The sequence below is a fragment of the Salmo salar genome, unplaced genomic scaffold (assembly GCF_905237065.1).
Source record: "Salmo salar unplaced genomic scaffold, Ssal_v3.1, whole genome shotgun sequence".
NCBI lineage: Eukaryota > Metazoa > Chordata > Actinopteri > Salmoniformes > Salmonidae > Salmo > Salmo salar.
In genome coordinates, this window is record NW_025548272.1 from 295,058 (window position 1) to 439,236 (window position 144,179).

At 47.4% G+C, this 144,179-nt stretch overlaps 4 protein-coding genes and 1 non-coding gene across 10 annotated transcripts in view; 3 read left to right on the forward strand and 2 right to left on the reverse strand.

The window, feature by feature from the left end:
- Window positions 1–3,336: 3,336 nt before the first annotated feature.
- On the forward strand, window positions 3,337–11,014 carry LOC106593394 (polyadenylate-binding protein 1A). Of its 2 annotated transcripts, none has more exons than XM_045712142.1 (11): window positions 3,337–4,218; window positions 4,624–4,817; window positions 5,024–5,139; window positions 5,587–5,726; window positions 5,975–6,075; window positions 6,211–6,444; window positions 6,860–7,223; window positions 7,353–7,466; window positions 8,030–8,254; window positions 10,263–10,487; window positions 10,610–11,014. In XM_045712142.1, the coding sequence occupies exons 1-10, from the start codon at window positions 4,026–4,028 to the stop codon at window positions 10,478–10,480; spliced, it is 1,899 nt and encodes a 632-aa protein (XP_045568098.1). In that variant the 5' UTR covers window positions 3,337–4,025; the 3' UTR covers window positions 10,481–10,487; window positions 10,610–11,014. The 2 variants fall into 2 exon arrangements, with proteins under 2 accessions (XP_045568098.1, XP_045568099.1); XM_045712143.1 differs by having other exon boundaries at window positions 5,981–6,075.
- On the forward strand, window positions 10,083–10,170 carry LOC123732827 (small nucleolar RNA SNORD72). The gene has a single exon (XR_006763428.1). It is a non-coding gene; the product is annotated as a small nucleolar RNA SNORD72 (small nucleolar RNA).
- A 15,446-nt stretch (window positions 11,015–26,460) lies between the features above and the next one.
- Window positions 26,461–92,973, forward strand: LOC106595325 (E3 ubiquitin-protein ligase RNF19A). Its single transcript, XM_045712133.1, has 10 exons — window positions 26,461–26,634; window positions 59,748–60,581; window positions 71,577–71,785; window positions 80,105–80,249; window positions 80,389–80,551; window positions 81,747–81,861; window positions 83,304–83,465; window positions 83,709–83,922; window positions 91,835–91,963; window positions 92,104–92,973. Exons 2-10 carry the CDS (start codon window positions 59,938–59,940, stop codon window positions 92,843–92,845), a joined length of 2,523 nt encoding a protein of 840 aa, XP_045568089.1. The 5' UTR covers window positions 26,461–26,634; window positions 59,748–59,937; the 3' UTR covers window positions 92,846–92,973.
- LOC123732825 (extensin-like) lies at window positions 58,861–59,939 on the reverse strand. The gene is made up of 2 exons (XM_045712127.1): window positions 59,886–59,939; window positions 58,861–59,631 (listed from the first exon to the last, which is right to left on the reverse strand). The coding sequence occupies exons 1-2, from the start codon at window positions 59,937–59,939 to the stop codon at window positions 58,861–58,863; spliced, it is 825 nt and encodes a 274-aa protein (XP_045568083.1).
- Window positions 92,974–112,098: 19,125 nt separating the features above from the next.
- LOC123723905 (sperm-associated antigen 1) overlaps window positions 112,099–144,179 on the reverse strand; it is a gene marked incomplete at its 5' end in the record, with an annotated part of 38,975 nt that continues 6,894 nt past the window's right edge. Inside the window, 8 exon segments of one of the 5 annotated variants that reach the window (XM_045712138.1) lie at window positions 112,099–112,502; window positions 115,564–115,971; window positions 122,159–122,206; window positions 122,255–122,365; window positions 122,709–122,835; window positions 129,274–129,415; window positions 131,350–131,507; window positions 135,274–135,426. In XM_045712138.1, the coding sequence (XP_045568094.1) occupies window positions 112,374–112,502; window positions 115,564–115,971; window positions 122,159–122,206; window positions 122,255–122,365; window positions 122,709–122,835; window positions 129,274–129,415; window positions 131,350–131,507; window positions 135,274–135,426 (1,276 nt within the window). 5 annotated transcript variants of the gene reach the window in all.

Sequence of the window (144,179 nt, forward strand, 5' to 3'; positions counted from 1 at the left end):
AGTATCTCATTAGAACCCTCCCATGGGCTCCTCAGTATCTCATTAGAACCCCCCCATGGGTTCCTCAGTATCTCATTAGAACCCTCCCATGGGTTCCTCAGTGTCTCATTAGAACCCTCCCATGGGCTCCTCAGTGTCTCATTAGAACCCTCCCATGGGCTCCTCAGTGTCTCATTAGAACCCTCCCATGGGCTCCTCAGTGTCTCATTAGAACCCCTCCCATGGGCTCCTCAGTGTCTCATTAGAACCCTCCCATGGGTTCCTCAGTGTCTCATTAGAACCCTCCCATGGGCTCCTCAGTGTCTCATTAGAAACCTCCCCATGGGCTCCTCAGTGTCTCATTAGAACCCTCCCATGGGCTCCTCAGTGTCTCATTAGAACCCTCCCATGGGCTCCTCAGTGTCTCATTAGAACCCTCCCATGGGTTCCTCAGTATCTCATTAGAACCCTCCCATGGGCTCCTCAGTGTCTCATTAGAACCCCTCCCATGGGCTCCTCAGTGTCTCGTTAGAACCCTCCCCATGGGTTCCTCAATGTCTCATTAGAACCCTCCCATGGGCTCCTCAGTGTCTCATTAGAACCCTCCCATGGGTTCCTCAGTGTCTCATTAGAACCCTCCCATGGGTTCCTCAGTATCTCATTAGAACCCTCCCGTGGGTTCCTCAGTGTCTCAATAGAACCCTCCCATGGGCTCCTCAGTGTCTCATTAGAACCCTCCCATGGGTTCCTCAGTGTCTCATTAGAACCCTCCCATGGGTTCCTCAGTGTCTCATTAGAACCCTCCCATGGGCTCCTCAGTGTCTCATTAGAACCCTCCCATGGGTTCCTCAGTATCTCATTAGAACCCTCCCATGGGCTCCTCAGTGTCTCATTAGAACCCTCCCATGGGTTCCTCAGTGTCTCATTAGAACCCCCTCCCATGGGCTCCTCAGTGTCTCATTAGAACCCCCTCCCATGGGTTCCTCAGTATCTCATTAGAACCCTCCCCATGGACTCCTCAGTGTCTCTGAGAGTGAAACAGACTATTGTTGCCATAACTACCCCTCATCAGTGAGACTGGATCACTGGGGAGACGTGTGAAAAACCCCTGGGGTTTTATTAACCTTATGTATAGATCCTAAACCCAAACACACCTCCCACTGGGGTAAAACAATAGTCATTTTCCACACCCGGGAACCAAAACTCGTCTGTCAGGAGAGACTGAAAACAATTGGGACCCCAATGGACCACAGCAGGAGTCGTACATGTGGTTAGCATACACACCTGGATTTGTGGTCTGGTATATTCAGAACGAGGATTTAGGGTGAAAAACAGGTATTCTTAGACAGAGTTTTGTCCCAAATACACCAGGCTACGGACTCATTTGAGGTCCAAATCACAGTTTTCAACCACCACAGAAATACACTGAAGCAGGTCCAGGTTTGGGCTCAGACAGCTATGGCTAGTAATTGATTCTATTATTTTCTCCTACTGACTGCTCCCCCTGGTGGTTGTGAGAGGAAGGAGCAGGCTGACGGTGTCCTTGAACAGATCCAACTCTACTGTGGGGAAGAAAAAACATTACAACATTAAAACAACATTAAAACAACATTACAACACTAAAACAACATTAAAACAACATTAAAACATTAAAACAACATTAAAACAACATTTAAAAAACATTACAACACTAAAACAACATTAAAACAACACTAAAACAACACTAAAACAACATTTAAAAAACACTAAAACAACATTACAACATTAAAACAACATTAAAACATTAAAACAACATTAAAACAACATTACAACATTTAAAAAACATTACAACACTAAAACAACACTAAAACAACATTACAACAACATTACAACAACATTAAAACAACATTACAACACTAAAACAACATTAAAACATTAAAAAAACATTACAACATTAAAACAACATTTAAAAAACATTACAACATTAAAACAACATTAAAACAACATTACAACAACATTACAACACTAAAACAACTAAAACCACGGAACAATGAGCCATATATTTTGCCGGAAGTATAAATGTGAAGCATCTGGTTGGCGTTTCCACTCACTACCAAATATGGTAATGAGAGGAAGTCCAGTGGCCGGCAGTGGGAGAACATGGAACGAAATGAATTTATGCCGACATTCTGCTCATTTTCTCATCTATGAAACATTTGAACTCCATATAGTTTTCTGTTTCCAAAACTAGAATCAATAACAAAGTGCACTGCGTTTTGTAGACTTTAACCTTTAGCCAAAGGTTGTTGTTGTTGTTGTTGTTGAATGGTGTTGTTTAGAAGCGCAAACGAGAAATTAGTTTTTTTCTTACACATGGGCACTTCACAGAGTAGGCGTTCCCTAACGGAAATATGCAAATAAATGCTTGAACGCACCAATAGAATCTCAATAGCTCTTGCTTGGCTCTGCCCACCTCCTCTCTGCCCACCTCCTCTCTGCCCACCTCCTCTCTGCCCACCTCCTCTCTGCCCTCCTCTCTGCCCACCTCCTCTCTGCCCACCTCCTCTCTGCCCCTCTATGATTAATTTGCTCCCATTTGGACAAGATTTGATCTGTCCTGGGTTAGTTATATAAAACATATGATCTAAAACAGCTACTGCATGCATACTGCAAATGTCTTTATGACTCAAACCTACAGCATCTGCACGTTTAACCAGACTGACGCCCTCATCAGCAGGGAGGGAAATTAACACCAGCCGAATGCTGGTAGAGTTTGGCTGATATAATGTCTGTTATTACCAGCCAAATTGGCGGGTTTGTCACTCAGTTCAATCCAAAGCCTACATGCAAAACAATGTATTTTGTGTGTTTTTACATTACATGTGTATGCGTTTTCTATGTATTATCTTCATTATTATCGGGAAGAAAATGTGGGTATTCACCCAGCCCAGCCACCTTGCTCATGAGTTACTACTATCTGTGATAACCACGTATCTATCTTGAACCTGAAGACAGGAACCTGTGAATGCTGCTTTTCCCCCTGTTATTTCCCCCTTTGTTATAGATATAAAAAACCGTAGGGTGAGCTTGTATAACCTCAAAAGACCCAATAGCTGTGTTGCATTTGCTGATAGCAGAAATTTGAGAGCAGCAATTAAGAGCAATAAAATCAAGGAATAGTATTTTGGTAGAATTGAATTAAAAAAATAATATTTAAATGTAAAAAAAAAAAAAAAACAGTGTATTGATCATAAGAGGTATTGATTTCACAAGATCTCGTGTTGATTGGATCAGATGACGCAACCAACGAGAGGACAGGCGAGATTTTGTGTTTTTAAGGGGGGTTTCCGCACCACATGACCACCTTTTCATTCCCTTCTGCGTAGCTACGCTAGAGTGTGTACCGGAGCTTGCCTCGGCACACATTTTATTATCAAAAAACCAAAAAAATATAAAAAAATTAAAAACCACACACAGGGAAGAATATTTTTGTAAGAAAATAAAAAAAATACATCTCGGTGAAGCAGGACTAACAAAGTAACCCGTCGAAAATTAGGACGAGATTTCGAAGAGAAGGCCTTTTTTTTGTTGCTCCCCTTTGATAACATTGTTGAAGGCGTGGGTGATTTCATACTGATTAGCTAGCTAGCTAACTTGAGAATTATTATTATTTGTATTTTTTTTTAAAGCAGGGTTCTTTTTTTCTGGGTCGATATCGCAATCTGTTGTTATTGTAACGTTAACTAGTCGGTCGTTTTAAGAATATTGTAGCTAATAGCAACTTTGTTCGAAAATAATTTCCTCAGAAGCTAACGTTAGCTTGCTAGTAACTAGGTAGCAGAATTAGCTAGCCGGCCCGCATTGCTTTTTTCGGGGCCTAAGTGCGAAGTAGTTAACGTCCCTCCAAAAAAACATTTATTTTTTTGTTGTTTAACAAATAACAAATCTTCGGTGTCATAAGACACCATATCGTAGACGTTAACCTGACAACGTAACGTATTTTAATTAACCCTCCCGTATTTTTTAAAAACATTTAAAAAAAACAACACGGTCCAAAAGTAGTAGATATGAATCCAAGCGCACCGAGTTACCCGATGGCTTCCCTGTACGTCGGCGACCTGCACCAGGACATCACCGAGGCCATGCTGTACGAGAAGTTCAGCCCCGCCGGGCCTATCCTCTCCATTCGGGTCTGCAGGGACATGATCACACGTCGATCTCTAGGATATGCCTACGTTAATTTCCAACAACCAGCCGATGGTAACTATTGATCGATTTATTTTGATATATAAGAAGTCGTTTTTAATCGTAATGATATGGATGCAATAGTAAAACATATATATATATATATATATATATATCGTGGCTCGCACGTTCACGTTGCACCAAAAAAATAATTAAAAATGTCAAGCCGGGGTGATGAATAACATCTAGTCTAGTACTTATTCATGCGTTTCCATTTCATAGACCTGGTTTCAGTTTAGCAAAGCTACGTAGGCCAACGAGTCTCTTTTCAGTGGCCTAATTTGCTGTAGTGTTGGGTTCAATAATTTAATTTGGGGAGTATCGGCCGCATCACCGCTAAAATATATCTTATTCTCTCCCACACCACACATACAATGTAGCAGTTTCCTAAAACAACATTTTAATCTGATATGTTTCTAGCTGAACGTGCCCTGGACACCATGAACTTCGACGTCATCAAAGGGAGACCTCTGCGTATCATGTGGTCTCAGCGTGACCCTTCGCTGAGGAAGAGCGGAGTGGGCAACATTTTCATCAAGAACTTGGACAAGTCTATTGACAACAAGGCCCTCTACGACACCTTCTCAGCTTTCGGAAACATCCTATCGTGCAAGGTAGCGCTGAGAGAGACGCTTCTGGCTGTGTGTTGCTGCCATATGCTCTGTTGTTCAGCATGTCCCCCCCCCTTCCAAAAAAATAAATGGCAGCAGTGTTGATTGAAATGTGTGTTGAATTTTGAGTTTGTTGTTTGGTATGCATGATGTTGGGTTTTTTATTTTAAAAACCCACTGCCTGTGCTCTCCAATGTCCTTTCTCCAAGGTGGTTTGTGATGAGAATGGCTCAAAGGGGTATGGCTTTGTGCACTTTGAGACCCAGGAAGCTGCTGAAAGAGCCATTGAGAAAATGAACGGCATGCTGCTCAATGACAGAAAAGTGTAAGTGTGATCGGTCCTAGTCAATAATAGATGAAGGGGGGAGAGATACCTAGTCAGCTGTCCATTAGCGTTAAAATTGCAACATTAACTCAACCGTACAGGAAATGTAACTTGAGTTGTAAATGTGAACACGTTTTTATTTTTTTAATTTCAACTGGTTTTAAGGTTAAATTTAAAAAGCAGGATTTGTTTACGTGTGAGTTCTAACTTTAATCTTACTAACTCCGTTTTTATTTTTCTTCAAGTGTGAACTAATATAGAGCTGTTGCTCTGTAGCCTTGTGCTTCTCTACTCACCGTTTTATCAAACTCTTCCCTGGGGTTTTAGTCAAAATGGTGGTAACAAACATTACCAAGCTCATGTTTCTGTCCCCCCTCCTTACAGAACTGGTATCCCTTTCAACACATTATTCAACTAACAATATTATTTTTATTAACATAAAAATAGGTTCGTCGGACGCTTCAAATCCCGCAAAGAACGTGAGGCTGAGCTTGGAGCCAGAGCCAGAGAGTTCACCAATGTGTACATCAAGAACTTTGGCGAGGATATGGATGATGAGAAGCTGAGGGAGCTGTTTGGGAAATATGGTAAGTGTCGACCACGTTTTGTTGTGTATTACATCCCCCCCCTCCAGGGATGTGTTCATTAGGAAGCAAACAGCACCAAGCAGGGAGGAACCTACCTGATTTTTTTTATGTCCTAATAACAAATGTTTTGTCACTGCACTATAATGAATCTAGCCCAGGATTGTCGATTTAGTTTCTCCTCTCGTAGTAAAACGTCGGTTTCCGTAGAATTAGAATTTGATGTCGTTTTTTTGTGTTGGACTCTATTGTTCCAGGACCGGCCCTGAGCATCAGGGTGATGACGGACGACGGCGGGAAGTCCAGAGGGTTCGGCTTCGTCAGCTTTGAGAGGCACGAGGATGCTCAGAGGGTGAGTTTGGGCCGTACATTTCCTTATTCTCACGATTTGGGTGTTAAATAAGAGCTAAGTGTCATGGAAGATAGCGATTTTTTTTTAAAAATTTATTTATTATGACCTCAACGGGACCACCTCTATCTTCACCAGGCTGTAGATGAGATGAACGGGAAGGATTTTAACGGCCGTCAGGTCTACGTTGGCCGCGCCCAGAAGAAAGGAGAGCGCCAGACGGAGTTAAAACGCAAATTCGAACAGATGAAACAGGATCGTATGACCCGGTACCAAGGGGTCAACCTGTACGTCAAGAATCTGGACGATGGCCTCGACGATGAGCGTCTGAGGAAGGAGTTCTCTCCCTTCGGTACCATCACCAGCGCCAAGGTAACCTTTCCGAAGTCGAAAATAAGGAAGGACCGCACACTATCTAGGAGCTCAGATGCCAAACAACAACAAAAAAAAAAAAATTGTAATATCCAATGTTTCGACAGGGTATCCTGATGAAGACAGTTTGGCTGTTGAAACGTTGGATATTTACATTTTTGCATCTGAGCTCCGAGATGGTTTGCGGTTCTTCCTTATTTTCACGTTTTCTACTCCGCTAGCCAGCACCTCGCCTTTTTTTTTATAGGTGTGAGTTTTTTTTTCTTCATTTTTCTTCTAGAACCTTCCTAAGTCGACATCCACCCTCTGATTGAAACCATTACAGTCGTGGTTGTGGTTCGCTTGTTGCCCCCGTCTCAGTGTGTCTACAGCCCCATGTAATTTTTTTTTGTGGTTCATAATCTTCTCTCTCTAGGTGATGATGGAGGGCGGTCGCAGCAAGGGGTTCGGCTTTGTGTGCTTCTCCTCGCCGGAGGAGGCCACCAAGGCCGTGACGGAGATGAACGGCCGTATCGTGGCCACCAAGCCGCTGTACGTGGCGCTGGCTCAGAGGAAAGAGGAGCGGCAGGCTCACCTCACCAACCAGTACATGCAGAGGATGGCCACCGTCCGGCCCGTACCCAACCCAGTCCTCAACCCTTACCAGCCTGCCCCTCCCTCTGGTTACTTCATGGCCGCCATCCCACAGACTCAGAACCGCGCTGCCTACTACTCCACCAATCAGCTGGCTCAGCTGAGACCAGGCCCACGCTGGGCCACCCAGGGTGTCCGACCACAACGTAAATAATAACATAAACTACCATTTTTTTTTTTTAAGTCAACAATTTTCATTCCGGATTAGAGAAGAACACTCGATTCTCCATCCAGGAAGTTGTTTGACGTTTTTAATCGTTCCCTTCTGTTTTCAGACTTCCAGAACATGCCCAATGCCATGCGTCCGTCCGCCCCCAGGCCGCAGACCTTTGGTGCCATGAGGCCCTCGTCCTCCCAGGTGCCCCGGATGATGGCCGGCCAGAGAATGGGTGAGTTTAACTGGTCACCCTGCCCTGCGTATACCTTTTTTTTTTTTTTTAAATTTAATTTAATTTTCACAACCACCTTTCATTTTGCTACCATTTAACCCGATTTTTATACTGTTCTGTTAAAAGGATTTAAGCCTTGAGACATGGATTGTGTTTGTCTGCCATTCAGAGGGTGAATGAGCAAGACTAAAGATTTAAGAGCCTTTAAACGGGGTTTGGTAGTAGGTGCCAGGCGGCACTGGTTTGTGTCAAGAACTGCAACGCTGCTGGGGTTTTTCCACGCTCAACCGTTTCCTGTGTGTATCAAGAATGTTCCACCACCCAAAGGACATCCAGCCAACTTGACACAACTGTGGGGAAGCATTGGAGTCCTGTGGAACGCTTTCTACACCTTATAAAGTCCACGTCCTGACGGATTAATGTTTTGTACGCTCACTATGTCTCGAAATAAATGAATCTGTCTCTTGGATGTTGACTGACTTCCTCCTCTCTTTCTCGCTCTCTTTCTCTCCTCTCTTCTTTCTCTTCTCTCTCTCTCTTCTCTCTCTTCTCTCTCTCTCCAGCCACCCAGGCCCTGGGCCAGCGTCCTACCGGAGCGGCGGCTGCTGCAGCCCCAGTGAGGATGCCCCAGTACAAGTACGCAGCGGGTGTGAGGAACCCCCAGCAGCACATGGCTAGCCAGCCCCAGGTGCCCATGCAGCAGCCTGCTGTCCATGTCCAGGGACAGGAGCCTCTGACGGCCTCCATGCTGGCAGCTGCTCCTCCTCAGGAACAGAAGCAAATGTTGGGTGAGTCTCCTGGTCGCTTCTCTCTCTCTTTACTGGCCTTCCGTTCTCCGTTCTCCTGGTCGCTTCTCTCTCTCTTTACTGGCCTTCCGTTCTCCTGGTCGCTTCTCTCTCTCTTTACTGGCCTTCCGTTCTCCTGGTCGTTTCTCTCTCTCTTTACTGGCCTTCCGTTCTCCTGGTCGCTTCTCTCTCTCTTTACTGGCCTTCCGTTCTCCTGGTCGTTTCTCTCTCTCTTTACTGGCCTTCCGTTCTCCTGGTCGTTTCTCTCTCTCTTTACTGGCCTTCCGTTCTCCGTTCTCCTGGTCGTTTCTCTCTCTCTTTACTGGCCTTCCGTTCTCCGTTCTCCTGGTCGTTTCTCTCTCTCTTTACTGGCCTTCCGTTCTCCGTCTCCTGGTCGCTTCTCTCTCTCTTTACTGGCCTTCCGTTCTCCTGGTCGTTTCTCTCTCTCTTTACTGGCCTTCCGTTCTCCTGGTCGCTTCTCTCTCTCTTTACTGGCCTTCCGTTCTCCGTCTCCTGGTCGCTTCTCTCTCTCTTTACTGGCCTTCCGTTCTCCGTTCTCCTGGTCGCTTCTCTCTCTCTTTACTGGCCTTCCGTTCTCCGTTCTCCTGGTCGTTTCTCTCTCTCTTTACTGGCCTTCCGTTCTCCTGGTCGCTCTCTCTCTCTCTTTACTGGCCTTCCGTTCTCCGTTCTCCTGGTCGCTTCTCTCTCTCTTTACTGGCCTTCCGTTCTCCTGGTCGCTTCTCTCTCTCTTTACTGGCCTTCCGTTCTCCGTTCTCCTGGTCGCTTCTCTCTCTCTTTACTGGCCTTCCGTTCTCCGTTCTCCTGGTCGCTTCTCTCTCTCTTTACTGGCCTTCCGTTCTCCGTCTCCTGGTCGTTTCTCTCTCTCTTTACTGGCCTTCCGTTCTCCGTCTCCTGGTCGCTTCTCTCTCTCTTTACTGGCCTTCCGTTCTCCGTCTCCTGGTCGCTTCTCTCTCTCTTTACTGGCCTTCCGTTCTCCTGGTCGTTTCTCTCTCTCTTTACTGGCCTTCCGTTCTCCGTTCTCCTGGTCGTTTCTCTCTCTCTTTACTGGCCTTCCGTTCTCCTGGTCGTTTCTCTCTCTCTTTACTGGCCTTCCGTTCTCCTGGTCGCTTCTCTCTCTCTTTACTGGCCTTCCGTTCTCCGTTCTCCTGGTCGTTTCTCTCTCTCTTTACTGGCCTTCCGTTCTCCGTTCTCCTGGTCGTTTCTCTCTCTCTTTACTGGCCTTCCGTTCTCCTGGTCGTTTCTCTCTCTCTTTACTGGCCTTCCGTTCTCCGTTCTCCTTCAGTTAAAGGTTGCTTTTTCTGTATTGTAATGTCAGGAAAATGTCCGTAATATATCTGTAGTAATAGTGGAATGATGGTGTTCTACAATGTTACTTATCCAGGCAGTGTTGTGGATTTGGCTGATATTCGTCTGTTGAGTTCTCCTGCCATTTCCTTGGTTGTTAAAATTCAAATAGTTTGACAAACTTCGATTTATGTGATTTTTAAATAAGCAGTCATCGTGTAGAGGATCATTGTATCGTTTAAACCGCTGTGAAATATCTTTTCAATAACCCAAAATATTGCGTTTTCAGTTATTTGAAGCTTGTGCACAAAACCGAAAGTAAAATAAGCAACAATAAAAAATACAAAAAAAACGTAAGAACAGGAAGTATAGAAATAACGACATAGAACATATCTACCTCTTAGACTGGCTTTCGATGAGAATGACAGATCTATAACACCCATTTCTATGTGAATTTGCTCTGGTCGCCCCCCCAAAAAAGTTACCGTTTGCAGCTTTTTAAAAGACGATCAAACGTTTTTATGTGCTCTTTGTCAATGATGTTTTAAGTCAAATGTCTGAACATATGAATTTCAGTGATTCTTATTTTTTTAATTTTTTTACTGAGACAAGAGCCCAACTTTTCCATCATGAACACTGAAGGAGCATTTATTGGCCAAACTGATGACCTTTCCCCTCCTCTCCTCTCCTCCTCCTCATTCTCCAGGTGAGCGTCTATTCCCCCTCATCCAGAACATGCACCCCAGCCTGGCTGGAAAGATCACTGGCATGCTGTTGGAGATAGATAACTCTGAGCTGCTCCACATGCTGGAGTCTCCCGAGTCTCTCCGCTCCAAGGTGGATGAAGCTGTTGCCGTGCTGCAGGCTCACCAGGCCAAGGAGTCCGCCCAGAAGCCCACCAACCCTGCTGGAGTCCCCAGCTAAAAACCCGGTAACAACTCCATTTTTTTTTTTTTAAGAATGTAAATGTTGTATTATTTAAGCTGTTTTTTTAAAGTGTTACATCAATGTTAAGTATGCTTACTAATGTTAACGTGTGTGTTTTTGTTTCAGAGACGGTCATCTTTAACTTGCTTCACCGAAGAAAATGTTGGAAAAAATGTAAACGTAAGGGGGGGGGAAAAACGGAAAACTCTGAAAACATCGCAAAATTAATAAAGTATTTCTTTACAAAAAATGAATACACAATCTGCCAGGTCTAGAGAAGATTAAGCTAGTCCTTGTTATTAAAAGTACAAAAGTGGACAAAAAAAAAACAGCAAAACTATCTAATTATTGAAAAAATGTTTGACAAATGTGACCATAAAAAAAAAAAAATTCAACATTCCATTGTTTTATTTCCTCTTCCAGTATCAGTACTCAGAATATCAACCCCTGTGTTCAGAGATGAGATAGCCGAGTACTTTGAAAAGTCATTTGGATCGAAAACTGCTTAATAAAGATATCAAACACTTAAAATGGCTGCCTTTTTTTCCTTGACCTGGTGCACGGAGGTTTATCTAACCTCTTTTGTAGATGTCATTCACATTATAGTCATTCTAAAAGGCAGAATTTTATTAAGGCTAATGAGCAATAGTTGTTTTTGTACTTTAGTGCACTGTAAGTCGCTAGTGGAAACACTGACCTGTACTTTTTGAGATGATAGGTATTGCAGAGCACTAGCATGGAGAGGCAGGAGCTGTGGTCTGCCACTAGGTGGCGCTGTAGTTTATAGAAATAATGGAAGTGGACTCGTGAATGTGTGATTTTACAGCTCCAGCTGATCACCAGTTGCCTTAAAACTTCCCAAATATGATCTCTCTTTGTAAACGAATTAGTTTTTTCTTCTGAGGTGACCAGCAATATTAAAGGGAGATGTGTGACTGGTCAGCCAGTGAGCTTACATCTGTCACCCTCCACTCCAGTCCTCTGAATGACTGGTCGACCTGTCACCCTCCAGTCCTCTGAATGACTGGTCGACCTGTCACCCTCCAGTCCTCTGAATGACTGGTCGACCTGTCACCCTCCAGTCCTCTGAATGACTGGTCGACCTGTCACCCTCCACTCCAGGGCTCTGAATGACTGGTCGACCTGTCACCCTCCGCTCCAGTCCTCTGAATGACTGGTCGACCTGTCACCCTCCGCTCCAGTCCTCTGAATGACTGGTCGACCTGTCACCCTCCGCTCCAGTCCTCTGAATGACTGGTCGACCTGTCACCCTCCGCTCCAGTCCTCTGAATGACTGGTCGACCTGTCACCCTCCGCTCCAGTCCTCTGAATGACTGGTCGACCTGTCACCCTCCGCTCCAGTCCTCTGAATGACTGGTCGACCTGTCACCCTCCGCTCCAGTCCTCTGAATGACTGGTCGACCTGTCACCCTCCACTCCAGTCCTCTGAATGACTGGTCGACCTGTCACCCTCCACTCCAGTCCTCTGAATGACTGGTCGACCTGTCACCCTCCGCTCCAGTCCTCTGAATGACTGGTCGACCTGTCACCCTCCGCTCCAGTCCTCTGAATGACTGGTCGACCTGTCACCCTCCGCTCCAGTCCTCTGAATGACTGGTCGACCTGTCACCCTCCGCTCCAGTCCTCTGAATGACTGGTCGACCTGTCACCCTCCACTCCAGTCCTCTGAATGACTGGTCGACCTGTCACCCTCCAGTCCTCTGAATGACTGGTCGACCTGTCACCCTCCGCTCCAGTCCTCTGAATGACTGGTCGACCTGTCACCCTCCGCTCCAGTCCTCTGAATGACTGGTCGACCTGTCACCCTCCACTCCAGTCCTCTGAATGACTGGTCGACCTGTCACCCTCCACTCCAGGGCTCTGAATGACTGGTCGACCTGTCACCCTCCGCTCCAGTCCTCTGAATGACTGGTCGACCTGTCACCCTCCACTCCAGTCCTCTGAATGACTGGTCGACCTGTCACCCTCCAGTCCTCTGAATGACTGGTCGACCTGTCACCCTCCGCTCCAGTCCTCTGAATGACTGGTCGACCTGTCACCCTCCGCTCCAGTCCTCTGAATGACTGGTCGACCTGTCACCCTCCGCTCCAGTCCTCTGAATGACTGGTCGACCTGTCACCCTCCACTCCAGGGCTCTGAATGACTGGTCGACCTGTCACCCTCCGCTCCAGTCCTCTGAATGACTGGTCGACCTGTCACCCTCCGCTCCAGTCCTCTGAATGACTGGTCGACCTGTCACCCTCCGCTCCAGTCCTCTGAATGACTGGTCGACCTGTCACCCTCCGCTCCAGTCCTCTGAATGACTGGTCGACCTGTCACCCTCCGCTCCAGTCCTCTGAATGACTGGTCGACCTGTCGCCCTCCGCTCCAGTCCTCTGAATGACAGTGGGCCGTATGCAATGACAGCGGGCCGTATGTAATGACAGCGGGCCGTATGTAATGACAGCGGGCCGTATGTAATGACAGCGGGCCGTATGTAATGACAGCGGGCCGTATGCAATGACAGCGGGCCGTATGCAATGACAGCGGGCCGTATGCAATGACAGCGGGCCGTATGCAATGACAGCGGGCCGTATGCAATGACAGCGGGCCGTATGCAATGACAGTGGGCCGTAAAAGTCGACTCTCTTGTTTAGCAGAATTAGATTTTGCGGTGACATTGGCCTACGTTATTGAGGGTTTGTGTGCCCATGAGAACTGTTTTCAATGGAGAAACATCATGACATGTTACGTAGCCATAGTAACACTGACAGGGCATTTCCTGACATCTCTGAGATCCAGGATTCATACAGGCTTTTTTTTTTTTTTTTTTAGTTCAACTGTTAAATGCTTAATAATGACAAAACACTGTTATATATATGTCGTTAATGTCAGCAAAGTTGTGTTTTTTTTTATGTTATGATCTGCGACGACTCCAAGCTGGTGAATTATGGATGGCTCATGAATGTTCATGTGTGTAGTACTGCCTCGGCTGTGCGAGGGTAGGCTACCTGTTCTACTGGTGTTCATGTGTGTAGTACTGCCTCGGCTGTGCGAGGGTAGGCTACCTGTTCTACTGGTGTTCATGTGTGTAGTACTGCCTCGGCTGTGCGAGGGTAGGCTACCTGTTCTACTGGTGTTCATGTGTGTAGTACTGCCTCGGCTGTGCGAGGGTAGGCTACCTGTTCTACTGGTGTTCATGTGTGTAGTACTGCCTCGGCTGTGCGAGGGTAGGCTACCTGTTCTACTGGTGTTCATGTGTGTAGTACTGCCTCGGCTGTGCGAGGGTAGGCTACCTGTTCTACTGGTGTTCATGTGTGTAGTACTGCCTCGGCTGTGCGAGGGTAGGCTACCTGTTCTACTGGTGTTCATGTGTGTAGTACTGCCTCGGCTGTGCGAGGGTAGGCTACCTGTTCTACTGGTGTTCATGTGTGTAGTACTGCCTCGGCTGTGCGAGGGTAGGCTACCTGTTCTACTGGTGTTCATGTGTGTAGTACTGCCTCGGCTGTGCGAGGGTAGGCTACCTGTTCTACTGGTGTTCATGTGTGTAGTACTGCCTCGGCTGTGCGAGGGTAGGCTACCTGTTCTACTGGTGTTCATGTGTGTAGTACTGCCTCGGCTGTGCGAGGGTAGGCTACCTGTTCTACTGGTGTTCATGTGTGTAGTACTGCCTCGGCTGTGCGAGGGTAGGCTACCTGTTCTACTGGTGTTCATGTGTGTAGTACTGCCTCGGCTGTGCGAGGGTAGGCTACCTGTTCTACTGGTGTTCATGTGTGTAGTACTGCCTCGGCTGTGCGAGGGTAGGCTACCTGTTCTACTGGTGTTCATGTGTGTAGTACTGCCTCGGCTGTGCGAGGGTAGGCTACCTGTTCTACTGGTGTTCATGTGTGTAGTACTGCCTCGGCTGTGCGAGGGTAGGCTACCTGTTCTACTGGTGTTCATGTGTGTAGTACTGCCTCGGCTGTGCGAGGGTAGGCTACCTGTTCTACTGGTGTTCATGTGTGTAGTACTGCCTCGCCTGTGCGAGGGTAGGCTACCTGTTCTACTGGTGTTCATGTGTGTAGTACTGCCTCGGCTGTGCGAGGGTAGGCTACCTGTTCTACTGGTGTTCATGTGTGTAGTACTGCCTCGCCTGTGCGAGGGTAGGCTACCTGTTCTACTGGTGTTCATGTGTGTAGTACTGCCTCGGCTGTGCGAGGGTAGGCTACCTGTTCTACTGGTGTTCATGTGTGTAGTACTGCCTCGCCTGTGCGAGGGTAGGCTACCTGTTCTACTGGTGTTCATGTGTGTAGTACTGCCTCGGCTGTGCGAGGGTAGGCTACCTGTTCTACTGGTGTTCATGTGTGTAGTACTGCCTCGGCTGTGCGAGGGTAGGCTACCTGTTCTACTGGTGTTCATGTGTGTAGTACTGCCTCGGCTGTGCGAGGGTAGGCTACCTGTTCTACTGGTGTTCATGTGTGTAGTACTGCCTCGGCTGTGCGAGGGTAGGCTACCTGTTCTACTGGTGTTCATGTGTGTAGTACTGCCTCGGCTGTGCGAGGGTAGGCTACCTGTTCTACTGGTGTTCATGTGTGTAGTACTGCCTCGGCTGTGCGAGGGTAGGCTACCTGTTCTACTGGTGTTCATGTGTGTAGTACTGCCTCGGCTGTGCGAGGGTAGGCTACCTGTTCTACTGGTGTTCATGTGTGTAGTACTGCCTCGCCTGTGCGAGGGTAGGCTACCTGTTCTACTGGTGTTCATGTGTGTAGTACTGCCTCGGCTGTGCGAGGGTAGGCTACCTGTTCTACTGGTGTTCATGTGTGTAGTACTGCCTCGGCTGTGCGAGGGTAGGCTACCTGTTCTACTGGTGTTCATGTGTGTAGTACTGCCTCGGCTGTGCGAGGGTAGGCTACCTGTTCTACTGGTGTTCATGTGTGTAGTACTGCCTCGGCTGTGCGAGGGTAGGCTACCTGTTCTACTGGTGTTCATGTGTGTAGTACTGCCTCGGCTGTGCGAGGGTAGGCTACCTGTTCTACTGGTGTTCATGTGTGTAGTACTGCCTCGGCTGTGCGAGGGTAGGCTACCTGTTCTACTGGTGTTCATGTGTGTAGTACTGCCTCGGCTGTGCGAGGGTAGGCTACCTGTTCTACTGGTGTTCATGTGTGTAGTACTGCCTCGGCTGTGCGAGGGTAGGCTACCTGTTCTACTGGTGTTCATGTGTGTAGTACTGCCTCGGCTGTGCGAGGGTAGGCTACCTGTTCTACTGGTGTTCATGTGTGTAGTACTGCCTCGGCTGTGCGAGGGTAGGCTACCTGTTCTACTGGTGTTCATGTGTGTAGTACTGCCTCGGCTGTGTGAGGGTAGGCTACCGGTAACCCTATTTGTTTTTACCACTCTACCACTGGCTACCGGTAACCCTATTTGTTTTTACCACTATACCACTGGCTACCGGTAACCCTATTTGTTTTCACCACTCTACCACTGGCTACCGGTAACCCTATTTGTTTTTACCACTCTACCACTGGCTACCGGTAACCCTATTTGAAGTTGATGCTAATACACATTGTATCCTAGTCTAGTAAGTTGAACCATGTGTGTTAAGGTGACCATCCTGTTTTGACCACAACCCAGGGGGGGCGGGGCACCAACCCAGACAGGAAGACCACGAACAGTGACTCAACCCACTCAAGTGACGCACCCCTCCTAGGGACGGCATGGAAGAGCACCAGTAAGCCAGTGACTCAGTAGTAGGTTTAGAGGCAGAGAATCCCAGTGGAGAGATGGGAACTGAGATTTCCTGCCTAAACCCAGTCCCTTTTCACTGGGATAAATAACTGCAAGAAACCTATAAATGTTTTATAAATTATTTATATCAACAGCATGATGTGAAACGGGACTTTATGAAATTATATGTGATGTCTGAATCTGGCTTCTCTATGGCCTCTGCTATCTTCACGATCAACCATCAATCCTCAGGTTGGGGACAGACAGCGCATCTCAGTAGGCCTATGCTACATCAATATGAGGACTGATCACATCTCAGTAGGCCTATGTTACATCAATATGAGGACTGATCACATCTCAGTAGGACTATGCTACATCAATATGAGGACTGATCACATCTCAGTAGGCCTATGTTACATCAATATGAGGACTGATCACATCTCAGTAGAACTATGTTACATCAATATGAGGACTGATCACATCTCAGTAGCCCTATGCTACATCAATATGAGGACTGATCACATCTCAGTAGGACCTATGTTACATCAATATGAGGACTGATCACATCTCAGTAGGCCTATGTTACATCAATATGAGGACTGATCACATCTCAGTAGACCTGTGAGTAGAACTATGTTACATCAATATGAGGACTGATCACATCTCAGTAGGACTATGCTACATCAATATGAGGACTGATCACATCTCAGTAGGCCTATGTTACATCAATATGAGGACTGATCACATCTCAGTAGGCCTATGTTACATCAATATGAGGACTGATCACATCTCAGTAGGCCTATGTTACATCAATATGAGGACTGATCACATCTCAGTAGGCCTATGTTACATCAATATGAGGACTGATCACATCTCAGTAGGCCTATGCTACATCAATATGAGGACTGATCACATCTCAGTAGACCTATGCTACATCAATATGTATATGTATGTATCGAACCCTGAATGTTAATTGGTTGACAGCAATGGTATATCAGACCGTATACCATGGGTATGACAAAACATTTATATTTACTGCTCTAATTACGTTTGGTAACCAGTTTATAATAGCAATACGGGAATAAGGGATACCTAGTCAATTGTACAACTGAATGCATTCAACTGAAATGTGTCTTCCACATTTAACCTAACACCTCTGAATCGGGGAGGTGCAGGGGGGGCTGCCTTAATCGACATCCACGTCATCGGCGCCCACCTCGGGGGGTTGTGATTTATGGCCAATATACCACGGCTGAAGGCCTGTATCCAGACACTCCGCGTTACCACACCTCCTTGGGCCTTATTGCTTAAATATATGGATCTGCTTGTGGAGTATTCAAGTTTTTATGGATAAAACGTGAGATTGATATTCTTTCTGTTTGTTTACAGAACAACTGGTACTGTTGAGTTCAGGATATCAGGATTCAAGGTTGCTGTGAGATTAGGATATCAGGAACTGTTTAGAAAAAAAGCAATTGTAACAGTAGAGCAAAGGATCGCAAATATATGGGACAGTGAATGGCTGCAGTGTTGCCGTTATAATGAGTACTTGATGCATGGAATGCTAAAGCATAAATATATAAAAGCGTGTATTGATATTTTAGCGAATAGGGATCTTAATAAAATACAGAACTTTTACTTTCAGCTATAAAAACTCATCAACAGTAAACTCTGTTTATTCCAGGTCAGTTATTATAAAGATATTGCTGACTCACAAGTTGACACCAGGGAATCCTCTCTCTCTCCTCTCCACTTTTAACTCCTGGATATTTTGGGCCCTCGACAGACAGGAGGCCTGTCAGATTTATGTCTGTAAAATGGGCAACCAAATACCTTGAAGCCTGAAAGTTTTCCTGAAAGCATCTTTTAACTCTGACAGTTATGAGAAGCATGTGAATTTTTTTCAACCATGGTAGGTTATAATCTCCACCCGGCACAGCCAGAAGAGGACTGGCCACCCCTCATAGCCTGGTTCCTCTCCACCCGGCACAGCCAGAAGAGGACTGGCCACCCCTCATAGCCTGGTTCCTCTCCACCCGGCACAGCCAGAAGAGGACTGGCCACCCTCATAGCCTGGTTCCTCTCCACCCGGCACTTTCTAGGGAGTTTTCCTAGCCACCGTGCTTCTACACCTGCATTGCTTGCTGTTTTGGGGGGGTTTTAGGCTGGGTTTCTGTACAGCACTTTGAGATATCAGCTGATGTAAGAAGGGCTATATAAATACATTTGATTTGATTTGTAACAGTAACATAGAAGAGTTCTTGATGACCGTTCTGTGTAAATTACAACTTTATCACTGTATGTATTTAAAAATAACCATGACTATTTCAAAGTTCGCTTCTATAGGACTTTGCATGATTGATGTAAGAGGTATTACTTTTTATTTTTCTTCATATGAAAATAAACATATTGTCATACCAAACTCCAAGACTTACTAAGATGACTTGGTCGAGATCTCGCGAGAAGATGTGAACTTTCTGTTTGGGAAGAGAACGAGAGCCGTTTTACATGTAGGTAGGCCTATGCTCCTACTGAGACTACTACCTAATGTACCATTGATACATGCTGTGATGCTGTGAGGCTGTGATGCTGTGACCCTGTGATGCTGTGAGGCTGTGATGCTGTGAGTCTGTGAGGCTGTGATGCTGTAATGCTGTGATGCTGTGACCCTGTGAGGCTGTGACGCTGTGAGGCTGTGATGCTGTGATGCTGTGAGGCTGTGATGCTGTGAGTCTGTGAGGCTGTGATGCTGTAATGCTGTGATGCTGTGATGCTGTGACCCTGTGATGCTGTGATGCTGTGATGCTGTAATGCTGTGAGGCTGTGACCCTGTGATGCTGTGATGCTGTAATGCTGTGAGGCTGTGATGCTGTAATGCTGTGAGGCTGTGATGCTGTGAGGCTGTGATGCTGTGAGGCTGTGAGGCTGTGATGCTGTAATGCTGTGATGCTGTGAGGCTGTGATGCTGTGAGGCTGTGATGCTGTGACCCTGTGAGGCTGTGATGCTGTGATGCTGTGATGCTGTGACGCTGTGAGGCTGTGATGCTGTGATGCTGTGAGGCTGTGATGCTGTGACCCTGTGACCCTGTGATGCTGTGATGCTGTGATGCTGTGACCCTGTGATGCTGTGAGGCTGTGAGGCTGTGATGCTGTGATGCTGTGATGCTGTGACCCTGTGATGCTGTGATGCTGTGACCCTGTGATGCTGTGAGGCTGTGATGCTGTGAGGCTGTGAGGCTGTGATGCTGTGACCCTGTGATGCTGTGACCCTGTGATGCTGTGATGCTGTGATGCTGTAATGCTGTGATGCTGTGATGCTGTGACGCTGTGACGCTGTGACCCTGTGATGCTGTGACCCTGTGATGCTGTGACGCTGTGATGCTGTGATGCTGTGAGGCTGTGATGCTGTGAGGCTGTGATGCTGTGATGCTGTGATGCTGTGATGCTGTGAGGCTGTGACCGTGAGCTGTGACCCTGTGATGCTGTGATGCTGTGATGCTGTAATGCTGTGAGGCTGTGAGGCTGTGACTGAGCGGCTGTGATGCTGTGAGGCTGTGACGCTGTGATGCTGTGATGCTGTGACGCTGTGACGCTGTGATGCTGTGATGCTGCGTAGTCACATTGTCAAACTGTAAGATAAGATGAAAATATCCTCTCGTCAAAAAATGAAGCCCACAACATCATCAGAAGCCGGTAAACACCTTCAGATGTATCCTGGACGAGAACAAGATCTCACGTAGGGATTAGGATTCTAACCAGGGACCTCTGAAAACACACTACCAACGTCAGAATAACACAGGACTCGCCGCGCCGTCTGCAGGTCGTCTCATTTCCCGGTCCCTGTCCGACAGCACGTCTGAATTACACAAATACAGTAGATAAACAATAAAGCACCCAAAGTCCGCCTCTATTTCCATCTCTTTGTCTCATATCTCCCTCTCTGTTTTCATCAGCTAGTTGCCATCTCTTTGTCTCATATCTCCCTCTCTGTTTTCATCAGCTAGTTGCTAAGGAACAGTTGAGTGACGGGCAGAACTGATAAAGGATTGTTGTTTAACTGTTGACAACACTATCCATAGTTGGATAATAGATTGTTTATGACTTTAGATACGGAAAACTAAGGCAATGTCCATGACAACTGTGTTGTAATTCTAGACATACTTGACAATAACAAGTGTGTTGTAATCCTAGACATACTTGACAATAACGAGTGTGTTGTAATCCTAGACATACTTGACAATAACAAGTGTATTGTAATCCTAGACATACTTGACAATAACAAGTGTGTTGTAATCCTAGACATACTTGACAATAACGAGTGTGTTGTAATCCTAGACATACTTGACAATAACGAGTGTGTTGTAATCCTAGACATACTTGACAATAACAAGTGTATTGTAATCCTAGACATACTTGACAATAACGAGTGTGTTGTAATCCTAGACATACTTGACAATAACAACTGTGTTGTAATCCTAGACATACTTGACAATAACAAGTGTGTTGTAATCCTAGACATACTTGACAATAACGAGTGTGTTGTAATCCTAGACATACTTGACAATAACAAGTGTGTTGTAATCCTAGACATACTTGACAATAACGAGTGTGTTGTAATCCTAAACATACTTGACAATAACAACTGTGTTGTAATCCTAGACATACTTGACAATAACGAGTGTGTTGTAATCCTAGACATACTTGACAATAAAACTTTTTTTTTAATCCCTTTTTCTCGCCAACGGGCTCGAGAGGCAAAGGTCGAGTCACCCGCTTCTTAACACCCGCCCACTTTAACCCGGAAGTTATGTGTCGGAGGAAACACCGAGGTCAAGCTCCAGGCCCCCGGCCTGCCACAAGGAGTCGCTAGAGAGCGATGAGCCAAGTAAAGCCTCCACTGGCCAAACCCTCCTCTTACCTGGACGACTCTGGGCCAATTACGCGCCGCCCTGTGGGACTCCCCATCACGGCCGGTCGTGATATCAAATCAAATCAAATGTATTTATATGGCCCTTCTTACATCAGCCGATGTCTCAAAGTGCTGTACAGAAACCCAGCCTAAAACCCCCCAAACAGCAAGTAATGCAGGTGTAGAAGCACGGTGGCTAGGAAAAACTCCCTAGAAAGGCCAGAACCTAGGAAGAAACCTAGAGAGGAACCAGGCTATGAGGGGTGGCTAGGAAAAACTCCCTAGAAAGGCCAGAACCTAGGAAGAAACCTAGAGAGGAACCAGGCTATGAGGGGTGGCTAGGAAAAACTCCCTAGAAAGGCCAGAACCTAGGAAGAAACCTAGAGAGGAACCAGGCTATGAGGGGTGGCTAGGAAAAACTCCCTAGAAAGGCCAGAACCTAGGAAGAAACCTAGAGAGGAACCAGGCTATGAGGGGTGGCTAGGAAAAACTCCCTAGAAAGGCCAGAACCTAGGAAGAAACCTAGAGAGGAACCAGGCTATGAGGGGTGGCTAGGAAAAACTCCCTAGAAAGGCCAAAACCCTAGGAAGAACCCTAGAGAGGAACCAGGCTATGAGGGGTGGCTAGGAAAAACTCCCTAGAAAGGCCAAAACCCTAGGAAGAAACCTAGAGAGGAACCAGGCTATGAGGGGTGGCCAGTCCTCTTCTGGCTGATACAGCTTGTGATCGAACTTGGGTCTGTAGTGACGCCTCTAGCACTGCGATACAGTGCCATAGACCCCCTGCACCACTCGGTTGGTCCTATTTTTCGCTTTTTAAACAACTAATTGACCGACATCTGTTCAATTATTTTGAATTCCATTTAGTTTTTTCTGTGAGCTCAATGTGCAATTGCACCGTTTCTCTAAAGATAAATCACTGTGATGTAGTAGGGAGTTGTAGTTTCTCTAGAGATAAATCAGATCCAGCCTGAACTGTGTGATGTAGTAGGGAGTTGTAGTTTCTCTAGAGATAAATCAGATCCAGCCTGAACTGTGTGATGTAGTAGGGAGTTGTAGTTTCTCTAGAGATAAATCAGATCAATAGCCTGAACTGTGTGATGTAGTAGGGAGTTGTAGTTTCCAACAGGCCAGTATTATACAGATTTTAAATCAAATCAAATTGTATTTGTCACATGCGCCGAATACAACAGGTGTAGACCTTACAGTAAAATGCTTACTTAGAAGCCTTTAACCAACACTACAGTTAAGAAAATAGTGAAGCAAATATTTACTAAATAAACTAAAGTTTAAAAAAGTAACACAATAATGAGGTAACAATACAGAGGGTACAGGTACCGAGTCAATGTCCACGATCAGGTACAGGCTAATGGAGGTAATTTGTACATGTAGGTAGGGCTAAAGTGACTATGCATAGATAATAAACCTGCGAGTGGCAGCAGTGTAAAAACAATTGTTAATTGTTCTGCAGTCTTATGGTAGTAGTAGAGAGAACAGTCTTTGACAATATTTTGGGCCTTCCTCTGACCCCCTGCCTGGTATAGAGGTCCTGGATTGCAGGAAGCTTGGCCCCAGTGATGTACTGGGGCCGTACGCACTACCCTCTGTAGCGCCTTACGGTCGGATACCGAGCAGTTGTCGTACCAGGCGGTGATGCAACCGGTCAGGATGCTCTCGATGGTGCAGCTGCACCATGCTCTCGATGGTGCAGCTGTAGAACTTTTTGAGGATCTGGGGACCCATGCCAAATCTTTTCAGTTTCCTGAGGGGGAAAAGGCGTGGTCGTGCCCTCTTCGCGACTGTCTTGGTGTGTTTGGACCATGATAGTTTGTTGGTGATGTGGACGCCAAGGAACTTGAAGCTCTCAACCCGCTCCACTACAGCCCCGTCTGTTAATTGGGGCCTGTTCGGCCCTCCTTTTCCTGTAGTCCACGATCAGCTCCTTTTGTCTTGCTCAAGGAACCCATTCGTCATTCTCACCGACCATCGGAACCTGGAGTACATACGGACAGCGAGGAGGCTGAATCTGCGCCATGCAAGGTGGGACCCTTTTCTACACAAGGTTTGACTTCACGCTGACCTATCGCCCAGGTTCTAAGAACACCAAGGCCGATGCCCTGTCACGTCTCTACGATTTGGGAGAGGGTCCAGAATGCACCTATAATCCCATCCTCTCGAGTCGTAGCTCCTGTGGTCTGGGACGTAGATGTGGACATCCGCCAGGTTCTGGAGAGGGAGCCCCGCACCCACTAACCGTCCTCCCGAGCGCATCTACGTTCCTACAGGGATTAGGGATCGGCTGCTTACATCCAGGTATTTCTCGCACTATCCAATCCATCTCTGAGAAATACTGGTGACCCACAGCACAGGATGTCACTCGCTACTTCAACTCCTGTTCCGTATGTGCCCAAACCAAATCCCCCCCGGAACGCTCCAGCAGGGAAACTCCTTCCCCTTCCTGTACCTCAGCGTCCCTGCTCTCATCTATCCATTGACTTTGTCACCGATCTCCCCTCCTCTGACGTTTTCACCGCCATTTTGGTGGTTGTGGATAGATTTTGTAAATCCTGTTGTTTAATCCCTCTTTCTGGTCTCCCTACTGCTCTCCAGGTCACTGAGGCATTCTTCCAGCAGGTCTTCCGGCATTATGGCCTTCCGGAGGACATCGTCTCTGACCATGGACCCCAATTCACATTACGGCCTTTATGGAGAAGCACGGGGTCACGGTCAGCCTCACTTCCAGGTATCGGCCTCAGTCCAACGGGCAGGTGGAGAGGATGAACCAGGAGCTGGGGAGGTTCCTGAGGAGTCACTGTCAGGACCGGCAGGGAGAGTGGGCTCGATTCAGCACTATCGGGCGCATGGACTCTACAAGGTGTCGAAAGCGTTCCACAGGGATGCTGGCCCATGTTAACTCCAATGCTTCCCCACAGTTGTGTCAAGTTGGCTGGATGTCCTTTGGGTGGTGGCCCATTCTTGATACACACAGGAAACTGTTGAGCGTGAAAAACCCAGCAGCGTTGCAGTTCTTGACACAAACCGGTGCGCCTGGCACCTACTACCATACCCCGTTCAAAGGCACTTAAATATTTTGTCTTGCCCATTCACCCTCTAAATGGCACACATACATAATCCATGTCACAATTGTCTCAAGGCTTAAAACATCCTTCTTTAACTTGTCTCCTCCCCTTCATCTACACTGATTGGAAGTGGATTTAACAAGTGACGTCAATAGAGGATCATAGCTTTCACCCGGATTCACCTGGTCAGTCTAATGTCATGGGAAGAGCGGGAAGTGCTCCTAATGTTTTGTCCACCCGTATATTTAAGCAGTGAGACCAATGGGATGTGGACGCCTGATGAAGACCTAAGGGTCTGAAACGTTGTTATAAATAAATATCACCTGGGAGCACGAGCAGCGGTGTGCAGTGTTTTCCTTTCTGGTTTCCATATTGACAATATACCATGGATGAGGGCTGTTCTTAGGCACGACGCAACGCTGAGTGTCTGGATACAGGTCTTAGCCGTGGTATATTGGTCATGTACCACAAACCCCCCTGAGGTGCCTTATTGTTGTTATAAACTGGTTACCAACATAAATTGAACAGTATACAAGTAGTTTTGAGGCATACCCGTGTTATATTGTCTGATATACCACGGCTTTCAGCCAATCAGCATCCAGGACCCAAACTAGACGGTTTATAATTAAGCAATAAGGCACGGGGGTGTGTGGTATATTGCCAATATACCACGGCTAAGGGCTGTTCTTAGGCACGACGCATCGCGGAGTGCCTGGACACAGCCCTTAATTATAAACTGGGTGGTTCGAACCCTGAATGTTAATTGGTTGACAGCAATGGTATATCAGACCGTATACCATGGGTATGACAAAACATTTATATTTACTGCTCTAATTACGTTGGTAACCAGTTTATAATAGCAATACGGGAATAAGGGATACCTAGTCAATTGTACAACTGAATGCATTCAACTGAAATGTGTCTTCCACATTTAACCTAACACCTCTGAATCGGGGAGGTGCAGGGGGGGCTGCCTTAATCGACATCCACGTCATCGGCGCCCACCTCGGGGGGGTTGTGATTTATGGCCAATATATCACGGCTGAAGGCCTGTATCCAGACACTCCGCGTTACCACACCTCCTTGGGCCTTATTGCTTAAATATATGGATCTGCTTGTGGAGTATTCATGTTTTTATGGATAAAACGTGAGATTGATATTCTTTCTGTTTGTTTACAGAACAACTGGTACTGTTGAGTTCAGGATATCAGGATTCAAGGTTGCTGTGAGATTAGGATATCAGGAACTGTTTAGAAAAAAAGCAATTGTAACAGTAGAGCAAAGGATCGCAAATATATGGGACAGTGAATGGCTGCAGTGTTGCCGTTATAATGAGTACTTGATGCATGGAATGCTAAAGCATAAATATATAAAAGCGTGTATTGATATTTTAGCGAATAGGGATCTTAATAAAATACAGAACTTTTACTTTCAGCTATAAAAACTAATCAACAGTAAACTCTGTTTATTCCAGGTCAGTTATTATAAAGATATTGCTGACTCACAAGTTGACACCAGGGAATCCTCTCTCTCTCCTCTCCACTTTTAACTCCTGGATATTTTGGGCCCTCGACAGACAGGAGGCCTGTCAGATTTATGTCTGTAAAATGGGCAACCAAATACCTTGAAGCCTGAAAGTTTTCCTGAAAGCATCTTTTAACTCTGACAGTTATGAGAAGCATGTGAATTTTTTTCAACCATGGTAGGTTATAATCTCCACCCGGCACAGCCAGAAGAGGACTGGCCACCCCTCATAGCCTGGTTCCTCTCCACCCGGCACAGCCAGAAGAGGACTGGCCACCCCTCATAGCCTGGTTCCTCTCCACCCAGCACAGCCAGAAGAGGACTGGCCACCCCTCATAGCCTGGTTCCTCTCCACCCGGCACTTTCTAGGGTTTTTCCTAGCCACCGTGCTTCTACACCTGCATTGCTTGCTGTTTTGGGGGGTTTTAGGCTGGGTTTCTGTACAGCACTTTGAGATATCAGCTGATGTAAGAAGGGCTATATAAATACATTTGATTTGATTTGTAACAGTAACATAGAAGAGTTCTTGATGACCGTTCTGTGTAAATTACAACTTTATCACTGTATGTATTTAAAAATAACCATGACTATTTCAAAGTTCGCTTCTATAGGACTTTGCATGATTGATGTAAGAGGTATTACTTTTTATTTTTTCTTCATATGAAAATAAACATATTGTCATACCAAACTCCAAGACTTACTAAGATGACTTGGTCGAGATCTCGCGAGAAGATGTGAACTTTCTGTTTGGGAAGAGAACGAGAGCCGTTTTTTATTTTTTTATTTTGGATCAGAACGGAAGAAGGTGGAACCGACGAACGAACTGGACGCCAGGAAAAACTATATCAACAAACATTTCTCACGGTGGTTTGTTCGAAGAGAAACAATGCTTTGTTAACATTTGACCAGGACAGACGGCATTACAGTTGTTAAACGGTACGTTAACAACACTTGAAGGCGTTTTTGTTGGTTTAGCTGTCTTTCTGAACATTCCTTACAGTTGTTAGCATCCTGCTGCTAACCTAACGTTAGCTAGCTAGCTAAACATCCATCTTGGCCGATTCACAGATATGTAACACAATCAATACCCTATTTGTATCTTAATTAGGGTTTAGTTATATAGATGTTTTAGTTTTAAATTGTTATCCAACAAGCTATTGACATGACTACTGTGCTACCATTTTGGAGGGGCATATGCTCCTAAATATTTTGCTGTGTTAACGGGAATTGTTTTATTTGGGAGAGAACCAGTGTCCAGCGCCCAGGTAATAACTGTTGTAATTGTAGCGACTCTAGTTTTTAAGTGCCGATATGTTTTTGTGGTACTGTTGATGATGCGCTGGTCTTCGGACCAGAAGGTTGAGGGTTCGAGCCTCACCAACCTGCCTGTTTCATTACATTGGTGTCGGACGTGAACGGACGTTGAATCCATTAACTTCCGTGTGTTTTTTTTGGGGGCCGGTGAGCGGGTCCCTGTAACAGTATGTTTTTAACTAGTACTTGTATTCCGCCATGCTAGGTTTCGCCGTCATGTGGGTGAGATTTAACCCATTCATAGAGGCTAACTACACTACATAGTCAAAAGTATGTTTCCACCTGCTCTTCGAACATCATATTCCAAAATCATGGGCGTTAATTTGGAGTTGCTCCCCCCTCCCTTTGCTGCTATAACAGCCTCCACTCTTCTGGGAAGGCTTTCCACTAGATGTTGGAACATTGCTGCTATAACAGCCTCCACTCTTCTGGGAAGGCTTTCCACTAGATGTTGGAACATTGCTGCTTCAACAGTCTCGACTCTTCTGGGAAGGCTTTCCACTAGATGTTGGAACATTGCTGCTATAACAGCCTCCACTCTTCTGGGAAGGCTTTCCACTAGATGTTGGAACATTGCTGCTATAACAGCCTCCACTCTTCTGGGAAGGCTTTCCACTAGATGTTGGAACATTGCTGCTATAACAGCCTCCACTCTTCTGGGAAGGCTTTCCACTAGATGTTGGAACATTGCTGCTATAACAGCCTCCACTCTTCTGGGAAGGCTTTCCACTAGATGTTGGAACATTGCTGCTATAACAGCCTCCACTCTTCTGGGAAGGCTTTCCACTAGATGTTGGAACATTGCTGCTATAACAGCCTCCTCTCTTCTGGGAAGACTTTCCACTAGATGTTGGAACATTGCTGCTATAACAGCCTCCACTCTTCTGGGAAGGCTTTCCACTAGATGTTGGAACATTGCTGCTATAACAGCCTCCACTCTTCTGGGAAGGCTTTCCACTAGATGTTGGAACATTGCTGCTATAACAGCCTCCTCTCTTCTGGGAAGGCTTTCCACTAGATGTTGGAACATTGCTGCTATAACAGCCTCCACTCTTCTGGGAAGGCTTTCCACTAGATGTTGGAACATTGCTGCTATAACAGCCTCCACTCTTCTGGGAAGGCTTTCCACTAGATGTTGGAACATTGCTGCTATAACAGCCTCCACTCTTCTGGGAAGGCTTTCCACTAGATGTAGGAACATTGCTGCTATAACAGCCTCCACTCTTCTGGGAAGGCTTTCCACTAGATGTTGGAACATTGCTGCTATAACAGCCTCCACTCTTCTGGGAAGGCTTTCCACTAGATGTTGGGAACATTGCTGCTATAACAGCCTCCACTCTTCTGGGAAGGCTTTCCACTAGATGTTGGAACATTGCTGTGTTCTGCAGGGACTTGTTTCCATTAAGCCACAAGAGCATTAGTGAGGTTGGGCACTGATGTTGGGCGATTAGGCCTGGCTCGCAGTCGGTGTTGGAATTCATCCCAAAGGTGTTGGATGGGGTTGAGGTAAGGGCTCTGTGAAGGCCAGTCAAGTTATTCCACACTTCTCAACAAACCATTTCTGTATGGACCTCGCTTTGTGCCCGGGGGCATTGTCATGCTGAAACAGGAAAGGGCCTTCCCCAAACTGTTGCCACAAAGTTGGAAGCACAGAATCATCTAGAATGTCATTGTGTGCTGTAGCGTTAAGATTTCCCTTCACTGGAACTAAGGGGCCCGAACCATGAAAAACAGCCCCAGACCATTATTCCTCCTCCACCAAACTTTACAGTTGGCACTATGCATTGGTGCAGGTAGCATTCTCCTGGCATCCACCAAACCCAGATTAGTCTGTTGGACTGCCAGATGGTGAAGCGTGATTCATCACTCCAGAGAACATGTTTCCACTGATCCAGAGTCCAATGGCGACGAGTTCTACACCACTCCAGCCGACGCTTGGCATTGCGCATGGTGATGTTAGGCTTGTGTGCGGCTGCTCGGCCGTGGAAACCCATGTGAGCCGAGTTGTCGTTGCTTCGTTTCTGGTAGGGAATGTTGCAACTGGGACAAAACACTTAAGTCGGCGGGTGTTGAGTCGTTGTTGCTCCTAGACTTTTTCCACTTCAGAATAACAGCACTTACAGTTGAACCGGGGGCAGAAATGTGACGAAATGTCTTGTTGGGAAAGGTGGCATCCTATGACGGTTCCACGTTGAAAGTCACTGAGTTCTTCAGTACGGCCAAATAGCTGAAGCTACTAATTTGAAGTGGTGTCCACATACTTTTGTCTATCTATCTATCTATCTATCTATCTATCTATCTATCTATCTATCTATCTATCTATCTATCTATCTATCTATCTATCTATCTATCTATCTATCTATCTATCTATCTATCTATCTATCTATCTATCTAATCCTTATTAAGAGGCACCGTAAAACTATCGTGTGAAAGTGCGGGAGTTGTGTAACAACCCAGGTTTATAAGTGTGGATATCCACTCTCTCTTATAAATGTTTTTGTGGCACAGTTGATGGCTCGCTGGGCTTGGGACCAGAAGGCTGAGGGTTCCGAGCCTGTTCCACTACTTAATGATTTCTTGGCTGTCCCACAGCCTCAGTAGTGTGCATGTGGTGACACAGAAAGAAAGGGAGAGGTTCCTCAGATGAGCTTCAAAAGTATCTAAACTCAGCAAAAAAAATAAAATAAAATAGGGCCCTTTTTCAGGACCTTGTCTTTCAAAGATAATTCGTAAAAAAAATCAAAATAACTTCACAGATCTTCATTGTAAAGGGTGTAAACACTGTTTCCGGTGCTTGTTCAATGAACCATCAACAATTAATGAACATGCACCTGTGGAACGGTCGTTAAGACACTAACAGCTTGCAGACGGTAGGCAATTAAGGCCACAGTTATGAAAACTTAGGACACTAAAGAGGCCTTTCTACTGACTCTGAAAAACATCAAAAGAAAGATGCCCAGGGTCCCTGCTCATCTGCGTGAACGTGCCTTAGGAATGCTGCAAGGAGGCATGAGGACTGCAGATGTGGCCAGGGCAATAAATTGCAATGTCCGTACTGTGAGACGCCTAAGACAGCGCTACAGAGAGACAGGACGGACAGCTGACCGTCCTCGCAGTGGCAGACCACGTGTAATAACACCTGCACAGGATCGGTACATCCGAACATCACACCTGGGGACAGGTACAGGATGGCAACAACAACTGTCCGAGTTAGACCAGGAACGCACAATCCCTCCATCAGTGCTCAGACTGTCCGCAATAGGCTGAGAGAGGCTGGACTGAGGGCTTGCAGGTCCTCACCAGTCATCACCGGCAACAACGTCGCCTATGGGCACAAACCCACCGTCGCTGGACCAGACAGGTCTGGCAAAAAGTGCTCTTCACTGACGAGTCGCGGTTTTGTCTCACCAGGGGTGATGGTTGGGTTCGCATTTATCGTCGAAGGAATGAGCGTTACTCCGAGGCCTGTACTCTGGAGCGGGATCGATTTGGAGGTGGAGGGTCTGTCATGTTCTGGGGCGGTGTGTCACAGCATCATCGGACTGAGCTTGTTGTCATTGCAGGCAATCTCAACGCTGTGCGTTACAGGGAAGACATCCTCGTGCCCTCTTTTCATGTTTATGAAGTGGTACCCTTCCTGCAGGCTCATCCTGACATGACCCTCCAGCATGACAATGCCACCAGCCATACTGCTCGTTCTGTGTGTGATTTCCTGCATGACAGGAATGTCAGTGTTCTGCCGTGGCCAGCGAAGAGCCCGGATCTCAATCCCATTGAGCACGTCTGGGACCTGTTGGATCGGAGGGTGAGGGCTAGGGCCATTCCCCCCCCAGAAATGTCCGGGAACTTGCAGGTGCCTTGGTGGAAGAGTAAGGTAACACGGCAAGAACTCGCAAATCTGGTGCAGTCCATGAGGAGGAGATGCACTGCAATCAATCAATCAATCAAATGTATTTATATGGCCCTTCTTACATCAGCCAATGTCACAAAGTGCTGTACAGAAACCCAGCCTAAAACCCCCAACAGCAAGTAATGCAGGTGTAGAAGCACGGTGGCTAGGAAAAACTCCTTAGAAAGGCAGGAACATAGGAAGAAACCTAGAGAGGAACCAGGCTATGAGGGGTGGCCAGGAAAAACTCCCTAGAAAGGCCAGAACCTAGGAAGAAACCTAGAGAGGAACCAGGCTATGAGGGGTGGCCAGTCCTCTTCTGGCTGTGCCGGGTGGAGATTATAACACAACATGGCCAAGATGTTCAAATGTTCATAAATGACCAGCAGGGTCAGATAATAATAATCACAGTAGTTGTAGAGGGTGCAACAGGTCAGCACCTCAGGAGTAAATGTCAGTTGGCTTTTCATAGCTGGCAGGATATAACCCCACCCACTTTGCCAAAGCACAGCCCCCACACCACTAGAGGGATATCTTCAACCACCAACTTACCATCCTGAGACAAGGCTGAGTATAGCCCACAAAGATCTCTGCCACGGCACAACCCAAGGGGGGGGAGCGCCAACCCAGACAGGAAGACCATGTCAGTGACTCAACCCACTCAAGTGACGCACCCCTCCTAGGGACGGCATGGAAGAGCACCAGTAAGCCAGTGACTCAGCCCCTGTAATAGGGTTAGAGGCAGAGAATCCCAGTGGAGAGAGGGGAACCAGCCAGGCAGAGACAGCAAGGGCGGTTCGTTGCTCCAGTGCCTTTCTGTTCACCTTCACACTCCTGGGCCAGACTACATTCAATCACAGGACCTACTGAAGAGATAAGTCTTCAGTAAAGACTTAAAAGGTTGAGACCGAGTCTGCGTCTCTCACATGAATAGGCAGACCATCCCATAAAAATTGAGCTCTATAGGAGAAAGCCCTGCCTCCAGCCGTTTGCTTAGAAATTCTAGGGACAGTAAGGAGGCCTGCGTCTTGTGACCGTAGCGTACGTGTAGGTATGTACGGCAGGACCAAATCGGAAAGATGGGTAGGAGCAAGCCCATATAATGCTTTGTAGGTTAGCAGTAAAACCTTGAAATCAGCCCTTGCCTTAACAGGAAGCCAGTGTAGAGAGGCTAACACTGGAGTAATATGATCAAATTTTTGGGGGTTCTAGTCAAGATTCAAGCAGCCGTATTTAGCACTAACTGGAGTTTATTTAGCGCTTTATCCGGGTAGCCGGAAAGTCGAGCATTGCAGTAGTCTAACCTAGAAGTAACAAAAGCATGGATACATTTTTCTGCATCATTTTTAGACAAAGTTTCAGATTTTTGCAGTGTTACGTAGATGGGGGGGGGGAATAAAAGCTGTCCTTGAAACAATCTTGATATGTTCTTCAAAAGAGAGATCAGGGTCGAGAGTAACACTGCAGTACTGAATTAATGCAGCTGGTGGCCACACCAGATACTGACTGTTACTTTTGATTTTGACCCCCCCCCCCTTTGTTCAGGGACACATTATTCAATTTCTGTTAGTCACATGTCTGTGGAACTTGTTCAGTTTATGTCTCAGTTGTTGAATCTTGTTCTGTTCATGCAAATATTTACACATGATAAGTTTGCTGAAAATAAACACAGTTGACAGTGAGAGGACGTTTCATTTTGTTGCTGAGTTTAGTATTGATGTTGGCCCCATGTTGGCTCTCAATCTTAAAAAAAATATCATTTTCTGGTGCTCCTAAACCAGGGCTCTACAGTGTGAACATTTTACAGGCGCGTATGTGCCTAAGTATTTTGCTGTGCGACCTGGATTTAAAAAAATTAAAATAAAAAAAATATATATATATATATTTAGGAGCACCAGCGCTCAATTAAAATATTTTTCTCCTCAATTTCTTTGTGTACACCTCCATTTTTCAACACGTGCTCCTTGTAAAGACGCAACAAAAATAAGTCAGTGTAGATCCCGTGTCCTGAACCCGGTATTTTGTAATTGCCGGCAATTCTTATCATTTAAAGGGGCGAACTGCAGTTACTACATACGTTTTTGGATGTATAAATTAATGCTATAAACCCATTGATTCTTAAAGGGTATAACGTAGAGTAGAAGTCGGAAGTTTACATCCACTCAGGTTGGAGTCATTAAAACTCGTTTTTCAACCTCTCCACAAATTTCTAATTAACAAACTATTGTTTTTGGCAAGTTTTTTTTTCCCAACAATTGTTTGCAGACAGATTATTTATCTTTTTATAATTCACTGTATCACAATTCCAGTGGTTGAGACACTAAGTTGACGGTGCTTTTTTTTTTAAACAGCTTAGAAAATTCCAGAAAATGATGTCATGGCTTTAGAAGCTTCTGATAGGCTAATTGGCATCACAGTTGGTTAGGAGCATATAAAATGGCAGACATCCCCTTCGGTGCCACTTCTCAAATTCCTTATAGTTGGTCCGTCTCCTTTTGTGGATTTTCCCCAGTGTTTTTTTTTTTTTTTTACCCAGAAGGCTTAGACTTTTCTGTTTACATTTTACGCCGGCTGGAACTCGTGTCTCATTTGGGCCGTGGCTCTGGCGGACCTGCTGCAACTTGGAGCCAAGGCAAGGCCCTGGGTAGTTTTTCAGCTGGCGTTTACATAGTAATGGCAACCTGAACTTCAACACCTTCTCACAGAGCGACAGTCTCTCGACGATGCCGAGGTTGTTGATTTGTGCTCGCTGTAAGTCTTTAGTGTCACACACCTCCATACACAATTACATTTTTAACTTAGATTGTTTTTGAGGGGGGGGAAAATTATACCTTTTGCCGCAATCTCAGTATGAAAAAGTGAAAATGTATGCCCTCAATACTGTAAGTTTCTCTTGGATAAGAGCGTCTGCTAAATGACTGAAATGTGATTTTAACAGTTTTGAACAGTCAGCAGCCTACAGTTGTTCTGCTCTATAAAAATCCCTTCCATCTTTTGCTATATTCCGCTTTCCATTTTTGTTTTGTTCCCAGTTTGGTGTATTTTTTTCAGGTTCTCTGTCTCTCTCTGTCTCTCTCTGTCTCTCTCTGTCTCTCTCTGTCTCTCTCTGTCTCTCTCTGTCTCTCTCTGTCTCTCTCTGTCTCTCTCTGTCTCTCTCTGTGTCTCTCTGTGTCTCTCTCTCTGTCTCTCTCTGTCTCCCTCTCTTTCTCTCTCTCTTTCTCTCTCTCTCGTTTTATAGAAGGAAATGATTTTAAGTCAGTAACGATGCATAAACCACATCAGGAGAGCTCTTTTCACGTCTGCCAACATTATTATTTTTTTTTTTTTAGGGTGTCGTTGCCCTTTAATGCAATTGCACACCCAGCACAGAGACCATTGTGTTTGGCTAGCTGTGTTTTTAGTACTGTACAGTGTAGGCTAGCTGTGTTTTTAGTACTGTACAGCGTAGGCTAGCTGTGTTTTTAGTACTGTACAGCGTAGGCTAGCTGTGTTTTTAGTACTGTACAGTGTAGGCTAGCTGTGTTTTTAGTACTGTACAGTGTAGGCTAGCTGTGTTTTTAGTACTGTACAGCGTAGGCTAGCTGTGTTTTTAGTACTGTACAGCGTAGGCTAGCTGTGTTTTTAGCACTGTACAGCGTAGGCTAGCTGTGTTTTTAGCACTGTACAGCGTAGGCTAGCTGTGTTTTTAGTACTGTACAGTGCAGGCTAGCCTCTTGAGGATACCCTAGGATCAGACGCTGAAGAGGCTAGCTTACATGTGACGGACACGTTTGCATAAACAAATGCCCCCCGTGCGATTTGATCGTCGCCGTGATATTCTACCAGGAAAACCTACTTTGCAGTCGACATTTTTAATTGACAAGGTGTTTGTGGAAATACGACCAACCGTAATGACAGAATCGCGCATCGCAAAGAATTCAACCTCAAGACTTGGGACAAAAACGTATTTTATTTTGAATACATGGTTTGCATCCCCATTTTTTTTTTGGCTTAGTGTTTACTGGTAGATCTCATAAGGTTTCCTACTTATCCTACCGCTGTCTGGCTTTGTTCTGTGAGCTGCTCCGTCCAGCAACCAGTTGAGAGCTGAACGTTCCTGCTGCCTAAATAATCTACATCGAATAATAACTGCAGGATATATTTTCCCATCAATTTAAATAGCCTATAATTCAAAAATGGCATTTAATACAATATTTTTTTTTCTAATTCCCACTGGCCCGTGCGGGCCACTGACGTGGATGATCGACTGGCCCGGAGGGTTTCCAGAACCTCCTGGTATGTGGGAGCCCTGTGGCGTGCTGCTCCGCAGCCTAATTGAAGATGCATCGGAAAACCACTGTGCTCAGTTTGGTGGATATAAACAGCATGATTGGATAGCATTTTTGGTTTTCAAACAGATTGTTCAATGATTTTTTTTCTTTGTTTTGTTGTTGCCTGATTGTAGTTTCAGAGGAACATGTGAATGTGTCTTTTAATTATTTATTAATTTTTTTAACAAAGCTGCTTTATTCCAGCCATCTCTACTGTCCCTTTTGGTTTACACAGGGGCGTCAGAGGGCCAGGGGCGTCAGAGGGCCAGGGGGGGGCGCCGGAGGGCCAGGGGCGCCGGAGGCAGGGGCGTCGGAGGGCCAGGGGCGCCGGAGGGCCAGGGGCGCCGGAGGGCCAGGGGGCGCCGGAGGGCCAGGGGGCGCCGGAGGGCCAGGGGCGTCAGAGGGCCAGGGGCGTCAGAGGGCCAGGGCAGGGCAGGACATCACATCAGAGGGCAGGCCAGGACATCGTGTGTGTTGAGATTAAACAGGTTCTTTATATAGGCCTGCTAGGGCCCAAGCAAGCTGGTTTATCTGTCTGTCATTAAACCGCTCTAAATGTGTCCAGGCACAGCACTGCCTGCCTGGTTACATGGCTGCTATTTCAAATCAACTCCCATTGTATTTTTCACCTGTAAACAACAGGTGTAAACAACAGGTGTAAACAACAGGTGTAAACAACAGGTGGAGACTAAGTGAAATGCTTACAGGTCCATTTCCAACAAGAGAAAATGGAAATAGTGACACAATGAATAACGAATAAAGAGTTAAAATAACATGGTTATATACAGGAAGTACCGGGTAATAACATGGTTATATACAGGAAGTACCGGGTAATAACATGGTTATATACAGGAAGTACCGGGTAATAACATGGTTATATACAGGAAGTACCGGGTAATAACATGGTTATGTACAGGAAGTACCGGGTAATAACATGGTTATGTACAGGAAGTACCGGGTAATAACATGGTTGTGTACAGGAAGTACCGGGTAATAACATGGTTGTGTACAGGAAGTACCGGGTAATAACATGGTTGTGTACAGGAAGTACCGGGTAATAACATGGTTGTGTACAGGAAGTACCGGGTAATAACATGGTTGTGTACAGGAAGTACCGGGTAATAACATGGTTGTGTACAGGAAGTACCGGGTCATAACATGGCTGTGTACCGGGTCATAACATGGCTGTGTACCGGAAGTCATGGTAGAGTGTTGGGGGTCCTGAGGTGAAGGGTCGTGGTAGAGGTCCTGAAGTGAAGGGTCATGGTAGTGTTGGGTAATTTGAGAATCAATGGATGATGTACCCAAATGTTAAGCAAGTGCCGTGCTATGAACGTTCAACTCTGTGGTAATGTTAACGTTACAGCCCTTTAGTGAAGCCTGTTTAACGTTACAGCCCTTTAGTGAAGCCTGTTTAACGTTACAGCCCTTTAGTGAAGCCTGTTTAACGTTACAGCCCTTTAGTGAAGCCTGTTTAAGCCGTTCTATTGGCCCTTTAGTGAAGGGTATTTCTCAAGCTCTGTCATTTAAATGTTTTCAGAGACACAAAAATAACTTTCCAAAGTAGTGCTTCACAGGTCCGTTTTGACGTCTGGGCTTAATGTCAGTAGTCGGGGACTGGTACCTGTTCACATCAGCCCCCCACCCCAGGTTTATTATCAGTAGTCAGGACTGACCTGTTCAACAGCCAGGGACTGGTACCTGTTCACATCAGCCCCCGGTTTATTATCAGTAGTCAGGGACTGGTACCTGTTACACAGCCCCCCGGGTTATTATCAGTAGTAAGGGACTGGTACCTGTTCACATCAGCCCCCACCCCGGTTTTTATCAGTAGACGTCACCCCGGGTTATTATCAGTAGTAGGGACTGGTACCTGTTCACATCAGTCCCTGACTTTACCCTTACCCAACCCAAACCTTAACCCTGACCGTAACCTTTACCCAACCTTAACCTCTCTAGGGTAGGTGGGACGAAATCATCCCGCACTATTCAACAGCCAGTGACGCATCAGAGCGACACATTTAAAACCACAAAATGTCATAATTCAAAGTTCTCAAACACAGGACTATTTTACACCATTTGAAAGATAACTCTCGTTAATCTAACCACATTGTCCGATTTCAAAAAGGCTTTACAGCGAAAGCAAAACATTAGATTATGTCAGGAGAGTACATAGCCAGAAATAACCATACAGCCATTTTCAAAGCAAGCATATATGTCACAAAAAACAAAAACACAGCTAAATGCAGCACTAACCTTTGATGATCTTCATCAGATGACTCTCCTAGGACATTATGTTATACAATTCATGCATGTTTTGTTCAATCAAGTTCATATTTATATCAAAAAACATATTTTTACCTTAGCATGTGATGTTCAGAACTAGCATACCCACCGCAAACTTACGGGGAATTTACTAACAATTTACTAAATTACTCACAATAAACGTTCACAAAAAACATAATTACTTTAAGAATTATAGATACAGAACTCCTTTATGCAATCGCTGTGTCCGATTTTAAAATAGCTTTTCGGCAAAAGCACATTTTACAATATTCTGAGTACATAGCTCGGCCATCACGGCTAGCTATTTTGACACCCACCAAGTTTGGGGCAACCTAAACTCAGAATTACTATTAGAAAAATGTTATTACCTTTGCTGTTCTTCGTCAGAATGCACTCCCAGAACTTCTACTTCAACAACAAATTTTGTTTTGGTTCCAAATAATCCATAGTTATATTCAAATAGCTCCGTTTTGTTCGTGCGTTCAGGTCACTATCCGAAGGGTGACGCGCGAGCGCATTTTGTGACAAGAAAATTCAGAATATTCCATTACTGTACTTAGAAGCATGTCAAACGCTGTTTAAAATCTATTTTTATGCGATTTTTCTCGTAAAATAGCGATAATATTCCGACCGGGAGACGTTGTTTTCGTTCAAAGACTGAAAGAAGAAAATGGTGTCTTCACGTGCACGCGCGCGCCCCGTGTCATTGTTCTCAGATCGACCACTTTCCAAATGCGCTACTGTTTTTCAGCCAGGGACTGCAGAGTCATCATTCCCCGTTCTGGCGCCTTCTGAGAGCCTATGGGAGCCTTAGAAAATGTCACGTTACAGCAGAGATCCTCTATTTTCCATAAAGAGGCTATAGAAGGCCAAGAAATGGTCAGAGAGGGCACTTCCTGTATGGAATCTTCTCAGGTTTTTGCCTGCCATATGAGTTCTGTTATACTCAGACACCATTCAGACAGTTTTAGAAACTTTAGGATGTTTTCTATCCAAATCAAACAATTATATGCATATTCTAGTTTCTGGGCAGGAGTAATAACCAGATTAAATCGGGTACGTTTTTTTTATCCAGCCGTGAAAATACTGCCCCCTATCCTAAACAGGTTTATGTAGACTGAGTGCAGCAGAGAGGAGGTAGTGTGTCACTACCCTGACCCTCGTCCCTGTCTCTTAGTGTTGTTCAGAGTCGTCCTGCCCTGACCCTCGTCCCTGTCTCTTAGTGTTGTTCAGAGTCGTCCTGCCCTGACCCTCGTCCCTGTCTCTTAGTGTTGTTCAGAGTCGTCCTGACCCTCGTCCCTGTCTCTTAGTGTTGTTCAGAGTCGTCCTGACCCTCGTCCCTGTCTCTTAGTGTTGTTCAGAGTCGTCCTGACCCTCGTCCCTGTCTCTTAGTGTTGTTCAGAGTCGTCCTGACCCTCGTCCCTGTCTCTTAGTGTTGTTCAGAGTCGTCCTGACCCTCGTCCCTGTCTCTTAGTGTTGTTCAGAGTCGTCCTGACCCTCGTCCCTGTCTCTTAGTGTTGTTCAGAGTCGTGCCCTGACCCTCGTCCCTGTCTCTTAGTGTTGTTCAGAGTCGTCCTGACCCTCGTCCCTGTCTCTTAGTGTTGTTCAGAGTCGTCCTGACCCTCGTCCCTGTCTCTTAGTGTTGTTCAGAGTCGTCCTGACCCTCGTCCCTGTCTCTTAGTGTTGTTCAGAGTCGTCCTGACCCTCGTCCCTGTCTCTTAGTGTTGTTCAGAGTCGTCCTGACCCTCGTCCCTGTCTCTTAGTGTTGTTCAGAGTCGTCCTGACCCTCGTCCCTGTCTCTTAGTGTTGTTCAGAGTCGTCCTGACCCTCGTCCCTGTCTCTTAGTGTTGTTCAGAGTCGTCCTGACCCTCGTCCCTGTCTCTTAGTGTTGTTCAGAGTCGTCCTGACCCTCGTCCCTGTCTCTTAGTGTTGTACAGAGTCGTCCTGACCCTCGTCCCTGTCTCTTAGTGTTGTTCAGAGTCGTCCTGACCCTCGTCCCTGTCTCTTAGTGTTGTTCAGAGTCGTCCTGACCCTCGTCCCTGTCTCTAGTGTTGTTCAGAGTCGTCCTGACCCTCGTCCCTGTCTCTTAGTGTTGTTCAGAGTCGTCCTGACCCTCGTCCCTGTCTCTTAGTGTTGTTCAGAGTCGTCCTGACCCTCGTCCCTGTCTCTTAGTGTTGTTCAGAGTCGTCCTGCCTGACCCTCGTCCCTGTCTCTTAGTGTTGTTCAGAGTCGTGCCCTAACCCTCGTCCCTGTCTCTTAGTGTTGTTCAGAGTCGTCCTGACCCTCGTCCCTGTCTCTTAGTGTTGTTCAGAGTCGTCCTGACCCTCGTCCCTGTCTCCTAGTGTTGTTCAGAGTCGTCCTGACCCTCGTCCCTGTCTCTTAGTGTTGTTCAGAGTCGTCCTGACCCTCGTCCCTGTCTCCTAGTGTTGTTCAGAGTCGTCCTGACCCTCGTCCCTGTCGCTTGGTGTTGTTCAGAGTCGTCCTGCCCTGACCCTTATCCCTTGGGCTGTGGATGAAAACATACACACCATGTGTTTGTTTGGCAGCTGAAAGGTTGTCCTGTGACTGTGACTGGCTGACTGACTAACTTAGGCTGTTGGCACTGGAGCTAAATTAGAATTAAACATTGTTTGTTGTTGTGACGGGCAAGCTGGTTGCCTAGCTTTTTAAAGGGGGGCAGAGATGGCATACTGTCAAAAGAACAAATGAAGGAAAGAGAATGAAATTATTTGAATTGAATTGAAGCCGCTACATTCACCCAAATATTACTACCCTTCTCATATCAGGAGCAAAGCCTAAGTCCACTCTCTCGGCACGTCCTGGTCTGTAGTAGAGCGTTCCCTCGCCCCGGCGCGGTGACGTGGCCTGTAATTGCGACTCCACTTTCTCTATACTGACGCTTTGCTTGTTCGATTGCCTTACGGAGGGAATAACTTCGCTGTTTGTTTTCGGCCATGTTTCCAGTCGCCTTGCCGTGATTAAATGCGGTGGTACGTGCTTTCAGAATTTGCGCGAATGCTGCCATCAATCCACGGTTTCTGGTTAGGGAAGGTTTTAATAGTCACAGCGGGTACAACATCTCCTATACACTTCCTTATAAACTCGCTCACCGAGTCAGCGTGTACGTCGATGTTATTGTCTGAGGCTACCCGGAACATATCCCAGTCCACGTGATCGAAGCAATCTTGACGCGTGGAATACGATTTGGTCAGACCTAAGCACGGGTTCTTCGTGTTTTAGTTTCTGCCTATAGGAGGAGAGCAACAAGATGGAGTCATGGTCAGATTTGCCAAAAGGATGGCGGGGGAGGGCGATGTATGCATCGCGGAAGTTAGAGTAGCAATGGTCGAGCGCGTTACTCGCTCATGTACTGCAATCGATATGCTGATAGAATTTAGGTAGCCTTGTTCTCAGATTAGCTTTGTTAAAATCCCCAGCTCCAATAAATACAGCCTCAGGATATATGGTTTCCAGTTTGCGTAGAGTTCAGTATATACACGGCTGTGACTATACCCGAGGAGAGTTCTCTTGGGAGGTAATACGGTCGGCATTTGATTGTGAGGAATTCTAGGTCAGGTGAACAAAAGGACTTAAGTTCTTGTATGTTGTTACAATTACACCATGAGTCGTTAATCATAAAACACACCCCCGTCCTTCTTCTTTCCGGAGAGATGTTTGTTCCTGTTGGCGCGATGCACTGAAAATCTCGTTGGCTGTACGGACTCTGACAGCATGTCCCCAGCTAGCCATGTCTCCGTGAAAGTGGAGTATGTTACAATCCCGGATATGTCTTTGGAAAGCAGCTCTTGTCCTGATTTCGTCGACTTTGTTAACTAGGGACTGGACGTTAGTGAGTAATATACTCAGAAGCGGTGGCTGGTCTGTGCGCCTCCGGTGTGCGCGCCTTCTGGGCTAACAACGTAAGAAATAATACACAAAAAAAACGAAATACTGCACAGTTTCCTAAGGACTAGAAGCGTAGCTGCCATCTCTATCTGCGCCATCTTGTTGTGATGATCCTTAGGCTTACCAGTGTAGAGCCCAGTGTTTCCATAGTGATGGTCCTTACCGGTGTAGAGCAGAGCCCAGCGTTTCCATAGTGATGGTCCTTACCGGTGTAGAGCAGAGTCCAGCGTTTCCATAGTGATGGTCCTTACCGGTGTAGAGCAGAGTCCAGCGTTTCCATAGTGATGGTCCTTACCGGTGTAGAGCAGAGCCCAGCGTTTCCATAGTGATGGTCCTTACCAGTGTAGAGCCCAGCGTTTCCATAGTGATGGTCCTTACCGGTGTAGAGCAGAGCCCAGCGTTTCCATAGTAATGGTCCTTACCGGTGTAGAGCAGAGCCCAGCGTTTCCATAGTGATGGTCCTTACCGGTGTAGAGCAGAGCCCAGCGTTTCCATAGTGATGGTCCTTACCGGTGTAGAGCAGAGCCCAGCGTTTCCATAGTGATGGTCCTTACCGGTGTAGAGCAGAGCCCAGCGTTTCCATAGTGATGGTCCTTACCGGTGTAGAGAGAGCCCAGCGTTTCCATAGTGATGGTCCTTACCGGTGTAGAGCAGAGCCCAGCGTTTCCATAGTGATGGTCCTTACCGGTGTAGAGCAGAGCCCAGCGTTTCCATAGTGATGGTCCTTACCGGTGTAGAGCAGAGCCCAGCGTTTCCATAGTGATGGTCCTTACCGGTGTAGAGCAGAGCCCAGCGTTTCCATAGTGATGGTCCTTACCGGTGTAGAGCAGAGCCCAGCGTTTCCATAGTGATGGTCCTTACCGGTGTAGAGCAGAGCCCAGCGTTTCCATAGTGATGGTCCTTACCGGTGTAGAGCAGAGCCCAGCGTTTCCATAGTGATGGTCCTTACCGGTGTAGAGCCCAGCGTTTCCATAGTGATGGTCCTTACCGGTGTAGAGCCCAGCGTTTCCATAGTGATGGTCCTTACCGGTGTTTTAGATGTTTCATCTTTTCTATATTGACCAGAAGATGGAACTTTGGTGGAGAGTTTGGAATCTGATTGATTGCTTCTGTGGACAGGTGTCTTTTTTACAGGTAACAAGCTGCGGTTAGGAGCATTCCCTTTAAGAGTGTGCTCCTAATCTCAGCTCGTTACCTGTATAAAAGACACCTGGGAGCCAGAAATCTTTCTGATTTGAGAGGGGTCAAATACTTATTTCCCTCATTTTATAACATTTCTGACATGCGTTTTTCTGGATTTTTTTGTTGTTATTCTGTCTCTCACTGTTCAAATAAACCTACCATTAAAATTATAGACTGATCATTTCTTTGTCAGTGGGCAAACGTACAAAATCAGCAGGGGATCAAATACTTATTTTCCCCCCACTGTAAACCATGGACCTCCATAGTACAGTGCTCTGTTTCCCAGGCTAATGTCTCGTTGTCTTGTCCTAACCTAAACCGTGGACCTCACAGTGCTCTGTTTCCCAGGCTAATGTCTCGTTGTCTTGTCCTAACCTAAACCGTGGACCTCACAGTGCTCTGTTTCCCACGCTAATGTCTCGTTGTCTTGTCCTAACCTAAACCGTGGACCTCACAGTGCTCTGTTTCCCAGGCTAATGTCTCGTTGTCTTGTCCTAACCTAAACCGTGGACCTCACAGTGCTCTGTTTCCCAGGCTAATGTCTCGTTGTCTTGTCCTAACCTAAACCGTGGACCTCACAGTGCTCTGTTTCCCAGGCTAATGTCTCGTTGTCTTGTCCTAACCTAAACCATGGACCTCCATAGTGCAGTGCTCTGTTTCCCAGGCTAATTTATCGTTGTTGACAGATTGTTTGTTCCTGGATTTCAAGGTGGGTGTTCCACTGAACCGTATGTGAGCCAACCAAGCAGCTATCTGGGTACAGCTGTGGGCCTGCTGAGAGCAGGATGAGAGTGGTGGTGTCTGGGAAATATAACCAAATGTTATTATAGAGTCCAAGCTGGCCTAGTAGTGCTCTCCTTTTAAAAAAAAAAAAAAAATCTGTAACATCCTTGAAAATGTTGTGACCCGTAAAGCAGGGTCATCTCTGAACAGGCGTGGTAATGATCGGGGATTCAGACTGCTGTTTGCAGAGGACCATATTACCTCCATATTGTGGTTCTCGCGCTACAGAAGCAACAACATTCAGCCTATTTTGAGCTATTTAACATCCTGGCAGAGAGATGAGGGTTGAAGATGGTTCTTCCAGGACTGGACTAAACAGGCGAACAGAACCTAATCTAATCTGGGTGATTATAGGCTGGGCCAGACAGGTGAACAGAACCTAATCTAATCTGGGTGATTATAGGCTGGGCCAGACAGGTGAACAGAACCTAATCTAATCTGGGTGATTATAGGCTGGGCCAGACAGGTGAACAGAACCTAATCTAATCTGGGTGATATAGGCTGGGCCAGACAGGCGAACAACCTAATCTGGGTGATTATAGGCTGGGCCAGACAGGTGAACAGAACCGAACAGAACCTAATCTAGGGCTGGGTGATTATAGGCTGGGCCAGACAGGTGAACAGAACTGAACAGAACCTAATCTAGGGCTGGGTGATATAGGCTGGGCCAGACAGGTGAACAGAACCGAACAGAACCTAATCTAGGTCTGGGTGATTATAGGCTGGGCCAGACAGGTGAACAGAACCTAATCTAGGGCTGGGTGATTATAGGCTGGGCCAGACAGGCGAACAGAACCTAATCTAATCTGGGTGATATAGGCTGGGCCAGACAGGTGAACAGAACCTAATCTAGGGCTGGGTGATTATAGGCTGGGCCAGACAGGTGAACAGAACCTAATCTAGGGCTGGGTGATTATAGGCTGGGCCAGACAGGCGAACAGAACCTAATCTAATCTGGGTGATATAGGCTGGGCCAGACAGGTGAACAGAACCTAATCTAGGGCTGGGTGATATAAACTGGGCCAGACAGGCGAACAGAACCTAATCTAGGGCTGGGTGATTATAGGCTGGGCCAGACAGGTGAACAGAACCTAATCTAGGGCTGGGTGATTATAGGCTGGGCCAGACAGGTGAACAGAACCTAATCTAATCTGGGTGATATAAACTGGGCCAGACAGGCGAACAGAACCTAATCTAGGGCTGGGTGATTATAGGCTGGGCCAGACAGGTGAACAGAACCTAATCTAGGGCTGGGTGATTATAGGCTGGGCCAGACAGGTGAACAGAACCTAATCTAATCTGGGTGATATAAACTGGGCCAGACAGGCGAACAGAACCTAATCTAGGGCTGGGTGATTATAGGCTGGGCCAGACAGGTGAACAGAACCTAATCTAATCTGGGTGATTATAGGCTGGGCCAGACAGGTGAACAGAACCTAATCTAATCTGGGTGATTATAGGCTGGGCCAGACAGGCGAACAGAACCTAATCTAATCTGGGTGATTATAGGCTGGGCCAGACAGGTGAACAGAACCTAATCTAATCTGGGTGATTATAGGCTGGGCCAGACAGGCGAACAGAACCTAATCTAGGGCTGGGTGATATAGACCAAATCAGATCTCTTTATTTATTATAGTTATAGCTACTCATTCCAGGGTTTTTATTTATTTTCTACATTGTGGAATAATATTAGTGAAGACATCAAAATTATGGAATCATGAAGTAACCAAAAAAGTGTTCAACAAATCAAAATATATTTGAGGTTCTTCAAAGTAGCCACCCTTTGCCTTGATGACAGCTTTGCACACTTTTGGCATTCTCTCAACCCTCTTCACCTGGAATGCTTTTCCAACAGTCTTGAAGAAGTTCCCACATATGCTGAGCACTTGTTGGCTGCTTTTCCTTCACTCTGCGGTCCAACTCATCCCAAACCATCTCAATTGGGTTGAGGTCGGGTGACTGTGGAGGCCAGGTCATCTGATGCAGCACTCCATCACTCTCCTTCTTGGTTAAATAGCCCTTAGACAGCCTGGAGGTGTGTTGGGTCATTGTCCTGTTGAAAAACAAATGATAGTCCCACTAAGCATAAACCAGATGGGATGGTGTATCGCTGCAGGGTGCTGTGGTAGCCATGCTGGCGGAGGGCGCGGCGCTGGCGGAGGGCGCCGCATGTTGTTGTTTAACAAATCTGGATGAAAATCTCCTCCAATTAAATCTGACAGTCTGCACTTTAACCTCCGTAGTCATTGTATCATTTCTAATTCAAAGTGCTGGAGCACAGAGCCAAAACGGCAATGTGTCACTGTCGCCAATACTTTTGGAGCTCCGTTGTAAATTTGAATGAATTCCATATATCGACCCCCGCCCTGCCGCGACCCCCGCCCTTCCGCGACCCGCCCTGCCGCGACCGCCCCCCCCCGCCGCGCCCTTCGGCGACCCGCCCTGCCGCGACCCCGGGTAATATAATGCCTATTAGTCTTTTATTTTATTTTTCAGATGCTCGTCGTTCTGTTCCTTTATGAACTCTGACCCTGCTGACTGGCTGTGTTGTTGTTGTTGTTGTCAGTGTCCTCCTGTTAGACAGAAACCTCCCGAGGCCTCTCATGTCGGGAGCTTTTCAGGGGCCCCTCGAGGTTCTGAAGCCTCTCTTCCTCTGGCCTCACAGATCCTCTGGCCTCACAGATCCTCTGGCCTCACAGATCCTCTGGCCTCACAGATCCTCTGGCCTCACAGATCCTCTGGCCTCACAGATCCTCTGGCCTCACAGATCCTCTGGAACAGCTCCAAGGGATGACCCAAAGGCCTCGTCACGGCAACTCACACACGTGCTCAAATGTGTGTCGTCAGTGTAAAGATGAGGCCTACTGTCTGTGATATGAGGTCTCAATTTAGGAGCATTTCAGCTGCTGGTCTGGGGTTTGGGGGGGGGCTTGCTTTTACTTACTTTTTATCTGTCTTTTACTGAGGGATATTTTTAACAGCTTGGGTGGGGTTGAGTGGGGAGGGGTGGGTTCCCCCCTGGCCTGATCTGCACGACACAATTTATAGGACCTGTTAGCTGTATGTTTATCCTGCTTCTCTGGCTGTCCCTGACTTTACGGAGGGAGTGTTTCTTCGGGGGACGGATCAGTCAAGTTTACCTCTCCCTCCCCTCTCCTCAGTCCTCTTTCTCCCTCCCTCCCCTCTCCTCAGTCCTCTTTCTCCCTCCCCTCCCTCTCCTCCCTCCCTCCCAGTCCTCTCTCTCCCTCCCTCCTCCCTCCCTCTTTCTCCCTCCCTCCCCCTCCACCCTCCCTCCTCCCCCCCTCCCTCTCCTCCCTCCCTCCTCCCCTCCCTCTCCCCTCACCTCTCTCCCTCCCTCCCTCTCCTCAGTCCTCTTTCTCCCTCCCTCCCTCTCCTCAGTCCTCTTTCTCCCTCCCTCCCTCTCCTCAGTCCTCTTTCTCCCTCCCTCCCTCTCCTCAGTCCTCTTTCTCCCTCCCTCCCTCTCCTCAGTCCTCTTTCTCCCTCCCTCCCTCTCCTCAGTCCTCTTTCTCCCTCCCTCCCTCTCCTCAGTCCTCTTTCTCCCTCCCTCCCTCCCCTCTCCTCAGTCCTCTGTTTCTCCCTCTCCTCCATGCTTCCCCAGCGGAGCAAGGCCAGGGATGCCTGGGTGCTTACCTCATTTCCTCTCCTTTACAGCCAGTGAGGAGAGGGAGGGAGGGAGGGAGGGAGGGGAGAGGGAGAGAGGGAGGAGAGAGGAGAGGAGAGAGAGGGAGAGAGGGAGAGAGGGAGAGGAGGGAGAGGAGGGAGAGAGAGAGAGAGGGAGAGAGGAGAGGAGGAAGGGGAGGGGAGGGAGAGGGAGAGGAGTGAGGAGAGGGGAGGGGAGGGAGAGAGGAGAGGAGGGAGACTGGTGTCTTTGTTGGGATTGGAAACATTCCGTTTCTCTTGTTTGTCGTAGTGGCTTTAACAACAGAACAATGGATGTTTTCATTTGTCTTTGCTGCACATATGTTTGTATCGTACATGTAGTGGGCAGTAATATTTGTGTGTGTGTATATACAGTATATTATATCTATATATACCTCACATGAGAGTCCAAATAAGACTATGCTATTAGCCCATTATACAGACGCTATAAGCCTTTACATGGCTGCCAGTCAGATGAGTTATACTGTACGTAACGAGCTATAGATTACTTGGCAGATTCCCCTGTCCACGTCCTTCAGTAATTCTGCTAATACAGAGCGTTCAGAAAGTATTCAGACCCCTTCCCCTTTTCACACATTTTGTTACGTTACAGCCTTATTCTAAAATTGATTAAATCATTTTTTTTTTTAAACTCATCAATTTACACACAATACTCCATAATGACAATGCAAAAACAGGTTTAGACATTTTTGCGAAGGTATTAATAATAAACAGAAATGCCTTATTTACATATGTATTCAGACCTTTTGCTATGAGACTTGAAATTGAGCTCAGGTGCATCCTGTTTCCATTGATCATCCTTGAGATGTTTCTACAACTTGATTGGAGTCCACCTGTGGTAAATTCAATTGATTGGACATGATTTGGAAAGGCAACACACCTGTCTATATAAGGTCCCACAGTTGACAGTGCATGTCAGAGTAAAAACCAAGCCATGAGGTCGAAGGAATTGTCTGTAGATCTCCAAGACAGGATTGTGTTGAAGCACAGATCTGGGGAAGGGCACCAAAACATTTCTGCAGCCTTGAAGTTCCCCAAGAACACAGTGGCCTCCATCGTTCTTAAATGGAAGAAGTTTGGAACCACCAAGACTCTTCCTAGAGCTGGCCGCCCGGACAAACTGAGCAATCAGGGGGAGAAGAGCTCCAGAGTTCCTCTGTGGAGATGGGAGAACCTTCCAGAAGGACAACCATCTCTGCAGCCCTCCACCAATCAGGTCTTTATGGTAGAGTGGCCAGACGGAAGCCACTCCTCAGTAAAAGGCACATGACAGCCCACTTGGAGTTTGCCAAAAGGCACCTAAAGGACTCTGAGACCATGAGAAACAATAGCGAGACTATATACAGGGGGTACCGGTACAGAGTCAATGTGGAGACTATATACAGGGTATTACGGTACAGAGTCAATGTGGAGGCTATATACAGGGTGTTACGGTACAGAGTCAATGTGGAGGCTATATACAGGGGGGGTACCGGTACAGAGTCAATGTGGAGGCTATATACAGGGGGTACCAGTACCGAGTCCATGTGGAGGCTATATACAGGGTATTACGGTACAGAGTCAATGTGGAGGCTATATACAGGGTGTTACGGTACAGAGTCAATGTGGAGGCTATATACAGGGGGGGTACCGGTACAGAGTCAATGTGGAGGCTATATACAGGGGGTACCGGTACAGAGTCAATGCGGAGGCTATATACAGGGTATTACGGTACAGAGTCAATGTGGAGGCTATATACAGGGGATACCGGTACAGAGTCAATGTGGAGGCTATATACAGGGGGTACCGGTACAGAGTCAATGTGGAGGCTATATACAGGGGGTACCGGTACAGAGTCAATGTGGAGGCTATATACAGGGTATTACGGTACAGAGTCAATGTGGAGGCTATATACAGGGGGGTACCGGTACAGAGTCAATGTGGAGGCTATATACAGGGGGTACCGGTACAGAGTCAATGTGGAGGCTATATACAGGGTATTACGGTACAGAGTCAATGTGGAGGCTATATACAGGGTGTTACGGTATAGAGTCAATGTGGAGGCTATATACAGGGGGTACCGGTACAGAGTCAATGTGGAGGCTATATACAGGGGGGTACCGGTACAGAGTCAATGTGGAGACTATATACAGGGTATTACGGTACAGAGTCAATGTGGAGGCTATATACAGGGGGGTACCGGTACAGAGTCAATGTGGAGGCTATATACAGGGGGTACCGGTACAGAGTCAATGTGGAGGCTATATACAGGGTATTACGGTACAGAGTCAATGTGGAGGCTATATACAGGGGGGTACCGGTACAGAGTCAATGTGGAGGCTATATACAGGGGGTACCGGTACAGAGTCAATGTGGAGGCTATATACAGGGGGGTACCGGTACAGAGTCAATGTGGAGGCTATATACAGGGGGGTACCGGTACAGAGTCAATGTGGAGGCTATATACAGGGGGGTACCGGTACAGAGTCAATGTGGAGGCTATATACAGGGGGGTACCGGTACAGAGTCAATGTGGAGGCTATATACAGGGTGTTACGGTACAGAGTCAATGTGGAGGCTATATACAGGGTATTACGGTACAGAGTCAGTGTGGAGGCTATATACAGGGGGTACCGGTACAGAGTCAATGTGGAGGCTATATACAGGGGGTACCGGTACAGAGTCAATGTGGAGGCTATATACAGGGTGTTACGGTACAGAGTCAATGTGGAGGCTATATACAGGGGGTACCGGTACAGAGTCAATGTGGAGGCTATATACAGGGGGTACCGGTACAGAGTCAATGTGGAGACTATATACAGGGGGTACCGGTACAGAGTCAATGTGGAGGCTATATACAGGGGGTACCGGTACAGAGTCAATGTGGAGGCTATATACAGGGGGTACCGGTACAGAGTCAATGTGGAGGCTATATACAGGGGGTATCGGTACAGAGTCAAGGTGGAGGCTATATACAGGGTGTTACGGTACAGAGTCAATGTGGAGGCTATATACAGGGGGTACCGGTACAGAGTCAATGTGGAGGCTATATACAGGGGGGTACCGGTACAGAGTCAATGTGGAGGCTATATACAGGGGGGTACCGGTACAGAGTCAATGTGGAGGCTATATACAGGGGGTACCGGTACAGAGTCAATGTGGAGGCTATATACAAGGGGTACCGGTACAGAGTCAATGTGGAGGCTATATACAGGGGGGTACCGGTACAGAGTCAATGTGGAGGCTATATACAGGGGGGTACCGGTACAGAGTCAATGTGGAGGCTATATACAGGGGGTACCGGTACAGAGTCAATGTGGAGGCTATATACAGGGGGTACCGGTACAGAGTCAATGTGGAGGCTATATACAGGGGGTACCGGTACAGAGTCAATGTGCGGGGCCACAGATTAGTTGAGGTAATATGTACATGTAGGTAGATGTGCCAGGTTAACCCGGAGCGCCTGTAGCTAGCCAGGTTAACCCCGGAGCGCCTGTAGCTAGCCAGGTTAACCCCGGAGCGCCTGTAGCTAGCCAGGTTATCCCCGGAGCGCCTGTAGCTAGCCAGGTTATCCCCGGAGCGCCTGTAGCTAGCCAGGTTAACCCCGGAGCGCCTGTAGCTAGCCAGGTTAACCCCGGAGCGCCTGTAGCTAGCCGCTCCACACTTGGTCAGTCAGTAGTGGAGCTGGGAGGGACTGATCAACTCCATCTCTAGACCACATCAGTCAGTCTACTGTTATCCTGCCTGTCCTGGCTGTCCCCACTAAAGCCCTAATGTCCTGTCCCCACTAAAGCCCTAAATCCCTGTCCTGTCTGTCCCCACTAAAGCCCTAATGTCCTGTCCCCACTAAAGCCCTGTCCTGTCCCCACTAAAGCCCTGTCCTGTCCCCACTAAAGCCCTGTCTGTCCCCACTAAAGCCCTAATGTCCTGTCCCCACTAAAGCCCTGATGCCCTGTCCTGGCTGTCCTGTCTGTCCCCACTAAAGCCCTAATGTCCTGTCCCCACGAAAGCCCTAATGTCCTGTCCTGGCTGTCCTGTCTGTCCCCACTAAAGCCCTAATGTCCTGTCCCCACTAAAGCCCTGTCCTGTCCCCACTAAAGCCCTGTCCTGTCCCCACTAAAGCCCTGTCCTGTCCCCACTAAAGCCCTGTCCTGTCCCCACTAAAGCCCTGTCCTGTCCCCACTAAAGCCCTGTCCTGTCCCCACTAAAGCCCTAATGTCCTGTCCCCACTAAAGCCCTAATGTCCTGTCCCCACTAAAGCCCTGTCCTGTCCCCACTAAAGCCCTGTCCTGTCCCCACTAAAGCCCTGTCCTGTCCCCACTAAAGCCCTAATGTCCTGTCCCCACTAAAGCCCTGTCCTGTCCCCACTAAAGCCCTAATGTCCTGTCCCCACTAAAGCCCTAATGTCCTGTCCCCACTAAAGCCCTGTCCTGTCCCCACTAAAGCCCTGTCCTGTCCCCACTAAAGCCCTGTCCTGTCCCCACTAAAGCCCTGTCCTGTCCCCACTAAAGCCCTGTCTGTCCCCACTAAAGCCCTAATGTCCTGTCCCCACTAAAGCCCTAAAGCCCTAATACCCTGTCTGTCCCCACTAAAGCCCTAATTCCCTGGCCATGTGTCACTCCATTCCCCCACAGCAGCACAGGAATGTGCAGAAGGTCTGAATAGACCAGAGCGGGATCAGAAGGTCTGAATAGACCAGAGCGGGATCAGAAGGTCTGAATAGACCAGAGCGGGATCAGAAGGTCTGAATAGACCAGAGCGGGATCAGAAGGTCTGAATAGACCAGAGCGGGATCAGAAGGTCTGAATAGACCAGAGCGGGATCAGAAGGTCTGAATAGACCAGAGCGGGATCAGAAGGTCTGAATAGACCAGAGCGGGATCAGAAGGTCTGAATAGACCAGAGCGGGATCAGAAGGTCTGAATAGACCAGAGCGGGATCAGAAGGTCTGAATAGACCAGAGCGGGATCAGAAGGTCTGAATAGACCAGAGCGGGATCAGAAGGTCTGAATAGACCAGAGCGGGATCAGAAGGTCTGAATAGACCAGAGCGGGATCAGAAGGTCTGAATAGACCAGAGCGGGATCAGAAGGTCTGAATAGACCAGAGCGGGATCAGAATGCGCAGAAGGTCTGAATAGACCAGAGCGGGATCAGAATGCGCAGAAGGTCTGAATAGACCAGAGCGGGATCAGAATGCGCAGAAGGTCTGAATAGACCAGAGCGGGATCAGAATGCGCAGAAGGTCTGAATAGACCAGAGCGGGATCAGAATGCGCAGAAGGTCTGAATAGACCAGAGCGGGATCAGAATGCGCAGAAGGTCTGAATAGACCAGAGCGGGATCAGAAGGTCTGAATAGACCAGAGCGGGATCAGAAGGTCTGAATAGACCAGAGCGGGATCAGAATGCGCAGAGGGTCTGAATAGACCAGAGCGGGATCAGAATGCGCAGAGGGTCTGAATAGACCAGAGCGGGATCAGAATGCGCAGAAGGTCTGAATAGACCAGAGCGGGATCAGAATGCGCAGAAGGTCTGAATAGACCAGAGCGGGATCAGAATGCGCAGAAGGTCTGAATAGACCAGAGCGGGATCAGAATGCGCAGAAGGTCTGAATAGACCAGAGCGGGATCAGAATGCGCAGAAGGTCTGAATAGACCAGAGCGGGATCAGAATGCGCAGAAGGTCTGAATAGACCAGAGCGGGATCAGAATGCGCAGAAGGTCTGAATAGACCAGAGCGGGATCAGAATGCGCAGAAGGTCTGAATAGACCAGAGCGGGATCAGAATGCGCAGAAGGTCTGAATAGACCAGAGCGGGATCAGAATGCGCAGAAGGTCTGAATAGACCAGAGCGGGATCAGAATGTGCAGACGGTCTGAATAGACCAGAGCGGGATCAGAATGTGCAGAAGGTCTGAATAGACCAGAGCGGGATCAGAATGTGTCCACTTTGCTCTCTCCAGAGAGGTTATGACTGTGGTCTGCTGTTTGTTTTAAGGGGTTTAGTGTTGTGAGCATCTGCTGGGGGCTGCTGGGAGCTGCTGGGGGCTGCTGGGGGCTGCTGGGACCTGCTGGGACCTGCTGGGGCCTGCTGGTCCATAACCCTGGACTGTTGTGACGGACACATCTATTTACACTGGAATCTCTCCTGTTTGATACGGATATGTCTGTACTTTCATTATGTCATGGGGCGTTGTGGTTCTGGACTGGGCCTGTCAGTCTGGTTTCATTATGTCACGGGGCGTTGTGGTTCTGGACCGGGCCTGTCAGTCTGGTTTCATTATGTCGTTGTGGTTCTGGACTGGGCCTGTCAGTCTGGTTTCATTATGACACCGACGGTGTGGTTCTGGACTGGGCCTGTCAGTCTGGTTTCATTATGTCACGGGCGGTATCGTTGTGGTTCTGGACTGGGCCTGTCAGTCTGGTTTCATTATGTCGTTGTGGTTCTGGACTGGGCCTGTCAGTCTGGTTTCATTATGTCACGGGCGGTGTGGTTCTGAACCGGGCCTGACAGTCTGGTTTCATTATGTCACGGGCGGTGTGGTTCTGGACTGGGCCTGTCAGTCTGGTTTCATTATGTCGTTGTGGTTCTGGACTGGGCCTGACAGTCTGGTTTCATTATGTCACGGGCGGTGTGGTTCTGGACTGGGCCTGTCAGTCTGGTTTCTGTATCTAAGCTCGGTGCCTCATTTGGAGCTCGTGGGCCCAACTATGTCGTCCATCGATGTATCTGGCTACTGGAGTGTCTCTGATCCTCATCTGGAAGGGATTTATCTGAAGGTGTAGGAGGTCTGTGTTCCTCTCGGCCTGGACCTCGTCTCACGCTGCCAGACACCATAGAAGAAGCCTGAGAGGTCATTGTTGGCGTGCCACTCTGGCTGTGGGTGGCGCGTTCTCTCACCACCCGACATATATGGGCCTGTCTGTGGGTCTAGTTGAAGCCCACTGGGGTGGCTGTAAAATGGAGACCCACAGAGTACCACTGGTAACTGAGCAAAGGTGCTGTCTTACATCCCCCAGTCAGGAGGAAACCCTCCCTGTTGTATCTGAGGGTCAGTCAGTCAGGAGGAAACCCTCCCTGTTGTATCTGAGGGCCAGTCAGTCAGGAGGAAACCCTCCCTGTTGTATCTGAGGGCCAGTCAGCCAGGAGGAAGCCCTCCCTGTTGTATCTGAGGGCCAGTCAGTCAGGAGGAAACCATTTTACATTTACATTTTAGTCATTTAGCAGACGCTCTTATCCAGAGCGACTTACAGTAGTACATTTCTTTTTTTTTTTTCGTACTGGCCCCGTGGGAATCGAACCCACGGGAATCGAACCCACGAAACCCTCCCTGTTGTATCTGAGGGCCAGTCAGTCAGTCAGGAGGAAACCCTCCCTGTTGTATCTGAGGGTCAGTCAGTCAGGAGGAAACCCTCCCTGTTGTATCTGAGGGCCAGTCAGTCAGGAGGAAACCCTCCCTGTTGTATCTGAGGGTCAGTCAGTCAGTCAGGAGGAAACCCTCCCTGTTGTATCTGAGGGCCAGTCAGCCAGGAGGAAACCCTCCCTGTTGTATCTGAGGGTCAGTCACTCAGGAGGAAACCCTCCCTGTTGTATCTGAGGGCCAGTCAGCCAGGAGGAAACCCTCCCTGTTGTATCTGAGGGCCAGTCAGTCAGGAGGAAACCCTCCCTGTTGTATCTGAGGGCCAGTCAGTCAGGAGGAAACCCTCCCTGTTGTATCTGAGGGAGGTCTGGGGGGGAGGTGGTGGACGGGAGGTCTGGGGGGGTAGAAGGGATGAGATCTCAGCTTGTTGAAGGGTGCTGATGCTAGATGGTATCTTCCTGCGGTTGTATGGTGAATGGTGCTAATGCTAGATGGTATCTTCCTGCGGTTGTATGGTGAATGGTGCTGATGCTAGATGGTATCTTCCTGCGGTTGTATGGTGAATGGTGCTGATGCTAGATGGTATCTTCCTGCGGTTGTATGGTGAATGGTGCTGATGCTAGATGGTATCTTCCTGCGGTTGTATGGTGAATGGTGCTGATGCTAGATGGTATCTTCCTGCGGTTGTATGGTGAATGGTGCTGATGCTAGATGGTATCTTCCTGCGGTTGTATGGTGAATGGTGCTGATGCTAGATGGTATCTTCCTGCGGTTGTATGGTGCTGATGCTAGATGGTATCTTCCTGCGGTTGTATGGTGAATGGTGCTGATGCTAGATGGTATCTTCCGAGGCACGCAGGGCTTCGTTAGTCGTTGCTGTTCCTGCGTCACGCGTCCATGTTTTGGGAAACATATTTTCCTGTGTTTATTTAAGCTGCAGATTAAGACTGGATTCCAGTAACATACAGGCAGCGGAGCGGTCTGGAGAGTAAAGGCAGGAAGAAGGAGTTTTTAGACTTATTAACCTAGACTTAGTTACCTAGAAGTACAAACATAGTTGTGTTTTTCGGGTTATTACATGAATTTATATCCGGAAGTTTTCTAAACTTACCCACAATGCACTTTTTTTTTCTCAACGTCATACAGAGTTCGTATGCTAGCTCGGTAGCTAGCTCACGCTGGCTAACTAATTACATTCCAGACCAAGTGTTGGCGGTGGTGAGCTACAGTCCTACCAATCACAGGAAGTGTGACGTAAACAAGGAACAGGTATGCAGCAGGCTCCTCACCTACCTTGTGGCTGTGTTATCTAGCGGGTACCCCTTTAATTAAAACAGCAGGCTCCTCACCTACCTTGTGGCTGTGTTATCTAGCGGGAACCCCTTTAATTAAAACAGCAGGCTCCTCACCTACCTTGTGGCTGTGTTATCTAGCGGGAACCCCTTTAATTAACACAGCATGCTCCTCACCTACCTTGTGGCTGTGTTATCTAGCGGGAACCCCTTTAATTAACACAGCAGGCTCCTCACCTACCTTGTGGCTGTGTTATCTAGCGGGAACCCCTTTAATTAAAACAGCAGGCTCTGGTTCCTCCTTGTGGCTGTGTTATCTAGCGGGAACCCCTTTAATTAACACAGCAGGCTCCTCACCTACCTTGTGGCTGTGTTATCTAGCGGGAACCCCTTTAATTAACACAGCAGGCTCCTCACCTACCTTGTGGCTGTGTTATCTAGCGGGAACCCCTTTAATTAACACAGCAGGCTCCTCACCTACCTTGTGGCTGTGTTATCTAGCGGGAACCCCTTTAATTAACACAGCAGGCTCCCCACCTACCTTGTGGCTGTGTTATCTAGCGGGAACCCCTTTAATTAACACAGCAGGCTCCTCACCTACCTTGTGGCTGTGTTATCTAGCGGGAACCCCTTTAATTAACACAGCATGCTCCTCACCTACCTTGTGGCTGTGTTATCTAGCGGGAACCCCTTTAATTAACACAGCATGCTCCTCACCTACCTTGTGGCTGTGTTATCTAGCGGGAACCCCTTTAATTAACACAGCATGCTCCCTCTCTCTCCCTCCCTCCCTCCCTCTCCCCTCCCTCTCCCCCTCCCTCTCCCCCTCCCTCTCTCCCCCTCCCTCTGTCCCCCTCCCTCTCTCTCTCTCTCTCTCTCTCTCTCTCTCCCCCTCTCTCTCTCTCCCCCTCTCTCTCTCTCCCCCTCTCTCCCTCTCTCTCTCCTCCCTCCCCCCCTCTCTCTCTCGCTCTCTCTCTCTCTCTCCCCTCTCTCTCGCTCCCTCTTCCCCTCCCTCTCCCCCTCCCTCTCTCCCCCTCCGTCTCTCTCTGTCTCTCTCCCCCTCTCTCTGTCTCTCTCCCCTGTCTCTCTCTCTCCCCTGTCTCTCTCTCTCCCCTGTCTCTCTCTCTCCCCTGTCTCTCTCTCTCCCCTGTCTCTCTCCCCCTGTCTCTCTCGCTCGCTCTCTCTCTCTCCCCCCTCTCTCTCTCTCTCTCAGGCCTGTGCTCAGCTGGTTCTAATCTATCGTCTTAATAAAGCTGTGTGAGGAGTTTGAATAAACTCCTCTCTGCTGATTTCAGTTCTTATCCAGATGGGCTGAGTGTTTCGTTCTGCGAGGATACTGAAACCCTGTCTCTGTCTGGAGACGGGCTAGCTAGTTGACCTGTTTCCCCCCCCCCCCCCTCATCAGAATAACACAGTACTACTTACTCTACATCTGCCCCTGGTGATGAACACATACCAACCAGTACAGCTGTCAGGACAATCTGACAATAATGCAATATCCTCTATTCTCTCTCCTTTTTGGAAAAGCACTGTCCTTCTCTCACTCGTCGTTTTTTTGGGGGGGAGAAACCTCTTGTGTTATTTCACCGTAGTCGTTAGGGTTCAGAGCCCTAAAGGAGGAACTGCACAATGGTTAGGAGGTAATATCCTGGAGGAAGATCTGAGGGCTCTTCTCCTCAGAAGGCTGTTCTGTAGAGGACTATAGGGTAATTCCACGGTAGAGGACTATAGGGTAATTCCACAGTAAAGGACTATAGAGTAATTCCACGGTAGAGGACTATAGGGTAATTCCACAGTAGAGGACTATAGGGTAATTCCACAGTGAAGGACTATAGGGTAATTCCACGGTAGAGGACTATATGGTAATTCCACGGTAGAGGACTATAGGGTAATTCCACAGTAGAGGACTATAGGGTAATCCCACAGTAAAGGAATTGCTCTGAGGATCAGATGTGTCACTTAAAGCTGCAATGTGTCACTTTTTTGGGCGACCTGACCAAATTCACATAGAAATGTGTGTTTATAGATCTGTCATTCTCATTGAAAGCAAGTCTCTAAGAAGCCGTAGATCTTTTCTATGTGCGCTATTTCTATACCTCCTGTTCTTAAGTTCATTTTTTGCCGTCTTTTACTTTCGGTTTTGTACACCAGCTGAGAATACTATGATACGGTTACGGAAAATATATTTCACAGCGGTTTTAGACGGCACAATGATTATCTATATTATGCATTGCTTGTTTTGTCACAAACTGAAAATTAGGTGAAATATTAGAAGTTTAGCAACCAGGAAATGGAGATATTTCTACATAGTGCACCTTTAAAAAAAAAATGTATAATAATAATGTCTGCCAAACAAAAAAACATTGATTTTTAAAGTTGAACAAAAATCATACAACTCTATGCACAATGATTACTTTTAACAATTCATATTGAACATTTTACAAAAACACATTTTAGTGGAAGACTTTGTTAAAAAAAAATAATAATAATAATAATAATAATTCTGTTATAATCTCCCTCCAGTTTGTGTTCACGTCTGCTCTGAAATGAAGATTCAACTCTCAGCAGAAAGAGTGGGGTGTCAGCTATGACATCACACATTCACTGTCAACTAATCTCTTGTTGTTATTGAAGTACGTTAAGTTAAGTGGATTTACACCCTGGAACTGAATGGCATCCTGGGTCCCTGATCTGTACTGCAGAGATATGCAACGTGATGGATAATGAATGGCATTTTCTTCATGGTGGGGAGGCAGGTAGCCTAGTGGTTAGAGTATTGGGCCAGTAACCGAAAGGTTGCTAGATCGAATCCCAAATAACCCCAAGCGTACTTCTAAAGTTGTTGCAAAATGGCTTAAGGACAACAAAGTCAAGGTATTGGAGTGGCCATCACAAAGCCCTGACCTCAATCCCATAGAAAATGTGTGGGCAGAACTGAAAAAGCGTGTGCGAGCAAGGAGGCCTACAAACCTGACTCAGTTACACCAGCTCTGTCAGGAGGAATGGGCCAAAATTCACCCAACTTATTGTGGGAAGCTTGTGGAAGGCTAACCGAAACGTTTGACCCAAGTTAAACAATTTAAAGGCAATGCTACCAAATACTAATTGAGTGTATGTAAACTTCTGACCCACTGGGAATGTGATGAAAGAAACAAACACTAGACGGTAGTGGGGGACAGTACACTAGACGGTAGGTAGTGGGGGACGGTACACTAGACGGTAGCGGGGACGGTAGCGGGGACGGTAGGTAGTGGGGGACAGTACACTAGACGGTAGCGGGGACAGTACACTAGACGGTAGCGGGGGACAGTACACTAGACGGTAGCGGGGACGGTACGCTGGACGGTAGCGGGGACAGTACACTAGACGGTAGCGGGGACGGTACACTAGACGGTAGGGTAGCGGGGGAGCGGGACGGTACGCTAGACGGTAGCGGGGGACGGTACGCTGGACAGTAGCGGAGGACAGTACACTAGAGCGGTAGTGGGAGACGGTACACTGGACGGTAGCGGGGGACGGTACGCTGGACGGTAGCGGGGACGGTAGCGGGGACAGTACGCTGGACGGTAGCGGGGGACGGTACGCTGGACGGTAGCGGGGGACGGTACGCTGGACGGTAGCGGGGGACGGTACGCTGGACGGTAGCGGGGGACGGTACGCTGGACGGTAGCGGGGGACGGTACGCTGGACGGTAGCGGGGGACAGTACACTGGACGGTAGCGGACGGTAGCGGGGACGGTAGCGGGGGACGGTAGCGGGGACGGTACGCTGGACGGCAGTAGCGGGGACGGACCGGACGGTAGCGGGGGACGGTAACGCTGGACGGTAGCGGGGACGGTACGCTGGACGGTAGCGGGGGACGGTGCGCTGGACGGTAGGTAGCGGGGGACGGTGCGCTGGACGGTAGGTAGCGGGGGACGGTGCGCTGGACGGTAGGTAGCGGGGGACGGTAACCTGGACGGTAGCGGGGGACGGTAGCGGGGGACGGTACGCTGGACGGTAGCGGGGGACGTAGATGCTTGGTGTTTTTAATATTTATTAACAGTTTGTTCCGTCTCGTTTCTCCTCAGACTGACAGAACAAGGAGCCCCTCTGAGCCCCGAAGACCCAGGAAAGGACTGACGACAACCACCATGGCTTAAACCCTGCGTGCCTCCCTAGACACCTGTCCCCCTTCCCCTCTCCCCTCTCCCCCCGGCCTCCCTAACCCTGTCCATGTGAGGGGTTGGGCAGCGCCCCCCCCAGAATCCCTCTGGAGACATGATGAACCTTCAGAAGCACCAAACCATGGACTCTGACCGGGACCTTCAGTCCTCCTCAGTCAGCCTGCCTTCCGTCAAGAAGGCCCCCAAGAAGAGACGCCTGTCCGTGGGGAACCTGTTCAGACGGCGCCGGGACCCCAAGAGGAAGTCCAAGGAGCTCCGAGGAGGAGGAGGAGGAGGAGGAGGAGAAGGAGGGGTGGATGGCATCGCCAGCACAGACGGCACCCACTCAGACCTCATGCTAAACGATAAGAACTCTGCCTTCTCAGTAGCAGGAGCTGCCTGCACCTCCTCCTCCCTCGGGGCGTCCTCTTCCTCCTCCTCCTCCTCCTCTTCCTCCCGGGGTCGAGAGCTGCTCGAGTGCCCTCTGTGCCTTCTACGTCACTCTCGGGACAGTTTCCCAGACATCATGACCTGCCACCACCGCTCCTGTGCTGATTGCCTGCGCCAATACTTACGGATAGAGATCAGTGAGTCGCGCGTCAACATCAGCTGTCCAGAGTGCTCTGAGAGGTTCAACCCCCACGACATCCGCATCATCCTGGGAGACCAGCCCCTCATGGAGAAGTACGAGGAGTTCATGTTGAGGCGATGGCTGGTGGCCGACCCAGACTGCCGCTGGTGCCCCGCCCCAGACTGCGGGTAAGAAGCTCAGCTCAGCTCAGACACACAGGGCAGACTGCTGGTAAGAAGCTCAGACACACACAGGGCAGACTGCTGGTAAGAACCTGAGCTCAGACAGACACACACAGGGCAGACTGCTGGTAAGAAGCTGAGCTCAGACAGACACACACAGGGGCAGACTGCTGGTAAGAACCTGAGCTCAGACAGACACACACAGGGCAGACTGCTGGTAAGAACCTCAGGCAATGTGCAGTGATAATGTATTGGGCCTACAGCCTACTGAGCATAGTCAATGTGCAGTGATAATGTATTGGGCATGTAGCCTACTGCACAAACCTCATTGCTGTTTTTAATTGGTTAATGTTGAGCGGTATATCTCGACCTGCATTTTTACTTAAAGTGATCTTGACTCAGAAAAGGTTGGTGACCACTGGTCTAAGAGAAGGCTTTGAACCAAATACAATGCTTTTGGTTTTTGATGTATTTTAACCCAATTTTATTGTTAACTACCCATTCTGACACTGTCTGTAACTCCTTGCTAAGAGTCTGTGAGCTAACTGGCTGTAGGTGCTGATGTGAAGAGTGTGCAATCATCAGCATACAAAGTCATTTTAGCTTCTTTTAAGACAAGGGGCAAATCATTTGTAAAAAAAGAGTAACAGCCCAAGGCAACTGCCCTGAGGGACACCGCACATACAGTGCCTTCGGAAAGTATTCAGACCCCTTGAAGTTTTTCAAAATTTGGTTACGGCCCTTTTCTAAAATGGATAAAATATTTTATTTTAAATCTTCAACAATCTACAAACAATCTACATCACAATACCCCATAATGACATCACAATACCCCATAATGACATCACAATACCCCATAATGACATCACAATACCCCATAATGACATCAGAATACCCCATAAGGAGAAAGCGAAAACAAGTATTCAGACCCTTTGCTATGAGACTGTAAATTGAGCTCAGGTGCATCCTGTTTCCATTAAACATCCTTGATGTTTCTACAACTTGATTGGAGTCCACCGGTGGTAAATTAAATTGATTGGACATGATTTCGAAAGGCAAAGCCTTGAGGTCGAAGGAATTGTCCGTAGAGCTCAGAGACAGGATTGTACCGAGGCACAGATTGGGGGAAGGGTGCCAAAACAATTCTGCAGCCTTGAAGGTCCCCAAGAACACAGTGGCCTCCATCGTTCTTAAATGGAAGAAGTTTGGGACCACCAAGACTCTTCCTAGAGCTGGCCGCCCGGCTAAACTGAGCAATCAGGGGAGAAGGACCTTGGTAAGGAGGTGACCAAGAAACCGATGGTCACTCTGACAGAGCTCCAGAGTTTCTCTGTGGAGATGGGAGAACCTTCCAGAAGGACAACCATCTCTGCAGCACTCCACCAATCAAGGCCTTTATGGTAGAGTGGCCAGATGGAAGCCACTCCTCAGTAAAAGGCACATGACAGCCCGCTTGGAGTTTGCCAAAAGGCACCTAAAGGACTCTGAGACCATGAGAAACGAGATTCTCTGGTCTGATGAAACCAAGATTGAAGTCTTTGGCCTGAAAGCCAAGCGTCACGTCTGGAAGAAACCAGGCACCAACCCTACGGTGAAGCATGGTGGTGGCAGCATCATGCTGTGGGGATGTTTTTCAGCGGCAGGGACTGGGAGACTAGTCAGGATCGAGGCAAAGATGAACGGAGTAAAGTACAGAGAGATCCTTGATGAAAACCTGCTCCAGAGCACTCAGGACCTCAGACATGGACGAAGGTTCACCTTCCAACAAGAAAACAATCCTGAGCAGAGTCAGTGCAGATACATTTTTTTTGGTAGCTGAAGGAATTATTGGATTTTCTTACCCAAATATGACAATTTGATCATTTCTAAGGTCATAAATCCCCGTATGAATATGGTTTAGTTTGTTTACCAAAGTAATTGATAACTTTCTGCAAGTTATTCACCTCTAAAACAATTAAGTTAGCCATATCCGCCAGCTAGCTCAAAAACTAGCTTGTCTAATGTTACATGGAAACTTCCAGAACAAAAAAGAAATGGAAAATCATCAGATTGACAATTAACAGCAAAAGATGGTGGTATGGTTTTGGGTACTGAATTCACTTCTAATTCATTAGATAACACTGTAGTCAAGGTATCTATTGAACCATCCAATTCTTACTGATCATAAAGTTATATTCTTATCTTTCAATATGAATGGATCTGAAGTTAATAAACTGAAGAGTTATTGGAAACTCAATAGTAGACTGTTGGAAGAGGATCATTTCAAGATGGATGCCAAAGATATTATACAAGAACATTGTAGGAAAGCCCAACTATTTATTTGCAGCTATTATTTAATTTTTTTGAGACTCTTCGATTTTTGGGGGGGTTTTGGTCCAATATAATTAAGACACTTTACAATAATAGTAACAGCTCTGTTAAATTATCCCATGAAACTTCAGAGATTCAACATTAGATGCGGAACTAAACAAGGATGTCCAATTTCTCCTTATTTTTTATTGGTCACACAAGTTATGGCACTTCATGTCAATAAGGATAGTTTTAGGGGTGTTATGGCACTTCATATCAATAAGGATAGTTTTAGGGGTGTTATGGCACTTCATATCAATAAGGATCGTTTTAGGGGTGTTATGGCACTTCATATCAATAAGGATAGTTTTAGGGGTGTTATGACACTTCATATCAATAAGGATAGTTTTAGGGGTGTTATGGCACTTCATATCAATAAGGATAGTTTTAGGGGTGTTATGGCACTTCATATCAATAAGGATAGTTTTAGGGGTGTTATGGCACTTCATATCAATAAGGATAGTTTTAGGGGTGTTATGACACTTCATACCAATAAGGATAGTTTTAGGGGTGTTATGGCACTTCATATCAATAAGGATAGTTTTAGGGGTGTTATGGCACTTCATATCAATAAGGATAGTTTTAGGGGTGTTATGGCACTTCATATCAATAAGGATAGTTTTAGGGGTGTTATGACACTTCATATCAATAAGGATAGTTTTAGGGGTGTTATGACACTTCATATCAATAAGGATAGTTTTAGGGGTGTTATGACACTTCATATCAATAAGGATAGTTTTAGGGGTGCTATGACACTTCATATCAATAAGGATAGTTTTAGGGGTGCTATGACACTTCATATCAATAAGGATAGTTTTAGGGGTGTTATGACACTTCATATCAATAAGGATAGTTTTAGGGGTGTTATGACACTTCATATCAATAAGGATAGTTTTAGGGGTGTTGTGACACTTCATATCAATAAGGATAGTTTTAGGGGTGTTGTGACACTTCATATCAATAAGGATAGTTTTAGGGGTGTTATGACACTTCATATCAATAAGGATAGTTTTAGGGGTGTTATGACACCTCATATCAATAAGGATCGTTTTAGGGGTGTTATGGCACTTCATATCAATAAGGATCGTTTTAGGGGTGTTATGACACTTCATATCAATAAGGATCGTTTTAGGGGTGTTATGACACTTCATATCAATAAGGATAGTTTTAGGGGTGTTATGACACTTCATATCAATAAGGATCGTTTTAGGGCTATTCCGGTACAAGATAAAGAGAGAACATGTTCACAATTGGCTGACGCCATTTTTTGTTGTTGTTGTTGTTGAAAGATCATAATGAAGCCAGGAAAGCTATTGAGTGTTTTAATGCCTTCTCACATGTGTCAGGTTTATCTCTGAACATCAGGAAATATGAATGATTTGTGTTGATGAGATGGCCGCCACACGACTCAGGTTGCTTGGTGTCTGGCACAACAACTTGCTGCCTCTGACTCGCTGAACAAGTATTGGACGACATTTCATGTAATGTTTACTACTAACGACAGCTCTGTAGTCAGAGTGTTTCTGTATTGCTGTCTGGTTTCACCGTGCAGTTGAAAGCGCTGCTGGTCAGAGGGGATTTGGGGAACTTGAGGTCAGTCCAGAATCCAGCCTGTAGAGAGGGACTGACTGAGAGGAGAGAACGCACATGTTGGAGCAGCCAGCTCTGGGAAGGAGGGGCCGATGGTTCCAGCTGAACTTTAGCCCTGCTGGGCTGGGTGGGGCTGTGTGTCAAGAGTACAGGGCTGGAGCAGGAGAGAGACTGGCTACACTATGGGCCCTAAACCCACACACTCAACCCTCCCTGTCTCACTATGGGCCAAACCAACCGTCCTCCCGGTCCTCTTCTCCCTGTCTCACTATGGGCCAAACCAACCGTCCTCCATGATGCTATTAACATGAGACAGCAACAACCAACCGTCCTCCTGCTGCTGTCTAACATGAGACAGCAACAACCAACCGTCCTCCACGGTCCTATTTCCCTGCTAACATGAGGCAGCAACAACCAACCGTCCTCCGTTATCCCTGTCTAACATGAGACGCAACAACCAACCGTCCTCCCGGTCCTCTTCCTGTAACATGAGACAGCAAAACCAACCGTCCTCCGTCGTGCTGTTAACATGGGACAAAAACCAACCGTCCTCCGTGATCCTATTTACATGTGTCACATGGCCACAACCAACCGTTCTCCCGGTCCTCTTCTCCCTGTCTCACTATGGGCCAAACCAACCGTCCTCCGTGATGCTGTCTAACATGAGCCAGAACCAACCGTCCTCCGTGATGCTGTCTAACATGAGGCAGCAACAACCAACCGTCCTCCCGGTCCTCTTCTCCCTGTCTCACTATGGGCCAAACCAACCGTCCTCCGTTCTGCTGTTAACATGAGGCAGCAAAACCAACCGTCCTCCGTGATGCTGTTCACATGAGACAGCAAAACCAACCGTCCTCCCGGTCTCATGCTGTTAACATGAGCCAGAACCAACCGTCCTCCGTGATGCTATTAACATGAGACAGCAACAACCAACCGTCCTCCGTGATGCTATTAACATGAGACAGCAACAACCAACCGTCCTCCGTGATGCTATTAACATGAGACAGCAACAACCAACCGTCCTCCGTGATGCTATTAACATGAGACAGCAACAACCAACCGTCCTCCGTGATGCTATTAACATGAGACAGCAACAACCAACCGTCCTCCGTGATGCTATTAACATGAGACAGCAACAACCAACCGTCCTCCGTGATGCTATTAACATGAGACAGCAACAACCAACCGTCCTCCGTGATGCTATTAACATGAGACAGCAACAACCAACCGTCCTCCGTGATGCTATTAACATGAGACAGCAACAACCAACCGTCCTCCGTGATGCTATTAACATGAGACAGCAACAACCAACCGTCCTCCGTGATGCTATTAACATGAGACAGCAACAACCAACCGTCCTCCGTGATGCTATTAACATGAGACAGCAACAACCAACCGTCCTCCGTGATGCTATTAACATGAGACAGCAACAACCAACCGTCCTCCGTGATGCTATTAACATGAGACAGCAACAACCAACCGTTCTCCGTGATGCTATTAACATGAGACAGCAACAACCAACCGTCCTCCGTGATGCTATTAACATGAGACAGCAACAACCAACCGTCCTCCGTGATGCTATTAACATGAGACAGCAACAACCAACCGTCCTCCGTGATGCTATTAACATGAGACAGCAACAACCAACCGTCCTCCGTGATGCTATTAACATGAGACAGCAACAACCAACCGTCCTCCGTGATGCTATTAACATGAGACAGCAACAACCAACCGTCCTCCGTGATGCTATTAACATGAGACAGCAACAACCAACCGTTCCCCGGTCTCTTCTCCCTGTCTCACTATGGGCCAAACCAACCGTCCTCCGTGATGCTATTAACATGAGACAGCAACAACCAACCGTCCTCCGTGATGCTATTAACATGAGACAGCAACAACCAACCGTTCTCCCGGTCCTCTTCTCCCTGTCTCACTATGGGCCAAACCAACCGTCCTCCGTGATGCTATTAACATGAGACAGCAACAACCAACCGTCCTCCGTGATGCTATTAACATGAGACAGCAACAACCAACCGTCCTCCGTGATGCTATTAACATGAGACAGCAACAACCAACCGTCCTCCGTGATGCTATTAACATGAGACAGCAACAACCAACCGTCCTCCGTGATGCTATTAACATGAGACAGCAACAACCAACCGTCCTCCGTGATGCTATTAACATGAGACAGCAACAACCAACCGTCCTCCGTGATGCTATTAACATGAGACAGCAACAACCAACCGTCCTCCGTGATGCTATTAACATGAGACGGCAACAACCAACCGTCCTCCGTGATGCTATTAACATGAGACGGCAACAACCAACCGTCCTCCGTGATGCTATTAACATGAGACGGCAACAACCAACCGTCCTCCGTGATGCTATTAACATGAGACGGCAACAACCAACCGTCCTCCGTGATGCTATTAACATGAGACGGCAACAACCAACCGTCCTCCGTGATGCTTTTAACATGAGACATTAACAACCAACCGTCCTCCGTGATGCTATTAACATGAGACAGCAACAACCAACCGTCCTCCGTGATGCTATTAACATGAGACAGCAACAACCAACCGTCCTCCGTGATGCTATTAACATGAGACAGCAACAACCAACCGTCCTCCGTGATGCTATTAACATGAGACAGCAACAACCAACCGTCCTCCGTGATGCTATTAACATGAGACAGCAACAACCAACCGTCCTCCGTGATGCTATTAACATGAGACAGCAACAACCAACCGTCCTCCGTGATGCTATTAACATGAGACAGCAACAACCAACCGTCCTCCGTGATGCTATTAACATGAGACAGCAACAACCAACCGTCCTCCGTGATGCTATTAACATGAGACAGCAACAACCAACCGTCCTCCGTGATGCTATTAACATGAGACAGCAACAACCAACCGTCCTCCGTGATGCTATTAACATGAGACAGCAACAACCAACCGTCCTCCGTGATGCTATTAACATGAGACAGCAACAACCAACCGTCCTCCGTGATGCTATTAACATGAGACAGCAACAACCAACCGTTCTCCGTGATGCTATTAACATGAGACAGCAACAACCAACCGTCCTCCGTGATGCTATTAACATGAGACAGCAACAACCAACCGTCCTCCGTGATGCTATTAACATGAGACAGCAACAACCAACCGTCCTCCGTGATGCTATTAACATGAGACAGCAACAACCAACCGTCCTCCGTGATGCTATTAACATGAGACAGCAACAACCAACCGTCCTCCGTGATGCTATTAACATGAGACAGCAACAACCAACCGTCCTCCGTGATGCTATTAACATGAGACAGCAACAACCAACCGTCCTCCGTGATGCTATTAACATGAGACAGCAACAACCAACCGTTCTCCGTGATGCTATTAACATGAGACAGCAACAACCAACCGTCCTCCGTGATGCTATTAACATGAGACAGCAACAACCAACCGTCCTCCGTGATGCTATTAACATGAGACAGCAACAACCAACCGTTCTGTTAGGCCTTTTTAAAACAGGCTTTTTCTTCCCCCCCTAAACCTGCTGACTGAGTAAGAATGGACTTTGGCTGGAGCTGCGGCTGCTGTCTGTTAGTCATTGACCTGCTGGAAAGGAGAGGAAGGAGCGAGGAAGGAGAGACGAGGCCTCCCTCAGTGGTGTGAGAGGGCCGATGGTCCATCCATTAGCCTACTGTCTAAATCATTTAGCAGATGCTCTTATCCAGAGCGATTTTACACAAGCAGTGCCTTGCTCAAGGACACATCAATATATTTTTTTATTCCACCTAGTCTGCTCGTGGATTCGAACCAGCAACCTTGGGCCTCCCCCCTCTCTCTTCTACCAGAGAGGAGCCCTGGGCCTCCCCTCTCTCTCCTACCAGAGAGGAGCTCTGGGCCTCCCCTCTCTCTCCTACCAGAGAGGAGCTCTAAGAGCCCTGGGCCTCCCCTCTCTCTCCTACCAGAGAGGAGCTCTAAGAGTCCTGGGCCTCCCCTCTCTCTCCTACCAGAGAGGAGCTCTAAGAGCCCTGGGCCTCCCCTCTCTCTCCTACCAGAGAGGAGCTCTAAGAGCCCTGGGCCTCCCCTCTCTCTCCTACCAGAGAGGAGCTCTAGGCCTCCCCTCTCTCTCCTACCAGAGAGGAGCTCTAAGAGCCCTGGGCCTCCCCTCTCTCTCCTACCAGAGAGGAGCTCTAAGAGTCCTGGGCCTCCCCTCTCTCTCCTACCAGAGAGGAGCTCTAAGAGTCCTGGGCCTCCCCTCTCTTACGCTGTCCCTCTCCTACCAGAGAGGAGCTCTAAGAGCCCTGGTCCTCCCCTCTCTCTCCTACCAGAGAGGAGCTCTAAGAGCCCTGGGCCTCCCCTCTCTCTCCTACCAGAGAGGAGCTCTAAGAGTCCTGTTCCTCACTGAGCCAGCCTCCATCACCACTGATCAGGGCTTAAAATAAACTTTTTGGTCTACCAGCCACTCAGATTAGTTTTTACCAGACAAAATATTTGTTTCGTCATAATTACATTAAAAAACCCAGAAATGTATTAGTATGAAGTAATGTGGTATATTACTGAACTTAATTACTTTTTTTTGTCTTTTAATAAAAATATCAGAGACAATGTTTAGCTGCCCTGAGCTAACGGGACCGCTCGAGGTCGAGGCCTGTCACGTGTGTGTGTGTGTGTGTGTGTGTGTGTGTGTGTGAGAGAGAGAGATTAGGGTACTGACTGAGGCGTTCGCGTTCACAATCAGTTGAAGCAGCAGACTCCCAAACTAACGTGGGGGGAAAAAAAACAACGGAGCTTGGTGAACAAAACAATGTAAATAGCCAAGAAACACAAGGACAAAGTGTCACTTTGTAAACTTTCCAGTAAATTAGACCGACTTTTAAGGCCTGTGCGTGCCTAGCGCCTCCAAAAACGAGTCTTATCATTGCACACATCTCCCCCTGTCAGGCAGTGTGAGGGTGGGGGGGGGATCTGGGATCTCTATTTCTATGTGCGATCAGCATCTAATGAAACAAAACGGCAGAAACACTTTGAAAACCCAAAAAACTGCAGCATTCTAACCCGACTCACACGTGTTCATTCATTACTTCGTTTTTTTTTTGGGGGGGGGACTGTTTTTATTCGTAGCGCCTTGCAGAATAACCACCCGCCCAACGTGGCTGGTGAAAGAGACATTCTTAACTACCAATATATTTATCATTTTATTTATTTATTTGTATTTATATTATATGTATTTGGCGGGTGTTAATGTCCACGCCCTGCCAATGATCCAGCCTGGAGCGCTTTCTGACAGGATGTTGTCGTCTGGCCAGGTGAGAACGACTGAAAACCCCCCCCTTTCTCATTAAAGCCACAAAGTTCAAGGCCGAACGTGAGACTGCAGGCATCGTTATAGCGAAGAAGAAATTGGTCGATCTTTGTGTGAATGAAAACACATTTCAAAGATAATCATGGTACCTAGTGGCAGCCTGCAGTACCCTGGTCGGCCTTTAACTAGAGTTAATCAGTGAGAGGGGGGCAGCACTGAGCCAGCCTGCAGTACCCTGGTCGGCCTTTAACTGGAGTTAATCAGTGAGAGGGGGGGCAGCACTGAGCCAGCCTGCAGTACCCTGGTCGGCCTTTAACTGGAGTTAATCAGTGAGAGGGGGGCAGCACTGAGCCAGCCTGCAGTACCCTGGTCGGCCTTTAACTGGAGTTAATCAGTGAGAGGGGGGCAGCACTGAGCCAGCCTGCAGTACCCTGGTCGGCCTTTATCTGGAGTTAATCAGTGAGAGGGGGCAGCACTGAGCTAGCCTGCAGTACCCTGGTCGGCCTTTAACTAGAGTTAATCAGTGAGAGGGGGGGCAGCACTGAGCCAGCCTGCAGTACCCTGGTCGGCCTTTAACTGGAGTTAATCAGTGAGGGGGGCAGCACTGAGCCAGCCTGCAGTACCCTGGTCGGCCTTTATCTGGAGTTAATCAGTGAGAGGGGGGGGCAGCACTGAGCCAGCCTGCAGTACCCTGGTCGGCCTTTAACTGGAGTTAATCAGTGAGGGGGGCAGCACTGAGCCAGCCTGCAGTACCCTGGTCGGCCTTTATCTGGAGTTAATCAGTGAGGGGGGCAGCACTGAGCCAGCCTGCAGTACCCGGGTCAGCCTTTAACTGGAGTTAATCAGTGAGGGGGGGGCAGCACTGAGCCAGCCTGCAGTACCCTGGTCGGCCTTTAACTGGAGTTAATCAGTGAGGAGGGGGCAGCACTGAGCCAGCCTGCAGTACCCTGGTCGGCCTTTAACTGGAGTTAATCAGTGAGAGGGGGGGCAGCACTGAGCCAGCCTGCAGTACCCTGGTCGGCCTTTAACTGGAGTTAATCAGTGAGAGGGGGGGGCAGCACTGAGCCAGCCTGCAGTACCCTGGTCGGCCTTTAACTGGAGTTAATCTGTGAGAGGGGGGCAGCACTGAGCCAGCCTGCAATATCACTTCCTTGACTTCAAACGCGTGCAATTTAATGCTAATGTAATTACACTGTCTCAGATTTTTCACTTTGAAATGTATACAAAACAATATCCATTGCTTGGCATACATTTTTTATTTTTTTATTATTATTATTTTGTGAAAAATCTTGAGTCTCAGCGTAAATCTCGTTACTGGTCTTCACATAGGAATGAATGATGTGACGTGATCGATGACTTTGACCATTTAGTATAGACATAGAGACATTGGTTCTGTCTGAGGAGAGGGAGGGAGGGAGGGAGGGAGAGGGGGAGAGGGAGGGAGAGGGAGGGAGAGAGAGGGGGAGAGGGAGGGAGAGAGGGAGAGGGAGGGGAGAGAGGGATGGAGAGATGGAGAGGAGGGAGAGGGAGGGAGAGAGGGGGAGGGAGGGAGAGAGAGAGAATGGGGAGGGAGAGAGAGAGGGAGAGAGATTTAATGCAGCTAGATTTGTTCAGGAAGCTGAATGAGCCAGGCTGGAAACAGGGGTTTGTTCAGAGGACTCAGGCAGACACCTGTACAGAGAGCATTGTATCCCTTTCTGTCCTGTAGTCAAGGTGGATCCCTGACCTGTTTCTCCCCCCCCACCCCTCTAGGTATGCAGTCATTGCCTTTGGCTGCGCCAGCTGTCCTAAGATCACGTGTGGGCGTGAGGGTTGTGACACGGACTTCTGCTACCACTGTAAGCAGCTGTGGCACCCCGACCAGACGTGTGATGCGGCGCGGCAGCAGAGAGCCCAGAGCCTGAGGCTGCTCACCTTCAGCTCCTCGTCTCTTAGCTACAGCCAGGAGAGTGGCGCTGCAGGTAACTCACGCATACAAGATGAACACACACACACACACACACACACACCACAGAGAGATGAACACACACACACACACACACACACACACACACCAGTTTCGGTCTAAGAGAGATGCTTTGAACCAAACACAAAACGTTCAAAACAAGTATGTAAACCCGTTGTTTTTAAACTTCCTAAAGTTACTTGAATGACTTTTTAAAACCAGTAGGTCATGTTAATAACCGACCGTGAGCAGTCTGCTGCTTAAAGAGTCTGACAGAAAATAACCCTGAAGGAAACTCGCTAAGGTCAAAACCAGGCCGCTGGTATAGTGAAAGATCTGAAGCTGTTCAATGGACACAATGCACATAAACAGGAAGGTGGACCGTCTCCGTGACAACCTGGAGAAGCTGCTCGTAGACCGTCTAAATCACATAAACAGGAAGGTGAACCGTCTCCGTGGCAACCCGGTGAACAGTCTCCATGACAACCTGGAGAAGCTGCTCAAGACCGTCTAAATCACATAAACAGGAAGGTGAACAGTCTCCGTGCAACCGGTGAACAGTCTCCATGACAACCTGGAGAAGCTGCTCGTAGACCGTCTAAATCACATAAACAGGAAGGTGGACAGTCTCCGTGACAACCCGGTGAACAGTCTCCATGACAACCTGGAGAAGCTGCTCATAGACCATCTAAATCACATAAACAGGAAGGTGAACCGTCTCCGTGACAACCCGGGTGAACAGTCTCCATGACAACCCGGTGAACAGTCTCCGTGACAACCCGGAGAAGCTGCTCACAGACCGTCTAACTGTCATGAAGAAAACCGATTTTGAAGCAGAAAACCCGAAGAAATCCGCGATGGTATTGACCTGGAAACAGCACTCCGGAGACCAAGACCGGATAGTATTGTGGAAAAAAATTTGAACGACCCAAAAATAGAACCCAACTTAAACAGGTTGTACCCAGACGTGTACAGTATCTACAATACCTATCTATATAACCTTATGGGGACAACGAAGATACAGCGGAAAAGGTGAAGGAGCTGCTCACCAAGGGTCTGTGCTGGGAGCAGGAGCTGCTCACCAAGGGTCTGTGCTGGGAGCAGGTGCTGCTCACCAAGGGTCTGTGCTGGGAGCAGGTGCTGCTCACCAAGGGTCTGTGCTGGGAGCAGGAGCTGCTCACCAAGGGTCTGTGCTGGGAGCAGGTGCTGCTCACCAAGGGTCTGTGCTGGGAGCAGGTGCTGCTCACCAAGGGTCTGTGCTGGGAGCAGGAGCTGCTCACCAAGGGTCTGTGCTGGGAGCAGGTGCTGCTCACCAAGGGTCTGTGCTGGGAGCAGGTGCTGCTCACCAAGGGTCTGTGCTGGGAGCAGGAGCTGCTCACCAAGGGTCTGTGCTGGGAGCAGTTGTAAGAGCTGCTGGCCACCGTTACATTTCTGAGGGGGGGGGTCGAAGATAAAGTGGATGTCCTCCCCCAGCTGAAGCAACATCTGCAAAACAGCCAAACATTTGAGAGATTGTTCATCAGATCGGCCAAGTCCCACACAGATGGAATCATCAAACTCCACTTCAGAACACTCCTACGAGAGATCCCGGCTGGGAGAGATTTCTACATTTCTCGGGAAATGGGAGGATGATTAAAACGGTTTCCGGATCCCAAGGGGAGAACACGGGAAACTGGACCTGCAGGCTGGGAACCATCTGCCCAGTCAGTCCATAAGTGCTGAACAATTTCCTGGATGACCACAAACTGTAGATGACATTACTACTACAGGCCTTAAACCCTGGCTGTAGACAACATTACTACTACAGGCCTTAAACCCTGGCTGTAGACAACATTACTACTACAGGCCTTAAACCCTGGCTGTAGACAACATTACTACTGCAGGCTTAAACCCTGGCTGTAGACAACATTACTACTGCAGGCCTTAAACCCTGGCTGTAGACAACATTACTACTACAGGCCTTAAACCCTGGCTGTAGACAACATTACTACTACAGGCCTTAAACCCTGGCTGTAGACAACATTACTACTGCAGGCCTTAAACCCTGGCTGTAGACAACATTACTACTGCAGGCCTTAAACCCTGGCTGTAGACAACATTACTACTACAGGCCTTAAACCCTGGCTGTAGACAACATTACTACTACAGGCCTTAAACCCTGGCTGTAGACAACATTACTACTACAGGCCTTAAACCCTGGCTGTAGACAACATTACCACTACAGGCCTTAAACCCTGGCTGTAGACGACATTACTACTACAGGCCTTAAACCCTGGCTGTAGACGACATTACTACTACAGGCCTTAAACCCTGGCTGTAGACGACATTACTACTACAGGCCTTAAACCCTGGCTAACATTACTACTACAGGCCTTAAACCCTGGCTGTAGATGACATTACTACTACAGGCCTTAAACCCTGGCTGTAGACGACATTACTACTACAGGCCTTAAACCCTGGCTGTAGACAACATTACTACTACAGGCCTTAAACCCTGGCTGTAGACAACATTACTACTGCAGGCTTAAACCCTGGCTGTAGACAACATTACTACTGCAGGCTTAAACCCTGGCTGTAGACAACATTACTACTGCAGGCCTTAAACCCTGGCTGTAGACAACATTACTACTACAGGCCTTAAACCCTGGCTGTAGACAACATTACTACTACAGGCCTTAAACCCTGGCTGTAGACAACATTACTACTGCAGGCCTTAAACCCTGGCTGTAGACAACATTACCACTACAGGCCTTAAACCCTGGCTGTAGACAACATTACTACTACAGGCCTTAAACCCTGGCTAACATTACTACTACAGGCCTTAAACCCTGGCTGTAGACAACATTACTACTACAGGCCTTAAACCCTGGCTGTAGACGACATTACTACTACAGGCCTTAAACCCTGGCTGTAGACAACATTACTACTACAGGCCTTAAACCCTGGCTGTAGACGACATTACTACTGTAGGCCTTAAACCCTGGCTGTAGACAACATTACTACTGCAGGCCTTAAACCCTGGCTGTAGACAACATTACTACTGCAGGCCTTAAACCCTGGCTGTAGACAACATTACTACTGCAGGCCTTCAACCCTGGCTGTAGACGACATTACTACTGCAGGCCTTAAACCCTGGCTGTAGACAACATTACTACTGCAGGCCTTAAACCCTGGCTGTAGACAACATTACTACTGCAGGCCTTAAACCCTGGCTGTAGACAACATTACTACTGCAGGCCTTAAACCCTGGCTGTAGACGACATTACTACTGCAGGCCTTAAACCCTGGCTGTAGACAACATTACTACTGCAGGCCTTAAACCCTGGCTGTAGACGACATTACTACTGCAGGCCTTCAACCCTGGCTGTAGACAACATTACTACTGCAGGCCTTAAACCCTGGCTGTAGACGACATTACTACTGCAGGCCTTAAACCCTGGCTGTAGACAACATTACTACTACAGGCCTTAAACCCTGGCTGTAGACAACATTACTACTACAGGCCTTAAACCCTGGCTGTAGACAACATTACTACTGCAGGCCTTAAACCCTGGCTGTAGACGACATTACTACTACAGGCCTTAAACCCTGGCTGTAGACAACATTACTACTACAGGCCTTAAACCCTGGCTGTAGACAACATTACTACTGCAGGCCTTAAACCCTGACTGTGGACGACATTACCACTACACATCATCAGACTGAGCTTGTTGTCATTGCAGGCAATCTCAACGCTGTGCGTTACAGGGAAGACTTTCTCCTCCCTCATGTGGTACCCTTCCTGCAGGCTCATCCTGACATGACCCTCCAGCATGACAATGCCACCAGCCATACTGCTCGTTCTATGCGCGATTTCCTGCAAGACAGGAATGTCAGTGTTCTGCCATGGCCAGCGAAGAGCCCGGATCTCAATCCCAACATGTCTGGGACCTGTTGGATCGGAGGGTGAGGGCTAGGGCCATTCCCCCCAGAAATGTCCGGGAACTTGCAGGTGCCTTGGTGGAAGAGTGGGGTAACATCTCACAGCAAGAACTGGCAAATCTGGTGCAGTCCATGAGGAGGAGATGCACTGCAGTACTTAATGCAGCTGGTGGCCACACCAGATACTGACTGTTACTATTGATGTTGACCCCTCCTTTGTTCAGGGACACATTATTCAATTTCTGTTAGTCACATGTCTGGAACTTGTTAAGTTGTTGAATCTTGTTATGTTCATACAAATATTTTACACATGTTCAGTTTGCTGAAAATAAACGCAGTTGACAGTGAGAGGACATTTTGTTTTTTGCTGTTGCTGAGTTTAGCTCTCCTGTGGAAGGGAACATGGAGCCCTGTGAAATAAGACAGTGGTGAAATGATTAGGTTATGGAACCGTCTTATCGATATGGCAGAGGACAGAATAACAAACAAGGTTTTCATCTGGGATACTGCGCATTCAGGAAAGTATTCAGACCCCTTGACTTTTTTTCACATTTTGTTACGTTACAGCCTTATTCTAAAATGGATTACATTTGGGGTTTTTTTCCCTCTCATCAATCTACACACAATACTTCATGACAAAGCAAAAAAAAAACAGGTTTTTAGAAATGTTAGCAAATGTATTAAAAATAAAAAACAGATACCTTATTTACATAAGTATTCAGACCTTTTTGCTATGAGACTAAATTGAGCTCAGGTGCATCCTGTTTCCATTGATCATCCTTGAGATGTTCCTACAACTTGATTAAAGTCCACCTGTGGTAAATTCAATTGATTGGACATGATTTGGAAAGGCAACACACCTGTCTATATGAGGTCCCACAGTTGACAGTGCATGTCAGAGGAGAAACCAAGCCATGAGGTCGAAGGAATTGTCTGTAGATCTCCAAGACAGGATTGTGTCGAGGCACAGATCTGGAGAAGGTCCCCAAGAACACAGTGGCCTCCATCGTTCTTAAATGGAAGAAGTTTGGAACCACCAAGACTCTTCCTAGAGCTGGCCGCCCGGCCAAACTGAGCAATCAGGGGGAGAAGGGCCTTGGTCAGGGAGGTGACCAAGAACCTGATGGTCACTCTGGCAGAGCTTCAGAGTTCCTCTGTGGAGATGGGAGAACCTTCCAGAAGGACAACCATCTCTGCAGCCCTCCACCAATCAGGCCTTTATGGTAGAGTGGCCAGACGGAAGCCACTCTTCAGTAAAAGGCACATGACAGCCCACTTGGAGTTTGCCAAAAGGCACCTGAAGGACTCTGACCATGAGAAACAAGATTCTCCGGTCTGATTAAACTAAAATGTAAGTCTTTGGCCTGAATGCCAAGCATCACATCTGGAGGAAACCTGGCACCATCCCTACGGTGAAGCGTGGTGGTAGCATCATGCTGTGGGGATGTTTTTCAGCTGCAGGGACTGGGAGACTAGTCAGGATCGAGAGAAAGATGACCGGAGTAAAGTACAGAGAGATCCTTGATGAAAACCTGCTCCAGAGAACTCAGGACCTCAGACTGGGGTGAAGGTTCACCTTCCAACAGGACAACGACCCTAAGCACACAGCCAAGACAATGCAGGAGTGGCTTCGGGACAAGTCTCTGAGTGTCCTTGAATGGCCCTGCCAGAGCCCGGACTTGAACCTGATCAAACATCTCTGGAGAGACCTGAAAATAGCTGTGCAGCGACGCTCCCCATCCAACCTGACAGAGCTTGAGAGGATCTGCAGAGAAAAATGTGTGCCAAGCTTGTAGCGTCATACCCAAGAAGACTCGAGTCTGTAATCGCTGCCAAAGGTGCTTCAACAAAGTACTGAGTAAACGGTCTGAATACTTCAGTTATTTTTTTTTATATATTTGCAAAACATTTTTTAACCTGTTTCTGCTTTGTCATTATGGGGTATTGTGTGTAGATTGTTTTTCCCCTCATCAATGTAATCCATTTTAGGATAAGGCTGTAACGTAACATAATGTGGAAAATGTCAAGGAATACTTTCCGAGTGCACTGTAAAACACACAACTACCCATGGACAAAGGAACTCAATGCCATATTTAATAAGGAAGCTGATATACAACAAGTTAGGATGCAATGTCAACATGATCAAACACAAGTTAACCCTTAAACTACCAAGAAACATGGTCAACTGGCATATACAGCTAAAACCAAGAACTCACAACTTCAAACCAGATCAAATCCCCTCTACGATCCAGCACCTTATATTACCTCTCACCTAACCAGAACTCACAACTTCAAACCAGATCAAATCCCCTCTACGATCCAGAACCTTATATTACCTCTCACCTAACCAGAACTCACAACTTCAAACCAGATCAAATCCCCTCTACGATCCAGCACCTTATATTACCTCTCACCTAACCAGAACTCACAACTTCAACCCAGATCAAATCCCCTCTACGATCCAGCACCTTATATTACCTCTCACCTAACCAGAACTCACAACTTCAAACCAGATCAAATCCCTCTACCAGAACCGTATATTACCTCTCACCTAACCAGAACTCACAACTTCAAACCAGATCAAATCCCTCTACGATCCAGCACCTTATATTACCTCTCACCTAACCAGAACTCACAACTTCAAACCAGATCAAATCCCTCTACGATCCAGAACCTTATATTACCTCTCACCTAACCAGAACTCACAACTTCAAACCAGATCAAATCCCCTCTACGATCCAGCACCTTATATTACCTCTCACCTAACCAGAACTCACAACTTCAAACCAGATCAAATCCCTCTACGATCCAGCACCTTATATTACCTCTCACCTAACCAGAACTCACAACTTCAAACCAGATCAAATCCCCTCTACGATCCAGCACCTTATATTACCTCTCACCTAACCAGAACTCACAACTTCAAACCAGATCAAATCCCTCTACCAGAACCTTATATTACCTCTCACCTAACCAGAACTCACAACTTCAAACCAGATCAAATCCCCTCTACGATCCAGCACCTTATATTACCTCTCACCTAACCAGAACTCACAACTTCAAACCAGATCAAATCCCCTCTACGATCCAGCACCTTATATTACCTCTCACCTAACCAGAACTCACAACTTCAAACCAGATCAAATCCCTCTACGATCCAGCACCTTATATTACCTCTCACCTAACCAGAACTCACAACTTCAAACCAGATCAAATCCCCTCTACGATCCAGCACCTTATATTACCTCTCACCTAACCAGAACTCACAACTTCAAACCAGATCAAATCCCCTCTACGATCCAGCACCTTATATTACCTCTCACCTAACCAGAACTCACAACTTCAAACCAGATCAAATCCCCTCTACGATCCAGCACCTTATATTACCTCTCACCTAACCAGAACTCACAACTTCAAACCAGATCAAATCCCTCTACGATCCAGAACCTTATATTACCTCTCACCTAACCAGAACTCACAACTTCAAACCAGATCAAATCCCCTCTACGATCCAGCACCTTATATTACCTCTCACCTAACCAGAACTCACAACTTCAAACCAGATCAAATCCCTCTACGATCCAGCACCTTATATTACCTCTCACCTAACCAGAACTCACAACTTCAAACCAGATCAAATCCCCTCTACGATCCAGCACCTTATATTACCTCTCACCTAACCAGAACTCACAAAGGTCCACGTGTGGCCAGGTGAGAACCGGGATGCTGCCTCAGGCAATTAGAAGGTAGGTTGGAATGTTCTAGATGAAGTAGAGGGTGTGTGTCTGGGCTTTAGGAGAGGTGGGGCTTTAGGAGAGGTGGGGCTTTAGGAGAGGTGGGGCTTTAGGAGAGGTGGGGCTTTAGGAGAGGTGGGGCTTTAGGAGAGGTGGGGCTTTAGGAGAGGTGGGGCTTTAGGAGAGGTGGGGCTTTTGGAGAGGTGGGGCTTTAGGAGAGGTGGGGCTTTAGGAGAGGTGGGGCTTTAGGAGAGGTGGGGCTTTAGGAGAGGTGGGGCTGGCTTTAGGAGAGGTGGGGCTGGCTTTAGGAGAGGTGGGGCTGGCTTTAGGAGAGGTGGGGCTGGCTTTAGGAGAGGTGGGCCTGGCTTTAGGAGAGGTGGGCCTGGCTTTAGGAGAGGTGGGCCTGGCTTTAGGAGAGGTGGGCCTGGCTTTAGGAGAGGTGGGCCTGGCTTTAGGAGAGGTGGGCCTGGCTTTAGGAGAGGTGGGCCTGGCTTTAGGAGAGGTGGGGCTTTAGGAGAGGTGGGGCTGGCTTTAGGAGAGGTGGGGCTTTAGGAGAGGTGGGCCTGGCTTTAGGAGAGGTGGGCCTGGCTTTAGGAGAGGTGGGCCTGGCTTTAGGAGAGGTGGTCCCATTTGTATCTGTTAAAAAACCAAAACACTATGTTTCTATTCCTTCATCCCAGCCGATGACATCAAGCCGTGTCCTCGCTGCGCTGCTTACATCATCAAGATGAACGACGGCAGCTGTAACCACATGACCTGCGCCGTGTGCGGCTGTGAGTTCTGCTGGCTCTGCATGAAGGAGATCTCTGACCTGCACTACCTGAGGTGAGGAGTAGTACATCTCTGTCCCCTGGTCAGCCTGTCAGGATTGGGTTGTTATCATCTCTGTCCCCTGGTCAGCCTGGGTTGTAATCATCGTGTGTGTGTGTGTGTGTGTGTGTGTGTGTGTGTGTGTGTCTCCCAGCCCGTCAGGATGTACCTTCTGGGGCAGGAAACCGTGGAGCAGGAAGAAGAAGATCCTGTGGCAGCTTGGCACGCTGGTGGGCGCTCCAGTGGGCATCGCTCTGATCGCTGGCATCGCCGTCCCGGTCATGATCATAGGCATCCCTGTGTATGTGGGGAGAAAGGTGAGTTGACCACAACACACGGCGGGCTGAGGGTCGGGGCTGAGGGGTCCGGGGCTGAGGGGTCCGGGGCTGAGGGGTCCGGGGCTGAGGGGTCCGGGGCTGAGGGGTCCGGGGCTGAGGGGTCCGGGGCTGAGGGTCGGGGCTGAGGGGTCCGGGGCTGAGGGACCAGAGATGGGACCAGTAGATGGGACCAGTAGATGGGACCAGTAGATGGAACCAGTAGATGGAACCAGTAGATGGAACCAGAGCTGGATGGAACAGTAGATGGGCCAGTAGATGGAACCAGTAGATGGGACCAGTAGATGGAACCAGTAGATGGGACCAGTAGATGGAACCAGTAGATGGAACCAGTAGATGGGACCAGTAGATGGGACCAGTAGATGGAACCAGTAGATGGGACCAGTAGATGGGACCAGTAGATGGAACCAGTAGATGGGACCAGAGCTGGATGGAACAGTAGATGGGCCAGTAGATGGAACCAGTAGATGGGACCAGTAGATGGAACCAGTAGATGGGACCAGTAGATGGGACCAGTAGATGGAACCAGTAGATGGGACCAGTAGATGGGACCAGTAGATGGAACCAGTAGATGGGACCAGTAGATGGGACCAGTAGATGGAACCAGTAGATGGGACCAGTAGATGGAACCAGTAGATGGGACCAGTAGATGGGACCAGTAGATGGGACCAGTAGATGGGACCAGTAGATGGGACCAGTAGATGGGACCAGTAGATGGGACCAGTAGATGGGACCAGTAGATGGGACCAGTAGATGGGACCAGAGCTAGATGGAACCAGTAGATGGGCCAGAGCTGGATGGAACCAGTAGATGGAGCCAGTAGATGGAACCAGTAGATGGGACCAGTAGATGGGACCAGTAGATGGAACCAGTAGATGGGACCAGTAGATGGGACCAGTAGATGGAACCAGTAGATGGGACCAGTAGATGGGACCAGTAGATGGGACCAGTAGATGGAACCAGTAGATGGAACCAGTAGATGGAACCAGTAGATGGGACCAGTAGATGGGACCAGTAGATGGGACCAGTAGATGGAACCAGTAGATGGGACCAGTAGATGGGACCAGTAGATGGGACCAGTAGATGGGACCAGTAGATGGGACCAGTAGATGGGACCAGTAGATGTAATGTGTTTTCATTATAACCTCTGACCTTTAACCTCCTGTCTGTCTGTCAGATCTATAACCGCTATGAGGGGAAGGACATCTCTCCTCACAGGAGGAACCTGGTGATCGCAGGAGGAGTCACTCTGTCTGTCATCATGTCCCCTGTGGTGGCAGCCCTCTCTGTGGGTCAGTATACTCTGTCTGTCATCATGTCCCCTGTGGGGTCAGTATACTCTGTCTGTCATCCTGTCCCCTGTGGGTCAGTATACTCTGTCTGTCATCATGTCCCCTGTGGGGTCAGTATACTCTGTCTGTCATCATCTCCCCTGTGGGTCAGTATACTCTGTCTGTCATCATGTCCTCTGTGGGGTCAGTATACTCTGTCTGTCATCATCTCCCCTGTGGGTCAGTATACTCTGTCTGTCATCATGTCCCCTGTGGTGGCAGCCCTCTCTGTGGGTCAGTATACTCTGTCTGTCATCATGTCCCCTGTGGGTCAGTATACTCTGTCTGTCATCATGTCCCCTGTGGGTCAGTATACTCTGTCTGTCATCATGTCCTCTGTGGGGTCAGTATACTCTGTCTGTCATCATGTCCCCTGTGGGGTCAGTATACTCTGTCTGTCATCATGTCCTCTGTGGGTCAGTATACTCTGTCTGTCATCATGTCCCCTGTGGGTCAGTATACTCTGTCTGTCATCATGTCCCCTGTGGGGTCAGTATACTCTGTCTGTCATCATGTCCTCTGTGGGTCAGTATACTCTGTCTGTCATCATGTCCCCTGTGGGTCAGTATACTCTGTCTGTCATCATGTCCCCTGTGGGTCAGTATACTCTGTCTGTCATCATGTCCCCTGTGGGTCAGTATACTCTGTCTGTCATCATGTCCCCTGTGGGTCAGTATACTCTGTCTGCAGGGGAGGAAATTAACTTTAATTTAGTATAAAAATAATGAAGATGAATGTAATGTTTAAACAACACACCAACATGGTTGTTATGATGAGCTGGTAGACTGACTGCTCTTAGGAGACACAGTGGTCTGGTTGTTATGATGAGCTGGTAGACTGACTGACTGCTCTTAGGAGACACAGTGGTCTGGTTGTTATGATGAGCTGGTAGACTGACTGCTCTTAGGAGACACAGTGGTCTGGTTGTTATGATGAGCTGGTAGACTGACTGCTCTTAGGAGACACAGTGGTCTGGTTGTTATGATGAGCTGGTAGACTGACTGCTCTTAGGAGACACAGTGGTCTGGTTGTTATGATGAGCTGGTAGACTGACTGCTCTTAGGAGACACAGTGGTCTGGTTGTTATGATGAGCTGGTAGACTGACTGCTCTTAGGAGACACAGTGGTCTGGTTGTTATGATGAGCTGGTAGACTGACTGCTCTTAGGAGACACAGTGGTCTGGTTGTTATGATGAGCTGGTAGACTGACTGCTCTTAGGAGACACAGTGGTCTGGTTGTTATGATGAGCTGGTAGACTGACTGCTCTTAGGAGACACAGTGGTCTGGTTGTTGTCTAGTGTCCCTCCCCAAGGGTTTGAGGTGGTTAACTGTGTGTGTGTGTGTGTGTGTGTGTGTGTGTGTGTGTGTGTGTGTGTGTGTGTGTGTGTGTGTGTGTGTCCAGGCATCGGCGTGCCCATCATGCTGGCGTACGTGTACGGCGTGGTGCCCATCTCTCTGTGTCGCAGCGGAGGCTGTGGCGTCTCCACCGGTAACGGGAAAGGAGTCCGCATCGAGTTCGACGACGAGAACCAGATGACAGTAGGGAACGGGGCGCAAACTACTGGTACGTCTCACACACACACACACACACACACACTGTGAGTAACCTGGTGTTTAGTCTGAGTTGTGTTTGCTGACTCATTGTGAGTGGCCTCTGATGACCTCTGACCCTCTGAAGGAGGAGAACGTTCTAAAGGTGAGGTTTGACTACAGACCTTCTAGAAAAGACAAGGTCATAGAAGGCAGAGAACCAACATTCTTATAGAGCGGCTCTGATGAAGTCCTCCTCTCTCCCCCGTCTCCTCAGACACGACCTCTGTGGCGGACACGAGGAACAACCCCAGCATCGGAGGGGGCAGCGTCGGGGGCATGACGGGCAGTCTGAGTGCCAGCGGGAGCCACGTGGACCAGATGGGCACCGTGAGGGACAACCTGAGTGAGAACGCCTCCACCACGGCCCTGGCTGGGGCCAGCATCACCGGATCTCTCTCTGGCAGCACCATGGGAAACTTCCTCAACAGGTCAGTGCTGTGATTGGTCCAGTCTAATAGTACAGGGTCAGTGCTGTGATTGGTCCAGTGTAATAGTACAGGGTCAGTAGTGTGATTGGTCCAGTGTAATAGTACAGGGTCAGTAGTGTGATTGGTCCAGTGTAATAGTACAGGGTCAGTAGTGTGATTGGTCCAGTGTAATAGTACAGGGTCAGTGGTGTGATTGGTCCAGTGTAATAGTACAGGGTCAGTAGTGTGATTGGTCCGGTGTAATAGTACAGGGTCAGTAGTGTGATTGGTCCAGTGTAATAGTACAGGGTCAGTAGTGTGATTGGTCCAGTGTAATAGTTCAGGGTCAGTAGTGTGATTGGTCCAGTGTAATAGTACAGGGTCAGTAGTGTGATTGGTCCGGTGTAATAGTACAGGGTCAGTAGTGTGATTGGTCCAGTGTAATAGTACAGGGTCAGTAGTGTGATTGGTCCAGTGTAATAGTACAGGGTCAGTAGTGTGATTGGTCCAGTGTAATAGTACAGGGTCAGTAGTGTGATTGGTCCAGTGTAATAGTACAGGGTCAGTAGTGTGATTGGTCCAGTCTAATAGTACAGGGTCAGTGCTGTGATTGGTCCAGTGTAATAGTACAGGGTCAGTAGTGTGATTGGTCCAGTGTAATAGTACAGGGTCAGTAGTGTGATTGGTCCGGTGTAATAGTACAGGGTCAGTAGTGTGATTGGTCCAGTCTAATAGTACAGGGTCAGTAGTGTGATTGGTCCAGTGTAATAGTACAGGGTCAGTAGTGTGATTGGTCCAGTGTAATAGTACAGGGTCAGTAGTGTGATTGGTCCGGTGTAATAGTACAGGGTCAGTAGTGTGATTGGTCCAGTCTAATAGTACAGGGTCAGTGCTGTGATTGGTCCAGTCTAATAGTACAGGGTCAGTAGTGTGATTGGTCCAGTGTAATAGTACAGGGTCAGTAGTGTGATTGGTCCGGTGTAATAGTACAGGGTCAGTGCTGTGATTGGTCCAGTGTAATAGTACAGGGTCAGTAGTGTGATTGGTCCAGTGTAATAGTACAGGGTCAGTAGTGTGATTGGTCCGGTGTAATAGTACAGGGTCAGTGCTGTGATTGGTCCAGTCTAATAGTACAGGGTCAGTAGTGTGATTGGTCCGGTGTAATAGTACAGGGTCAGTAGTGTGATTGGTCCGGTGTAATAGTACAGGGTCAGTAGTGTGATTGGTCCAGTGTAATAGTACAGGGTCAGTAGTGTGATTGGTCCAGTGTAATAGTACAGGGTCAGTAGTGTGATTGGTCCAGTGTAATAGTACAGGGTCAGTAGTGTGATTGGTCCAGTGTAATAGTACAGGGTCAGTAGTGTGATTGGTCCAGTGTAATAGTACAGGGTCAGTAGTGTGATTGGTCCAGTGTAATAGTACAGGGTCAGTAGTGTGATTGGTCCAGTGTAATAGTACAGGGTCAGTAGTGTGATTGGTCCGGTGTAATAGTACAGGGTCAGTAGTGTGATTGGTCCAGTCTAATAGTACAGGGTCAGTAGTGTGATTGGTCCAGTCTAATAGTACAGGGTCAGTAGTGTGATTGGTCCAGTGTAATAGTACAGGGTCAGTAGTGTGATTGGTCCAGTGTAATAGTACAGGGTCAGTAGTGTGATTGGTCCAGTGTAATAGTACAGGGTCAGTAGTGTGATTGGTCCAGTGTAATAGTACAGGGTCAGTAGTGTGATTGGTCCAGTGTAATAGTACAGGGTCAGTAGTGTGATTGGTCCGGTGTAATAGTACAGGGTCAGTAGTGTGATTGGTCCGGTGTAATAGTACAGGGTCAGTAGTGTGATTGGTCCGGTGTAATAGTACAGGGTCAGTAGTGTGATTGGTCCAGTGTAATAGTACAGGGTCAGTAGTGTGATTGGTCCAGTGTAATAGTACAGGGTCAGTAGTGTGATTGGTCCAGTGTAATAGTACAGGGTCAGTAGTGTGATTGGTCCAGTGTAATAGTACAGGGTCAGTAGTGTGATTGGTCCAGTGTAATAGTACAGGGTCAGTAGTGTGATTGGTCCAGTGTAATAGTACAGGGTCAGTAGTGTGATTGGTCCAGTGTAATAGTACAGGGTCAGTAGTGTGATTGGTCCAGTGTAATAGTACAGGGTCAGTAGTGTGATTGGTCCGGTGTAATAGTACAGGGTCAGTAGTGTGATTGGTCCAGTGTAATAGTACAGGGTCAGTAGTGTGATTGGTCCGGTGTAATAGTACAGGGTCAGTAGTGTGATTGGTCCGGTGTAATAGTACAGGGTCAGTAGTGTGATTGGTCCAGTGTAATAGTACAGGGTCAGTAGTGTGATTGGTCCAGTGTAATAGTACAGGGTCAGTAGTGTGATTGGTCCAGTGTAATAGTACAGGGTCAGTAGTGTGATTGGTCCGGTGTAATAGTACAGGGTCAGTAGTGTGATTGGTCCAGTGTAATAGTACAGGGTCAGTAGTGTGATTGGTCCAGTGTAATAGTACAGGGTCAGTAGTGTGATTGGTCCAGTGTAATAGTACAGGGTCAGTAGTGTGATTGGTCCAGTGTAATAGTACAGGGTCAGTAGTGTGATTGGTCCAGTGTAATAGTACAGGGTCAGTAGTGTGATTGGTCCAGTGTAATAGTACAGGGTCAGTAGTGTGATTGGTCCAGTGTAATAGTACAGGGTCAGTAGTGTGATTGGTCCAGTGTAATAGTACAGGGTCAGTAGTGTGATTGGTCCAGTGTAATAGTACAGGGTCAGTAGTGTGATTGGTCCAGTGTAATAGTACAGGGTCAGTAGTGTGATTGGTCCAGTGTAATAGTACAGGGTCAGTAGTGTGATTGGTCCAGTGTAATAGTACAGGGTCAGTAGTGTGATTGGTCCAGTGTAATAGTACAGGGTCAGTAGTGTGATTGGTCCAGTGTAATAGTACAGGGTCAGTAGTGTGATTGGTCCGGTGTAATAGTACAGGGTCAGTAGTGTGATTGGTCCAGTGTAATAGTACAGGGTCAGTAGTGTGATTGGTCCAGTGTAATAGTACAGGGTCAGTAGTGTGATTGGTCCGGTGTAATAGTACAGGGTCAGTAGTGTGATTGGTCCGGTGTAATAGTACAGGGTCAGTAGTGTGATTGGTCCGGTGTAATAGTACAGGGTCAGTAGTGTGATTGGTCCGGTGTAATAGTACAGGGTCAGTAGTGTGATTGGTCCGGTGTAATAGTACAGGGTCAGTAGTGTGATTGGTCCGGTGTAATAGTACAGGGTCAGTAGTGTGATTGGTCCGGTGTAATAGTACAGGGTCAGTAGTGTGATTGGTCCGGTGTAATAGTACAGGGTCAGTAGTGTGATTGGTCCGGTGTAATAGTACAGGGTCAGTAGTGTGATTGGTCCGGTGTAATAGTACAGGGTCAGTAGTGTGATTGGTCCGGTGTAATAGTACAGGGTCAGTAGTGTGATTGGTCCGGTGTAATAGTACAGGGTCAGTAGTGTGATTGGTCCGGTGTAATAGTACAGGGTCAGTAGTGTGATTGGTCCGGTGTAATAGTACAGGGTCAGTAGTGTGATTGGTCCGGTGTAATAGTACAGGGTCAGTAGTGTGATTGGTCCGGTGTAATAGTACAGGGTCAGTAGTGTGATTGGTCCAGTGTAATAGTACAGGGTCAGTAGTGTGATTGGTCCAGTGTAATAGTACAGGGTCAGTAGTGTGATTGGTCCAGTGTAATAGTACAGGGTCAGTAGTGTGATTGGTCCAGTGTAATAGTACAGGGTCAGTAGTGTGATTGGTCCAGTGTAATAGTACAGGGTCAGTAGTGTGATTGGTCCAGTGTAATAGTACAGGGTCAGTAGTGTGATTGGTCCAGTGTAATAGTACAGGGTCAGTAGTGTGATTGGTCCAGTGTAATAGTACAGGGTCAGTAGTGTGATTGGTCCAGTGTAATAGTACAGGGTCAGTAGTGTGATTGGTCCAGTGTAATAGTACAGGGTCAGTAGTGTGATTGGTCCAGTGTAATAGTACAGGGTCAGTAGTGTGATTGGTCCAGTGTAATAGTACAGGGTCAGTAGTGTGATTGGTCCAGTGTAATAGTACAGGGTCAGTAGTGTGATTGGTCCAGTGTAATAGTACAGGGTCAGTAGTGTGATTGGTCCAGTGTAATAGTACAGGGTCAGTAGTGTGATTGGTCCAGTGTAATAGTACAGGGTCAGTAGTGTGATTGGTCCAGTGTAATAGTACAGGGTCAGTAGTGTGATTGGTCCAGTGTAATAGTACAGGGTCAGTAGTGTGATTGGTCCAGTGTAATAGTACAGGGTCAGTAGTGTGATTGGTCCAGTGTAATAGTACAGGGTCAGTAGTGTGATTGGTCCAGTGTAATAGTACAGGGTCAGTAGTGTGATTGGTCCAGTGTAATAGTACAGGGTCAGTAGTGTGATTGGTCCAGTGTAATAGTACAGGGTCAGTAGTGTGATTGGTCCAGTGTAATAGTACAGGGTCAGTAGTGTGATTGGTCCAGTGTAATAGTACAGGGTCAGTAGTGTGATTGGTCCAGTGTAATAGTACAGGGTCAGTAGTGTGATTGGTCCGGTGTAATAGTACAGGGTCAGTAGTGTGATTGGTCCAGTGTAATAGTACAGGGTCAGTAGTGTGATTGGTCCAGTGTAATAGTACAGGGTCAGTAGTGTGATTGGTCCGGTGTAATAGTACAGGGTCAGTAGTGTGATTGGTCCGGTGTAATAGTACAGGGTCAGTAGTGTGATTGGTCCAGTGTAATAGTACAGGGTCAGTAGTGTGATTGGTCCAGTGTAATAGTACAGGGTCAGTAGTGTGATTGGTCCAGTGTAATAGTACAGGGTCAGTAGTGTGATTGGTCCAGTGTAATAGTACAGGGTCAGTAGTGTGATTGGTCCAGTGTAATAGTACAGGGTCAGTAGTGTGATTGGTCCAGTGTAATAGTACAGGGTCAGTAGTGTGATTGGTCCAGTGTAATAGTACAGGGTCAGTAGTGTGATTGGTCCAGTGTAATAGTACAGGGTCAGTAGTGTGATTGGTCCAGTGTAATAGTACAGGGTCAGTAGTGTGATTGGTCCAGTGTAATAGTACAGGGTCAGTAGTGTGATTGGTCCAGTGTAATAGTACAGGGTCAGTAGTGTGATTGGTCCAGTGTAATAGTACAGGGTCAGTAGTGTGATTGGTCCAGTGTAATAGTACAGGGTCAGTAGTGTGATTGGTCCAGTGTAATAGTACAGGGTCAGTAGTGTGATTGGTCCAGTGTAATAGTACAGGGTCAGTAGTGTGATTGGTCCAGTGTAATAGTACAGGGTCAGTAGTGTGATTGGTCCAGTGTAATAGTACAGGGTCAGTAGTGTGATTGGTCCAGTGTAATAGTACAGGGTCAGTAGTGTGATTGGTCCAGTGTAATAGTACAGGGTCAGTAGTGTGATTGGTCCAGTGTAATAGTACAGGGTCAGTAGTGTGATTGGTCCAGTGTAATAGTACAGGGTCAGTAGTGTGATTGGTCCAGTGTAATAGTACAGGGTCAGTAGTGTGATTGGTCCAGTGTAATAGTACAGGGTCAGTAGTGTGATTGGTCCAGTGTAATAGTACAGGGTCAGTAGTGTGATTGGTCCAGTGTAATAGTACAGGGTCAGTAGTGTGATTGGTCCAGTGTAATAGTACAGGGTCAGTAGTGTGATTGGTCCAGTGTAATAGTACAGGGTCAGTAGTGTGATTGGTCCAGTGTAATAGTACAGGGTCAGTAGTGTGATTGGTCCAGTGTAATAGTACAGGGTCAGTAGTGTGATTGGTCCAGTGAGAGACTGGGCAGCAGGACTGGACAGGATGCCAACCTTACTGTCAGGTGGTTGTAGGTCCATGTGGCTGTAGGCACCTTGTATTGTGTGTATCGTGACGGGCAAAATACACAAGGTCTGATCCCGTCCTCTCCTCTCCCCTCTCCTCTCCCCACTGTCCTCTTCCCTCCCCACTGTCCTCTTCCCTCCCCACTGTCCTCTCCCCTCTCCTCTCCCCACTGTCCTCTTCCCTCCCCACTGTCCTCTTCCCTCCCCACTGTCCTCTCCCCTCTCCCCACTGTCCTCTCCCCTCTCCCCTCCCCACTGTCCTCTCCCCTCCCCACTGTCCTCTCCCCTCTCCCCTCCCCACTGTCCTCTCCCCTCCCCACTGTCCTCTCCCCTCCCCACTGTCCTCTCCCCTCTCCCTCTCCCCACTGTCCTCTCCCCTCCCCTCTCCCCTCCTCTCCCCTCCCCCTGTCCTCTCCCCTCCCCACTGTCCTCTCCCCTCCCCACTGTCCTCTCCCCCTCTCCTCTCTCCCACTGTCCTCTCCCCTCTCCTCTCCCCACTGTCCTCTCTCCCTCCCCACTGTCCTCTCCCCTCTCCCCACTGTCCTCTCCCCTCTCCCCTCCCCACTGTCCTCTCCCCCTCCCCACTGTCCTCTCCCTCCCCACTGTCCTCTCCCCTCCCCACTGTCCTCTCCCCTCCCCACTGTCCTCTCCCCTCCCCACTGTCCTCTCCCTCCCCACTGTCCTCTCCCCTCTCCCCTCCCCACTGTCCTCTCCCCTCCCCTCTCCCCTCCCCTCTCCCCTCCCCCTGTCCTCTCCCCTCCCCACTGTCCTCTCCCCTCCCCACTGTCCTCTCCCCTCCCCACTGTCCTCTCCCCTCCCCACTGTCCTCTCCCCCTCTCCTCTCCCCTCCCCACTGTCCTCTCCCCTCCCCACTGTCCTCTCCCCTCCCCTCTCCCCTCCCCACTGTCCTCTCCCCTCCCCACTGTCCTCCTCCCCTCTCTCCCCTCCCCACTGTCCTCTCCCCTCCCCTCTCCCCTCCCCCTGTCCTCTCCCCTCCCCACTGTCCTCTCCCCTCCCCACTGTCCTCTCCCCTCCCCACTGTCCTCTCCCCTCTCCCCTCCCCACTGTCCTCTCCCCTCCCCTCTCCCCTCCCCTCTCCCCTCCCCCTGTCCTCTCCCCTCCCCACTGTCCTCTCCCCTCCCCACTGTCCTCTCCCCTCCCCACTGTCCTCTCCCCTCTCCTCTCTCCCCTCCCCACTGTCCTCTCCCCTCCCCTCCCCACTGTCCTCTCCCCTCCCCTCTCCCCTCCCCCTGTCCTCTCCCCTCCCCACTGTCCTCTCCCCTCTCCCTCCCCACTGTCCTCTCCCCTCCCCTCTCCCCTCCCCACTGTCCTCTCCCCTCCCCACTGTCCTCTCCCCTCCCCACTGTCCTCTCCCCTCCTCCTCTCCCCTCCCCACTGTCCTCTCCCCTCTCCCTCTCCCCACTGTCCTCTCCCCTCCCCACTGTCCTCTCCCCTCTCCCCTCCCCACTGTCCTCTCCCCTCTCCCCTCCCCACTGTCCTCTCCCCTCTCCCCTCCCCACTGTCCTCTCCCCTCTCCCTCCCCACTGTCCTCTCCCCTCTCCCCTCCCCACTGTCCTCTCCCCTCCCCACTGTCCTCTCCCCTCCCCCCTGTCCTCTCCCCTCCCCACTGTCCTCTCCCCTCTCCTCTCCCCTCCCCACTGTCCTCTCCCCTCTCCTCTCCCCTCCCCACTGTCCTCTCCCCTCTCCCCTCCCCACTGTCCTCTCCCCTCCCCACTGTCCTCTCCCCTCCCCACTGTCCTCTCCCTCTCCCCTCCCCACTGTCCTCTCTCCCTCCCCACTGTCCTCTTCCCCTCCCCACTGTCCTCTCCCCTCCCCACTGTCCTCTTCCCTCCCCACTGTCCTCTCCCCTCCCCACTGTCCTCTCCCCTCCCCACTGTCCTCTCCCCTCTCCTCTCCCCTCCCCACTGTCCTCTCCCCTCTCCCCTCCCCACTGTCCTCTTCCCTCCCCACTGTCCTCTCTCCCTCCCCACTGTCCTCTCCCCTCTCCTCTCCCCTCCCCCTGTCCTCTCCCCTCTCCCCCACTGTCCTCTCCCCTCTCCTCTCCTCCCCCCCCGCTCCAGGTTGGAGGTCCAGGCTGATGTTCAGAAGGAGAGGTGTAGCCTGAGTGGAGAGTCGGCCACCTTCAGCTTGGGGACAGTCAGTGACAACGCCAGCACCAAAGCGATGGCAGGATCCATTCTCAACTACAGGTCAGGGCAGAGTCTTTTACAGATGTGAACATTTCTGTTAAATGAGATCTCCACGGAGGACTTGTTGCGTCTCACCCTGTTAAAGGTGTGTTCCACTTGACTCTTCCTTTCTGTCTCGTGGTGTTTTGTCTCCCGTGTAGAGACGGGACCAGTACGGAGGTCCAGGTGGACATAGAGCCTTGCAAGTCTGGTGGTCAACTACACTACCACTCTGGTATCAGCAGTACGGATGATGGGAGAGACGCTGGGCGCTGTAGCTGGTCCTGCCCTTCTGGATGCCCCTCAGAGGGCCAGGATGGCACCGCCTCCTCCTCCTCCTCCTCCTCTTCCTCGGGGAAGAGGAGTAAAAGCAAGCTGAAGAAGGGAGGAGGCTCTAAAACCCAGGAGACGAGGGAGGAGATGGACGCTGGTCTCCTGGAGCAGCAGAGCGCCAACTCCTCAGAGTTTGACTCTCCCTCCCTCAGCGGATCTCTACCCTCCGTGGCCGACTCTCACTCGTCCCGCTTGTCCGGGTCCAGCGGCGGCTCTGACCCGGACGTGATGAAGGCGTCCTGTAGCTGCAGCCATGGATCCTCCTCTGACTACCACACCCGCTTCGCCACAGTCAGCCCTCTTCCTGAAGTAGAGGGAGACCGGCTGGAGACGTTACCCTCCCATCCTCACTCCCCCGGCGGTCCCTCACCCTGTCCGGAGGTGTCCGTCTCCCCTCTGGGTCTGATAGCTGAGGAAAACATCAACCAGGTGTGTCCTGCGAAGGCCCAATGTGACTGTACTACTGGAAGGGCCATTCCCATTGGACAGTTGCTGAAGGAGACCAATAGGAACCGGCAGGCCTGTCCCTCCAGCCTGCTCCACAACTCCTGTATTCAGACTGACATCTGAGACCTAAAAACAGCCCTTTTTGGTTTCACAGAATACTATTTGTTTTTCTTTCTTCCAGAAGACAAAAGCTTTGAATGGACGTTTCTGTGGTCAGAAGTGTAGAAATGAAATGAAGCGTTTAAACCTCAGCTCAGTCAGTCGACTTGTTTTCTATAACAGCAAGGTGAAGGCTGTTGTTTCCTGTCATGTGATCCCCCTCTGGCCTCTCTGGCCTCTGACCTCTCTGGCCTCTGACCTCTCTGGCCTCCGGGCCCCTGACCTCCGGGCCCCTGGCCTCCGGGCCCCTGGCCTCCGGGCCCCTGGCCTCCGGGCCCCTGGCCTCCGGGCCCCTGACCTCCGGGCCCCTGGCCTCCGGGCCTCCGGGCCCCTGACCTCTCGGGCCTCTGACCTCCGGGCCCCTGACCTCCGGGCCGGCCTGGCCTCCGGGCCCCTGGCCTCCGGGCCCCTGACCTCCGGGCCCCTGACCTCTCTGGCCTCTGGCCTCCCTGACCTCCGGGCCCCTGACCTCTCTGGCCTCTGGGCCTTTGGCCTCTGGGCCTTTGGCCTCCAGGCCCCTGACCTCCGGGCCCCTGACCTCCAGGCCCCTGGCCTCCGGGCAGACTGTCAGTCAAGCTGGGGATCAAGACGTATCGTTCAGGAACCTTCAAGCTCTCAAAACGCAAAGTTTAACTTTAATATCAACCAGGCAATACTATCCTTACTGTTCTTTTTAGTATTAAAATGAGTTTATAATTAGGCCACTTCTGTTAAGTGATGATTTGTACTTTATTATAATTCGATACTAGCCCGCTGGAAGGAATTTAAAAGCCTGGTAGTAGTCTATCTACGGCTAGCTGAGAGGGACAAAGTACTGGAGCAGAGTACTGTTGCTAGGTAGAAGTAGAGCTGGGTCTCTGGAAGATGGATGAATCACGCTGAGGGTTAATTATAATAGCCACAACCCACCAATGAGAGAGTCACTTCCTTGAAATGGTTTAACAAATATTTTTCAACCGGCAATAAAATAAAATAGTTTTTTTTCTTTGTTATTTTTTCATGCTGAAGCAGCTTTCACCTCACATAATAAGATAACTTTCATATCTGTTATAACCAGTGGTTTATATAAACACTAGATGACTGACAGGGGGCGCTGTGTTGAAGCCACCGGGCCTCCATCTTGGCTCTCCCCTCTCCGTTGTAAATAATGTTTTGGAAGCTAAAGAAATGCATTTATTAATTGGTTTTAACAATATGTATTCCATTACAGACACCTTAATGCGAACTTTTACATTATATTATGTGAGCTAAACATACAAAAAAATTATTTTTTCAAAATAACATTTTCCCTTTTTAGAGTAATGTAACTGTCCCCACTACAACAAAAAATACTTAAATACATGTAATGTTGTTCTTGAAACGTTTGATTGAAATACTGTAGAATTCCATTCATTCCTCTGGAGGCCTGTTCCTAATGGGGAGAAACAAAATGGCCGACCGGTTGCTTCACAACGTCTCAATGGCCAATACATAACATCAGCAATCCAGGGTTTATATACATTGGTTATTACTCCATTGTGCCTTTTTGAAAAGACAATTGTCTGCATCTCTCCCCATGTCTTCTAGACTTTAAAAACCTCCTAAAACAACAGATTTCAGATGGTCTCTCTCTCTGACCATGTCAGGAGAGATACCGGACGAGTAGGGCTTCATAATACTGTGGTAGACTTACACGCCTTCGTTCAATTGCCTACCAAAGACAGCACTCAGGCTCTCGAGAACTCTTGTTCCTGGTAACCCTTGACGACGTCTGTTTGCCATCCCCCAGACTGCACCTGGCTGCAGCATTTCTACACCATGTGGTAAAATGTCAAAGACAGGAATATATATATATATATATACACAGACTGCTTTTGTTTGTTTGTTGTTGTCCAATACACTTTACAAATGCTACGCCAATAACGGGAGGCCAGAGTCTGCCTCCGCACCTGTTGTTAACCAGACTTGTTACGTAAATGTACTGCAATGCTCAGAGTGTATGAATGGGGATATCATCAGCTTAGGTTCCCCTCCCCTCCTCTATTCCTGTCTTGTGTCCCTAATGGCAGCCTATTCCCCGACACAGTGCACAGGTAGTGTACTATATAGAGAATAGTGTGCCGTCAGGGCCGCATGGCATCTGTTCCGTGTCTCCCGCCGGTCTATGAAGACGTGTCGCTCTAATGATGACGTCTCTGGACTGATTTTAAATGCTGCTGCCTCTCCTCCCCTCACACACACACACGCTGTTTTGGGTTTATTTACTGTTGTTTAAGTCCATTTCCTGTTTAATGCTCTGCCCTGTCCATTTCCTGTTGTTTTCATTCTCTGCCCTGTCCATTTCCTGTTTAATTCTCTGCCCTGTCCATTTCCTGTTTAATGCTCTGCCCTGTCCATTTCCTGTTTAATGCTCTGCCCTGTCCATTTCCTATTGTTTTAATTCTCTGCCCTGTCCATTTCCTGTTTTAATTCTCTGCCCTGTCCATTTCCTGTCCTATACTTTAAACACTAGTGCCAGGTAGATTTTCTAATTTGTGCAGAATGACATTATCCTTGTCCCCAGATCTGTTTTGATGTGGTAATGACCAAAGGAGTTGGAAAGACGACACAAAACAGATCTGGGGACCAGGCTAGAATGACATTTAAAGGTATCTGTATATTAGTTTGCTAATTTCCCTTTTACAATGTGTGTAAAATGCATATCTAAAAAAATAAATACATCTTACCTTTTCCTAGTCGTTCTCCTCCCTAAAGGTTGTTGTTAATGGTGGAGACAGAATGAAACACTGTGTTTTAGAGGCTTGGAGAAGGAAAGTAAATGACAGTACAGTGAGATGGAAATGCTGATCCAGTTTTTAATGAATCACAGACCAGCGTGTGAGTCTTGACGAGATTCTACTAAGATAATAACGTGGAATTGTTTTAAGAGGGTCATACCAGGGATCATTTAGAATTATATTACCCCTGTAGGTATCAAAAACAAATAGAACGAAATGATTTGATAAAAATACTGCATTTGGGCCTTTACTGCTACAGCCCATACATTTTTGGGACTGTTTTTGCATTTCTATCTTAAGGAATAAGGTTTTGAGGTGTCCTCTATGAGATATAAGAAATCTCAGGAATTATATATATTTTTCTTCTACATTTTAACCCCTTTTGGGGTGTATAAAACTACTTTAGATGATTTTAAAACTGGTACCAGGTTACCTTCAGATGAGAGCACCATCGTGTCCGTGAGACTCTCCCCGTTCTATAGGAGGGTCACATTAGTTTGCAAACCTTTTCAGACGTTACAAGACGTTTTCATGATGTCTCCTGGTCCGACGAACAGCCGCCTGCTGCTGTTCACCGCAGGTACGGAAGGAAGGCTGACTAAAGAGGATGCGGAGGATTGAAGCCACAGCCCGTCCAAAACATAAATTACATGACCAAAAAGTATTTAACATTTCATTACAAAATCACTGGCATTAATATGGAGTTGGTTTCCCCCCCCCCCTTTTTGCTGCTATAACAGCCTCCAGTCTTCTGGGAAGGCTTTCCACTAGATGTTGGAACATTGCTGCTATAACAGCCTCCACTCTTCTGGGAAGGCTTTCCACTAGATGTTGGAACATTGCTGCTGTAACAGCCTCCACTCTTCTGGGAAGGCTTTCCACTAGATGTTGGAACATTGCTGCTATAACAGCCTCCACTCTTCTGGGAAGGCTTTCCACTAGATGTTGGAACATTGCTGCTGTAACAGCCTCCACTCTTCTGGGAAGGCTTTCCACTAGATGTTGGAACATTGCTGCTGTAACAGCCTCCACTCTTCTGGGAAGGCTTTCCACTAGATGTTGGAACATTGCTGCTGTAACAGCCTCCACTCTTCTGGGAAGGCTTTCCACTAGATGTTGGAACATTGCTGCTATAACAGCCTCCACTCTTCTGGGAAGGCTTTCCACTAGATGTTGGAACATTGCTGCTATAACAGCCTCCACACTTCTGGGAAGGCTTTCCACTAGATGTTGGAACATTGCTGCTATAACAGCCTCCACTCTTCTGGGAAGGCTTTCCACTAGATGTTGGAACATTGCTGCTGTAACAGCCTCCAGTCTTCTGGGAAGGCTTTCCACTAGATGTTGGAACATTGCTGCTGTAACAGCCTCCAGTCTTCTGGGAAGGCTTTCCACTAGATGTTGGAACATTGCTGCTATAACAGCCTCCACTCTTCTGGGAAGGCTTTCCACTAGATGTTGGTACATTGCTGCTATAACAGCCTCCACTCTTCTGGGATGGCTTTCCACTAGATGTTGGAACATTGCTGCGGGGACTTGCTTCCATTCAGCCACGAGAACATTAGTGAGGTCGGGCACTGATGTTGGGCGATTTGGCCTGGCTTGTAGTCATCGTTCCAATTCATCCCAAAGGTGTTAGATGGAGTTGAAGTCAGGGCTCTGTGCCGGCCAGTCAAGTTCTTCCACACCAATCTCGATAAACCATTTCTGTATGGACCTCGTTTTGTGCACGGGGACATTGTCATGCGGGAACAGGAAAGGGTCTTCCCCAAAATGATGCCACAAAGTTGGAAGCACAGAATCATCTAGAATGTCATTGGTTGCTGTAGCGTTAAGATTTCCCTTCACTGGATCTAAGGGGCCCGAACCATGAAAAACAGCCCCAGACCATTATTCCTCCTCCACCAAACTTTACAGTTGGCACTATGCATTGGGGCAGGTAGCGTTCACCTGGCATCGGCCAAACCTAAATTCTTCCGTCGGACTGCCAGATGGTGAAGCGTGATTCATCACTCCAGAGAACATGTTTCCACTGATCCAGAGTCCAATGGCGACGAGTTCTACACCCCTCCAGCCGACGCTTGGCATTGTGCATGGTGATGTTAGGCTTGTGTGCGGCTGCTCGGCCACGGAAACCCATTTCATGAAGCTCCAGACGAACAGTTGTTGTGCTGCCGTTTCTTCCAGAGGCAGTTTAGAACTCGGTAGTGGAGTGTTGCAACCGAGGACAGATGATTCAGCGCTCAGCGGTCCCGTTCTGTGAGCTTGTGTGGCCTACGTTGTTGCTTCTAGATGTTTCCACTTCACAATAACAGCACTTACAGTTGACCGGTGCAGCTCTAACAGGATAGAAATTTGACAAACCGTCTTGTTGGGAAAGTGGCATCCTGTGACGGTGCCACGTTGAAAGTCCATTCTACTGCCAATGTTTGTCTATGGAGATTGCATGGTTGTGCTCGATTTTTTTTTCTTCATACACCTGAAATAGCCAAATCCACTCATTTGAAGGAGTGTCCACATACTTTTGTGTATATAGTGTATCTAGATTAAACAGATTGATTGTGATGGGGATTTTTATGTTAGATTGACACGGGTGAATCAATCGACTCTGTAGAGGAAACCACAGCATCACGAGACCCATTAAAACACAGCATCACGAGACCCATTAAAACACTGTAGAGGAAACCACAGCATCACGAGACCCATTAAAACACTGTAGAGGAAACCACAGCATCACGAGACCCATTAAAACACTGTAGAGGAAACCACAGCATCACGAGACCCATTAAAACACTGTAGAGGAAACCACAGCATCACGAGACCCATTAAAACACTGTAGAGGAAACCACAGCATCACGAGGCCCATTAAAACACTGTAGAGGAAACCACAGCATCACGAGACCCATTAAAACACCGTAGAGGAAACCACAGCATCACGAGACCCATTAAAACACCGTAGAGGAAACCACAGCATCACGAGACCCATTAAAACGCTGTAGAGGAAACCACAGCATCACGAGACCCATTAAAACACTGTAGAGGAAACCACAGCATCACGAGACCCATTAAAACACCGTAGAGGAAACCACAGCATCACGAGACCCATTAAAACACCGTAGAGGAAACCACAGCATCACGAGACCCATTAAAACACCGTAGAGGAAACCACAGCATCACGAGACCCATTAAAACACCGTAGAGGAAACCACAGCATCACGAGACCCATTAAAACACTGTAGAGGAAACCACAGCATCACGAGACCCATTAAAACACTGTAGAGGAAACCACAGCATCACGAGACCCATTAAAACGCTGTAGAGGAAACCACAGCATCACGAGACCCATTAAAACACCGTAGAGGAAACCACAGCATCACGAGACCCATTAAAACACCGTAGAGGAAACCACAGCATCACGAGACCCATTAAAACACCGTAGAGGAAACCACAGCATCACGAGACCCATTAAAACACCGTAGAGGAAACCACAGCATCACGAGGCCCATTAAAACACCGTAGAGGAAACCACAGCATCACGAGACCCATTAAAACACCGTAGAGGAAACCACAGCATCACGAGACCCATTAAAACACCGTAGAGGAAACCACAGCATCACGAGACCCATTAAAACACCGTAGAGGAAACCACAGCATCACGAGACCCATTAAAACACCGTAGAGGAAACCACAGCATCACGAGACCCATTAAAACACCGTAGAGGAAACCACAGCATCACGAGACCCATTAAAACACCGTAGAGGAAACCACAGCATCACGAGACCCATTAAAACACCGTAGAGGAAACCACAGCATCACGAGACCCATTAAAACACCGTAGAGGAAACCACAGCATCACGAGACCCATTAAAACACCGTAGAGGAAACCACAGCATCACGAGACCCATTAAAACACCGTAGAGGAAACCACAGCATCACGAGACCCATTAAAACACCGTAGAGGAAACCACAGCATCACGAGACCCATTAAAACACCGTAGAGGAAACCACAGCATCACGAGACCCATTAAAACACCGTAGAGGAAACCACAGCATCACGAGACCCATTAAAACACCGTAGAGGAAACCACAGCATCACGAGACCCATTAAAACACTGTAGAGGAAACCACAGCATCACGAGACCCATTAAAACACCGTAGAGGAAACCACAGCATCACGAGACCCATTAAAACACCGTAGAGGAAACCACAGCATCACGAGACCCATTAAAACACCGTAGAGGAAACCACAGCATCACGAGACCCATTAAAACACCGTAGAGGAAACCACAGCATCACGAGACCCATTAAAACACCGTAGAGGAAACCACAGCATCACGAGACCCATTAAAACACCGTAGAGGAAACCACAGCATCACGAGACCCATTAAAACACCGTAGAGGAAACCACAGCATCACGAGACCCATTAAAACACAGCATCACGAGACCCATTAAAACACCGTAGAGGAAACCACAGCATCACGAGACCCATTAAAACACCGTAGAGGAAACCACAGCATCACGAGACCCATTAAAACACCGTAGAGGAAACCACAGCATCACGAGACCCATTAAAACACCGTAGAGGAAACCACAGCATCACGAGACCCATTAAAACACCGTAGAGGAAACCACAGCATCACGAGACCCATTAAAACACCGTAGAGGAAACCACAGCATCACGAGACCCATTAAAACACCGTAGAGGAAACCACAGCATCACGAGACCCATTAAAACACCGTAGAGGAAACCACAGCATCACGAGACCCATTAAAACACCGTAGAGGAAACCACAGCATCACGAGACCCATTAAAACACCGTAGAGGAAACCACAGCATCACGAGACCCATTAAAACACCGTAGAGGAAACCACAGCATCACGAGACCCATTAAAACACCGTAGAGGAAACCACAGCATCACGAGACCCATTAAAACGCCGTAGAGGAAACCACAGCATCACGAGACCCATTAAAACACCGTAGAGGAAACCACAGCATCACGAGACCCATTAAAACACCGTAGAGGAAACCACAGCATCACGAGACCCATTAAAACACCGTAGAGGAAACCACAGCATCACGAGACCCATTAAAACACCGTAGAGGAAACCACAGCATCACGAGACCCATTAAAACACCGTAGAGGAAACCACAGCATCACGAGACCCATTAAAACACCGTAGAGGAAACCACAGCATCACGAGACCCATTAAAACACCGTAGAGGAAACCACAGCATCACGAGACCCATTAAAACACCGTAGAGGAAACCACAGCATCACGAGACCCATTAAAACGCCGTAGAGGAAACCACAGCATCACGAGACCCATTAAAACACCGTAGAGGAAACCACAGCATCACGAGACCCATTAAAACACCGTAGAGGAAACCACAGCATCACGAGACCCATTAAAACACCGTAGAGGAAACCACAGCATCACGAGACCCATTAAAACACCGTAGAGGAAACCACAGCATCACGAGACCCATTAAAACACCGTAGAGGAAACCACAGCATCACGAGACCCATTAAAACACCGTAGAGGAAACCACAGCATCACGAGACCCATTAAAACACCGTAGAGGAAACCACAGCATCACGAGACCCATTAAAACACCGTAGAGGAAACCACAGCATCACGAGACCCATTAAAACACCGTAGAGGAAACCACAGCATCACGAGACCCATTAAAACACCGTAGAGGAAACCACAGCATCACGAGACCCATTAAAACACCGTAGAGGAAACCACAGCATCACGAGACCCATTAAAACACCGTAGAGGAAACCACAGCATCACGAGACCCATTAAAACACCGTAGAGGAAACCACAGCATCACGAGACCCATTAAAACGCCGTAGAGGAAACCACAGCATCACGAGACCCATTAAAACGCCGTAGAGGAAACCACAGCATCACGAGACCCATTAAAACACCGTAGAGGAAACCACAGCATCACGAGACCCATTAAAACACCGTAGAGGAAACCACAGCATCACGAGACCCATTAAAACACCGTAGAGGAAACCACAGCATCACGAGACCCATTAAAACACCGTAGAGGAAACCACAGCATCACGAGACCCATTAAAACACCGTAGAGGAAACCACAGCATCACGAGACCCATTAAAACACCGTAGAGGAAACCACAGCATCACGAGACCCATTAAAACACCGTAGAGGAAACCACAGCATCACGAGACCCATTAAAACGCCGTAGAGGAAACCACAGCATCACGAGACCCATTAAAACACCGTAGAGGAAACCACAGCATCACGAGACCCATTAAAACACCGTAGAGGAAACCACAGCATCACGAGACCCATTAAAACACCGTAGAGGAAACCACAGCATCACGAGACCCATTAAAACACCGTAGAGGAAACCACAGCATCACGAGACCCATTAAAACACCGTAGAGGAAACCACAGCATCACGAGACCCATTAAAACACCGTAGAGGAAACCACAGCATCACGAGACCCATTAAAACACCGTAGAGGAAACCACAGCATCACGAGACCCATTAAAACACCGTAGAGGAAACCACAGCATCACGAGACCCATTAAAACGCCGTAGAGGAAACCACAGCATCACGAGACCCATTAAAACACCGTAGAGGAAACCACAGCATCACGAGACCCATTAAAACGCCGTAGAGGAAACCACAGCATCACGAGACCCATTAAAACACCGTAGAGGAAACCACAGCATCACGAGACCCATTAAAACACCGTAGAGGAAACCACAGCATCACGAGACCCATTAAAACACCGTAGAGGAAACCACAGCATCACGAGACCCATTAAAACGCCGTAGAGGAAACCACAGCATCACGAGACCCATTAAAACACCGTAGAGGAAACCACAGCATCACGAGACCCATTAAAACGCCGTAGAGGAAACCACAGCATCACGAGACCCATTAAAACACCGTAGAGGAAACCACAGCATCACGAGACCCATTAAAACACCGTAGAGGAAACCACAGCATCACGAGACCCATTAAAACACCGTAGAGGAAACCACAGCATCACGAGACCCATTAAAACACCGTAGAGGAAACCACAGCATCACGAGACCCATTAAAACACCGTAGAGGAAACCACAGCATCACGAGACCCATTAAAACACCGTAGAGGAAACCACAGCATCACGAGACCCATTAAAACACCGTAGAGGAAACCACAGCATCACGAGACCCATTAAAACACCGTAGAGGAAACCACAGCATCACGAGACCCATTAAAACACCGTAGAGGAAACCACAGCATCACGAGACCCATTAAAACACCGTAGAGGAAACCACAGCATCACGAGACCCATTAAAACACCGTAGAGGAAACCACAGCATCACGAGACCCATTAAAACACCGTAGAGGAAACCACAGCATCACGAGACCCATTAAAACACCGTAGAGGAAACCACAGCATCACGAGACCCATTAAAACACCGTAGAGGAAACCACAGCATCACGAGACCCATTAAAACACCGTAGAGGAAACCACAGCATCACGAGACCCATTAAAACACCGTAGAGGAAACCACAGCATCACGAGACCCATTAAAACACCGTAGAGGAAACCACAGCATCACGAGACCCATTAAAACACCGTAGAGGAAACCACAGCATCACGAGACCCATTAAAACACCGTAGAGGAAACCACAGCATCACGAGACCCATTAAAACACCGTAGAGGAAACCACAGCATCACGAGACCCATTAAAACACCGTAGAGGAAACCACAGCATCACGAGACCCATTAAAACACCGTAGAGGAAACCACAGCATCACGAGACCCATTAAAACACCGTAGAGGAAACCACAGCATCACGAGACCCATTAAAACACCGTAGAGGAAACCACAGCATCACGAGACCCATTAAAACACCGTAGAGGAAACCACAGCATCACGAGACCCATTAAAACACCGTAGAGGAAACCACAGCATCACGAGACCCATTAAAACACCGTAGAGGAAACCACAGCATCACGAGACCCATTAAAACACCGTAGAGGAAACCACAGCATCACGAGACCCATTAAAACACCGTAGAGGAAACCACAGCATCACGAGACCCATTAAAACACTGTAGAGGAAACCACAGCATCACGAGACCCATTAAAACACCGTAGAGGAAACCACAGCATCACGAGACCCATTAAAACACCGTAGAGGAAACCACAGCATCACGAGACCCATTAAAACACCGTAGAGGAAACCACAGCATCACGAGACCCATTAAAACACCGTAGAGGAAACCACAGCATCACGAGACCCATTAAAACACCGTAGAGGAAACCACAGCATCACGAGACCCATTAAAACACCGTAGAGGAAACCACAGCATCACGAGACCCATTAAAACACCGTAGAGGAAACCACAGCATCACGAGACCCATTAAAACGCTGTAGAGGAAACCACAGCATCACGAGACCCATTAAAACGCCGTAGAGGAAACCACAGCATCACGAGACCCATTAAAACACCGTAGAGGAAACCACAGCATCACGAGACCCATTAAAACACCGTAGAGGAAACCACAGCATCACGAGACCCATTAAAACACCGTAGAGGAAACCACAGCATCACGAGACCCATTAAAACACCGTAGAGGAAACCACAGCATCACGAGACCCATTAAAACACCGTAGAGGAAACCACAGCATCACGAGACCCATTAAAACACCGTAGAGGAAACCACAGCATCACGAGACCCATTAAAACACCGTAGAGGAAACCACAGCATCACGAGACCCATTAAAACACCGTAGAGGAAACCACAGCATCACGAGACCCATTAAAACACCGTAGAGGAAACCACAGCATCACGAGACCCATTAAAACGCCGTAGAGGAAACCACAGCATCACGAGACCCATTAAAACACCGTAGAGGAAACCACAGCATCACGAGACCCATTAAAACGCCGTAGAGGAAACCACAGCATCACGAGACCCATTAAAACACCGTAGAGGAAACCACAGCATCACGAGACCCATTAAAACACCGTAGAGGAAACCACAGCATCACGAGACCCATTAAAACACCGTAGAGGAAACCACAGCATCACGAGACCCATTAAAACACCGTAGAGGAAACCACAGCATCACGAGACCCATTAAAACGCCGTAGAGGAAACCACAGCATCACGAGACCCATTAAAACACCGTAGAGGAAACCACAGCATCACGAGACCCATTAAAACGCCGTAGAGGAAACCACAGCATCACGAGACCCATTAAAACACCGTAGAGGAAACCACAGCATCACGAGACCCATTAAAACACCGTAGAGGAAACCACAGCATCACGAGACCCATTAAAACGCCGTAGAGGAAACCACAGCATCACGAGACCCATTAAAACACCGTAGAGGAAACCACAGCATCACGAGACCCATTAAAACACCGTAGAGGAAACCACAGCATCACGAGACCCATTAAAACACCGTAGAGGAAACCACAGCATCACGAGACCCATTAAAACACCGTAGAGGAAACCACAGCATCACGAGACCCATTAAAACACCGTAGAGGAAACCACAGCATCACGAGACCCATTAAAACACCGTAGAGGAAACCACAGCATCACGAGACCCATTAAAACACCGTAGAGGAAACCACAGCATCACGAGACCCATTAAAACACCGTAGAGGAAACCACAGCATCACGAGACCCATTAAAACACCGTAGAGGAAACCACAGCATCACGAGACCCATTAAAACACCGTAGAGGAAACCACAGCATCACGAGACCCATTAAAACACCGTAGAGGAAACCACAGCATCACGAGACCCATTAAAACACCGTAGAGGAAACCACAGCATCACGAGACCCATTAAAACACCGTAGAGGAAACCACAGCATCACGAGACCCATTAAAACACCGTAGAGGAAACCACAGCATCACGAGACCCATTAAAACACTACGGGACGGTAGTCTTCATTCTAATATCTCTGTCAGATATTATTTGACATCAAATCAAAATCAATTCATACTTTTATTTGTCACAAGCGCCGAATACAACAAGTGTAGACCTTACCGTGAAATGCTGACTGACAAGCCCTTAACCAACAGTGCAGTTCAAGAAGAGTTAAGAAAATATTTACCAAATAAACTAATGTAAAAAATAATTTAAAAAATAATAATAATGAGGCGATATACAGGGGGTAACGGTTATATACAGGGGGTACCGGTACCGAGTCAGTGTGCAGGGGTACAGGTTATATACAGGGGGTACCGGTACCGAGTCAGTGTGCAGGGGTACCGGTTATATACAGGGGGTACCGGTACCGAGTCAGTGTGCAGGGGTACCGGTTATATACAGGGGGTACCGGTACCGAGTCAGTGTGCAGGGGGTACCGGTTATATACAGGGGGTACCGGTACCGAGTCAGTGTGCAGGGGTACCGGTTATATACAGGGGGTACCGGTACCGAGTCAGTGTGCAGGGGTACCGGTTATATACAGGGGGTACCGGTACCGAGTCAGTGTGCAGGGGTACCGGTTATATACAGGGGGTACCGGTACCGAGTCAGTGTGCAGGGGTACCGGTTATATACAGGGGGTACCGGTACCGAGTCAGTGTGCAGGGGTACCGGTTATATACAGGGGGTACCGGTACCGAGTCAGTGTGCAGGGGTACCGGTTATATACAGGGGGTACCGGTACCGAGTCAGTGTGCAGGGGTACCGGTTATATACAGGGGGTACCGGTACCGAGTCAGTGTGCAGGGGTACCGGTTATATACAGGGGGTACCGGTACCGAGTCAGTGTGCAGGGGTACCGGTTATATACAGGGGGTACCGGTACCGAGTCAGTGTGCAGGGGTACCGGTTATATATAGGGGGTACCGGTACCGAGTCGGTGTGCAGGGGTACAGGTTATATACAGGGGGTACCGGTACCAAGTCAGTGTGCAGGGGTACCGGTTATATACAGGGGGTACCGGTACCGAGTCAGTGTGCAGGGGTACCGGTTATATATAGGGGGTACCGGTACCGAGTCAGTGTGCAGGGGTACAGGTTATATACAGGGGGTACCGGTACCGAGTCAGTGTGCAGGGGTACCGGTACCGAGTCAGTGTGCAGGGGTACAGGTTATATACAAGGGGGTACCGGTTATATACAGGGGGTACCGGTACCGAGTCAGTGTGCAGGGGTACAGGTTATATACAGGGGGTACCGGTTATATACAGGGGGTACCGGTACCGAGTCAGTGTGCAGGGGTACCGGTTATATATAGGGGGTACCGGTACCGAGTCAGTGTGCAGGGGTACAGGTTATATACAGGGGGTACCGGTAACGAGTCAGTGTGCAGGGGTACCGGTTATATACAGGGGGTACCGGTACCGAGTCAGTGTGCAGGGGTACCGGTTATATACAGGGGGTACCGGTACCGAGTCAGTGTGCAGGGGTACAGGTTATATACAGGGGGTACCGGTTATATACAGGGGGTACCGGTACCGAGTCAGTGTGCAGGGGTACCGGTTATATATAGGGGGTACCGGTACCGAGTCAGTGTGCAGGGGTACAGGTTATATACAGGGGGTACCGGTACCGAGTCAGTGTGCAGGGGTACCGGTTATATACAGGGGGTACCGGTACCGAGTCAGTGTGCAGGGGTACAGGTTATATATAGGGGTACCGGTACCGAGTCAGTGTGCAGGGGTACCGGTTATATACAGGGGGTACCGGTACCGAGTCAGTGTGCAGGGGTACAGGTTATATACAGGGGGGTACCGGTTATATACAGGGGGTACCGGTACCGAGTCAGTGTGCAGGGGGTACCGGTTATATACAGGGGGTACAGGTTAGAGGTAATTTGTACATGTAGGTAGGGGTGAAGTAACTATGCATAGATAATAAACAGCGAGTAGCAGCAGTGAACAAAACAAATGGAGGGGGGGGTCAATGTAAATAGTTAACTGTTCAGCAGTCTTCTGGCTTGGTGGGTAGAAGCTGTTAAGGAGCCTGAAGGGTCCAGACTTGGCGCTCCGGTACCGCTTTCCGTGCGGTAGCAGAGAGAACAGTCTATGACTTGGGTGGCTGGAGTCTTTGACAATTTGTAAGGCCTTCCTCTGACACCGCCTGGTATAGAGGTCCTGGATGGCAGGAAGCTTGGCCCCAGTGATGTACTGGGGCCGTACGCACTACCCTCTGTAGCGCCTTACGGTCGGAGGCCGAGCAGTTGCCATACCAAGCGGTGATGCAACCGGTCAGGATGCTCTCGATGGTGCAGCTGTAGAACCTTTTGAGGATCTGAGGACCCATGCCAAATCTTTTCAGTCTCCTGAGCGGGGAATAGGTTTTGTCGTGCCCTCTTCGCGACTGTCTTGGTGTGTTTGGACCATGATAGTTTGTTCGTTGGTGATGTGGACACCAAGGAACTTGAAACTCTCGACCCGCTCCACTACAACCCCGTCGATGTGAATGGGGGCCTGTTCGGCCCGCCTTTTCCTGTCGTCCACGATCAGCCCCGTTGTCTTGCTCACATTGAGGGAGAGGTTGTTGTCCTGGCACCACACCGCCAGGTATCTGACCTCCTCCCTATAGGCCGTCTCATCGTTGTCGGTGATCAGGCCTACCACTGTTGTGTCGTCAGCAAACTTAATGATGGTGTTGGAGTCGTGCTTGGCCGTGCAGTCGTGGGTGAACAGGGAGTACAGGAGGGTACTGAGCACGCACCCCTGAGGGGCCCCAGTGTTGAGGATCAGCGTGGCAGACGTGTTGTTACCTACCCTCACCACCTGGGGGGCGGCCCGTCAGGAAGTCCAGGATCCAGTTGCAGAGGGAGGTGTTTAGTCCCAGGGGTCCTTAGCTTAGTGATGAGCTTTGAGGGCACTACGGTGTTGAACGCTGAGCTGTAGTCAATGAACAGCGTTCAGAGGCAGATATCAGTTTTAGTAACAATAAGAATCAAGAGGACAATTGGTGTTCAGTTTTCTTCCGTTGTTCATAACATTAATACATTCACAACCATTGTGATTGGTATAGTATCAGAGACATACATCTGTATAAAGTATTTATTTATCCCAGTTTTATTGTTAAAGAACCATTTACATTTTTGACTTCTTAAAACACGTTTTTACATATTTATTTTGTTGTTGCAAAGCTACTATAATAGAATAGAATGGTTAAACCAGGCGGCCCCCTCCCTGAGCCACTAGCCCGCTGACCCCCTCCCTGAGCCACTAGCCTGCTGACCCCCTCCCTGAGCCGCTGACCCCTCCCCTGAGCCGCTAGCCCGCTGACCCCCTCCCTGAGCCGCTAGCCCGCTGACCCCCCTCCCTGAGCCACTAGCCCGCTGACCCCCTCCCTGAGCCACTAGCCTGCTGACCCCCTCCCTGAGCCACTAGCCTGCTGACCCCCTCCCTGAGCCACTAGCCTGCTGACCCCCTCCCTGAGCCACTAGCCTGCTGACCCCCTCCCTGAGCCACTAGCCCGCTGACCGCCTCCCTGAGCCACTAGCCCGCTGACCCCCTCCCTGAGCCGCTGACCCCCTCCCTGAGCCACTAGCCTGCTGACAACCTCCCTGAGCCACTAGCCCGCTGACCGCCTCCCTGAGCCACTAGCCCGCTGACCCCCTCCCTGAGCCGCTGACCCCCTCCCTGAGCCACTAGCCCGCTGACCCCCTCCCTGAGCTGCTGACCCCCTCCCTGAGCCACTAGCCTGCTGACCCCCTCCCTGAGCTGCTGACCCCCTCCCTGAGCCACTAGCCCGCTGACCCCCTCCCTGAGCTGCTGACCCCTCCCTGAGCCGCTAGCCCGCTGACCCCCTCCCTGAGCCACTAGCCCGCTGACCCCCTCCCTGAGCTGCTGACCCCTTCCCTGAGCCACTAGCCAGCTGACCCCCTCCCTGAGCCGCTGACCCCCTCCCTGAGCCGCTAGCCCGCTGACCCCCTCCCTGAGCCGCTGACCCCCTCCCTGAGCCGCTAGCCTGCTGACCCCCTCCCTGAGCCGCTAGCCCGCTGACCATGCAGCTATTGCTCCAGGCTACAAACAGCTGCCGCTCCGCTCGTCTCCCTGAATTCAACACGGTACATTCATTCATTTTAGATTACTTTGAGGTTGACAAAGAAAGAACACACTAACATTTTGACAAGTCATTTTAAATGTTTTTAAATCTGCAACAACAGAACATCTGAAATGGGCATCTGAAATGGGTACACAACAGAACATCTGAAATGGGTACCCAACAGAACATCTGAAATGGGCATCTGAAATGGGTACACAACAGAACATCTGAAATGGGTACACAACAGAACAACAGAACATCTGAAATGGGTACACGACAGAACATCTGAAATGGGTACCCAACAGAACAACAGAACATCTGAAATGGGTACCCAACAGAACAACAGAACATCTGAAATGGGTACACGACAGAACATCTGAAATGGGTACCCAACAGAACAACAGAACATCTGAAATGGGTACCCAACAGAACATCTGAAATGGGTACACAACAGAACATCTGAAATGGGTACACGACAGAACATCTGAAATGGGTACCCAACAGAACAACAGAACATCTGAAATGGGTACCCAACAGAACATCTGAAATGGGTACACAACAGAACATCTGAAATGGGTACCCAACAGAACATCTGAAATGGGTACACAACAGAACATCTGAAATGGGTACCCAACAGAACATCTGAAATGGGTACCCAACAGAACATCTGAAATGGGTACCCGACAGAACATCTGAAATGGGTACCCAACAGAACATCTGAAATGGGTACCCAACAGAACAGAACATCTGAAATGGGTACCCAACAGAACAGAACATCTGAAATGGGTACCCAACAGAACAGAACATCTGAAATGGGTACCCAACAGAACAGAACATCTGAAATGGGTACACAACAGAACATCTGAAATGGGTACCCAACAGAACATCTGAAATGGGTACACAACAGAACAGTGTAGATCCAAAAGCTGAACTCCAAAGGCACATCTGACAAAGATGCTGCTTGTCTTCTCTCCACTGTGAGCAGATGGAAGGGTGCTCTGCTGACTGGCTGGCTGGCTGGCTGGCTGCATGTTACAGAGCATTAGACTGCTGATTACTGCAGATGGAAGGGTGCTCCACTGGCTGGCTGGCTGGCTGACTGGCTGGCTGGCTGCATGTTACAGAGCATTATACTTCTGATTACTGCAGATGGAAGGGTGCTCTGCTGGCTGGCTGGCTGACTGGCTGGGGCATTTTCATAACTTCTGGTCATTTCTTCAAAAGACAAATGTTTTTACACAATTACTTTGCATTTACCTTGAATTGCAGTACTGTATAATACCCATTTAGTATTGTGCACATTGTAAGTTGCTTCATTCATCATTGTTTTCATACACAGAACTGAGGCAACTTCCAAAACTAGCATTGTATTTCTAGACAGAGAATGGATGGTAAAGACTCCTTGAACGCCCAGAGGAAATAGTTTTTTTTTTGGATTGTTATACACTTGGTTAATATTCTGATATGCAGCATGCGTTAATCTACTTTAATATCAGGATGGTAAAAGCTGTAATACAAAGTGTTGTTTTTCTGAATAGCATCTGGGGCTAACGCTAGCCCAGTCAATTCAAGTCGTTATGTCTCCTAGCTTGGAATTCATTGTCCCCCTTCCCCATTTTTTTTTAAAATTTCTAACCCGGGTACAAATCAACCTCTATTGGCCAGTCAAACCGCCTGGAAAAGTAGTCATACATTGTTATGGGTGTTATCTGTCTTTTTTTTTATTTTAATGGTTCTGCCAGCCTGGAGAATGGACCTGGACGCAGCACACGGACCCAGAAGGGGAATGCTTGAAAGATATCTTGTACATTGGACCTATGAATCAATGTTTTAAAAGCTAAATAGTTCACAGCATTTACTTGCCAGTCAACTAAAGCTAAAACACTTCCAGGTTAGAGAGAGAGAGAGAGAGAGAGAGAGAGAGAGAGAGAGAGAGAGAGAGAGAGAGAGAGAGAGAGAGAGAGAGAGAGAGAGAGAGAGAGAGAGAGAGAGAGAGAGAGAGAGAGAGAGAGAGAGAGAGAGAGAGAGAGAGAGAGAGAGAGAGAGAGAGAGAGAGAGAGAGAGAGAGAGAGAGAGAGAGAGAGAGAGAGAGAGAGAGAGAGAGAGAGAGAGAGAGAGAGAGAGAGAGAGAGAGAGAGAGAGAGAGAGAGAGAGAGAGAGAGAGAGAGAGAGAGAGAGAGAGAGAGAGAGAGAGAGAGAGAGAGAGAGAGAGAGAGAGAGAGAGAGAGAGAGAGAGAGAGAGAGAGAGAGAGACCTAGACCTAGACCTAGTAACAGTAGGTAGAGATGTGATATTATACCGAGAGAACTTGAGAGAAAGAAAGAGGTGGGTTTTGGGTCCATAACGCTCCCCAGTACGTTCAGCAGCTTCTGAGTCGTGTTGTCCAACGTTGCATAGATCCTGTCTGTTACGTCGGGACGCTCGCGCATCGACAGGAAGGTGCACGCCAGAACGAAGGGGTCGAGTTCGAGAACATCATCAAAACAACGCGATGTAATCATGGGTAAATTAAGACTTGACCTACCAAAATAATATTTAGTCTTTATTTATGACGGAAAGGTGATTTTTCCAGTCTGGATTCGTTTTTAAAGTCGGCTTGCGATGTTGATAGGCGTCTTACGACCGTCCCATTACGGCGCCTTATTCCCTCCATAGTGCACTAGGTAAATAGGGGCCTATTTGGGACGTGCTCCAGCAGGGCCAGACGAGGTCAGATGTACTTGTTGGCCAGGTTCTGCACGTCGTTCTTACTGAAGGCATCACTGTCCACGGCGGACAGACGGTCAAACAGTCGAGTCATCTGATCACGTTCACTCTTCTCCAGGAGCATCACGACGACCTGTTAATACACAGAGACAGAGGTTAACACGGCGTCATGACGACCTGTTAATACACAGAGACAGAGGTTAACACGACGACCTGTTAATACACAGAGACAGAGGTTAACACGACGACCTGTTAATACACAGAGACAGAGGTTAACACGACGACCTGTTAATACACAGAGACAGAGGTTAACACGGCGTCATGACGACCTGTTAATACACAGAGACAGAGGTTAACACGGTGTCATGACGACCTGTCAATACACAGAGACAGAAGTTAACACGACAACCTGTTAATACACAGAGACAGAGGTTAACACGACGACCTGTTAATACACAGAGGTTAACACGACGACCTGTTAATACACAGAGACAGAGGTTAACACGGCGTCATGACGACCTGTTAATACACAGAGACAGAGGTTAACACGGCGTCATGACGACCTGTTAATACACAGAGACAGAGGTTAACACGACGACCTGTTAATACACAGAGACAGAGGTTAACACGGCGTCATGACGACCTGTTAATACACAGAGACAGAGGTTAACACGGCGACCTGTTAATACACAGAGACAGAGGTTAACACGGCGTCATGACGACCTGTTAATACACAGAGACAGAAGTTAACACGACGACCTGTTAATACACAGAGACAGAGGTTAACACGACGACCTGTTAATACACAGAGGTTAACACGACGACCTGTTAATACACAGAGACAGAGGTTAACACGGCGTCATGACGACCTGTTAATACACAGAGACAGAGGTTAACACGGCGTCATGACGACCTGTTAATACACAGAGACAGAGGTTAACACGGCGTCACGACGACCTGTTAATACACAGAGACAGAGGTTAACACGGCGTCACAACGACCTGTTAATACACAGAGACAGAGGTTAACACAACGACCTGTTAATACACAGAGACAGAGGTTAACACGGCGTCATGACGACCTGTTAATACACAGAGACAGAGGTTAACACGGCGTCATGACGACCTGTTAATACACAGAGACAGAGGTTAACACGACGACCTGTTAATACACAGAGACAGAGGTTAAACAATACAACAGGAGAGAGACACACAGTGGTCAAAACAGCAGCCTCAGTACTACAACCTTGCAACAGGAGAGAGACACACAGTGGTCAAAACAGCAGCCTCAGTACTACAACCTTGCAACAGGAGAGAGACACACAGTGGTCAAAACAGCAGCCTCAGTACTACAACCTTGCAACAGGAGAGAGACACACAGTGGTCAAAACAGCAGCCTCAGTACTACAACCTTGCAACAGGAGAGAGACACACAGTGGTCAAAACAGCAGCCTCAGTACTACAACCTTGCAACAGGAGAGAGAAACACAGTGGTCAAAACAGCAGCCTCAGTACTACAACCTTGCAACAGAAGAGAGAAACACAGTGGTCAAAACAGCAGCCTCAGTACTACAACCTTGCAACAGGAGAGAGACACACAGTGGTCAAAACAGCAGCCTCAGTACTACAACCTTGCAACAGGAGAGAGACACACAGTGGTCAAAACAGCAGCCTCAGTACTACAACCTTGCAACAGGAGAGAGACACACAGTGGTCAAAACAGCAGCCTCAGTACTACAACCTTGCAACAGGAGAGAGACACACAGTGGTCAAAACAGCAGCCTCAGTACTACAACCTTGCAACAGGAGAGAGACACACAGTGGTCAAAACAGCAGCCTCAGTACTACAACCTTGCAACAGGAGAGAGACACACAGTGGTCAAAACAGCAGCCTCAGTACTACAACCTTGCAACAGGAGAGAGACACACAGTGGTCAAAACAGCAGCCTCAGTACTACAACCTTGCAACAGGAGAGAGACACACAGTGGTCAAAACAGCAGCCTCAGTACTACAACCTTGCAACAGGAGAGAGACACACAGTGGTCAAAACAGCAGCCTCAGTACTACAACCTTGCAACAGGAGAGAGACACACAGTGGTCAAAACAGCAGCCTCAGTACTACAACCTTGCAACAGGAGAGAGACACACAGTGGTCAAAACAGCAGCCTCAGTACTACAACCTTGCAACAGGAGAGAGACACACAGTGGTCAAAACAGCAGCCTCAGTACTACAACCTTGCAACAGGAGAGAGACACACAGTGGTCAAAACAGCAGCCTCAGTACTACAACCTTGCAACAGGAGAGAGACACACAGTGGTCAAAACAGCAGCCTCAGTACTACAACCTTGCAACAGGAGAGAGACACACAGTGGTCAAAACAGCAGCCTCAGTACTACAACCTTGCAACAGGAGAGAGACACACAGTGGTCAAAACAGCAGCCTCAGTACTACAACCTTGCAACAGGAGAGAGACACACGGTGGTCAAAACAGCAGCCTCAGTACTACAACCTTGCAACAGGAGAGAGACACACGGTGGTCAAAACAGCAGCCTCAGTACTACAACCTTGCAACAGGAGAGAGACACACAGTGGTCAAAACAGCAGCCTCAGTACTACAACCTTGCAACAGAAGAGAGACACACAGTGGTCAAAACAGCAGCCTCAGTACTACAACCTTGCAACAGAAGAGAGAAACACAGTGGTCAAAACAGCAGCCTCAGTACTACAACCTTGCAACAGGAGAGAGACACACAGTGGTCAAAACAGCAGCCTCAGTACTACAACCTTGCAACAGAAGAGAGACACACAGTGGTCAAAACAGCAGCCTCAGTACTACAACCTTGCAACAGGAGAGAGACACACAGTGGTCAAAACAGCAGCCTCAGTACTACAACCTTGCAACAGAAGAGAGAAACACAGTGGTCAAAACAGCAGCCTCAGTACTACAACCTTGCAACAGGAGAGAGACACACAGTGGTCAAAACAGAACAATAATGGAAAATACATTGAAACAAACCACAATGCACCAGCGTCTCACTGCACTTGACTTATAAAGGACATTTTCCAGACGTTCACCAAGATCACATTCGCATAGAATACTTTTTTTAAAAAAAATTTAAAAAGGCAAGTGCAAAGCGCGACGTTTGTGCGCTGTGGTTTTGTTTGAATCGGTCGTGAAGCTTCCACATCATACCGAGAACCTGTCAGCAGTATGTAGGTGGTTGAGGTGCTGGTAGACTAAGTTAGGCTCCTTCCGTAAGAGCTGTGTTTCCAGGGCCTGCATAACAAAGCTGACCGTGTGTCCATCCAGCTGATTACTGAGGTAGACGGGCAGAGTCTCAGGGGGAACACAGCTCAGCAGCTCAGCGCAGGCTGGGAGGTCGGACTGGGTCCGCGCTGCGTTCAGGGACTGGTTGAACTCGTAGGCGTTCGAGGGCTGGAGGTTGATGGTTACTGCCTCCTCTCCTCTTCCTCCTCCTCCTCTTCCTCCACAGTGGGTATCTGGTGGGGCTGGGGTTGATGTTTCTCCTGTCTCGGATTCTGCTGCTTTGGTCCTGTCTGGCGCTGCGGCCTGCCGGGCTTCGTCCTCAGTCCCCTCAACCTGACGGAGGACAAGTCGAGAGCTTGTAAACATCTAGACACCGCTTTATGGCCCCTAATTACATTACCCGTGTCCTTCCCCATTATTACATTACCCGTGTCCTTCCCCATTATTACATTACCCGTGTCCTTCCCCATTATTACATTATCCGTGTCCTTCCCCATTATTACATTACCCATGTCCTTCCCCATTATTACATTACCCGTGTCCTTCCCCATTATTACATTAGCTGTGTCCTTCCCCATTATTACATTAGCTGTGTCCTTCCCCATTATTACATTAGCTGTGTCCTTCCCATTATTACATTAGCTGTGTCCTTCCCCATTATTACATTAGCTGTGTCCTTCCCCATTATTACATTAGCTGTGTCCTTCCCCATTATTACATTAGCTGTGTCCTTCTCCATTATTACATTAGCTGTGTCTTTCCCCATTATTACATTAGCTGTGTCCTTCCCCATTATTACATTAGCTGTGTCCTTCCCCATTATTACATTAGCTGTGTCCTTCCCCATTATTACATTAGCTGTGTCCTTCTCCATTACTACATTACCTGTGTCCTTCCCCATTATTACATTAGCTGTGTCTTTCCCCATTATTACATTAGCTGTGTCCTTCCCCATTATTACATTAGCTGTGTCTTTCCCCATTATTACATTAGCTGTGTCCTTCCCCATTATTACATTAGCTGTGTCCTTCCCCATTATTACATTAGCTGTGTCCTTCCCATTATTACATTAGCTGTGTCCTTCCCCATTATTACATTAGCTGTGTCCTTCCCCATTATTACATTAGCTGTGTCCTTCCCCATTATTACATTAGCTGTGTCCTTCTCCATTATTACATTACCCGTGTCCTTCCCATTATTACATTAGCTGTGTCCTTCCCCATTATTACATTAGCTGTGTCCTTCTCCATTATTACATTACCCGTGTCCTTCCCATTATTACATTAGCTGTGTCCTTCCCCATTATTACATTAGCTGTGTCCTTCCCCATTATTACATTAGCTGTGTCCTTCCCCATTATTACATTAGCTGTGTCCTTCCCATTATTACATTAGCTGTGTCCTTCCCCATTATTACATTAGCTGTGTCCTTCCCCATTATTACATTAGCTGTGTCCTTCTCCATTATTACATTAGCTGTGTCCTTCCCCATTATTACATTAGCTGTGTACTTCTCCATTATTACATTAGCTGTGTCCTTCCCCATTATTACATTAGCTGTGTCCTTCCCCATTATTACATTAGCTGTGTCCTTCCCCATTATTACATTAGCTGTGTCCTTCCCATTATTACATTAGCTGTGTCCTTCCCAATATTACATTAGCTGTGTCCTTCCCCATTATTACATTAGCTGTGTCCTTCCCAATATTACATTAGCTGTGTCCTTCCCCATTATTACATTAGCTGTGTCCTTCCCCATTATTACATTAGCTGTGTCCTTCCCCATTATTACATTAGCTGTGTCCTTCCCCAATATTACATTAGCTGTGTCCTTCTCCATTATTACATTAGCTGTGTCCTTCCCCATTATTACATTAGCTGTGTCCTTCCCCATTATTACATTAGCTGTGTCCTTCCCAATATTACATTAGCTGTGTCCTTCCCAATATTACATTAGCTGTGTCCTTCCCCATTATTACATTAGCTGTGTCCTTCCCCATTATTACATTAGCTGTGTCCTTCCCCATTATTACATTAGCTGTGTCCTTCCCATTATTACATTAGCTGTGTCCTTCCCCATTATTACATTAGCTGTGTCCTTCCCCATTATTACATTAGCTGTGCCCTTCCCCATTATTACATTAGCTGTGTCCTTCCCCATTATTACATTAGCTGTGTCCTTCCCCATTATTACATTAGCTGTGTCCTTCCCCATTATTACATTAGCTGTGTCCTTCTCCATTATTACATTAGCTGTGTCCTTCCCCATTATTACATTAGCTGTGTCCTTCCCCATTATTACATTAGCTGTGTCCTTCCCCATTATTACATTAGCTGTGTCCTTCCCCATTATTACATTAGCTGTGTCCTTCTCCATTATTACATTAGCTGTGTCCTTCCCATTATTACATTAGCTGTGTCCTTCCCCATTATTACATTAGCTGTGTCCTTCCCAATATTACATTAGCTGTGTCCTTCTCCATTATTACATTAGCTGTGTCCTTCCCATTATTACATTAGCTGTGTCCTTCCCCATTATTACATTAGCTGTGTCCTTCCCCATTATTACATTAGCTGTGTCCTTCCCATTATTACATTAGCTGTGTCCTTCCCCATTATTACATTAGCTGTGTTCTTCCCATTATTACATTAGCTGTGTCCTTCCCATTATTACATTAGCTGTGTCCTTCCCCATTATTACATTAGCTGTGTCCTTCCCCATTATTACATTAGCTGTGTCCTTCCCCATTATTACATTAGCTGTGTCCTTCTCCATTATTACATTAGCCGTGTCCTTCCCCATTATTACATTAGCTGTGTCCTTCCCCATTATTACATTAGCTGTGTCCTTCTCCATTATTACATTAGCTGTGTCCTTCCCATTATTACATTAGCTGTGCTTCCCCATTATTACATTAGCTGTGTCCTTCCCCATTATTACATTAGCTGTGTCCTTCCCCATTATTACATTAGCTGTGTCCTTCCCATTATTACATTACCCGTGTCCTTCCCCATTATTACATTAGCTGTGTCCTTCTCCATTATTACATTACCCGTGTCCTTCCCCATTATTACATTAGCTGTGTCTTTCCCCATTATTACATTAGCTGTGTCCTTCTCCATTATTACATTAGCTGTGTCCTTCCCATTATTACATTAGCTGTGTCCTTCCCCATTATTACATTAGCTGTGTCCTTCCCATTATTACATTAGCTGTGTCCTTCCCCATTATTACATTAGCTGTGTCCTTCTCCATTATTACATTAGCTGTGTCCTTCCCCATTATTACATTAGCTGTGTCCTTCCCCATTATTACATTAGCTGTGTCCTTCCCCATTATTACATTAGCTGTGTCCTTCCCCATTATTACATTAGCTGTGTCCTTCCCCATTATTACATTAGCTGTGTCCTTCCCCATTATTACATTAGCTGTGTCCTTCCCCATTATTACATTAGCTGTGTCCTTCCCCATTATTACATTAGCTGTGTCCTTCCCCATTATTACATTAGCTGTGTCCTTCCCCATTATTACATTAGCTGTGTCCTTCCCCATTATTACATTAGCTGTGTCCTTCTCCATTATTACATTAGCTGTGTCCTTCTCCATTATTACATTAGCTGTGTCCTTCTCCATTATTACATTAGCTGTGTCCTTCCCCATTATTACATTAGCTGTGTCCTTCCCCATTATTACATTTCTTTCTCACATAATTAAATTTTTTCCTGACTCAGCTTTCATTGTGTTTTTTTACTTGGCCGTTGTTGAATGTCATTTCTGTATAGCACTTTGCACTGTAACTATGTCTGGGTCGAGAGAACTGGTCCAGTCCTCCTCCTGTGATGGTATGGTAGCATAGTGTATATATTAATGTGTAGTATAGTGTATATATTAATGTGTAGTATAGTGTATATATTAATGTGTAGTATAGTATATATATTAATGTGTAGTATAGTATATATATTAATGTGTAGTATAGTGTATATATTAATGTGTAGTATAGTGTATATATTAATGTGTAGTATAGTGTATATATTAATGTGTAGTATAGTATATATATTAATGTGTAGTATAGTATATATATTAATGTGTAGTATAGTATATATATTAATGTGTAGTATAGTGTATATATTAATGTGTAGTATAGTATATATATTAATGTGTAGTATAGTATATATATTAATGTGTAGTATAGTGTATATATTAATGTGTAGTATAGTGTATATATTAATGTGTAGTATAGTGTATATATTAATGTGTAGTATAGTGTATATATTAATGTGTAGTATAGTGTATATATATTAATGTGTAGTATATATTATACCTCAGTGATGGGTATGGTCAGGGGCGGAAATCCCGGGGGGGACACGACCCCCCCATCCTGGGAAAAATATGATTTGTCCCCCCCAATATATCACTGAAACATAACTATGTAATTTAAATAATATTAATAATACGCAATGAAAGCAATTGTGCTGATTATAGACACTTAATAGCTCGTTTTTAAGTTTCAAAAGATTGCAACACCCCCCACCCTTTGCCTCACAATGGTTTGATCCACTGCCAGTTCCTTAGTTGGCAAGGTAACAGAGGGGTCGTGTCTACTGTCTGAAAGGCACTCAATGCACGTAACTGACGTGAGGTTAATCCAGTCAATCGCGCACACACACTAGCTGAATATGCAGAGCTAGCGCGCAAATATTAACTATTAAGCTAGCTAGTCCCTATTCCATTTATGTGGCCTCGTCAAAGATGGAATCTTTGCTATCGTCAATTTATTCCAAGATCAGCATGCAGATGATGTAAGTTAGTGCTTCAAAGTCCCTGTGATAAGGTTAGCGATAAACTGGAGTCCAAACTGAACAGAACTACTCTCTTCTACCATTGTCTTAAATATATTTAATGGTCTCGTTGCAAAAGCTAAATTGTCGCAAGGGAACTTTTATTTATTTATTTATTTTATTTCACCTTTATTTAACCCGGGTAGCAAAGATTATAGCAAACACCACTGAAACGGAATTGGTGCTCGCTAGCTTTGCAAATTCAGCTATTGTTGGAAGCCAGCCAATATGAAACAAACTATTAAAATGACAAAAGGTTGCAGCATATGTTGTGTAAATGGTGAACTCATACAGCTGTCAACTCTTGTCATTTTAATCCATTTCACATTTGCTAGCTACCTTTTAGATCGAAGCCCAAATAGAATGATAGAAGATAAGATGATAGAAGCCCATCTCCTACTGTAAATAACCTACACACTGTGTGTGTGTGTAGCCAGCCAGCCAGGTAGAAAAATGGCAGAAAAATAAAAGACGGACATCAGAGTATTTTTCAATACACCAAAACGCATAGTAAGAACCCTAGTAGCCTAATATCTCAAAGACTAGTTGATAAAATGTTCATAAGAAAGAAATGAAATTCTAATGGAAATGTTTCACAATGATGTCATTAGGCAGAGCAGGCGACAGATGGCACACAGACAGCAGAGTTGGGGACAGATATGCAGGGACAGACTGGCAGAGACAGGGAGTCTCAGGTAAGTTTGTTGAGTCTTTGTTTGGCAACATTATGAAAGGTTCTCAATTTTTTTTACTTGTAAAATAGGAACATAATTGGAAAATGCCATGGATACACCCACTCTCAACTTAAACTGGTGACTGAACTAAGATTTGTTAAAGGCAATGGTATTGCTGTTGTGATTAGTTGTGTAGTTTTGGGTACCGGTAGTTAGGAGTACGGGCAAACACCTTATTTCTTTGGTTCCTCAATATACATTTACCATATTACAATGTAGGCTATGTGTTACAGCACTACTGTTGATGTCCCCCTCAGGAATTGCTCTTGAGGAAATGTCATGTAATTGTCCCCCCCAAAGTTGATATCAGATTTTCGCCCCTGGGTATGGTAGTATAGTGTATATATTAATGTGTAGTATAGTGTATATATTAATGTGTAGTATAGTGTATATATTAATGTGTAGTATAGTGTATATATTAGTGTGTGGTATAGTGTATATATTAATGTGTAGTATATTATACCTCAGTGATGGTATGGTAGTATAGTGTATATATTAGTGTGTAGTATAGTGTATATATTAATGTGTAGTATAGTGTATATATTAATGTGCAGTATAGTGTATATATTAGTGTGTAGTATAGTGTATATATTAGTGTGTAGTATAGTGTATATATTAATGTGTAGTATAGTGTATATATTAATGTGTAGTATAGTGTATATATTAGTGTGTAGTATAGTGTATATATTAATGTGTAGTATAGTGTATATATTAATGTGTAGTATAGTGTATATATTAATGTGTAGTATAGTGTATATATTAATGTGTAGTATAGTGTATATATTAATATGTAGCATAGTGTATATATTAATGTGTAGTATAGTGTATATATTAGTGTGTAGTATAGTGTATATATTAGTGTGTAGTATAGTGTATATATTAGTGTGTAGTATATCATACCTCAGTGATGGGGACAGGCCTCCTGGGGTTGCTAGGTGATCCCCGAGCCTCAGTGATGGGGACAGGCCTCCTGGGGTTGCTAGGTGATCCCCGAGCCTCAGTGATGGGGACAGGCCTCCTGGGGTTGCTAGGTGATCCCCGAGCCAGACTCTGTCTGAGCAGCAGAGTGACCTCCTCCAGCTCCTTCTCAGCTTCCGTTACGTTGGGATCCTGGTGTAACACCTCCTGCAGGTCAGAGCTGGAGGACAGGTAGTCCTGGAGATGGACACACACACACACACACACACACACGGACACACACACACGGACACACACACACACACACGGACACACACACACACACACACGGACACACACGGACACACACACACGGACACACACACACACACGGACACACACACGGACACACACACACACACACGGACACACACACACACACACGGACACACACACACGGACACACACACACACGGACACACACGCGACCAGAGGAAGAGACCAGGTAGTCGTTTCATTCCCCGTCTCCAACAGTAGTCAACCCAGGTTAGCGGCCAAACCCACCAACTGGTCCTGTGAATCTCTGAAACCGGTCCCTTACCTTCAGGCCTTTATTGGCCACGGCCCGTCTGTAGAAGGCCTTCTTATTGGCTGGCTCCAGCCTCAGGGCTGAGTCACAGTCCTGCTTGGCTTCAGCAAACATATCTAGCTTCAGGAAGCACAGCGCTCTAAGGACAGAATGTAATACAACAGTATTATAGTGTATCTCTATGGAGGCAGAATGTAACAACAGTATTATAGTGTATCTCTATGGAGGCAGAATGTAACAGTATTATAGTGTATCTCTATGGAGGCAGAATGTAACAGTATTATAGTGTATCTCTATGGAGGCAGAATGTAACAGTATTATAGTGTATCTCTATGGAGGCAGAATGTAACAGTATTATAGTGTATCTCTATGGAGGCAGAATGTAATACAACAGTATTATAGTGTATCTCTATGGAGGCAGAATGTAATACAACAGTATTATAGTGTATCTCTATGGAGGCAGTATGTAACAGTATTATAGTGTATCTCTATGGAGGCAGTATGTAACAGTATTATAGTGTATCTCTATGGAGGCAGAATGTAATACAACAGTATTATAGTGTATCTCTATGGAGGCAGAATGTAACAGTATTATAGTGTATCTCTATGGAGGCAGAATGTAACACCAGTATTATAGTGTATCTCTATGGAGGCAGTATGTAACAGTATTATAGTGTATCTCTATGGAGGCAGAATGTAATACAACAGTATTATAGTGTATCTCTATGGAGGCAGTATGTAACAGTATTATAGTGTATCTCTATGGAGGCAGAATGTAATACAACAGTATTATAGTGTATCTCTATGGAGGCAGAATGTAATACAACAGTATTATAGTGTATCTCTATGGAGGCAGTATGTAATACAACAGTATTATAGTGTATCTCTATGGAGGCAGAATGTAATACAACAGTATTATAGTGTATCTCTATGGAGGCAGAATGTAATACAACAGTATTATAGTGTATCTCTATGGAGGCAGTATGTAATACAACAGTATTATAGTGTATCTCTATGGAGGCAGAATGTAATACAACAGTATTATAGTGTATCTCTATGGAGGCAGTATGTAATACAACAGTATTATAGTGTATCTCTATGGAGGCAGAATGTAATACAACAGTATTATAGTGTATCTCTATGGAGGCAGAATGTAACAACAGTATTATAGTGTATCTCTATGGAGGCAGAATGTAACAACAGTATTATAGTGTATCTCTATGGAGGCAGAATGTAACAACAGTATTATAGTGTATCTCTATGGAGGCAGAATGTAACAACAGTATTATAGTGTATCTCTATGGAGGCAGAATGTAATACAACAGTATTATAGTGTATCTCTATGGAGGCAGAATGTAATACAACAGTATTATAGTGTATCTCTATGGAGGCAGAATGTAACAACAGTATTATAGTGTATCTCTATGGAGGCAGAATGTAATACAACAGTATTATAGTGTATCTCTATGGAGGCAGAATGTAATACAACAGTATTATAGTGTATCTCTATGGAGGCAGTATGAAATACAACAGTATTATAGTGTATCTCTATGGAGGCAGAATGTAATACAACAGTATTATAGTGTATCTCTATGGAGGCAGTATGTAACAACAGTATTATAGTGTATCTCTATGGAGGCAGAATGTAACAGTATTATAGTGTATCTCTATGGAGGCAGAATGTAATACAACAGTATTATAGTGTATCTCTATGGAGGCAGAATGTAACAACAGTATTATAGTGTATCTCTATCGAGGCAGAATGTAATACAACAGTATTATAGTGTATCTCTATGGAGGCAGAATGTAATACAACAGTATTATAGTGTATCTCTATGGAGGCAGAATGTAATACAACAGTATTATAGTGTATCTCTATGGAGGCAGTATGAAATACAACAGTATTATAGTGTATCTCTATGGAGGCAGAATGTAATACAACAGTATTATAGTGTATCTCTATGGAGGCAGAATGTAATACAACAGTATTATAGTGTATCTCTATGGAGGCAGAATGTAACAACAGTATTATAGTGTATCTCTATGGAGGCAGAATGTAACAGTATTATAGTGTATCTCTATGGAGGCAGAATGTAACAACAGTATTATAGTGTATCTCTATGGAGGCAGAATGTAACAGTATTATAGTGTATCTCTATGGAGGCAGAATGTAACAACAGTATTATAGTGTATCTCTATGGAGGCAGAATGTAACAGTATTATAGTGTTTCTCTATGGAGGCAGAATGTAATACAACAGTATTATAGTGTATCTCTATGGAGGCAGAATGCAACACAACAGTATTATAGTGTATCTCTATGGAGGCAGAATGTAATACAACAGTATTATAGTGTATCTCTATGGAGGCAGTATGTAATACAACAGTATTATAGTGTATCTCTATGGAGGCAGAATGTAACACCAGTATTATAGTGTATCTCTATGGAGGCAGAATGTAATACAACAGTATTATAGTGTATCTCTATGGAGGCAGAATGTAATACAACAGTATTATAGTGTATCTCTATGGAGGCAGTATGTAAACAACAGTATTATAGTGTATCTCTATGGAGGCAGAATGTAACAACAGTATTATAGTGTATCTCTATGGAGGCAGAATGTAATACAACAGTATTATAGTGTATCTCTATGGAGGCAGAATGTAACAGCTCATACAATCAGCCTCTCTTGTATTTTCTTGCACCAAGACAAACTGCAGTGTTTTAACATTGATAACCCTGTCATTTCTCTGTCGTTCTCAACACTTCCCTAAGGTCGTGTGTGTGTGTTGTAAAGCTGGCCTTTTGTTGTTCACACTATGTGGCTGTGGAGTGTGTACTGTGACTGGCTGTACACACAGGGCTTTATGCAGAACAGGACATGAACACAAAGGTAGGGTGCAGTGAGTCATGTCAGCGAGGCCAGCCCTTTCCTCTCTACGGTACAGTACACTCTGTCAACACTGACAACACTACTCTACCTGCTATTGAGGAGGAGAGGAGGGGGAGAGGAGAGGGAGGGGGAGAGGAGGAGGAGAGGAGAGGGAGAGGATGAGGAGAGGAGGGGAGGTGGAGAGGAGGAGGAGAGGAGAGGCGGGATGGGAGAGGATGAGGGAGAGGAGGGGGAGAGAGGAGGATAGGAGAGGCGGGATGGGAGAGGATGAGGGAGAGGAGGGGGAGAGGAGAGGCGATGTGGGAGAGGATGAGGGAGAGGAGAGGCAGGTTGGGAGAGGAGAGGCGGGATGGGAGAGGAGGGGGAGAGGAGAGGGAGAGGAGGAGGAGAGGATGAGGGAGAGGAGGGGGAGAGGAGGGGGAGAGGATGAGGGAGAGGAGAGGGAGAGATGAGGGAGAGGAGGGAGAGGATGAGGGAGAGGAGGGGGAGAGGATGAGGGAGAGGATGAGGGAGAGGAGAGGATGAGGGAGAGGATGAGGGAGAGGATGAGGGAGAGGATGAGGGAGAGGAGAGGATGAGGGAGAGGAGGAGGAGAGGAGGAGGGAGAGGAGAGGAGGGGGAGAGGAGAGGATGAGGGAGAGGATGAGGGAGAGGAGAGGATGAGGGAGAGGAGGAGGAGAGGAGGAGGGAGAGGAGAGGAGGGGGAGAGGAGGGGAGAGGAGAGGATGAGGGAGAGGATGAGGGAGAGGAGAGGCAAAATGTTTCGCAACAGAAAGTGACAATAAGCGTTTCTTATTGGCCAAGTTCAGGTAGTCCGTCCCTGTTTCAGTCCGTTTGTTCCGTTTTGGTGCCTAATGAATAGGACCCAGGTTTCCCATCCCAGGAGAGACCGTGATGCATGTCTTTCTAGGACAACTTACGCTCCGCTACCCTGTTCTGTGTTACACACTGAGTGAGTGAGTGAGTGAGTGAGTGAGTGAGTGAGTGAGTGAGTGAGTGAGTGAGTGAGAAGAGAGAAAGCACAGAGAGAGAGAGAGAGAGCACAGAGAGAGCAAGCACAGAGAGAGAGAGAGAGCAAGCACAGAGAGAGAGAGAGCAAGCACAGAGAGAGAGGGAGAGCACAGAGAGAGAGCACAGAGAGCACAGATAGCACAGAGAGAGCACAGAGAGCACAGAGAGCACAGAGAGAGAGCACAGAGAGCACAGAGAGAGAGCACAGAGAGAGAGAGAGAGAGAAAGCACAGAGAGAGAGAGAGCACAGAGAGGGAGAGGGAGAGAGAGAGAGAGAGAGAGAGAGAGAGAGAGAGACAGAGAGAGAGAGAGAGAGAGAGAGAGAGAGACAGAGAGAGAGAGACAGAGAGAGAGAGAGAGAGACAGAGAGAGAGAGAGAGAGAGACAGAGAGAGAGAGAGAGAGAGAAAGAGAGAAAGAGAGAGACAGAGAGAGACAGAGAGAAAGAGAGAGACAGAGAGAGACAGAGAGAAAGAGAGAGAGAGAGAGACAGAGAGAGAGAGAGAGAGAGAGAGAGAGACAGAGAGAGAGAGAGAGAGAGAGAGAGACAGAGAGAGAGAGAGAGAGAGAGAGAGAGAGAGAGAGAGAGAGAGAGACAGAGAGAGAGAGAGAGACAGAGAGAGAGAGCACCCTGCTGTTCCTGTTTCTATTTCTACACTACAGCAACACATCTGATTAGTCTGACTGGATTTACTGACCTCATGGCAGACGGGTTAGAGCAGACTGGCTGGGGTTAGAGCGGACTGGCTGGGGTTAGAGCGGACTGGCTGGGGTTAGAGCGGACTGGCTGGGGTTAGAGCGGACTGGCTGGGGTTAGAGCGGACTGGCTGGGGTTAGAGCGGACTGGCTGGGGTTAGAGCGGACTGGCTGGGGTTAGAGCGGACTGGCTGGGGTTAGAGCGGACTGGCTGGGGTTAGAGCGGACTGGCTGGGGTTAGAGCGGACTGGCTGGGGTTAGAGCGGACTGGCTGGGGTTAGAGCGGACTGGCCGGGGTTAGAGCGGACTGGCTGGGGTTAGAGCGGACTGGCCGGGGTTAGAGCGGACTGGCCGGGGTTAGAGCAGACTGGCTGGGGTTAGAGCTGACTGACCGGGGTTCTGTTCCCACCGGTTACACAGACGGACCGGGGTTCTGTTCCCACCGGTTACACAGACCGGGGTTCTGTTCCCACCGGTTACACAGACCGGGGTTCTGTTCCCACCGGTTACACAGACCGGGGTTCTGTTCCCACCGGTTACACAGACGGACCGGGGTTCTGTTACCACCGGTTACACAGATCAGGGTTCTGTTACCACCGGTTACACAGATCAGGGTTCTGTTACCACCGGTTACACAGATCAGGGTTCTGTTACCACCGGTTACACAGATCAGGGTTCTTGTTGCAAATGTATAAAACATAATAAACAGATATCTTATTTACATCAGTTTTCAGACCTTTTGCTTTGAGACTCTAAATTGAGCTCAGGTGCTTCCTGTTTCCATTGATCCTCTTTGAGATGTTTCTACAACTTGATTGGAGTCCATCTGTGGTAAATTCAATTGATTGGACATGATTTAGAAAGGCAACACACCTGTCTATATAAGGTCCCACAGTTGACAGTGCATGTCAGAGTAAAAACCAAGCCATGAGGTCGAAGGAATTGTCTGTAGATCTCCAAGACAGGATTGTGTCGAGGCACAGATCTGGAGAAGGTCCCCAAGAACACAGTGGCCTCCATCATTCTTAAATGGAAGAAGTTTGGAGCCACGAAGACCCTTCCTAGAGCTGGCCGCCCGGCCAAACTGAGCAATCGGGGGAGAAGGGCCTTGGTCTGGGAGGTGACCAAGAACCCGATGATCACTCTGACAGAGCTCCAGAGTTCCTCTGTGGAGATGGGAGAACCTTCCAGAAGGACAACCATCTCTGCAGCACTCCACCAATCAGGCCTTTATGGTAGAGTGGCCAGATGGAAGCCACTCCTCAGTAAAAGGCACATGACAGCCCACTTGGAGTTTGCCAAAAGGCACCTAAAGGAATCTCAGACCATGAGAAACAAGATTCTCTGGTCTGATGAAACCAAGATTGAACTCTTTGGCCTGAATGCCAAGCGTCACGTCTGGAGGAAACCTGGCACCATCCCTACGGTGAAGCATGGTGGTGGAAGCATCAGAGCCCGGACTTGAACCCGATCGAACATCTCTGGAGAGACCTGAAAATAGCTGTGCAGCGATGCTCCCATCCAACCTGACAGAGCTTGAGAGGATCTGCAGAGAAGAATGTGTGCCAAGCTTGTAGCGTCATACCCAAGAAGACTCGAGGCTGTAATCGCTGCCAAAGGTGCTTCAACAAAGTACTGAGTAAAGGGTCTGAATACTTATGTAAATGTGATATTTCATTTTGTCTTATTATTTGTAAAAAAAAGAAAAATTAAAAACTGTTTTTGCTTTGTCATTATGGGGTATTGTGATGTCATTATGGGGTATTGTGATGTCATTATGGGGTATTGTGATGTCATTATGGGGTATTGTGATGTCATTATGGGGTATTGTGTGCAGATTGAAGAGGGGGGGGAAACAAGTTAATCAATTTTAGAATAAGGCTGTAACTTAACAAAATGTGGAATAAGTCAAGGTGTTTGAATACTTTCAGAACGCCCCTGTACATGTTAGGATGAAGTAGACACTGACAGGTCCTTACCTGTTGGTGTAGATGGGACATTCCTCTGGTTTCAGCTTAAGGCATTCACTGTACGTCCTCACAGCCTCCTGGAACTGGCCTTTCTTCACAAACTCATTCCCTTCTTGTTTCAGTGAATTGAAACAGACTTCTGCTTTTTGAGCTGCAAGGCAAAGCAAGAAACGGTGTTGGTTGAGTAAATGTGTGACATCATACTGAGTAATTTGACCAAAATGTTTTTATTATTTTGTAAGAATCGTATTTCACTAAAATAAGTGAGTGGTAATTTTGTCCTTAAAATCCAGGGTAAAAATAGGTCAAATCAGCAGTCATTCATGTGATAACGGACAGCTAATCAATTAGACCACTGGGGTGTTCTGGGAAAAAGCTGCCAGCTCCGTTCTTCCATTAATCACAGTTAAAACATAAATTATGGTTGGCTGCAGCACGGCCCTGAGGCTGGGACTGGGGCTGAGGCTGGGGCTGGGGCTGGGACTGGGGCTGGGACTGGGGCTGGGACTGGGGCTGGGGCTGGGACTGGGACTGGGACTGGGGCTGGGACTGGGGCTGGGACTGGGGATGGGGCTGAGGCTGGGGCTGGGACTGGGACTGGGGCTGAGGCTGGGGATGGGGATGGGACTGGGGCTGGGACTGGGACTGGGGCTGGGACTGGGACTGAGGCTGGGACTGAGGCCGGGACTGGGACTGAGGCTGGGACTCTAATCATTGTCCTGTTATAAAGACTCCAGCAGCAGACAGTCTGTCTCCTCTCTCTGTCCCCCTCCAGTCCTCCAGCAGACAGTCTGTCTCCTCTCTCTGTCCCCCTCCAGTCCTCCAACAGACAGTCTGTCTCCTCTCTCTGTCCCCCTCCAGTCCTCCAGCAGACAGTCTGTCTCCTCTCTCTGTCCCCCCCCAGTCTGTCTCCTCTCTCTGTCCCCCCCAGTCTGTCTCCTCTCTCTGTCCCCCCCAGTCTGTCTCCTCTCTCTGTCCCCCTCCAGTCTGTCTCCTCTCTCTGTCCCCCCCAGTCTGTCTCCTCTCTCTGTCCCCCCCAGTCTGTCTCCTCTCTCTGTCCCCCTCCAGTCTGTCTCCTCTCTCTGTCCCCCTCCAGTCTGTCTCCTCTCTCTGTCCCCCTCCAGTCTGTCTCCTCTCTCTGTCCCCCTCCAGTCTGTCTCCTCTCTCTGTCCCCCTCCAGTCTGTCTCCTCTCTCTGTCCCCCCCAGTCTGTCTCCTCTCTCTGTCCCCCCCAGTCTGTCTCCTCTCTCTGTCCCCCTCCAGTCTGTCTCCTCTCTCTGTCCCCCTCCAGTCTGTCTCCTCTCTCTGTCCCCCTCCAGTCTGTCTCCTCTCTCTGTCCCCCTCCAGTCTGTCTCTTCTCTCTGTCCCCCCCAGTCTGTCTCCTCTCTCTGTCCCCCCCAGTCTGTCTCTTCTCTCTGTCCCCCTCCCTTCCTCCAGTCCTCCAGACTATAAGACCATTGAAGGTTCCAGCTCACAGCAGAAAGAGGATGAAGAATGATGACGATGATGATGCTGATGATGCTTGCTGCACAGAAAATGTCACCCTATTCCCTATTGCACTGCGTTTAACCCTGGGCTCTGGCCAAAGGTAGTGCACTATATAGGGAATAGGGTGCTATGGGCTCTGGTCAGAATTAGTGAACAACATAGGGAGTAGGGGGTCATTGTGGACTCATGCTGTGAGTCAGGCTGAATGTAGTCTCTCGTGACAGAGGAAACGGCTGGTCAGCGGAACGCAGGTTAGCTTCTGGGTGACGACACTCTTAGAAAAATAGGTGCTATCTGGAACCTAAAAGAGTTATTCAGCGGTCCCCGTAGGAGAAACCTTTGAAGAACCCTTTTTGGTTCCAGGTAGAACCCTTTTTGGTTCCAGGTAGAACCCTTTTTGGTTCCAGGTAGAACCCTTTTTGGTTCCAGGTAGAACCCTATTGGGTTCCATGTAGAACCCTTTTCCCCAGAGAGTTCTACGTGGAACCCAACAGAGTTCTTTCCTGGAACCAAAAAAAGGGTTCTCCAACGGGGGACAGCCGAAGAACCCCCGTTGGAACTCTTTTCTTCTAAGAGTGTGGACCCCCCCCCCCACTACCTGCGTGGTGCTTGGCCTTCTCTGCTCTGGCCTGTAGGACCTCAGCGCTGGGCGGTTCCTCCCTGCGGTGCTGCTGAGCTGACAGCGGGACCAGAGGGATCTCAGGGAGTTTCTCTCTCCACTGCTCTCCATCCTGCTCTATCAGTAACCTCGTGATCCTGGAGGAACCAGACGTACAGGAGAGAGACACACACACACACACACACACACACACACACACACACACACACACACACACACACACACACACACACACACACACACACAGATCGTGTTATCCTCCCAGCTGTCCCTGCTGTTATGCAAGCAGCAGGACAGTGTATAAATAGCATGGAGCTGCAGTAGCTAGAGGACTGGAGGACTGCAGGTAATTCACACTACAACCGTTGTGCGTGAAGAAGATGGACGTCTGAGCTGGAGTCTTTAGTTTGAGGGGAATCTGACCTTTCAAACAAATCTCAATCACTTCGTATAGTTGTTACTGCAGGGTGGATCAATTCTGTTAACTTTCCAAAAATGTCCAGGTTTACCTGTTAACACAGTCTAATGAGGGTGGGGTAGTTTACCTGTTAACACTGTCTAATGAGGGTGGAGTAGTTTACCTGTTAACACTGTCTAATGAGGGTGGGGTAGTTTACCTGTTAACACTGTCTAATGAGGGTGGAGTAGTTTACCTGTTAACACTGTCTAATGAGGGTGGAGTAGTTTACCTGTTAACACTGTCTAATGAGGGTGGAGTAGTTTACCTGTTAACACTGTCTAATGAGGGTGGAGTAGTTTACCTGTTAACACTGTCTAATGAGGGTGGAGTAGTTTACCTGTTAACACTGTCTAATGAGGGTGGAGTAGTTTACCTGTTAACACTGTCTAATGGGGGTGGAGTAGTTTACCTGTTAACACTGTCTAATGAGGGTAAAGGTGAGGGTGGAGTAGTTTACCTGTTAACACTGTCTAATGAGGGTGGAGTAGTTTCCCTTTTAACACTGTCTAATGGGGGTGGAGTAGTTTACCTGTTAACACTGTCTAATGAGGGTGGAGTAGTTTACCTGTTAACACTGTCTAATGAGGGTAAAGGTGAGGGTGGAGTAGTTTACCTGTTAACACTGTCTAATGAGGGTAAAGGTGAGGGTGGAGTAGTTTACCTGTTAACACTGTCTAATGAGGGTAAAGGTGAGGGTGGAGTAGTTTACCTGTTAACACTGTCTAATGAGGGTGGAGTAGTTTACCTGTTAACACTGTCTAATGAGGGTGGAGTAGTTTACCTGTTAACACTGTCTAATGAGGGTGGGGTAGTTTACCTGTTAACACTGTCTAATGAGGGTGGAGTAGTTTACCTGTTAACACTGTCTAATGAGGGTGGAGTAGTTTACCTGTTAACACTGTCTAATGAGGGTGGAGTAGTTTACCTGTTAACACTGTCTAATGAGGGTGGAGTAGTTTACCTGTTAACACTGTCTAATGAGGGTGGAGTAGTTTACCTGTTAACACTGTCTAATGGGGGTGGAGTAGTTTACCTGTTAACACTGTCTAATGAGGGTAAAGGTGAGGGTGGAGTAGTTTACCTGTTAACACTGTCTAATGAGGGTGGAGTAGTTTCCCTTTTAACACTGTCTAATGGGGGTGGAGTAGTTTACCTGTTAACACTGTCTAATGAGGGTGGAGTAGTTTACCTGTTAACACTGTCTAATGAGGGTAAAGGTGAGGGTGGAGTAGTTTACCTGTTAACACTGTCTAATGAGGGTAAAGGTGAGGGTGGAGTAGTTTACCTGTTAACACTGTCTAATGAGGGTAAAGGTGAGGGTGGAGTAGTTTACCTGTTAACACTGTCTAATGAGGGTGGAGTAGTTTACCTGTTAACACTGTCTAATGAGGGTGGGGTAGTTTACCTGTTATCACTGTCTAATGAGGGTGGAGTAGTTTACCTGTTAACACTGTCTAATGAGGGTGGAGTAGTTTACCTGTTAACACTGTCTAATGAGGGTGGAGTAGTTTACCTGTTAACACTGTCTAATGAGGGTGGAGTAGTTTACCTGTTAACACTGTCTAATGAGGGTGGAGTAGTTTACCTGTTAACACTGTCTAATGAGGGTGGAGTAGTTTACCTGTTAACACTGTCTAATGAGGGTGGAGTAGTTTACCTGTTAACACTGTCTAATGAGGGTAAAGGTGAGGGTGGAGTAGTTTACCTGTTAACACTGTCTAATGAGGGTGGAGTAGTTTACCTGTTAACACTGTCTAATGAGGGTGGGGTAGTTTACCTGTTAACACTGTCTAATGAGGGTGGAGTAGTTTACCTGTTAACACTGTCTAATGAGGGTAAAGGTGAGGGTGGGGTAGTTTACCTGTTAACACTGTCTAATGAGGGTGGAGTAGTTTACCTGTTAACACTGTCTAATGAGGGTGGGGTAGTTTACCTGTTAACACTGTCTAATGAGGGTGGAGTAGTTTACCTGTTAACACTGTCTAATGAGGGTGGAGTAGTTTACCTGTTAACACTGTCTAATGGGGTGGAGTAGTTCACCTGTTAACACTGTCTAATGGGGGTGGAGTAGTTTACCTGTTAACACTGTCTAATGAGGGTAAAGGTGAGGGTGGAGTAGTTTACCTGTTAACACTGTCTAATGAGGGTGGGGTAGTTTACCTGTTAACACTGTCTAATGAGGGTAAAGGTGAGGGTGGAGTAGTTTACCTGTTAACACTGTCTAATGAGGGTGGAGTAGTTTACCTGTTAACACTGTCTAATGAGGGTGGAGTAGTTTACCTGTTAACACTGTCTAATGAGGGTGGAGTAGTTTACCTGTTAACACTGTCTAATGAGGGTGGAGTAGTTTACCTGTTAACACTGTCTAATGAGGGTGGAGTAGTTTACCTGTTAACACTGTCTAATGAGGGTGGAGTAGTTTACCTGTTAACACTGTCTAATGAGGGTAAAGGTGAGGGTGGAGTAGTTTACCTGTTAACACTGTCTAATGAGGGTGGAGTAGTTTACCTGTTAACACTGTCTAATGAGGGTGGGGTAGTTTACCTGTTAACATTGTCTAATGAGGGTGGAGTAGTTTACCTGTTAACACTGTCTAATGAGGGTAAAGGTGAGGGTGGGGTAGTTTACCTGTTAACACTGTCTAATGAGGGTGGAGTAGTTTACCTGTTAACACTGTCTAATGAGGGTGGGGTAGTTTACCTGTTAACACTGTCTAATGAGGGTGGAGTAGTTTACCTGTTAACACTGTCTAATGAGGGTGGAGTAGTTTACCTGTTAACACTGTCTAATGGGGTGGAGTAGTTCACCTGTTAACACTGTCTAATGGGGGTGGAGTAGTTTACCTGTTAACACTGTCTAATGAGGGTAAAGGTGAGGGTGGAGTAGTTTACCTGTTAACACTGTCTAATGAGGGTGGGGTAGTTTACCTGTTAACACTGTCTAATGAGGGTAAAGGTGAGGGTGGAGTAGTTTACCTGTTAACACTGTCTAATGAGGGTGGAGTAGTTTACCTGTTAACACTGTCTAATGAGGGTGGGGTAGTTTACCTGTTAACACTGTCTAATGAGGGTAAAGGTGAGGGTGGAGTAGTTTACCTGTTAACACTGTCTAATGAGGGTGGAGTAGTTTACCTGTTAACACAGTCTAATGAGGGTGGAGTAGTTTACCTGTTAACACTGTCTAATGAGGGTGGGGTAGTTTACCTGTTAACACTGTCTAATGAGGGTGGAGTAGTTTACCTGTTAACACAGTCTAATGAGGGTGGAGTAGTTTACCTGTTAACACTGTCTAATGAGGGTGGAATAGTTTACCTGTTAACACTGTCTAATGAGGGTGGAGTAGTTTACCTGTTAACACTGTCTAATGAGGGTAAAGGTGAGGGTGGAGTAGTTTACCTGTTAACACTGTCTAATGAGGGTAAAGGTGAGGGTGGGGTAGTTTACCTGTTAACACTGTCGTGTGCAGCCTGCACACTGATATCTATCTGTAGCACGGTCTTGTAATCCACGTAGGCCTGTCGGTACCGCTCCATAGTCTCATAAGCCATGGCTCTGCGTAGGAGGGGCTTCAGGGAGAAGGGCTGCAGCTCCAAGGACCTGCCGGTTTAAATAGAATGAGACTGAGGACAGGAAGGGATCAAGCCTGGCTCTGTATACACCTACAGTACAGTACCTAGCTACCTAGCGCATGTAGCATGAGACTGAGGACAGGAAGGGATCAAGCCTGGCCCTGTATATACCTACAGTACAGTACCTAGCTACCTAGCGCATGTAGCATGAGACTGAGGACAGGAAGGGATCAAGCCTGGCCCTGTATATACCTACAGTACAGTACCTAGCTACCTAGCGCATGTAGCATGAGACTGAGGACAGGAAGGGATCAAGCCTGGCCCTGTATATACCTACAGTACAGTACCTAGCTACCTAGCGCATGTAGCATGAGACTGAGGACAGGAAGGGATCAAGCCTGGCCCTGTATATACCTACAGTACAGTACCTAGCTACCTAGCGCATGTAGCATGAGACTGAGGACAGGAAGGGATCAAGCCTGGCCCTGTATATACCTACAGTACAGTACCTAGCTACCTAGCGCATGTAGCATGAGACTGAGGACAGGAAGGGATCAAGCCTGGCCCTGTATATTCCTACAGTACAGTACCTAGCTACCTAGCGCATGTAGCATGAGACTGAGGACAGGAAGGGATCAAGCCTGGCCCTGTATATACCTACAGTACAGTACCTAGCTACCTAGCGCATGTAGCATGAGACTGAGGACAGGAAGGGATCAAGCCTGGCCCTGCATATACCTACAGTACAGTACCTAGCTACCTAGCGCATGTAGCATGAGACTGAGGACAGGAAGGGATCAAGCCTGGCCCTGCATATACCTACAGTACAGTACCTAGCTACCTAGCATGAGGCTGAGGACAGGAAGGGATCAAGCCTGGCCCTGTATATACCTACAGTACAGTACCTAGCTACCTAGCATGAGACTGAGGACAGGAAGGGATCGAGCCTGGCCCTGCATATACCTACAGTACAGAACCTAGCTACCTAGAGCATGTAGCATGAGACTGAGGACAGGAAGGGATCAAGCCTGGCCCTGTATATACCTACAGTACAGTACCTAGCTACCTAGCGCATGTAGCATGAGACTGAGGACAGGAAGGGATCAAGCCTGGCCCTGTATATACCTACAGTACAGTACCTAGCTACCTAGCTACCTAGCGCATGTAGCATGAGACTGAGGACAGGAAGGGATCAAGCCTGGCCCTGTATATACCTACAGTACAGTACCTAGCTACCTAGCGCATGTAGCATGAGACTGAGGACAGGAAGGGATCAAGCCTGGCTCTGTATATACCTACAGTACAGTACCTAGCTACCTAGCGCATGTAGCATGAGACTGAGGACAGGAAGGGATCAAGCCTGGCTCTGTATATACCTACAGTACAGTACCTAGCTACCTAGCTACCTAGCATGAGACTGAGGACAGGAAGGGATCAAGCCTGGCTCTGTATATACCTACAGTACAGTACCTAGCTACCTAGCTACCTAGCTACCTAGCATGAGACTGAGGACAGGAAGGGATCAAGCCTGGCCCTGTATATACCTACAGTACAGTACCTAGCTACCTAGCGCATGTAGCATGAGACTGAGGACAGGAAGGGATCAAGCCTGGCCCTGTATACACCTACAGTACAGTACCTAGCTACCTAGCGCATGTAGCATGAGACTGAGGACAGGAAGGGATCAAGCCTGGCCCTGCATATACCTACAGTACAGTACCTAGCTACCTAGCGCATGTAGCATGAGACTGAGGACAGGAAGGGATCAAGCCTGGCTCTGTATATACCTACAGTACAGTACCTAGCTACCTAGCATGAGACTGAGGACAGGAAGGGATCAAGCCTGGCCCTGTATATACCTACAGTACAGTACCTAGCTACCTAGCTACCTAGCATGAGACTGAGGACAGGAAGGGATCAAGCCTGGCCCTGTATATACCTACAGTACAGTACCTAGCTACCTAGCGCATGTAACATGAGACTGAGGACAGGAAGGGATCAAGCCTGGCCCTGTATATACCTACAGTACAGTACCTAGCTACCTAGCGCATGTAGCATGAGACTGAGGACAGGAAGGGATCAAGCCTGGCCCTGTATATACCTACAGTACAGTACCTAGCTACCTAGCGCATGTAGCATGAGACTGAGGACAGGAAGGGATCAAGCCTGGCCCTGTATATACCTACAGTACAGTACCTAGCTACCTAGCTACCTAGCGCATGTAGCATGAGACTGAGGACAGGAAGGGATCAAGCCTGGCCCTGTATATACCTACAGTACAGTACCTAGCTACCTAGCGCATGTAGCATGAGACTGAGGACAGGAAGGGATCAAGCCTGGCCCTGCATATACCTACAGTACAGTACCTAGCTACCTAGCGCATGTAGCATGAGACTGAGGACAGGAAGGGATCAAGCCTGGCTCTGTATATACCTACAGTACAGTACCTAGCTACCTAGCTACCTAGCATGAGACTGAGGACAGGAAGGGATCAAGCCTGGCCCTGTATATACCTACAGTACAGTACCTAGCTACCTAGCGCATGTAGCATGAGACTGAGGACGGGAAGGGATCAAGCCTGGCCCTGTATATACCTACAGTACAGTACCTAGCTACCTAGCGCATGTAGCATGAGACTGAGGACAGGAAGGGATCAAGCCTGGCCCTGTATATACCTACAGTACAGTACCTAGCTACCTAGCGCATGTAGCATGAGACTGAGGACAGGAAGGGATCAAGCCTGGCTCTGTATATACCTACAGTACAGTACCTAGCTACCTAGCGCATGTAGCATGAGACTGAGGACAGGAAGGGATCAAGCCTGGCCCTGTATATACCTACAGTACAGTACCTAGCTACCTAGCGCATGTAGCATGAGACTGAGGACAGGAAGGGATCAAGCCTGGCCCTGTATATACCTACAGTACAGTACCTAGCTACCTAGCTACCTAGAGCATGTAGCATGAGACTGAGGACAGGAACGGATCAAGCCTGGCTCTGTATATACCTACAGTACAGTACCTAGCTACCTAGAGCATGTAGCATGAGACTGAGGACAGGAAGGGATCAAGCCTGGCTCTATATATACCTACAGTACAGTACCTAGCTACCTAGAGCATGTAGCATGAGACTGAGGACAGGAAGGGATCAAGCCTGGCCCTGTATATACCTACAGTACAGTACCTAGCTACCTAGCGCATGTAGCATGAGACTGAGGACAGGAAGGGATCAAGCCTGGCCCTGTATATACCTACAGTACAGTACCTAGCTACCTAGCGCATGTAGCATGAGACTGAGGACAGGAAGGGATCAAGCCTGAAGTTTTGGCTTCCCCCAAAAATGTACCGATAAAAAAATAAATATATATATATATTTTTCGTCTCTGTGTTTTCATAACTTTCCTTCAATTCGCAAGAGGCTGAATGTATCTCACCACAGAAAGTATCCGAGCGAGCGAAACAGCGCCCCTCTGTATGTGTAGGCCATCTATCTGATGCAGTATCACATTGCTGCCGCCCGTAGCATTGAATACAAGTGAAGCCAGCGAGCATTTCACCACCCTTGTAAAAAAATTAATATATATATATATATATATATATATATATATATATATATATATATATATATATATAAAATAATAGCCAATCAGCGTTGAGCTAAACTGAGTGAGCTCAACTGTGAATGGTCCTGGCGCACCCCAAAAAAAAAAAAGTGTCAAAAGAAGCCAGTTTAGATTTGGCTTCACTCCTATCACAGAGAAATACGTCATCGATTTGGGGCGGCAGGTAGCCTAGTGGTTAGAGCGTTGGGAAATGGTTACTGGATCGAAACCCCGAGCTGACAAGGTCTGTCGTTCTGTCGTTCTGCCCCTGAACAAGGCAGTTTAACCCCACTGTTCCCCGGTAGACCGTCATTGTAAAATAAGAATTTGTTCTTAACTGACACGCCTTGGTTAAATAAAGGTTCAATAAAATAACTTGGATTGTTGCATCTCGTTGTGTTGTTGTCCTCTGGTGGCCAGCTAGCTAAAATGGTCCCTTTCCTAAATTAGCCTGGGATGGAGATGGGGATTTGGACTTGTGGTTTTACTTAATTCTCTGTACTGACCAATGATTATAACGGCGATTCTGATCCAACCATTAATTCATACATTGTTGTGTCCCCGGCCTGAGAGGATGTTAGTTCAATATGTAACTAGATGTAGAAGGCTAATGCTAACTAGCTAACGATGCCCACGAATGGAACTTATGCTAGTGAGTAATCATTTTATCCAGGTTAGCCTCGGACAACAACAAAAATAAAAGCGTTTACTGTATGAGAGTCATAGACGTTTCGTCAACATGAAAGAGAGGAAGAGGGAATTGGAGTTTCTATACAAGTAGGGTGAGTCAATATGTTTTATTTTCTACTTCAACGAACGCGCACACGCGCACGCACGCACACACACGCACGCACACACCACCACCACACACACACACACACACACACACACGACACACACACCACACACACACGACACACACACCACACACACACACACACACACACACACACGCATACACACACACACACACACACCACACACACACACACACCACACACACACACACACGCATACACACACACACACACACACACACACACACACACACACACACACACACACACACACACACACACACACACACACACACACACACACACACCACACACACACACACACACACACACACACACACACACACACACACACACACACACACACACACACACCAAATCAGATGTATTACACTCAGGTTTCGCGATGAAATAAAGGTGTGGTTGAACGTATTATTATTGTCTCGGGCCTTAGGCCTGATCTGTCATGATGTCAAGGCATATGAACTAACAGGTTATAGAGCAAACAACGCAATTATCACAACTCATATGTTGTAATATGGATTTTATTTTCCTGGCTTGGCTTCCCCAGTGATTTTACCCATGCACCAGAACTTCAACCAGGCCAACCAAGCCTCCTCTATGGTGATGTCTCCTCAGAACTTCAACCAGACCAACCAAGCCTCCTCTATGGTGTTGTCTCCTCAGAACTTCAACCAGGCCAACCAAGCCTCCTCTATGGTGTTGTCTCCTCAGAACTTCAACCAGACCAACCAAGCCTCCTCTATGGTGTTGTCTCCTCAGAACTTCAACCAGGCCAACCAAGCCTCCTCTATGGTGATGTCTCCTCAGAACTTCAACCAGACCAACCAAGCCTCCTCAGAACTTCAACCAGGCCAACCAAGCCTCCTCTATGGTGATGTCTCCTCAGAACTTCAACCAGGCCAACCAAGCCTCCTCTATGGTGATGTCTCCTCAGAACTTCAACCAGACCAACCAAGCCTCCTCTATGGTGATGTCTCCTCAGAACTTCAACCAAACCTCCTCAGAACTTCAACCAGACCAACCAAGCCTCCTCAGAACTTCAACCAGACCAACCAAGCCTCCTCATACCCTCGTAAAACTGACCATCCTACCGATCTTCGACTTCGGCGATGTCATTTACAAAATAGCCTCCAACACTCTACTCAGCAAACTGGATGTAGTCTATCACAGTGCCATCGGTTTTGTCACCAAAGCCCCATATACTACCCACCACTGCGACCTGTACGCTCTCGTTGGCTGGCCCTCGCTTCATACTCGTCGCCAAACCCACTGGCTCCAGGTCATCTACAAGTCTCTGCTAGGTAAAGCCCCCGCCTTATCTCAGCTCACTGGTCACCATAGCAGCACCCACCTGTAGCACGCGCTCCAGCAGGTATATCTCACTGGTCACCCCTAAAGCCAACTCCTCCTTTGGTCGTCACTCCTTCCAGTTCTCTGCTGCCAATGACTGGAACGAACTACACAAATCACTGAAGCTGGAGACTCATATCTCCCTCACTAGCTTTAAGCATCAGCTGTCAGAGCAGCTCACAGATCACTGCACCTGTACATAGCCCATCTGTAAATAGCCCATCCAATCTACCTCTTCCCCATACTGTATTTATTTATTTATCTTGCTCCTTTGCACCCCAGTATCTCTACTTGCACATTCATCTTCTGCACCCCCTACCATTCCAGTGTTTAATTGCTATACTGTAATTACTTCGCCACCATGGCCTATTTATTGCCTTACCTCCCTTATCCTACCTCATTTGCACACGCTGTATATAGATTTTCCTACTGTATTATTGATTGTACGCTTGTTTTACTCCATGTGTAACTCTGTGTTGTTGTATGTGTCGAACTGCTTTGCTTTATCTTGGCCAGGTCGCAGTTGTAAATGAGAACTTGTTCTCAACTAGCCTACCTGGTTAAATAAAGGACTTGTTCTCAACTAGCCTACCTGGTTAAATAAAGGTGAAATAAATATATCGTTTAGGACCTTGAGCGTGGCTGAGGTGGACCCATGACCAGCTCGGAAACCAGATTGCATAGCGGAGAAGGTACGGTGGGATTCGGAATGGTCGGTGATCTGTTTGTTAACTTGAATTTCGAAGACCTTAGAAAGGCAGGGAATAGACTGGTCCCTGTGGTCTGCAGTAGGGCACTATATAGGGAATAGACTGGTCCCTGTGGTCTGCAGTAGGGCACTATATAGGGAATAGACTGGTCCCTGTGGTCTGCAGTAGTGCACTATATAGGGAATAGACTGGTCCCTGTGGTCTGCAGTAGGGCACTATATAGGGAATAGACTGGTCCCTGTGGTCTGCAGTAGGGCACTATATAGGGAATAGACTGGTCCCTGTGGTCTGCAGTAGTGCACTATATAGGGAATAGACTGGTCCCTGTGGTCTGCAGTAGTGCACTATATAGGGAATAGACTGGTCCCTGTGGTCTGCAGTAGTGCACTATATAGGGAATAGACTGGTCCCTGTGGTCTGCAGTAGGGCACTATATAGGGAATAGACTGGTCCCTGTGGTCTGCAGTATGGCACTATATAGGGAATAGACTGGTCCCTGTGGTCTGCAGTAGGGCACTATATAGGGAATAGACTGGTCCCTGTGGTCTGCAGTAGGGCACTATATAGGGAATAGACTGGTCCCTGTGGTCTGCAGTAGGGCACTATATAGGGAATAGACTGGTCCCTGTGGTCTGCAGTAGTGCACTATATAGGGAATAGACTGGTCCCTGTGGTCTGCAGTAGTGCACTATATAGGGAATAGACTGGTCCCTGTGGTCTGCAGTAGTGCACTATATAGGGAATAGACTGGTCCCTGTGGTCTGCAGTAGTGCACTATATAGGGAATAGACTGGTCCCTGTGGTCTGCAGTAGTGCACTATATAGGGAATAGACTGGTCCCTGTGGTCTGCAGTAGTGCACTATATAGGGAATAGACTGGTCCCTGTGGTCTGCAGTAGTGCACTATATAGGGAATAGACTGGTCCCTGTGGTCTGCAGTAGTGCACTATATAGGGAATAGACTGGTCCCTGTGGTCTGCAGTAGGGCACTATATAGGGAATAGACTGGTCCCTGTGGTCTGCAGTAGTGCACTATATAGGGAATAGACTGGTCCCTGTGGTCTGCAGTAGGGCACTATATAGGGAATAGACTGGTCCCTGTGGTCTGCAGTAGTGCACTATATAGGGAATAGACTGGTCCCTGTGGTCTGCAGTAGGGCACTATATAGGGAATAGACTGGTCCCTGTGGTCTGCAGTAGTGCACTATATAGGGAATAGACTGGTCCCTGTGGTCTGCAGTAGGGCACTATATAGGGAATAGACTGGTCCCTGTGGTCTGCAGTAGTGCACTATATAGGGAATAGACTGGTCCCTGTGGTCTGCAGTAGGGCACTATATAGGGAATAGACTGGTCCCTGTGGTCTGCAGTAGGGCACTATATAGGGAATAGACTGGTCCCTGTGGTCTGCAGTAGTGCACTATATAGGGAATAGACTGGTCCCTGTGGTCTGCAGTAGGGCACTATATAGGGAATAGACTGGTCCCTGTGGTCTGCAGTAGGGCACTATATAGGGAATAGACTACCATTTGGGACAGAGACTAAGGAGGACTGTTCTGGAAGTTGTTGGTTGTGCTTTACTGTTCTCTTGACTATTAAATCAAACTTGATGTAAATAATAATATCTATAATAATGTAAATAATAATAATGTCTATAATAATGTATATAATAATGTATATAATAATGTAAATAATAATGTAAATAATAATGTCTATAATAATGTATATAATAATGTAAATAATAATGTAAATAATAATGTCTATAATAATGTATATAATAATGTAAATAATAATGTCTATAATAATGTAAATAATAATGTATATAATAATGTAAATAATAATGTCTATAATAATGTAAATAATAATGTCTATAATAATGTATATAATAATGTAAATAATAATGTCTATAATAATGTATATAATAATGTATATAATAATGTATATAATAATGTAAATAATAATGTCTATAATAATGTAAATAATAATGTCTATAATAATGTATATAATAATGTATATAATAATGTAAATAATAATGTCTATAATAATGTATATAATAATGTAAATAATAATGTCTATAATAATGTATATAATAATGTAAATAATAATGTCTATAATAATGTAAATAATAATATCTATAATAATGTAAATAATAATGTCTATAATAATGTCTATAATAATGTCTATAATAATATCTATAATAATGTAAATAATAATGTCTATAATAATATCTATAATAATGTATGTAATAATGTCTATAATAATGTAAATAATAATGTCTATAATAACGTATATAATAATAT

Excerpts from the sequence above, each read along its gene's own strand:
- LOC106593394 (XM_045712142.1), top strand. The coding sequence starts at position 4,026 with ATGAATCCAAGCGCACCGAGTTACCCGATGGCTTCCCTGTACGTCGGC. Across the intron at positions 4,818-5,023 it reads GAAACATCCTATCGTGCAAG|GTGGTTTGTGATGAGAATGG; the intron begins GTAGCGCTGAGA and ends CCTTTCTCCAAG. Across the intron at positions 8,255-10,262 it reads GGAACAGAAGCAAATGTTGG|GTGAGCGTCTATTCCCCCTC; the intron begins GTGAGTCTCCTG and ends CTCATTCTCCAG.
- LOC123732825 (XM_045712127.1), bottom strand. The coding sequence starts at position 59,939 with ATGTCTCCAGAGGGATTCTGGGGGGGGCGCTGCCCAACCCCTCACATG. Across the intron at positions 59,632-59,885 it reads CAACCCCTCACATGGACAGG|GTTACCGTCCCCCGCTACCT; the intron begins GTTAGGGAGGCC and ends GCTACCGTCCAG.
- LOC106595325 (XM_045712133.1), top strand. The coding sequence starts at position 59,938 with ATGATGAACCTTCAGAAGCACCAAACCATGGACTCTGACCGGGACCTT. Across the intron at positions 71,786-80,104 it reads CCAGGAGAGTGGCGCTGCAG|CCGATGACATCAAGCCGTGT; the intron begins GTAACTCACGCA and ends CCTTCATCCCAG. Across the intron at positions 83,466-83,708 it reads GAACGGGGCGCAAACTACTG|ACACGACCTCTGTGGCGGAC; the intron begins GTACGTCTCACA and ends CCGTCTCCTCAG.